Here is a 144179-nt window from a genome sequence, read left to right as displayed (position 1 = left end):
AAGATTCCTGATCTTTGATCATATCTTTGTTCCCTCAGTTAAGAATAACAAATCTTTAAAAAAAAAAAAAAAAAAGGTAAGTTGGATGATGTACGAGTAGATTGCAAGTAATAAGTATAAAAGAATGTATGTGACAGTTGCTATTGTGACCCAATTAATTAGTAAATCATTTATTAGTATATTCTTTAGTGCATATTTTGAAACATCATTTTTCTTTTAAAATGAAGAATCTGTATTTCTGTTTTCCTTCAAACGCGTATTTTCTTATTTGCTTTCCAACGGTATCCACCCTTTCAGCGGTAAATGAGACACCTCAGCAACGGAACTCTTTAAAAGTCTTTATTCACCACGACCACCCACAGCCAGGAGACACACTCAAGTTCCATTGTAAAGCTAGACAGTTTGTCTAGAAAGAGAATCTTCACAATAGCTATCGCAGAAAAGAGGTATATTCGCAAGCGCATGATAAAACCGAAGGAACCACACCGGCACGATATTGCAAGCTAGAAGTCCATTAGCACATTTTAACATTTTAGGAAGAAAGAAAAGGCAACGTACAAACAACAACCTATTTTGGCAAATTTTAAAATTTTAAAACTGGAATTGGGAGAACATACGTTACTTTTTTTTAATAGAAAGACGGTTGCAAGATACTAAAAGAAAGGGCAGTTAAGTTTGAGAAGTGACACCGACAACACGCATACCGAACTCACACACACACACATACACAATTTTATTCACTACTTTTTTTTTTATCGTGTTGAACAACCATATACAATGAAGTGCTAAACACACAGTAGTGCCGCAACGAGTTCACTCATAAAAACACTGATACAATTAAATCAAATTCCGAACGTTCTTACAATCATACACTATTTTGCATTTATATCGACTTATAAGGGAGTGCAACGAAAATTTAATTTGTGACTGTGACCAATTGTGATAATTGTGATCAACATATATATATGGATACATTATTTGCTAATCAGTTTACGGATACATAATTTGTTAATCAGTGTATCAGTTGGATTCACCAATATTGGACTTCTATAATCACTTTGACCGAGACAACCTATGAAGAGACGCCGAGACGCCTAGATATGAGGAGGAATTTGGATGCTTCAGTCCGATGATGACGTCCTAAACATCCAGAGAGAGCCAAAGGCCTAAGGAGGAGAGAGTCAGAGATCGGCGGGTGACCATACACATCTCGGGAGTCGAACGGGATGCTGCAGTCACATGAACACAGGAACTTGAGTGTTGTAAGTGGTCATTTCGTGGTGAATAAAAGTGGTAGAGACTATCGAAAACTAAGCTTCAACATGGGAATCCACTGGAAGGTAGGACAAAACCTTTATATTAAATTTTCAATTTGGAATTTGTTGCCACATTACCGTGGGCGAGCGCATCCTCTTACCTTGGCCAAATTCACTAATGTATCGAGACGAGAATTGAATCGTGGTAATCCGGCCTTGACGAACTGAACAGTTATCTTTTATTATTTTTTTTTAAAGAAACTATAACTGAAATCGATATTTTAAAATTTATTTGTGATTAACTTTTGTCATTTTAACCATTTATATACACACAGCTAATTAGTGTTAGATTCTGAAAATTATCTCCTTATATTCTAAATGTTAGCGTTGTTTGCTCATTTTAAAGATATTATATGTAGAAAATTTTGTGACAGTATGAAAAGTTAGGTTATTACACGACGAGATTAATGTGTCAGAAAAGCATTACTATTCAAGTATTAATTGGATGAATGATCTTTGTTGTTTTCATGTATTTCTATCAAAAGATTTTTTTTACCAAGTACATACCCAGAAAGCTCGTAATTGTCAGTTAGAAGACGAATGTAATCTGTTTGCTAGATATAGGTATTTTCATTTGTATTGACAGGGTGTACCTAAATTGAAAGGCATAGAGTATAATTCTTGCCCTAAGCATGTAAATAGAGAAAAATATCATTAGGACAAAATTAACTCGTAAATAAGCAACTAAACATAAAAAAAAAGATATCTGTCTGCGCAAACGCCGCACAGACAGATCTTCATAATTATGAAGTAAAATATTGCGCAAAGTAAAATAAAGAAATATAAGGTACCGACGTTTAGAAAGAAATATTGGCCAAGTTAAGTATAAATTCTGATATCTATATATGTGTTCTTGTAATCATAGTGTATATAACGTGTGACTATTTAGTATATGTGTCCAAGTAGATATGATTGTTTGTTTTTATATTACAATGTATTTTTCTTATTATTGGATATTATTATTATCTTAGATCTATACATATGTGTTGAGAATTTTCAATTTAAAGTAGACAGTTAAAGTCAAATCAGTGCACTGCTCAAATTAAAGCTTTCACTATCTTTTCATCTTTAATTAATCTAAATAATAGTCATGTCTTGCTAGCATTCAAAATCATCTAATTTTTCCCACCTTCGTCAACTATCTATTTCTCAAGCATAGGCATTTCCCTACTTTCTCCTTCTGTGCTTGCTGAATAAAATATTGTCTTCTGGACTAAATAAATCACACACAAAAGGTTATATCAGAAAGATGAAACAATGATGCCATGTACATTTAATTTTTTTTTTGGAATATCTAGAATATTCATCTTTAAAAAGTGGAAAACAGAAAATATTGTTTGCAATTTATATAATAAGCAGTTATAAAAGAAAGGTAAACTTCTCACTAAATTCAAACTTTTGTTATTTGAAAGTATTGCCAAAAATTTATTTTTAGACAACAACAACAACAAAAATAAGAATCCTTCAGATTCTTCAGTCAAGGTATTCCATATTTCATTTTTTTATTATTTTAGTGACATTTGTCTCAATTCATTTCAACTTAAAATGATCATGTCATTTCATTTTTTTTAATTGTTGTTCAATTTGAATTTTTATTGCAAGTTTGGATAATTAAAATTTTATTACTGTTACCTAAATTTTGTTAAATTGTCATTACAAAAACAATTCAGATTTCCCAACCTATTCTAGGCCAATTAGAGAATTTTCGTATATTATTTCGAAACAATTGGGAACCTAGCTGAGCTGACCCTCACAGATACAGTTATTATATTTATAGTAAATTTTTCCATTCTACATTTGCATAAATTCTTTTAGTCTGATAACTAAATTAATTTATGCAACAATTTTATTGCTTAGCGAAGTGACGGCCAGTACAGCTGTTTCCCAATAAAACTACCATAGTGATTTTATTTCAGCTATGCAGCACGTGACTATCTTTTGAAATATGTTCTAATTAACTACGCGCCTATTTTCCTAGCACTCTGGAGTACCGTATGGGGAAAATAGGATTTTAAAAATCGAGCCTCGTGCGGTGTAAATCAGGCTTTCATGAATCAACGCACGTATCTTCAGTTTTCTGCTTTTTAGGCATGTTATATCTTACCAGGGCGGCGAGTAAATATGCAAAAACAATTTGCATATTCATAAATAGTATTTGGCGAACCCGAATATAATTTTTACGAAATTATTCAAATAAAATTTCACAACTAAGACTGGAAATCAAATTTATCTTGTCATAAATTTGATTCCCCCAGCATTACACCTTCCGCCCCCGAACTAGGACTCGAACACCGTTACATGTATAAATTTAAGAAATAAGAAAATCGCTCTCAAACATTTTCCACTTTCGAGAACTAGATTTTGTACGGAAATTTCCAACACTGTATAATGAAGCACTTCTCGATGATGGGAATCACATCTGGTGGTTAATAAAATAAATGAATTTGAAAGTTACGTAGATTATGATTAAAAAAAAAAAAAGATTTATAATTAACAGATGCTTACAGGGGCGGATCAAGGTCGGACTTCTGGGGGGGGCCAGTAGATTGTAATACTGCTACGAGGGGTTACATGCACAGGACCGACACGGCGTAGGATCGACACGGCATAGGATCGACACGGCGTAGGATCGACACGGCATAGGATCGACACGGCACAGAACCGAAACGGCACAGGATCGACACGGCATAGGATCGACAGCAGAACTTTCATACGATCGAAATAATAAAAAATACATTATTTTATAATTACGCAATATTAAGTAACAATTATTTTCTCAAGGATATATAGGAGAGAACCGTCATACGATCGAAACGGCATAGGAACGAAACGGCGTAGGATCGACACGGCATAGGACCGAAACGGCACAGGGCCGACACGGCACAGGATCGACACGGCACAGGATCGACACGGCACAGGACCGAAACGGCATAGGATCGACACGGCACAGGATCGACATTCTGTAGGGTGGTCAACACTTTCTGAAAATATCAATATCGCATATCCCTCACCTTGAATTTGTGGATATAAAAAATTGTAAGGATAAATAATTCTAAATGGTCTATTTAAAAAAAAATTATATATATATATACAAATTGTATAAAAATATTGTGCGTAATATATCCATGCCGTAATAAATACACCTTTAATTTTGTGATATTAAAAAAAAATACGCTAAATAACTCCAATAGTTGATTCGAGGTTTTCAATACCGAATAAATAATATTATTTGTCTGATATTTTTATAATGCTGTAATTTTTTATGTATACTAAGTTGAAGTATGTACATGTAACTGCAATTTTAAAACTGTAGGCTTAGAATTTGCGTTTGGATTTTTTTTTTTTAAGCGAAGCAATGCACCTATGTTAAGTTGCCTCCTTTCAAATTTCGAATTGAAATCGGAAGCCAATCGTTTGTTTTTCGTTTGTTATTGACTTTTTTGAAGAAAAATAGTAAAAATCGTATCTTTCTTAAAACATAAAGAGATGTTTACAAAATAAAGTTGGTATATGGCCAAATTTACCCTTGTTCCTCCACTTAAAATTTTGATTGAAAATCAAAATCAATTGTTTGATATGCGTATGCTACTAATTATTTTGAAAAAGAATAGTCTGTTTCGAAAAACATAAAGAGTCTTTTCAAGAGAAATGGGTGATGGAATTTCATATTGGCTCCACTTTAAAGTCTCGAATCAAAACCGAAGCCAAGCGTTTCTTATTGGTTGTTTTTAAGAGCAAATCGCTTGTTTCGAAAAAATAAAGAAAGAGATTTACAAAATAAATTTAGAATGTGATCAAATTCAATCTGATTCCTTTACTTACAAATTTCGATTCAAGACCAAAATCAATCGTTTGATATGGATTTGTTGTTGCTTGTTTGGAAGAAAAGTAATTTGATTCGAAAAACATAAGAATATAATTAAGAAATAATGTTGATGAAGGTGATTTGTTTCGGGGCGGTTTGCTTATTTTGAAGAAAAAATCACTTGTTTCAAAACAACCAGTAAAATATATCTATTTCCAGGATACATTTGGTGGTCAACTTCATACTGTTTTTTCTGCTTTTAAATATCGATTCAATACTCAAGCTAATAACATGTTTTCCTTTCTTATTGATTGGTTTGAAGAGAAATAGTTTGTTTTGAAAATTATTAAGAGTCATTTACAAAATAAGATTGGGTGGGCCAACTTTTTGGTGGTATTTCAAATTTCGATTTAAAATCAAACTCAATCATTTATTTTTCGTTCGTTATTGATTGTTTTGAAGAAAAACTAAGAACCATTAAAGAAATTTTTATAGTAAAGGTGGTCACCTTCACAGGGTTCCTGCACTTCAAATTTCGTTCAAAGCATAAAACGGTTCAAATAATAAGAGAAACACAATCAGTACTCTACGCAAATGTTTAGGGGGTTCAGGGGCCTTAGGAACACAAGTTTATATAATATCAAGTGTTTATATATATAAACGTGCTAATATGATAAACGTGCTTAATTTTGCATAATACCTTGCTCAAGGGGGGTTTCAAAGTCCTTAATCCCTTTACTTCAGTACGCCACTAAACATCAATTATAAGTCATTCGGTATCCAAATTGTACTTCTTGTACTGATTCAATCCTTAATTTTAAAGTTCAAAATTATATGAGCACTTATTATGCTATTGGAAAAGAGCGCATATTTTATGACAGTGCAAGGTAGTTTCTTGTTTTAACAATTGAAAGAAAGGAAAACACCAATAAAAGTAATAATAATACCTGACACGAATTCCGATAGTAAATCATATTTTATTATCTTATTTGAAACTTTGAGAAAATTGAAGCTCTACACCGAATACAAATTGGATAATAAGCAATGCTTTATAATTGCTTGATAAATTTCAAATTGAGAACAAAGAGAGTGATACTGTTTAAAAGAAAGATTGGATAAAAACAAGAATTTTAGGAATGATCTAAAAAATGGATCAAAGTATTATGATCTTGGCTAATATTAATTTTTGGATCAGTTACCATAAAATATTCGAACGGTCTCTAAATCGAGTTTTCTCCAGATATGTAGTTCTCCAGGTATAAGGAGTAAAAGAAAAATTTCGATTAATTAAATATTTTGGATTTTTTTTTATAACGGGCCACAAAATTTTTGGACGGTCCCTAAATCGACTTTTCATATTTTTTACGCAATAAGCATATCACACTGAGTTAAGTGATATCTTGGGTTGGGTTACACTATATGTAGTTCTCCATATATAAGACATACAATAAAATTATTGATTGAATGAAATATATTGGACTTTTTGGATCAGGGGCTACAAACGTTTGGACGGTCCCTAAATCAAGGTTTCGTATTACTTTCGGAATAAGCACATCATGCTGAGTTAAGTGATAGTTTTGGTTTGGCTGCACTATATGTAGTTCTTCAGATATAAGACGTACAAGATTTTTTTTTATTGAATGAAATATATTAGATTTTTTGGATCAAGGGCAACAGAATTTTTGAATGGGCCCTAAATCGAGCTTTCGTTTTATTCAGGCACTAAGCACATCATACTGAGTTCAGTCATAGTTTAGGTTTGGGTACACTATATGTTGTTCTCCAGATATAAAGCCTACAAGAAATTTATTGTCTGAAATATATTGGATCTTTTGATCCAATAATAGTCCTTCATCCTCCATTTATACATTAAGCAAGTAACAGTATAACGTGTACATTACACGTTACGTGTACATTAACGTGTACACTTTGTATTTTATGGTGTGATGTTTAATAATAAATTATTAACAGAATACCCGTTCTTCGCACGGGGAGAATAGTTTCATTTTGAGCATAAAGGGCAATGGAATCTGAGTATGGATTTAAACTGCATCGGGAGTGTTACTGTTCGTCTGAGTGACTCCAAATACTATTTCATCGACACTAATATCGGTATTATTTTTTATCATTATATATATAGTGTGTAACTTCATTAATGTAATGAACGTCTGGAGGTGATTCCTGGACTCGGAAGAAGAATTTAAATGAAACGAAGTCTTTAGCTTATCATAATTATAACTTCTATGCCAATGGTAACGGATGATCAATCAACGGCTTCCTGTTCAACTTAAGAGTGTGTAAAAATGAGAAAAAAATAACTTTGATCCAGAGTAGGTTTATAACGACTGTGCATAAGACAGTCAGGGGCAAAAGATCATGTACGACGAACTAGAGTATAAGGGATTCTTCACATAACAACAGTGATTCCCACAAATTATGTGAATATAATTTGAGCCAAAGTAAGCTAGATTAAAAGATTTCCTCCCCGTAATGCGTAAATCCGTGGAAGATAATAACTACGAGTACAGAAGGAATGAAATTCGACGATACTCAAGGTGTTGCGCGTGTTGCACAAGGAAAGAAAGAAATACAATTTCAAATTATCGATTTATTCTGTTTCGTACAAGGTAGGATAACTGTGAAATACTCAGAGGTACCTTGTACAGTATTTGCGCAATGCAGTATGTGTACACGAGACAGCTATGAAGAATAACAGTTCACAGTCTGATATTGTCGACCGTTGACCGCATTGCAAAGATGACATCGGCGAAGCAAATTTTTCCGCCTGTGATCAAGCACATCTGAAATTTCGTAGATGATTGCCGCAGCTATATTACATCGAGCTACAAGTTCTTCGACTGTCGTGGCCGGAGTTTCATACGTATCCCCGAAATAAAAAATCAAGCAGCGTGAGGTAGAATGAACGAGGTTGTCATAACACAGGTTTTTCTCTCCCAATCTGGGAATGTTTCATTTAGGTAAGTCTGCATATTCCTGTCAAAATGTGCAGGTGTACTATCATACTGAAATCACATCTGCTGTCTTATGTTCAAGGGCACATGTTCTATCAATTTTGGGAGACAATTACGTAAAAATAAAAGATACGTACTCCCACACAGGCAGACCGATAATAAATAAGATCCTACCACAAAATTATCCACCACACCACACCAAATTTCTGCTGCTGATCGTTTACTAGAGTTGCATGTGGGTTTTTACGCCATACACATGATAGTTTCAAGACGGTTTTGATCATTCGACGTACACTGTCTTCAAGTTCAGCTGTCCATATGGGGCTATTTCCTCCGATTTCACGTACGAGAAACCGAAGGGACCCCTCTCTCGAAGTCGAATATGGAGGCGTGGAAAAATACAAGGAAAGTTACTCTCTTTTGAGGGCGACGGTCACGATGTAAACGCCTCACTTCTGGGCTATTGCCCTTTGCTACTCCATAAATGAGTTGCATATCTGCCAGCTCGTGGACAGGGTAATCTTCCATCGCGCAGGCGTGTACAGGTTAACACAATCAATTTTACTTAAACACCAACGTCTACTCTTTTACACGACCTTAAATACCTGGACACAACCCTCTACCGTTGAACACATTTCCCATCCTGTTATACAGCAATTACACGTGTAACAGTAGAGCATCTGACTATGTATATCACTCACAAGTTGCGTAGATGCTTATTACAACTCAGCTATGCTAACTGAAGCCATTCCACAATAAAACTTCAAGACAGCCTTCTGTAAGCCACTCGCAATTGGCACACAAGGGACGATAGTTCCGTAGGTATTCCTCCGTGTAGGTATTCCATACAGCTCTAAGGTATGTACATTAGAATGTCGAAAAAAGACTATCCTTTTTTTAAAATGTACTTTCAACGAGCTTCCTTTGAGAAAATTTCTCCGGCAATGATAAAATCAAAATGTAAGTGGTCTACACTAGGATAGTATTTTGGTATATTCACAATAGCAATGAAGTTTTTCATAGCTCAGGGAAAAGTTGAGGTTTGCCAACTCGAAGGAAGGGGAAAACGCCATCAAAAGTATTCCTGGGAGAAGATTCATCTAACGGATAAATCAAGTATACTATTCCAGCGCACTTCTTGGTATCGTTATGCAACGTGTACAACATCCCTTGTTTCCCCACTTTTGTTGCTTCTGTGCACAGAAGTACCATATTCCACGGAATTACATATTACGAGGAAGAAACCGTTTAATGCAGCTTACTTTTGCCCCATATCTATTCACACAATATTTGGAATCCCTGGGTCATGTGGAGAATTCCTTGTACACTCGTTCATCACATATGATCTTTGCATTTTTCGATGTTATATTTATTTACATGCCGCCTGACTGTCCTATGCACAGTCGTTTTAAACCTAATCTGGATCAAAGTTATTTTTCCTTTTTCACACACTCTTGGACAGGAAGCCGTTCATTTATCATCCGTTACCATTAGCCTAGAAGATATAAGTGTGATACGTTAAAGACTTCGTTCCATTTAAAATCTTCTTCCGAGACGTCATTATGTACTGAGACAAAATAGATGAATCACACATGTGTATCTCTCTTTCTTTCGAATTCTGAGTGTTCTTCTAACTTGAACGATGCACTATTATTTTTTAATGTTAAATCTTGTACTTGATTGATCATTTCTTCATTCAACGTTTGATAAAATACTCAAAGGAATACTCCAGTTTCTTTGGAAGTCATCCTTGCATCGTCACTGTACACTAATCGAATCTACGACTAAAAACAATGGACATTCTTCTGCCCGACTTCAATCCGACGTTTTGTTCATGAGTTATGGCGGTTTATACATTTTTCCGACAAATTTTCGGGTGTTACACCCAGGTTGTTGTATAGTTTTTGTTTTATTTCGGTGTCAGGAATCACCTAACGACGTTTGTTATATTAATTAAGTTACACCCTATATATATACGGGCGCCATTTTATGTATTAAAAAAACCAAATTTGTTTAGTAACGTAAATAGCTAAACTATGAAAACGTATTTACTAGAGAAACACTTTTTAGTTCTTGTAATAATTTTCTCTCAAACAAACTGAAGGTAAATATATACCAATAAATCAATACAGCTATATTTTAGAAAATGAAATGAAATCTTTGAGTTTTACGTCCCACGCTTATGCCGGTTAGGCTGAAGGAGACGGTGATTATGAGAAATGAATGAAATGGTGGAATGAAGAAAGTGGGAGGAAACGGGAGAACCCCGAGAATATCCACGCACACGGCGTTTATCGACCACAAAGTTCACTTGGCGGGAGCAGGGTTTGAACCCGAGACCCCATGCACCAGGGGTGAACGCTCTACCACTGACCCACCGCGGCTCCAGCTATATTTTAGAAATACAATAGGCACTGATTTTTCGAAGACTGCTCTAATACATAGGAACAATCAAATTTGTAAATAGAGAGTTTTCTTTTTAAATAAAACAAACTGAATTGCTTAAACTGCGCTATATCGATTGGTTTCAGCATCTGATTTTTTAAAAATAAATAATTAGCAGCACGAAAAATTCCTATATTATCTTCGAAAATAGACCTACATGTTAATTGCTTTACTGGCTTTATACATTTTTTTTTTGAAAAAGTGATTGTAGGGGAAGATGGGGCTAGTTGCAACAATTTTCAGGTCTGTTTTTTTACTCGAAAATTATTATAGATATAAAAACTATATTGAGTGTACTAAAAGGTACATGCCTTAACTACATACCAAAAAAAGAGAAGTGCAAAACATCGAACGGCAGTTTTGATAGCATCCACTTTTTGAACTAAGTCCGACTGTTGACACTTGCCCCACCCATGGGGTAAATTGCAACATCATCTGGGGTAAGTTGCAACAATCGGACTTGATTCAGAAATTTAATGCTATCAAATCTACAGCTTGAACATCGCTTCACTCATTTTCACTGTGGCAGTCAATGTCTATAATCTATACAGATGTAGTACGGATTTCTCTCGGAACACGACCAATGAGACCACTTCTCACAACATAAACACTGTACCCAGTCTTCTTCTGTATCCTGTTCTTCGTACGGTTCTTCAGAAACCAAACAGACGACTTGAGAATAAATTCTTCTCAGCTGATGATTTTACGTTTTCGGTTGCTTTTAGATGCTTCTTTTTCATTTCGAAAGTACTTTTTTCTAGAGTGTTTGTAAGAATAGCACATCTCTTCCTTTTCCGAGCTGTCAGTTTTCTAGTTCCAGATTTTGGATAGAACCATACATGTTCAGGAGATCATCTGAAGGATTCTACACTATCTTCTTAGATGCATTTGCAGGTGATCCATGAAGCTCACTTTGACCTGCAGTCTGAAGTTCTAACTGAGAAGATGAAAGGAAACAACTACTACTAGGCACTGCAAGCAATAAGCCATCACTGTTGTCCTATAATAATAATAATAATAATAATAATAATAATAATAATAATAATAATAATAATAATAATAATAATAATGGAATAATAATAATACTCTTTGTTTTATTACCAACAACAATCGTTCATATAACAATGCTTAACCGCAAAAATTTCTATTTCAATGGCATGCGGCATGTTGCAACAGATGTTGCAAGTTACCCCATCGAAATATTTATATATAAAAGCTTTCCTCCCCACTAAATAGCAGGTAACATGGGAACAGAAATATAATGTCATTGTACTTCAACTGTTATACTATTTGGGTACTACATCTTACTTATTGTTATTACATATATGTAAGGAGTAGTTAGTGCTCTCAAATGGGTCAACTCGCGTCGGGTTGTCGTGTCGGGTCAGTCGGGTCAGCTTAAGTCGGGTTGTCGTGTCGGGTCAGCTCGGGTCGGGTTGTCGGATCGGGGTCAATCGGGTCAGCTCGGGTCGGTTTGTCGGGTCGGGTCAATCGTGTCAGCTCGGGTCGGGTTGTCGGGTCAGGCCAATCGGGTCGGGTTATCGGGTCTGGTCAATAGGGTCAGCTCGGGTCGGGTTGTCGGGTCGGGTTAGTCGGGTCGAGTTGTAGAGTCGGGTCAATCGGGTCAGCTCGGGTCGGGTTGTCGGGTCAGGTCAATCGGATCGGATCACTGGTCGGGTCACTCGGGTCGGGTCAGGTCAGTCAATTCTAGTCACGGGTCGGGTCGGGTCGGTCTTGAACCCGACCCGACCCGTTGAGAGCACTAGGTATAGTAAAGAAAGAAATGGTACCAGGTTATGCGTACGCTGATGATGTAAATTTAATAGGGGATGATGGGAGAACAATAGAAAGAAATGCAAAGGTCTTATTAAACGCTTGCAGGACAAGGGTTTAGAAGTAAATGCAGAGAAAACTAAATACATGGAAGTGAGTTGGGAACGTAATACGGCCAATTATGAATGCGTTAAAATATTAAATAATACTTCTGATAAAGTGGATACTTTCAAATATCTAGGATAACGAAAATCATTTTCACGAAGAAATTAAATGTCAACTAAAACAGGGAATTAGTGTTATTATTCAGTTCAAAATCTCTTGTCGTCGCGAATTCAGTCGAGGAGTTTGGGGCTTAAAATATATAAAACAGTAATCATACCTGTTGTTCTGTATGGTTTCGAAACATGGTCGCTTACTCTGAGGGAAGAACATAGACTGAAAGTATTTGAGAACAAGATGCTCAGACGAATATTCGAACCCAAGAGGAATGGCGGAAACTTCATAACGAGGAACTACATAAATTATACGGCTTACCAAACATTGTTAGGATCATTAACTCTAGGAGGCTTAGGTGGGCAGGACATATAGCCTATTTCTTAACATGGAGAAGTGGATTTATTCTTGCATCGCTCCTATCTTCCCGTATTGCTCTCTTGCGATTGCATTTTCTCCCGCAACTGGTCAGCTTCTGTAATAGTTACGAATTCCTCCGCTTAGCAGCGCTTGACTCAATTGATAGGGTGAGAGAGATACAGAGAATCTTTATTAAGCCTATTACTAATATTACATATTAATATTAGCAATAATAATAATGATAACTAAATTCATGGCGCAACAGCCTTTAGAAGGCATGGACTTATGGCACTCATTTCTGTGGGGTAATGTGTTTATAGGTCTGCACGGGCTCGGCTACTATGATAACCGTAATGGGGCTAGCCATACTGAGAGCTTTATACAGTTCTACCTGAGTTAGAGCGGCAACGCCGGAATCTGTTTACAATGAAGGATTTATGGTAGGGACAAGTTTAGATCTTTACTTACTATATATATATATATATATATATATATATATATATAGATAGATAGATAGATAGATAGATAGATAGATATCGAGTGTTGCAAAATAAGTGTTACAACTCTTGAGAGGTGACTCCTGCCACTGAGACAAGAAAAAAAGTTCTCTTGAACTTTCGGCTATCGGACATAGTTTCGGATCTACAAAGCGTGGAAAAATGAGTTTCGGACGCCAATAGTTCGGAAACTAACCAACATAAAGAGGGCGGGTAAAAAATTCACTGAAGAAGTCATACCTGCTCCATTGAATTTTGCATGTTTCACAATCCTACCATGCACGCGCAAGGGTTCCCCAAAGGAACGTAGGGAGTCCCGGATAATCATCCAAGTGAAACTTGGTCTAAATGGATATGAATTGATAAGCTTGTACCAGGTAACAATAATTCGTTTGTATTAAGTCGATATCTGGAACAAATATAAAATGGCGGACACCATGCCCGTTGTGTGTGGTTGCATAATCGCCAGGTATGGATGCCGGACAACAGTGATGTTCTGAGTATTAAGTATAGCGAATTTGTACTCAAATGCTCTAGAAAGACATCTGCAATGTCGGTAGAGCATAACAGTGAAACAGGGTGATTCAAATGTGTGGAAACACTTTACGAAAAATCCCCAGAATGCACTCATACTCAGTAAACGTGAGTTCAAATCGTCGGAAATGTAAGGATTAACGTCAAGAACATGAAAGCCATTGCCAATTCATCAATAATATTCCCTCAAACTGATGCCATGTGATGTGCACGGTTGCATACCAATAAGGATGCGATAACTGAAGCCAAGTTACTTTACATATATATGATTGTTATTAGTAAGAAGATAAATAAGAAAATAATCAGGCAGTATATTATAAGGAAAGAACATTAATGATCATAACGAAGGATTAGGTATAGAATGCACGATACGTATGATATAGTAATGGGCGTGAATGATGTGGCGAGATGCATACACAGGACAACACGTGGGTGATATTAGTTAGACAAATGAGCTTATCTTTAGCCTAGAGGCTGCTCTATTCAATGATGAAAATGAATGAGTCCCATGTTAGTAAATAATGGTAATCACTGTGCTGGAAATGATGGGTGAATGAGAGGAAGATGTTCATGAATGACGTAATCGGCGATGATAAGTAAAGAGGGATCTAACGGTGGTAGATTATAGGAGCGAAAGTGGAGAATGATAGTAACGGTGAGGTGTTGGGTGAAATGCTAAATAACGCATTGTATCCTGAAGTAAAGGATGTCGGTTTTCCAAACGTCTGGTGATATATGTTAGCCGAAGTTTTCCAAGAAAGTATTGTAAGGTCGGAAAGGTAATTTGGCGGAGTGTGCAATTAAAACAGTTATCGTGGAATATGAAAAGAACACGAGAAGCTGACTTCCAACACGAGGCCGAAACGTGTAAGTAGCCAGTAATGAAATTTAATGCATAAATGATATATTTACTCTTAAAACAATTCTAAGCGATATAGCCCAAGACTTATCCTATGTCTGGCGTGTTATTTCAAATCATTTTGCTAATATGATAATCTTTGTAAGTCAAACAAAATATCTATTATTATTTTAAACTCTGTTAAACTAACCTTTGTAACACACAGAGTTTGACCCTGGTTTAGCAGATACACAGTAGTGACCAACAGATTCCCTTTTGTTGTATGTATACCTTATGTAAATAAACTATCATCATCATTATATATTTTCTCAATTATTCCATTTTGCAATTGTTAAATAAGATTAACAAAAGGTTGTAAGAACTAATAGCGTTATATTAACAAAGGTTCACCAAGTAGTTTATAAAATAATATCGTCCTTATTTGTAATGGAATTGCAGGGGCTTATCGCCCAGCCTTGTTAGGAAGAAGAAGCATATACAGTTTATTGCATTGCAGATAGCATACCCTACAGGGAAATAAAATCATAGGTCACACTCTATCACTGTACTACCAAACCAAACTAGTAATATTCCAAGACAAGAACCATTGTCTTGTTCTAAAAATAACACTAGACTAGTAAGTGATAACACAATACGTGTACAGAAACCAATACATAGTCATTCAGGGTATAGCCAGCAAGTTTTTCTAGAGGGCCTTCATTTTTACAAACTAAAAACAAATCAAAAGTTTCTTTCAAGATTATGAAAGAATTAATAACACATAGATACATATGTATTTCAGAAGTACATATTATTATTATTATTATTATTATTATTATTATTATTATTATTATTATATTATTATTATTATTATTATTAATATTTAGTAGTAGTAGTAGTAGTAGTAGTAGTAGTAGTAGTATAGTAGTAGTAGTAGAAGTAGTATATTTCATATATGCTACATTTCTGAGACTTGAGTCTTGATAGTACGTGAAGTTTAAATCAAAGGTTATGTTACGGACGGCAAATGATGGCTTAACACCAAAAACATATTCTGGCCGGGACCGGAGGTTAGTCTGTTTTATGTTTATTAAACGTGTTTAATAATTACAGCAAATGAAATATGTTTATAATAGAATGTGAAAGAATACAGTTTTAAAAGAATTAAACTACGTCAACATGTTAAAATAATTAAAAGAACCTAATTCATCAGCCACTTTGTACTCTCGTTTGCTTAACTGGATGAACCGAGGCCTAAAGGAAAAAGAGTTTTCTGCCCAAATCTCATAAGCAGTGGGATATTTTAATATTATAGAAACTGACCCTCCTTTCGCTTAGAAGTGTAATTTTCAAGACGCTGAAACATATAGTATTTTATTACTTTTAGTTAAAAGTTCAAATGCCGAGTTTCACGCATCTAGCTTAAACAAATCCTTCCTTAATTTATTTACATATTTTCTGAGTAAGTAATGGGGAAATCGAACATAAAAAAATGTGCTCCCTTTGCTCTTTCCCTTTTATGTGTTCAATTTTCAATTTTCAATTTTCAGTTTTTTTTTTTTTTTTTAATAGGAAAGCTTATATGCCAAGTTTTATTTTACTAGCTTTAGAAACTTGCGAGATACACTACCCTTTAAAAAAATCTTACCCCACCCTTTTTACGATACTTATTTCCAAAAATTCTTTCTTATGTACTGCTTTCATAAGAAAATTATATTTTATAACTAAAATTTATCGACTCTACTTGTAGTAGTATGCCCAAAAATCACTCATCTTTATTCTTTTATATAAGAGTACAGAAGATAAATACAGTCAAACAAATGGACTTCCATGAACAGTTTCCGATTTCTTATAACTAACTTATTCGTACATTTCCCACAAGCTGTGGTTTTAAATTTACGCTCTGTCAAGGTCCAGGTTTCAAAAAGGAAGTAACTGGAAATACAATAATATTATGTATTTATGTACATGTGTAATATGTATAAATTTATTGTCTTATTGAAGCTTTTGTAATCTGAAAATAAACTTTTGATTTGCTTTTAATATATAAAAATCAAGCTCCCCTAGAAAAAATTGCAGGCTACACCCCTAAATGACTATGTAGTAATTTCTGCAAAAATGGCACACGACCTAAAATTTAGGTCTAGTGCCTATATTTTTAGGACTTGTGCCGTTTAGAACTTATGAATGTCACCCAATGTATTCCATAGTAAATGTTCTTTGTTCAATTTTAAATTTACTGCGTTCTTTATGTATACCGTTGGTATTTAATGTTCACTCGTGAAATGTCTAGTGAGCTTTTGTCTTAATTAAGTAAACTTTGGTGGATTTTTGTCTTACTCTTAATAAAATTCGCTCCACACAGTATATATTGAAATTCTGAATGTTTTCTTGCTTTCAGAAGTCTGGTAAAATATGCTTTTTAAACATTTTTTCAATTTTTTATTTATTTATTTTTGTTTTAGGAATTTGTCTTGGGATTCTCGTATCTCCATTCGAAAGAAACGAATTTCTTAACTAATTATGTAATTAATTCTTAGAATGAAATAAGTTGTATTATGTAATTCACGTATAAGTGCAGAACAGATAGTGATAATAATAATCTTAGTAGTACAAATATAGTTGTTATTGTTGGAATTAGCTACGTTCGTGACATTATTGCCAACTAGTTGCTGCATCGTCGCAATTTCGTGGGGTGGTGGCGAATTTCAGAACTAAAGCAAGTGAATGAAAAAGGCACAAGACCTAAACGGCACAAGTCCTAAAAGGCAGAAGTCCTAAACGCCAGAAGTCCTAAAAATCATATCGCGGCACAAGTCCTAAACGGCAGAAATCCTAAAAATCATACCGTGCCACAAGTCCTAAACTGCAGAAGTACTAAAATTCAGGTCTAGTGCCTATATTTTTAGGAGTTCTGCCGTTTAGGACTTCTGGATGACACCCAACACATCATGCTGCCTCAGTGATGGTTTGGTGGGGAGTGAGCTATTCAAGCACAACCCAGCTGTATTTTTGCGAACAAGGTGTTAAAACATCTGCCAAGGTATACCAGAACACAGTGCTAACACCTATAGTGTAACCACTATCTGCTACCATGTTCCCTGGAGAAAGGTGGACCTTCCAACAGGATTCCGCTCCAGGCCACACAGCGAAACCAACTTAGGACTGGCTGGCGCGGAACAACCCTCACTTCATTTCTACCATTGATTGGCCTTCTAGCAGCCCGGATCTTAACCCGTTGGACTACAAACTTTGGGCAGTACTTCAGGCAAAGGTCTGCCATAAACGGCATCCATCTGTCGACAGTCAGAAACAATCTTGGCCCGAGCAGTGAACAATTTTCCCATGGACAGTTTTGGGTAAGTTACATGTAAAAATGTAACGCGTTACAAGTTACTTTACTTTTTCCTAAAATGTAACGCGTTACTTGCCCCCAAAAAGTAACTGTTACTTTACTTCGAAAGTAACGCGTTACTTTTAGGTCTGAAACTTAGAATATGTGAACAAATGTTATCACTTCAATTTTCCGTACTACTATTACTATCGCTTTTATTATTATTATTATTATTATTATTATTATTATTATTATTATTATTATTATTATTATTATTATTATTATTATTATTATTATTATTGCCCTTTCTGAATTGCTTTATGTAAATGCAAGGACACATTTTTACTTGACAGCTATAAGTTATGAATATTTTCATATAAGGTAACATTGGCTAAAATGCCATACTGCGTTACTCGTACGGATGGGCTAGGGTAACCAGACGTACTGATTTTCGCAGTACAGTACTATTTTTCAAAGAGCTGTCCTGCGTGTTGCGAAGATGTCTAGGAAATCGAGAAATATCCTTCTTCTTTAAAATGTCCTGCGAAATGTCCAGAGTTAATTTATTTGCAATATCTTAATGTTTCATTCTTTATTCACAATATTTTGAATCAAACACACTCTTTTCCTGAATGATGAACCGCTGTGTTTTTTAACACTCCTCAGAAGACTAGGGATGGAGAACAATCAACAAACCATTTTTTACAATACATCGCTTTTACTGAGAAGGCCTTGTTGAGATATCGGTAAAGTAGGAAAGGTTTCTTATTGAACTTATGACAGTGATGCTAACCAAGTTAAATAGAAGTTCCTTTGTGCCGGTCTAAATTTTCTTTCATTTCTTAAAATAATACCACGCTTCGAAATTTATTATTATTATTATTGTTATTATTATTTAGCCCAACACGAACTTTGACTGTACGTTCATAAAATAAACCAATTTGTTATTCATCAAAGCATTTGGAGTTGTGTTTAATTCCTTTAATAATTTTGTTCAGTGCTTCTTCTTAACAAAAATGTTCATTAACTTAAGGTTAACATTAATTGAAATAATGATATGCGTATTGCCGACGCAGTAAGATATCATATACAGTACTATTATACTTGTGTCCTACTTTTCGATTATTAGAATGTGGTCATCCTACGATGGGCACGAGTGAGTACGAGCGAGTATTCTTTGAAACTCGATTCGACTAAAAACAGACATCTTTGAACGCGATTCGAAAAATTTCCTCCAACTCGACTCGAATTCGGGTCGAGTCGAACCAAATCTGGTTTGTAGTTTCGAGTATTCTCTTCAAGTATCTTGCATAGACAATATAGGTTATCAATGATACTAGTACTACTACTAGTACAACTTTTATTATTATTATTAATAATAATAAATAATAATTATAATTATAATTATAACAACACTGTGTTTAAACATGAAAGAAACGCGGTCTGTGTTTGAATACTAAAAAACTAGTTGATTGCTAACCTCGGTAGTCGTGAATTCTAGGAGTCAAGGATATTGTTCACGAGCTTGTGAATTTGGGTTGAGGGTTTAGGTTGAGTATTCGGGCTCGAGCCAAACATTGTTAAAAGTTATAGGGCACTGGCCAAATATCTTCAAAACTGTTCGGCCCGGGTTTACAATTGTAAACAACTTGAGCAGCTGGGTTCACAGCTCACTCACTATGGACCCGAACCGAGAAGTGAGCCGAGCCAACAGCTCACCGAACCGTGTCAGCAAGAGCCTTCGGCCCAGATGAGCCGAACCGAGCAGATGGTTCATCCAACCAAGCCAGCTCAAGCCGATGGTTCACCCCAAGCGAACCGGCTCGAGCCATCGGCTCAGTTATTACTTCCCAACTGAGCTTCTTATTAAAAAAGTCTCTTGTGGTCTCGATATCGAGACGAGAAGACATGCGAGCATGTTTCCTCTAGTGAGCAACATTAAAAGTATTCCATATTACTACTTAGCTTACATTTCTCATGGCTTTCGCTTTCTAGTGGAATCAGGCCATGATTTCAAAACGAGTTAAAACGTAATAATAATAATAATAATAATAATAATAATAATAATAATAATAATAATAATAATAATAATAATAATAATAAATATAAGTATTCCATACATATAGAAATGCTTTTGACCAAGAACACAAGAAATTATATTTTGTCCATTTAGCACTATCATTCTTTTGTCACTCACAATTATTAATATTCATATAGTAAATATCTTATAATTCTTATATTTTAAAATCAATTGACAGGTCTCTGATGCTTTTATGAGAAATAAATATTTGGTTTTATAGATACTACGCAGTGGGGATGATCGTGCGTCGTTTCGGTCCTATGCCGTGTCGATTCTGTGCCGTGTCGATCCTGTGCCGTGTCGATCCTGTGCCGTTTCGTTCCTATGCCGTGTCGATCCTGTGCCGTGTCGATCCTGTGCCGTTTCGTTCCTATGCCGTGTCGGCTCTATGCCGTTTCGATCGTACGTATTCTATGCATATAACTTGCACAGGCATAGAATCGACAGGAGTTTATAATTTGTAAGAGCAAAGATTAAACAGATAATAAAAATATTATTTTTTTAGGCACATGATTAAAAGTTAAATTATTTCAGAGCAGCGGCGTGAGAGCAAAACGGCACAGGATCGACACGGCATAGGATCGACACGGCATAGGACCGAAACGGCACAGGATCGACACGGCACAGGACCGAAACAGGTTTCTGAGCTGAATTGTCGGTCGTATGCCGTGTCGATCCTGTGCCGTGTCGATCCTGTGCCGCATCCCCGCTACGAGTACTTAGAGCTACTTTTAAGAGTTCCGAATTCTGGGATGGGTTTGCTTTAGTGGTGGGCACAAAAACCGGTTTCGGTTTTCCACAAAACTGGTTCGGTTTTCTTCAAAATCGGTTCGGCTATTACCGAAGCGGGTTTCGGTTTTTACCGAATCCGGTTTCGGTTCTCTTGAAAACCGGTTCCAGCTTTTTCCAAAATTGGTCTATTTCTGACCAGAATGGTGTTTCATTCTTCTCCAAAAACCGATTCCGTTTCCACAGAAATAGTTTTATGTGTTTTCCAAAAGTTTTCACCGAAACCAAACCGGTTTTGGAGAAAACCGAAATGGCGGTTTTTCTAGAAATCTGTTTCCGGTTTTTATAAAAACCGGTTTTGCCCATCCCTAGTTTTATTTATATATGTAATAAGAAAGTTTCCTCTTCTGGGGAGGGCGATTGCCCCGAAAGCTTCTCCCCTCTGGATCCGCCCCTGGATGCTTATATAAGGGTCATATAAGAGACATGAGTTAAATGGGTCTGGAAATTTTGAGAAAATGTTCAATTTCAATTAGATGGTGCGTATTTCCAGTAATGTGCGCCGACGATTATTAGATGGCACAACATACTCAGAATGCACTTAAAGTAGCTTTTATTAAACCGGTTTTACTTCCAACGATATATTGAACTCTGGCAGTATGCATTCATTAAATCTCGTTAGGATACATAGTTATATTCCCTTGGGACTTACATTTTTTCACGTTCTTGGTGCAAAGACAAAAATAATCGGGAATGATAAACAGTACTGTCGATCTCATGGGGATGCTTACATGTAAAATAATCGAAAAAGACTTATGTCGAACGTATCATTTTTGGGATAACTAAGTTAATTGGAGATAGTCCTGATGGCGTTAAGTTGAAGTTCAGCTATCAGTGTGGGTTTAAAAAAAAAAACCTAAGGGATGTGGGAAATGGGAATATGTACAAATAATTTTTAAAAATGGTCGACATTAGTGTTTAATCCTTAGTTTTTGAAGACATTGATATGGATAATAACCACTGGCGCAAATCCCGGGAGGATAAGGGAGACATATCCCCTCCAATCTTGGAACTGAAGGGGACTGTCCCCGCCAATAATTCGATTTGAAATATGTTTTGGGGAGAAATGTGATGATTTGTGTCCGACTTCCACACAGGAAAGTGAGATGAAATTGATGTCCCTTGGCTTGTTTCATTTTCACTATTTCGTCTACATCGCTTAATATATAATATACAACAGATTGGTCTCAGAATTCAGATTTATCTACCGTAATATGAGCCTCATCTCAAAACAAGCCTCAAATCTGCCCGCCTTCCAATGATGAAGACAATTCTGCTCCCCTGATCCTCCAGCATTGTTTTTCAACTTTATAAATATTTTGAACATTGCTTTAAAAAAAGGATTATGCGAACGGTCTTACTCCCCCTCTCCCCCAATGTTGGAGACAGATTTGCGCCGCTGCGCTGATAGTAACACTTCTGATGATATGTAAGTTCACGTTCAGCCCCAATTTTCCACACCTAGGGGATGAGAAGGAAGTTATATGCAAAAATAAACGGTAACAACCGACATTAGTGTGAAATCTATAGTTTGTTGGTTCACTGAGATAAATAGTCACACTCCAGATACCGTTAAAGTTCAAATTTAGTTCCCATCTGTATGAAAAGTTAGGAAGGGTGAAAAATAAAACGTCTAAGATGACTCAAATCCATCGGGGTCGATCGCCGATTACTGTGGTTTCGGGATTGCATAACTTGGTGTCATACCCGATGATATTTAAGCCCAGCCATGACATTTAAGCCCAAGCAAGGACGGGCATGCCAGCTGGCTCAGGAATTTAAAGGGCAACACCGAAGGCATTGTCTGTCGGCATTTATTCAACTCGTACTTTATTTCTGATAGGGACAACGCCGAAGGCGTTGATTGTCATTATTTATTCTACTCAGTTCTTTAGTTTCTGATATATTAATCTGGCGTTGCTTATACACCAGTATATACTTAAAGATCTATGTGTGGGTGTAAGTTCTACTGTAACACTGAAACTCATCGAATTATTTCAACCAAACTTGGTACACTTATGGTTAACAATATAAGAGAAATTGATGTGGAGTAACACATCCGTAGCTCTACTAGAAGTGGGCGCAGATGAGGTGATGTAAAAATAATTAAAAACAACAGATATTAATGTCGAATAAACAGTTTTTGGGGACACTGGTATCATATTGACACTCTCGACGCTGTTAAGCTCAAGTTCAGCCTCAGTGTGGACAACACACTGCTAGCACCACCTAGGCGGGGTCAGAAGCGGATGACATGTAAAAATAATCAAGAACGATACATATTAGTGTCGGATCCGCAGTTTTCGGAATCGTTAAGATGAATACCAACACTTTCGAGGCTGTGTAATTCAGCCCCCATCGGTACACTGAGAAAAATCCGTTACCCGGACAGCGGTAGAGTGTACAAATATACGGAACCCGTAAGTTTACAACGCAAATCTGTACGGAGTATACGTTATGCATATGCTACATACGTATTTCTTTCTTTTGTTCTTTTCTCCTTTATAACACTTTTTCGTTACTTTCTCATGACGTTCAGCGAATTTACTCAATTATTTTCTATATTAAAAGTTTCGAAGGTTTCTACTCGTTTTTTCGTATGTACTTTCTAGAATTTGTTCCTGATCCGTATAATACAACACTTCCATATTCGATAAGTTTGTTCGTATTTGTAGAACTGTATATGATACAAACTTATGGTAATATATATATATATATATATATATATATATATATATATATATATATATATATATATATATATATATATATATATATATATTATCCGAACCATCTTAATCTTGAGAGTTGAATTTAAAATATTTGAATAATAATAATCTTTTGTGCTACTACTGAAGAAACTTCTGTTAAAAGTAAAGAAATAAAATCATTAATATTTATAACTAATTTTTCTTTCTTGTTGGAGATTGTTTGTTGAACTATGAAAAGAAATACGAAAGGAAGGAAGCAGAAACTTGAGTAATTTTCCTCAGATAACTACCCTTTGCTCTTGACATGCGAGAGAGCAAGATTTAATTATGTTAAAGCCATTCTAAAATTACTACCCTCTTTTCTTCTCGCTTTTAATTTGTTTTGTAATTAGCTGCTCTGAAAAACATGGGGGAAAGGGGGTTAGAAATTTCTCTGATGCAAGAATTCTTTTTCTTCCACTGAATTCTAGACTTCTGGAAGTACCTTCTTCTCTCGTCCTCCTTTATGGATTGCCTCTTCCCACTAAAGTTACTTGAAATAAAATTTCCTGATGTCACAACGTACAAAATGCTACTATGACAGGTTTCATGCCGTTCAGTGAGATAAAGCATGGTATCCGCATTGGTACCCTTTAACAATAATTATTTTCCTTCTAGTACCTATACACTATAATTCTGGCCTCGATTTTCTGGAGCTTCTGGTTATGTTACTGTGATTTCTGCCAATTGTGTCCGCTATCTTCTCTTTCGGAGGCTTATGTTATCTTAGAAGTTGCAACGGACTCCCTTGTCTTTCGTTTATTACAAAAAATTTAAATTGTACTGTTTGTATGGACCAATGATGCGTCGGATCAAACCACCTCGGATTACTGTCCACGAGATCTGTTCCTTGAAATGTGGAGATCACGTCGCGATCGTGCTGTGTGATACTGGATGTTTGTCCGGATGGCGTCTGTGTTTAAACTGCTTTCCCCGGATATTAGCATAATTTCTATTTTCTGTCCCTTTGACATAGGATATTAGACATATCTATTGCCCTTTAGATGCCCCTTCAACCACACGCCCGTGGCCCTTTCCTTCCTCCTTAGTAGCGCCTGTATTCATATATATATATATATATATATATATATATATATATATATATATATATATATATATATATATATATATATATATATATATTATACAGGGTGTTTCAAAACAACACCAACAACCTTTGGGAGATGATTCCTGACACCAAGTTAAGACAAAAAGTATAGACCAACCTGGGTGCACAAATCCTTTTTTTCGGAGTCATAGGCTGCCGAAAACATGAAAAAAATAACTTTAAAGGTCCATAGCTCCAAAACTATGGGATATACCGTAGTCGGGTGAAAACTACACTTAGGAACTAATATGTACCCTATCCAAATATCCATGTTTCAGAATCCTGCGATACTTACCTAACAATTTTTATAAAGGTAGTTGGTGAGTATTCCAAATTATATGCCTGTAGTCAAATTGTCTCATTAAAAATGTTTGCGTGAGTACCTTAGGATTCTGGAACATGGAATTTTAGATAGGACACAAATTACTTCCTAAGTGAAGTCTTGACCCGACTATGGTAGATCCCATAATTTTGGAGCTATGGACCTTCAAAGTTAATTTTTTCATGTTTTCGGCAGCCTATAACTCGGAAAGGAAACATTTCTGCACCCAGGTTGGTCTATACTTTGTCTTATCTTGGTATCAGGACTCACCTCCCAAACGTTGTCCGTGTTGTTTTGAAACACCCTATATATACATAGGTTGTTAATGAACAATACCGACAAACTGTAAGAGGTGATACCTCACGTCGAAATAAGACAAAAAGTTCTTATGGACCTATGGCGAAAAGTGTATAGTTTCAGAGCTAGGGCTGTCCAAAATCGCGAAAAAGCCAAATTTCAATAGATCCTATTTCGAATTCCACAAACTGTCGAGGGTGGTCCTTATCAGTGTAAAGGAAGTCACGCATACGCAATCCAAAAATGCATATTTCATTAATTTTCAGTGGGTGTATAGACTATTCCATTCAGGGTGAAATTCCCAGACATGCCATCAACCGAATTTTGAGATATGCTCTGACTTTATGATAAGCCTTGATAGCAACGATGCTCTGACTGGCAAACGATAAGCCTTGATAGCAATGAACACAGAGTCCTTTGGCGCGATGTCGGAAGTGTTAAGGATCGTCAGCAGCACGGCTTCTCGTACTCGGGAAAACGCATGCTGTGCTGTTTTCTTTCACGCTTATAAGTGAAGAAAACGTGAACTATACCGTTATGAAATACATCGTATCACTCATTATTCCGAGAAAAAAAAAAAAAAAAACATGGAGCTGCCGGTTCCTAATGGGGCCCATACACATAAACACATGCCTGAAGAAACAGCCCGACTTGCATGAAAAATGATAAAACCACAGGCAAGTTGATCGTGTATGGCCTCGTTCATTCATGTTGAAAGTTTTCAAAATCTTCTGAAAACATGCTTAATGTTTTTGCCGTTATGCATGCATGTTTACCGTGTATGGGCTCGTTCATGCAAGGTGGCTGTTTTATATTTAGGTCCGCCAATCACGACAGCGGAAGAAATCACGTGACTCTCTCCTCCGTCGCATGCCAAGGTCGTTAAAGATGAATGGTCTGCGTTGACAAGGTCGTTGAAAATGGATGATCAGCGTTATATAACAAGGAATTCTGTAAAAGCAAATATTGCTTTAAATGTCGTAGCAAATGCTTGTTGTATTTACTGTCTTTCATTTTCTAAGAGTAATAGCATACATTTAATAGCATGGTGGAATTAAAAATTAAGTTGTTCATTAATCCCCAGTTTCAATATAACTTCTACAAAACGAACCACATTATTCATTACTATGATTAATGTTAGGGGTCTAACCTTTCTATTTATTTGTTTTGTAAATTTGTTATTAAATAATCTGATTACACTGTTTTCCAGACAGAATTTTGAAATGTTCATAAGCAAGGAATCAAATCTCTTCTTACACGTTTGTTGTTTAAGAGTACAAAGTGATATAGTACCTACCTCCGTTGCTCTTCCCAATTTACTTAATAAAATATTAAATACGATATGCGGTATTTTAACCGAAAAAGATAGTATCCTATTAGTTATACAACCTTTCGTCAAACAAAGTATTAGAAACAACCAGGGAAACTAACATTGATATACAAATATTCAGATCATGTCTTGTCCCACCCCCCACTTTTAACCTCCAATCACCGCCACTGTATTCAGATGTGTGTTTGGTTCCAAAGAAAAGTCTAGGAAGGTATACATGAGGATTTTAAGACAAATTGAATGCAGAATATGTCAAATATTGTACACTCATGTCCAAAATGGTTGTTGCATATCTATAACTGTCTTCTTGTAAGAATATAAGTCGATAATGATTTTGCAGGCTACCTTTAATACTGATATTATGCGTATAATCGGGAAATGTATATTTGTGGTAAATTTCATAGTAAGAGAATTATAAATACGAAAATTGGAATGAGTAAAACAAAATGTTGCTAAATTGACAAGAAAATTTCATTTCTGTTTAATTGTTCTTTTTACTGCTCTTTTGACATGAAATTTGTCACATACATGCCTTTGCCGGTTATACACATACGGAGGGAATTCATTATCAATTTATGCTCCTACAAGAACGTATTTATAGACATGCGACAATAATTTTGGACATGTAACAATAAAAAAAATACATATAAAAAAAGACATCTACCGGTAGCTAAAAACCGAAGGGTGGCACACAAACGTTCGTGTGGGGTTATAGCTTTTCTCATCACTGTGTCACTTCTGATTATAAACGGAGTGACCATTTCCAGTAGCTCGTTATATGTTTCACTGTCCATTCGTAAATAATTCACTACATCGTCACTTTCATTTCTTAATTCTTGAAGAAGTACGGTGTGGGATAGAACGTCTCTCCTCTGTAGCCAATCTTTGGTCCATTTTGATCGCTTCCTTTTTATTTTTTTTTTCTTATTGCACAACGCTAGTGCAGTTGCAGAAAGAAAAAGCACGCGTTTCCTCGTCCTCCACATTTCTCAAACTACTTTCAGTAAGTTGGACAGCATATTGGTACGTGTGTGGGTAAAAAATTCTTTCAAGATGCATGATGAAAATACATGTTGGTCATGCAAGTGCGTACGTGTATGGCGCGCTTAACACTTCCACCTTCCCTCCGAAGCAATGGATGTTCATTGTTGTCAAGGCTTACCTTCTGCCTACTTCGGACCCTCCATGAAATCAGGGTATATCTGAAAACTGTATTGAGAGCATATCTGAGAATTAAACCCTGTAGACCTACTGAAAATTGACGAAATATGCACTTTTCGATTGTGCATACGTGGCTTCCTTTACCCTGATAAGGATAACCATCTACAGTTTGTCGCTATAGTTCATTAACACCCTATATATATATATATATATATATATATATATATATATATATATATATATATATATATATATATATATATATATATATATATATATATATATATATATATATATATATATTGAACAAACTCCTGACTGAGTGATTGTTGGATATTCGACGGGGAAGTAGTAGCAGAAGATGGATGGGAATTACTTTCTTAAAATGTCCATATTAGTGTTACCCACGAAACGAAACGAGACGAGATGAGAAAAAGTTTTATTTTTTGTCGTCTCATTTTTTGTAAAAGTATCGCCTCGATTCCCAAACGGTTCTCTCTCGTCTTAAATCAATTCTAGGCAAGCCATTTTCGTCTCCCTTCGAAAATTTCTCATCTCGTGTGTCGTAAATATATATACACAGTAGACTACCGACTATTCGGTCTAATGTTGCAGAAGGGCAAAAACGCCGGGTACATTGGAATACTATGATTGTTGCTCCACACATACCATTACAAACACATCACATTCAGTCTTATTCATATTACATGAATACCTAGTACCGACGAGTAATTTATAAATATTTGTTAATATTGTAACCAATGGCGTATTTACGATTTTGTTTCGAGGGGGGGGCTTTGCCTGAAAATGTTAAAATTCTGCAAGATATTTCATATATTTTACTATAGTAACTAAGATTTTGGGGGAGCTTAAGCCCGGAAGCCCCCCTAAATACGCTACTGATTGTAACGTTTGTTTAAACGGTATTACACGAAAAGGAAGTCAAAAAGAATAAAAGTAGTGTACACATTTTAAAATAAATTTAATAATGATGTCTTATTTAGTTGCAGGAAACATGAAAAAAAAATGTAAATCATGAATTCTCAACTTTTGTACTGGCGTACTGCCGTAAGTAGTACGGATCACCCTTAGCACCTCACGATCAAAATTAACTAGGCCTAAAAGAGTCAAAATATATAAAGCCTTATGCAGAATTGTTTTGACATATTATTGCCGTGATACTAAAGGTCTGACTACTGCAAGAACATATGTTAATCGAACTCTTTAGTATAGCACTAATCATGCGTCAGAACGACTCTGCATAAGGCCCATAGTACCTAGTTTTAGAAAATGTCCTTGATCGATGACTGTTTCTTCTTGGCACTGTCGCGTTTTTATGAAAGCGTTACAAGTTTAGTAGATCGTTTACAAAACATTTCTCATTTTATTAAGGAGTTTTCCCTCTCTCTTTCTTTTTCTGGCTCTAAACTAGGCCGGATAGTACAGAGTCTACTGTACTTGACTTTTGGAAATAACGCAAACAGTAAGTAGTCTTTGTGGAATAATTTATTTACAGTATCAGTGGTGGCTCGTTTCTGAACCCAGCATGATATGCGCAAAGTGAAGTAGCAATTGGCTTTGAAGCTACCTGGATACAATATTCTGATGGACTGTAGGATATCCCCGTGTCCTATTCGCTTGATTTGCACAAAAATAATGTAGGAAATCGGGAACTTTTATTTTGACACATATCAGTGATAATAAAATATGCTTTGGTCCCGCTTGGAGTAGTCGCTAACACTCTCGTCTTTAGTGCGAACGGTCCCGGGTTCTATTCCCGGTGGGGACATTCGGTCGAAAAAGTGTAACAGCTTTTTCAGGCCTGCCATTTTAAGTGAGGTTTTCCCTGAGTTTCCCTCATTCACAATACGGAAATGCCGGGATAGTACCTAACATACAGGTCTCAGGCCGCTTCCTTCCTTCCCTTTCCCCGGATAGGGTAGTCACCCTCATACGTGACGGGTAAGTGGCCATAGATGCCGACAGCTCAAAAATCTAATTCCTAATCCCTAATAAAATATAGTGGTTGTATCCTTTGTTAATATCGTCTGAAAGCTTATGTTTAGCAGATTGTAGAAATATATGTCATAGGAAATATATACAGACTGTTCCATAATTCGTGTTATTTTCTACAGCGCTGGGAGAAGATGAAGTTTATACACTATTAATGTAAAATTTGGCACTCTTATTGAGAAATATCTGAATTTTTTGAATTTGTAAAGAAAATAAGAGAAAATTGCTGTTTAGCCCCCCTTTTAGGGGTGTAAACACGAAAGTTCATTTTCCTTATGGGAGATTCAATGTTAAATTTTAGAAGCAGTTTTCTCCAATAATTATTCGTGAAGATTTTGGAGCAAATGAGTTGTATTTGTTACAAAATGCAAAAACACTCATTCACAAAGCTAGTAAAGCCGTCTCAAACATTATTTTGTGAAGGTCCCCCTTTTGGGGGGCAAGGGGCATAAAAAGGTGGTGGGTGATTTGTTACCAAAATCCCAAAATTTATTTTCGGAATGCCAGTAAGCGTGAGATTAATCACAAATGTCACAGAATTAATGCTTCAATGTCCTTACATGTAAGAGTGACTGATAGTGGGGCTACAGCCCCCTTCAAAAATAAAAAAAATCACCATAAATATCCTTAGTAGGGACATACGAGAAGAAGGTATTTTTGTTAATTAATGTGAAATTTGGCGTCATTGTATCAAATGAGTATGCGTTTTTCAAATCTGGAATGTTATTTTGATAACGCACCGCCTTAGGGGGGCACAGGGGGCGAAGTACTCGATGATGGATATTTATAAAAATTCAAAATTTTGTTCCGGAAATGCCAGTGAGCGTCAGAATTTCACCACTGTCACAGAATTAATATTCTAATGCTCCTTGCATGTACCAGTGACTGATATGGGGCTATAGCCCCCTTTCAAAAATAAAAAATCACCATAAATATCCTTAGTAGGGATATACGAGAAGAAGGTATTTTTTTTTAATTAATGTAAAATTAGGCGTCATTGTATCAAAAGAGTATGCGTTTTTCAAATGTGGAGTGTTATTTTGATAACGCACCGCCTTAGGGGGGCACAGGGGGCGAAGTACTCGATGATGGATCTTTATAAAAATTCAAAATTTTGTTCCGGAAATGCCAGTGAGCGTCAGATTTTTCACCACTGTCACAGGGTTAATATTCTAATGCTCCTTGCATGTGCGAGTGACTTATATGGGGCTATAGCCGTCTTTAAAAAATTAAAAAAAATCACCATAAATATCCTTAGTAGGGACATACGAGAAGAAGGTATTTTTTTTAATTAATGTAAAATTAGGCGTCATTGTATCAAAAGAGTATGCGTTTTTCAAATCTGGAATGTTATTTTGATAACGCACCGCCTTAGGAGTGCAAAGGGGGCGAAGTACTGATGATGGATGTTTATAAAAATTCCAAATTTTATTCTGGAAGTGTGAATGAGTATTAGATTAATTACAAATGACACAGAATTAATATTCCGATGCTCCCTGCATGTGCCAGTGATTGATGCGGTGCTACAGCCACCTTCCACAAATCACCAAAAATCACGATAAATATCCTTAACAGGGACATACCAGAAGAAGCTTTTCTTCTGTTGGTCGATCAATGTGAAATTTGGCGTTATTGTAATAAAAAGTTATACATTTTCCAAATCTGAAATATTATTTTGGTAACAGGGGACAAAGGGCGCGGTTGGTAATTTTTGGCTTTGGAGGGCACAGGGGCCGAAGTATAAAAATTCCAAATTTTATTTTGGTAGTGCCAATGAGCATGAAATTAATTATCAAATTAATGTATCAAAAGAGTATGCGTTTTTCAAATCTGGAATGTTATTTTGATAACGCACCGCCTTAGGAGTGCACAGGGGGCGAAGTACTGATGATGGATGTTTATAAAAATTCCAAATTTTATTCTGGAAGTGTGAATGAGTATTAGATTAATTACAAATGACACAGAATTAATATTCCGATGCTTCTTGTATGTGCCAGTGATTGATGTGGTGCTACAGCCACCTTCCACAAATCACCAAAAACCACGATAATATCCTTAACAGGGACATACCAGAAGAAGCTTTTCTTCTGTTGGTCGATTAATGTGAAATTTGGCGTTATTGTAATAAAAAGTTATGCATTTTCCAAATCTGAAATATTATTTTGGTAACAGGGGACAAAGGGCGCGGTTGGTAATTTTTGGTTTTGGAGGGCACAGGGGCCGAAGTATAAAAATTCCCAATTTTATTTTGGTAGTGCCAATGAGCATGAAATTAATTGCAAGGCGCACAGAATTAGTGTTCCTATGCTATTTCCATGTACAATCCGCAGCAAAGAACCTGCAACATGAGCATGTAAGTTTATTGTGAAACTACGACTAACAGCACAGGGAATCAACATAACGTCTAAGTGGCATGAATCACGCCAGGAGAAACCTCGGCGTCCTCCCCTGCACACTTATTTTGGAGCAAAAGACTTCGTCGTATCACAATAAACATATATGCTCATGTTGCAGGTTTTTTGCTGCGGACTGTACCAGTGACTGATATTAGGCTACAATCCCCTTTCATAAAACAATAGAAATTCATGATGAATGTCCTTATACGCAAGGACCTACTGGCAGAAGGTAAATATTTTTCATTATTAAAGTGAAATTTGGCATTATTGTCGAAAAATGTTTGTTTGGAAAAAGAGCTAAAGCGACAATATAATAATGGTCATGTGTTGATCTCTTCTAGTGGCGTCAACTCAAAATTTGATTGGCCTAACTGGAATTTCAATGTAAAATGCGGAAAGCAGTTTGCTCTATATTTATTCGAATTTTGCTGTAAATTAGCAGTTTTAGGTAGAAAATACGATATCATTCCTTTTCTTCCTCCCCTTTCATCTATGATGGTACATGCGTTTCTAGTTTTATTACGCCAAACCTGCAAATTGGGGAAGATAGGCAGTAAGAAAAATTCAAACTTTTCGTTATTTCCCGTGAGCGTCAAAATATTTGGAAATATACCAAAATTAATGCTTAGAAGCTATCTCCATGTGCCAGCGACCACTTTTGTGATTCAATTCCCCCTTCCCGGTCCCAAAATCATTTAAAAAACCACACCACTTTGTTTTATTATCTTCCATGCTTCTCTCTGGCCTATTCAAAATGCATGCTAAGAGATGTGTGTTTAAGAAGCACTGGAACACGTCCGAATCATTTGTTGGCGTCCCACTGTAAGCTGATTTTAAGCAATGTCAACAAACTTTTCTTTATAAAACACACTCTAATTCCTGACTCAACTTCTTGTTCATGTGTGCTGACAACAGTTTCAGACCTTTTCTTATCGCAATACACCAACGATTTACGAGTTAGCGTGTTGACAGTTCAATAGGATTTCGTGTCTGTAATCAACACCTGGGTTAGATTGAATTCTTCGGAAATGGACATTACATAGTAGGTGAATCTCGGGGATTGACTGGCTTAATCATTTGATAATTACTTGTCATTTCCAGTATACTTTAAGAGTGCATTCATACTGTAGTGTCCTTCGATCATGCAGTCTTTAACTCTGGATCAGCGTGCTAATGTAATTGAATGGTACATTTTATCAGAAAAATCTGCAAGAGCAACAAGATCCCGTATAGTTAAAGAACTCGGATTAAAAGTACACGATATGCAAATTCACCATTTGTACAAACAGTTCCGCAGCAATTGTTTTCACACTGCCCATCTTGCATCTAGAAAAAGTGCAGGTCCGAATGGTTTCTGAATTGTGTGCAAGTGATTATGGTGATTGTGTTTATTTCTGTAACTGGTTTATCGAGAAGTTAAATGAAAACCCTATGTTGTTATTTCAAGTGATGTTTTCCGATGAAGCAATATTCTTCTTAAATGGTTCTGTGTCCTCATCACATGCAAGATATTGGTCAACGATACAGCCGAACGTGAGATCAGAAGTGTCAATGGACAAACGAGGAATAATGGTTTGGTGTGATATAACTGCGACTGAGGTGATAGGACCTTTCTTTTTTGATGAAAATGTAACAACGTCATCATACCAAAAGCTACTAAGAGAAAAAGTATTTTCTGAACTTGATCGTTTAAATTTAGGTCAAAGTGATGAATTATGGTTTATGCAAGATGGAGCGCCAGCGCATCGCTCAAATACGACTATAAATCTTTTGAGAGAGAAATTTGGAGAACGGATTATTTCTATGGGGTCAAGTGTCGAATGGCCACCAAGAAGTCCGGATCTTACACCATGCGATTTTTTTCTTGTGGGGATTCCTAAAACAAATTGTCTACCAAAACAGTGTAGAGGACTTGAAACAGAGGATTGTCCACAGTATAGAGATGATCACTCCAGATATGTTGGAGAAGGTGTTCACAGTTTCTTTAGTAAACCTCATTAATTTATGTCTTGCTCGTTCAGGAGGGCATGCCGAATAAAAGTAAGTTGATTTTATGGGGTTTACACTTAGAATAATGATCTTTTTAAACAATTAGTGATAGTAGAGCCAAAAAGAATATTTTTCAACAAAGAATAATTTCCAGCAACTGATTCTTATTCCTCGGGAAACATTTGTTTCTATTACAACCGTGTGTCCGTGTGTATTACGTCTGCAGTACATACGAGTAAGTTGTTATATGGAAAGTTGGATAATACGGTTATTGTGTAAGAAGTAATGAAAATACATGCTTTTTCTTTTTACGAATAAAGCAAACAATATTGAAACTTAAAGCTCAGTTTTAATTTTTAAGATCTTACTTTTCATTAAGATTTTTTTTTGTTCCTGCTACGTTTTCCATTGTCATTTTGTGTTCTATTTCGAGATGGTTCTGCTTAAGTGTGTAGAAAATACATAGGTGATTTGTGTGTGAGATTTTCTGCTATAAAAAGAGCCCTAATTGATTTTTAAAAATATAAAATTCTTTGATTATATTCCAGTGACACCATAACAACAAAGCTATATGCATAATCAGTTACACTGACAGAAGTTATTAATTTACAGTAATTTGTATGTTTATTGTATATTTTGTTTTGTTTTGCAATAATGACAACTTACATATTAATTATGACATATTTATTGTGAATTTTTGTGATTTTTGGAAGGGGGCTGTAGCCCATATAAGTCACTGGGACATGCAAAGAGCATCGGAATATTAATTCTGTGACATTTGTGACTCATCTCACGCTCACTAGCATTTTCAAAATAAAATTTGGAATCTTCATAAAGATCCACAATCTTATGCTTTGCCCCCTTTGCCGCTAAAGGTGGTGCGTTATCAAAATTATACCGAATTAAAAAAAACAATGCCAGCGCCAAATTTCACATTACTTGATTTTAAAAAATAGCTTCTTCCGGTGTGTCCCTGTTAAGGATATTTATCGTGATTTGTGGAAGGGGGCTGTAGCCCCACATCAATCACTGGCACATGCAAGGAGCATTGGAATCTTAATTCTGTGTCATTTGTGATTAATCTGGTACTCATTCACACTTCCAGAATAAAATTTGGATTTTTTTTTATAAAGATTAAAATGCTTATGCTGCGCGCCCTGTGCCCTCCTAATCCGGTGTCACCAAAATAACATTATATATTTCAAAAACGCGTACCTTTTTACTGAGATAAATTATTTAACATTAATTTGACAAGAAATAATGGTTTCTCGGATATTTATGGCAAATTTTTTATCTGATTTTTTGGAAGGGGGCTGTAGCCCCATATCAATTACTGGCACATGCAAAAAAAACATCGAAATATTAATTCTGCGAAATTTATGATTAATCTGATGCTCACTGGCATTTCCAGAATAAAATTTGGAATTTTTATAAACATCCATCATTTTATGTTTCGCCCCCTGTGCCCCCTAAGGCGGTGCGGTACCAAAGTAACATCCCATATTAAAAGACACATACCTTTCAAGCACAATAACACCAAATTTAACTTAATTGATTTTTTAAAAAAATGTTTCTTCCGGTACGTTCCTGCTAAGGTTATTTATGGTGAATTTTTAATATGATTTTTGGAAGGGAGGCTGTAGCCACATATCAGTCACTGACACATGCAAAGAGCATCGGAATATTAATTCTGTGACATTTGTGATTAATCTGATGCTCACTGGCCTTTCCGGAACAAAATTTGGAATTTTTATAAAGGTCTATCATCTGGTGCTTCGCCCCCTGTGCCCCCTTAAGGCAGTGGTTACTAAAATAACATTTCAGATGTGAAAAAAAATACTCTTTTGATACAATGACGCCTAATTTTACATTAATTTAAAAAAATACCTTCTTCTCGTATGTCTCTACTAAGGATATTTATGGTAATTTTTTTTTAATTTTTGAAAGGGGGCTATAGCCCCATATCAGTCACTGGCACATGCAAGGAGCATTAGAATATTAATCCTGTGACAGTGGTGAAAAATCTGACGCTCACTGGCATTTCCGGAACAAAATTTTGAATTTTTATAAATATCCATCATCGAGTACTTCGCCCCCTGTGCCCCCCTAAGGCGGTGCGTTATCAAAATAATATTCCAGATTTGAAAAACGCATACTCATTTGATACAATGACGCCAAATTTCACATTAATTAACAAAAATACCTTCTTCTCGTATTCCCTACTAAGGATATTTATGGTGATTTTTTTATTTTTATTTTTGAAAAGGGGGTGTAGCCCCATTATAAGTCACTCTTACATGTAAGGACATTGGAGCATTAATTCTGTGACATTTGTGATTAATCTCACGCTTACTGGCATTCCGAAAATAAATTTTGGGATTTTGGTAACAAATCACCCACCACCTTTTTATGCCCCTTGCCGCCCAAAAGGGGGACCTTCGCAAAATAATGTTTGAGACGGCTTTACTAGCTTCGTAACAAATACAACTCATTTGCTCCAAAATCGTCACGAATAATTATTGGAGAAAACTGCTTTTAAAATTTAACATTGAATCTCCCATAAGGAAAATGAACTTTCGTGTTTACACCCCTAAAAGGGGGGCTAAACAGCAATTTTCTCTTACTTTCTTTACAAATTCGAAAAATTCAGATATTTCTCAATAAGAGTGCCAAATTTTACATTAATAGTGTATAAACTTCATCTTCTCCCCTCCCAGCGCTGTAGAAAATAACACGAATTATGGAACAGTCTGTATATATATATATATATATATATATATATATATATATATATATATATATATATATATATATATATATATATATATATATATATATATATATATATATATGTGTGTGTGTGTGTGTGTGTGTGTGTATGTATTCATCTGTATTTTCATGCCTGAGACGATAGGAAGCCAAACTATTATACAATTTTCCAAGCTCTAATGCAGTGTAACTATTTAAATTCGGTCGCAGAGGATCCAAAACAAATTAAAACATTAATGAAAGTGAGATACAAATTATGGTAATGTAAGCGAGCGTACAATAGAAGGTTGGTTCTAAAAATTCTGTTGTACTCTTGGAGAATAGGGAAGATCACTAACGTCGTTCGGTTGTTGGACACTACGAATTGAAACTGATCCCCGAAGCAGTTCTGCGGCAAACGACAACACGAGAAGTTGCAAAGAAACTACGCGTTGATCATTCAATTGTAGTACGGCATTTTGAGAAACTAAAAAAGGTGAAAAGATAAATGAATTGATCAAGAACCAAAGAAATCGATGATTTACATCTGCTTTACATTGCTGCTACTTATGAGCGACGAAAGCGATACATTTTTCGACATATTCACAGTCAAGCAAAACTAAATATTGTACTGTAAGCGACATTTATATCCATTTTTTAAGTTATGTGACTAGTTAACCTTCAGCTCGGTGTTGTTAAAATTCAGCATATATCAATAGATATAATAAGTCACACCTAGGCTTAAACAATGCATACGCATCAAACCTACACTACTTGACTTATAACAGGTCAAGTAATCAAACCTATATTACTTGACTCGTGTTTTAATACCATCCATCAACTATAGCCTCTTTCGCCGCTCCCTGTTTCTCCTACCACCATATGTTCCAGCAAGTTCTTCATGACGGAGTTCCTTTCAAGGTAATGTTCTAACCAGTTTCTCTTCCTCGTTTTTATTACACCTAAAATTGTTCTTTTTTCTCCCTACTATTTCTAACACTTTCTCATTTGTTTTCCGTTTGATCCAGCTAATTCTCTACATTCTTTACCAAGAATACATTTTCTAAAGCAGCAAATGCTCCCTAAATACCTAAGCTCACTATTTTCAGCAGATGCACAAATTGGGTACCATTTTATCTACATGAATATTATATATGTCGATTACAGGAAACCGCTTCTCGCTATCTATTACCATATTTACTGTATAGTGATTAACGTTAAAACCGGAAATGGTTGATTTGTACCGCTGCCGGTTTGAATATTACATTCATCAGGGAACTCGATTCTTAACTATTGACTCTGTACATCGTGGCCAAATTGATTGTAATCCATCAGATAGTTCTTGAGACTGTTTGTTTCCCTGTCTGACAGAATGAATATAGGGCTATAGAGTTTTCGTAAACTAAATTCGTTAATGAGTCATGATGGAAGAAATACAAGAAAGGGAACCAAGAGAACCACGGGAAAATCTACAAACACAATATTAGCCATCGAAAACTCACATGGCCTGGGTTAGAATACCATAGTTGAAAACTCTAGTATGAGTCATCAATCACCCGCTTATTAGTTTTATTAATCATTATATTAATATATATTAATGAATGCCTGCTTATGTTAATTGAGCAATTACATTGTATACTTCGTAAAATCAAAAATTATAAATTTGTATTTACTGTACGTAAGCGAATGTTATCAGAATGGTTGTGGAAGGTTTGCTTTGAAGGTTTCCATCATTGTCTTTCGTCTGGTTAGAAAGTAATTTGCAGTGCTTTGGAACAGCTGAAGGTGGGAAAGCGATAATGTTACAGACATATAAAAAATTACTGGCGCCCTTTTTGTGTGTGAAAATAATACCTTCCTCATAAAGTAGTAAACTGCAGTAGCAATTCTCTGCCTAAGTGATAAGACATATCCAACTGCAAGAAACTAATACAAGTTACAGTATATATTTATTATGGTGTATTTTTTATTATTATTTTAACAGCTATTAGCTAGGGATGGCCAATTCCAGAATTTTTACCTTCCGGAAAGTAAAATCGAAAAAATTCCGGATTTCGGAAAAATTCCGATTTCGAAAAAAATCCAGAATTGGGCAAATGGATTTTTCCGAAATCCGTTTTTTTTGGAATTACGGAATTTTTCCGAAATCCGGATTTTTTCGAATTTTGGAATTTTTCCGAAATCCGGAAAGAAAATTTCCGATTTCAGACTTTTTTTTCCGGAATCCGGATAATTTTGGCCATCCCTAGACAACGTACAGCAGACGTATAACTGAAAACGCCTTTTATAAAACTTTCCGTACACTGTAAAAAATGAGATGTTGAAACAACACAAAATGACTACCATTTTAGCGTGTTACTTGTGTGTTAATTCAGCAGCAAGCACATCACCTTCCGAGCATATCAGAAATAACTCTTTACTACCTGAGAAAACTTTCATTGGTATTTATCGTTTAATATAAGCAAGTCTTTGCGACGTATATTTGTCACTTATGCCAAGTAACGAATAATGCTCTATGTTTTCTGTAATCGGTCACAATAATATTGTTGTAAGCCTGTGAATCATCTGACAAGAGTTACATAGGCAACAGCTCTGTCATCTTCTGTTCATACGTGCTATGACACAAGAATAACAGATAAAGAAAACATGGAAACACTTCTCTCTGTGTAACTGTTGTCAGATGATTCAAAAGTTTACAACAATATTATTGTGACTGATTACAGAAAACATAGAATGTGTTTAGTTACTTGCCACAAATGTGAATATTGATCAACCACAGCCTCATACTCCTCGAACCTTACCAGAATCTCGGCGTGTCCCACGTTTTGACCAAGCAAAATGGGAACATTATCGCTCAACAATCACTGCCGATTTAGCCAATCTTGAGTCGCCTACCACAGAAGATGATATGTATAATTGCATTTCTGATATCACCTACTCTATCCGTCATGCGTCCGAACTGCATATACCAACCACTGAAATCTTCCGGTACCAACCACGCCTACCACCAAGTTATTTACTTCTTATACACCGCTCCCGCGCATTTTTCCGAGAGTTTCAGCGCACTGAGAAGTTGGAAGCTCTGCAACATCATCGCAAACTCCAGCGCACAGTCCGAAACTATGTTAAGGCATATAAACTCCGGACTTGGGTAAGACTTGCAACACCTTGACAGAAACTTCGCACCCAACTAAGTACTGGAAACGCTTTAATCTGCTGACGGACATGCTTACCAGGACGCCTTATCCATTGCTTATTAATGACTGTCCGCTACAAACAGATGAAGATAAAGCCAACGATTTTACCGACCACCTGCAAACTACATTCACTCCCTTTTCACCAGGCTTTCCCCGGAGGCATCCCACGGACATTTTGAAACTATCAGCACCTCACTTACAACCGAGTGAAACTCATAGTCTTCCCGACAATAATCCTCTCACCGCTCCTATCTCTACTGACGATATATCGTCTGTCGTGAATCGCAAGCGTAATACAGCTCCTGGTTTGGATCGGATAACTTATCGCTACATCAAAGAATCACCTTACTGTCTTCTTCTTCTTCTTCTTTCTTATATCTATACATTTATACTTCGTACCGACTACTTCCCCCTCAGACTGGAAAACATCCTCTACTTTAATGTTTCTAAAACCTAACAAACCTCCAGCTTCTGTTGCATCTTACCGACCAATACAGCTAACCTCCGTATTTAGCAAAATTCTCGATGGGATATAATTTCGTCACCTGTCCTTTATCTCTGCTCTTCTCCCTTTATCTCAAAACCCTTCCACCTGACCACCCCGACCATTTTGTCGCTTCTGCTTATTCTTCCGACCACCTTCCCCATCATGTTTCACCCACATATACTACACTGTAAATCCATTATACTAACAAGGCTTCACATGTCTTCATCACTGTCCAGAGTAGCGCCTGGACAAGAAGATAACCAGCATTCGTCTTTTTAACAAATTGTTTGTGTTTGTCCTGTGAAGTGCACCTCACCATCATCTTTTTCCTGCCCTAATGATTATGATCACAAGATCATAATGTCCAAATGGATACCGCAATATTATGAAATAAAGATGTAATATAATAAAGTGCTATCTGTATAAATGATATTCCAGATTTCCTCTTCATCCCATAGACCGGCTCCAATCTCCTTTCTGCACCAGTACTTTCACCTCTCACCTCTCACCCCTAGCAAAGAAAAAAAAAACGCTTTTGTTGGAACTGGCCACCTGGAGCTTTCTCACCTGGGGTATGTAGAAAAAAAAGTAAAAGACGGTGTTAAATTGACACACAAGTAACACGCTAAAGTGGTAGTAATTTTGTGTTGTTACACCTCATTTTTTGCTGTGTACTTTCCGTATGAAACAATATAGGCGGTCAGGATTTCACATACAAATGGATATATATAACATTTAGCTGAGGAATGTAACATAAGTGTGTGCATGTGATATAAGGAAATCTTAGATGTCAGACATCGTGCAACGGCATGATGTAACATCTAAGGGTAGTGCGTATGTAGCATATGAATAACGTATGCTCCATACTGATTTCTGTAGTAAGCAAGAGGATTCCGTATATTTGTACAATATACTGCTGTCCAGAGAATGGATTTTTCTGTGTACAGCCTCGTTTTTGAACGGGACGCTAAACTGAAATCAACTACGACAATGAATAACAGATATTCTAGAAAGGGCTCTGTAGACCGTTTTCTACATAATAAAATTTCATTCGTATCAAACAGAAAAATATGTGTAACAACAAACATTCTGCAAAATCTTCAGAAGTATTGGAAAACCTTATAATAATAATAATAATAATAATAATAATAATAATAATAATAATAATAATAATAATAATAATAATAATAATGTTTGATGTAGGGGCTTCCGCCCAAGATAGGTTTTAGCAGGCATAGTAGGTTATTTTCGGCAATGTTAGTTTGATCAGTTGCTAATGAAACGTTGACGTTTCTTGATCTTCCCGAAATATATGCAAAGGAATAAATATCTTTTGACGTAATTAACGCAATGTAATGTAATTAGTTACATGATTTATAAACAAATCGGGAAACAGGAGCTGGTTTAGTGAGCCATTACCTGGATTTATCGCTAGTTTAGTCAGATTATAACGACAATTTTATAACAATGAGACGTCAAACTTACGTTGAGTTCTTCAAAATTTAAAGTTCGTAACATATTTCAGATTGTATCGAGAATCGAATTAAAGATGTATATTTCAAGACGAAGTGCCCATATCTATTCAAGAAACTTGTGATTCAACTTATAAGGTTAAATATTTTTCCTAACTTCCAATACCTTGCACTTCATTGCAGTTTATTTTATTATAAACCATTATTTAATTTACTACAGAATTGTTCACAATGTTTGTCACATTATCTGCAACATTTTTCAAGTATAAATGTATTCATTTTTTCCATTTATTTATGTAACGAAATGTAACGACATTGTGATATTTTGAACTATGCTCTCTGTTTTGTTTAGAACTAAAGATGAATATTTTATATCCAAAGAAAAAATGTTTTAGTTATACTGTGTTTTAAAAATACTATAAGGTGATGGGAGGCAATATGCTGACCACACACAAAATAACTGAAATCAATCTCATTGACCGTAGCTGTTTATGGATTACAATTGAAGATGAATCAGAATTTTATAAGCATGAAGACCGTTCGAGATTTTACTATTGATAAAAACTTTGAATAGACTTACAGCTGAAAATTAAATTGAATTATCTTCTTAGCTCTTGACAACAACTGAAGCAAAAGGAGCATTGCAGAATATCGAATCATACCTAAAATTGTAATTATATTTTTCTTTATGCTGTTATGCTACCTGATCAATGAAATAACAAAAGCAAAGCGCCACGAAGATTCGAACACGGGTCAAGCGGATAGAAGTTCTGTATGAACCCAAAGAACTACGGAATAACATAGCAGAGCACATGTAATCTGTAAATATGTGGCTAATGGCCGTAAGTTTCAGTCAGCGAAAAAACGTACATTTTCTTCTTTTTATGAAGTTTTATGATATTTCTATTGTGTCTTGTGTGATGTGCAATGAGAAAGATAATGCATTTATCGATTTTGTTAGGCATTGGACTTTTAAAAGCTTTAAAACATTTGATTAATTCGCGAAGTAGTACTCGTACCATATCATTCTTATAGTAAGGGGCAAAAAATACTATCTCGCGAAAAATCTGTATTTTCTTTTTGTGACACGTAATACAAGTAATTATAAATGCCTATGTAGCAAGAACTTCACTCCCATTGCTACCCTCAAGATCTTCTAGGAGCGAAAATAGCAAATAATTTAGTTTGTAAAGTATGTATGAATTTCTTTTGATAACTACAGCAAGCTGGTGAAATTCAAATGGAAACATTCTCCCTATTTCTCTTTAAAAAGTACAGCTTGTACGGTGCAAGTATACATTGGCTAGTTGTTTGCCCTCGTTGGAAAATCGGCTTAAGAAGGAAGTTTACAGGTTGTATGGCATATAGCTTGTTGTTTTCCTCTTTAATATTGTATTAGCTACAGGAACAAAATAGGATTTTGTCTGTTTAATCTCCTTCTAACAAACTGATGGCGAATTACAAAAACTGTTTCTCACTAGAGCATAAAGCTTACGCTTTTAATGACCTACTACCGCCATAACACGTCTTCTGAAATTCCGGCCATGTACTGCTTCAAGTAATTTGTTAGGATGTTTCTCTCTGTACACATAATAATAAACATTTCACACAGGAAAATATTCGTCTGTTTAACATCGTTTATCCATACGGAGCAGAGATGGGCACTATCAGTCACTCTAACCTCATGAGGACCGCCCTCATCTTCCCTCACTTTAGTAAATATGAAAGTGAGAGCGACTGGAGGGAAGGACGAACTCATTTGGATGTCGACGGAGAAATAGATTTTGGAAGCAAAGATGACTGAGAGCGTAATCAATAATACATTATGAGGATGAGGCAGCAATTTGGGAGTGAGGGTGAGAATACATTTTGAGAGCGAAGGCAAGTGAGGAATACAGTTTGAGGGCAAAATGCATTTTGAGCGGTAGAATTCATTTTGAGAGGAGTTGAAGAATAAATTTTTATGCAAGGGCAAGAAAACATTTTGAAGGATAAGGCGAAATCATAATTTGAGGAAGAGTGAATACACATTTTGAGAGTGAGGGCAAGAATACATTTTGATAAGAGAGTGGAACCATTTTAAGGAGGAGGGCGAGGATGGACAGATATTCTCAGGGTGAAGGCGAGTAACGAGCATTTGGAATATTAGAGCGAGGACAGCAGTGAGGGCAAAGATGAAAATTAGCGAGATCAAACGAGGGTGAGAATGACTGAGGACGTGGGCGATAATACACTGTGAGGGTGTGAGCAAATGAGGATGAGAATACTTTCTGAAACCGAGGACAAATGAAGATTAATAAAACTGTCTACCTTTGGTACACTACCCATAAAAAAAATTGCGACAGCTAACTTCGTGTAGTTAGGCCACCCAATATACACTTCTTATCCCATACTAGTGTCAGGTAAAGAGACCTCTTTCTCTCCTCCTTTCTTCTCTCCCATAATAAAATTAGCTATCAACATGAGCCCAATTCTAATCTCAAATTACACATATATTAGTTTCGATCAAATGATATAACAAAACCGAGAAGAAACTAGATCCATAAGTTGATGTAGGGAGAAACTGAAACATACACAATGAAAAATTGAAACCAATGGATGTCTATTACACAGAGGTTCAGAAATGAGGCAGAGAGACTGAGAGAGAAGAGGAGAGAAGAAGAAGAAAAAGAAAAGGGAGAAGAGATAAAACTGTGGAATTCAAACATAGTAAGAAAATAATCTAATATTATAGAGTTCCGTTTTCAGAAATCCAACAGTAATATAGAAATAACGTTTATTTTTTACATATTTTTCAGAACTATTTGAATATATATAGAGGATGCTTTAAACATTCAATATGTCACTTTATAATGGATAGCATACTCAATTTCCAGTAGAACTGTATATCTCCGAGACACATCTAAGATAATGTCAAAAGTTTAACACACATGCTTTGTTTCCGCGTGGTTCAATTGCAAATTCGGTAGTGTTCATTGGACGTACTGATCCAAAACACATTCTAATATACCCAGTAGATAGCGTTGGTCATATCCTCCATTTCAGACTAATAATGCAAACTGAACAAAGAAAAAAAAAAAAAAACGAAAAGTAAAAGAAAGAAAGAAAGAAAGAATGAGAAAATTGAAGAGAGCTATTTTACTGCTAAATTTCTATCAGAAATACCCTATATTAAAAGTCCAAAGTGTATCGTAATGAAAAGTTACAAATGTTCGAAAGGAAAAGTTTATTTTCCTCATAGATGTAGCATGTTTCAAATTTTTACGTGAACAAAACACATTGAATTATAGGATGAGAACAAATTTTGTGTCGAACTAGTGTAAATAAAATTTTGTTTTCAAATAACCAAAGAGGTTACCATTTTCTAGTCTTTTCCGAAGATGTATCTGTTCCGTACATCCAGCATTGATTTCATCTCTTCCGGATAAAACGTAATTTCCACAGATAGAATGGACACGCTAAGAGCTCAAACGGATCATCGTGTCAGTCGGATGATGTTGGTTAGGTTATAGACCACCACTGGGTCGAGAATTCAAATCCGTAGTGACCTGGTAATTCGACTGAGACTCGGTAACCCAGAGGGTAAAAAAGAGATTTTACTTATTCCCTTGTGTTTAACAGTATTTCTGTCATTCTCTTAAATATAGAGTGCGCGTACTTTTTGTCTTATGTTCGCAAATGATCTCTATTGCTTGAACATTATGTCTGTGGATTATCGGGGTACTTCCGTTTCGTCCCACATTATCATTTTACCAATTCTTTATCATCAATCACTTGTCTTAATCTTCATCTCCGTTAGTTTAAAGGACATATGCGTGGGACGTTAAACCGAAATATTTCATTTTTTATTGCTTGGAGATGGTATCGGTTATGAATAAAGGGACGAATTTACCCCGACCTTGAAAAGCATATTCCACGGTAATTTGTGAAAATCTTCCGATTATCGTCAAATTTAGCATTTTTTTTTCTCTTGAGATGCTGGCAAATATCATGTTCTCATATGAGGCCATGTTCCACGTGTACTAGACGGTAGACTGGAACAACTACTGACTCTGAGGACTGAGAATCTACCAAAGGGATAGCCGTAAAGTAAATGTGTGATGCGCTAGGACTATAGACTATCGAATATGGTCCTTCTCTTTCGAGGAGATACCATGATGGACGTTACCAACCACAACATGCTGCAGATGATCCTCCTCCCGCAGCTGATTGCAATAACGTATCAAGGATGACATCAGCAAAAGGAAGGCACTTCCTATTTCATCCTTACAGCATGAAGTTTTACGGATTAAGAATTTGAAGGTAAGTGAATTGTCACAGAGGAACAAGATCATGGCCCACAAGATCGCCAGATCTATCTCACTGCGACTTTTATGTGGAGATGTGTTAAGACGGAAATGTACGCAGAAAAGCTGAGAGATCTAAGTGACCTTGAACTAAAGATATTTTCAATCATTACTGACATTTCGGATAAGCAGCACTGGAATGTACTGATGGGCTTCAGGACGATTAGTCAATTGGATTAGAGTTAACCTCTGTTCAGTACCGAGGCTATATAAAGTGTGAATTTACAGCTGAACGTCGGACCTGAAGTACATGGGCTTCAAGCGGGAATCGAACCCAAGTCTTCCGCTTCGAACCCAAGTCTTCCGCATATACGCTAAACGTATAGCCGCGAAAGAGCCCAGATTTCAGGGCGAGATTGCCATGGGTTATTGCCCAGTTGGAGGTATGGCGACACGGATAACAGACATGCAGTGTTATCAGGTAAGACTACGCACTACAGACTTTATTTCACTGAAATATTTCTGTTGTTGGTAAGCTGTATTGAATTTAGGTGTGGGAAGGATTATTGGAAATCTCTATATAATATGTAAGTGACAAGTTAACAAGAACTCAAAAGAAAAGCAACAACAGATGGAAATCTTGATTCATCGTCACACTGCTATGTCATGTGAATTAAAGGAAATCAGTTGAAGCGAGTAGTACAGAAAGAATTGGTGAAAGGAAAGTGAAGAGGAAAAGGTCCTTCCCTTTAAAAAAAAAAAAAAAAAAAAAAATGTATTAGCACATTTATTTTTCATCAGAAATTCACGTTGTCCGGAATCAAACCCAGAAACCCTTCGTACCAAAAGGTAAGCTTATTCAATTTTTCTTTTGAATTGAATCATAGTTGTGTTCCAAGTAACAAAAGCCGTAGAACGTTTCATTTTATATATTTGCTCTTCCTCTCCCCTCTCCTTACCGCACAACATAAAAGAAAAATAAAATCTCAGAAATTGCGTTTGGTGGCAATGTCGGTGGAGGTAGTGGTTTTTGCAACAAAACCTCGTCTTACGACTGTCATTTTTCGAATTCAATTCAAGAGTGTTTTATCTTCATTGCCATAAGCAAAATCTTTCTTTCCACCTTTTCTATAGACAGAAAACCTTATCAAATAGAGCAACAAGAAGGAAGAAAGAAAGAAAGAAAGAAAGAAAGCAGTAAGTAATACGATACGCAGTTTAAATGAACTCTTGGACAAAACAAAGAAAAAAAAAGTAATAAAATAAAGAATAAATTCGGCTCTTATACACTCTGGAAAGAGGAAATCTGATAGATTTTCTAGACTAAATAAAAAAAAAAAAATAGAAAATCGCTTCATTTTATTTTATTTTTTTATTTTTAGGTTTGCAGTCGATACTCTAGCTTCTCTTTTACCTTATAGAAATGTGGAGTTTGTAAGGGTATGTGGGGTTCACGAAGACCGGGGGGTGGGGGGGTCAGAAAGAAAGAAAGAGACAATAGGAGACAGTGTATAGCATTGGTTCCAAGAGATCAAAAGCAAGAAGATTGATTGAAAAGAAGATCTTCTATGTCGCGTTCTCTTTCTCTTTTGACACTTCCTTTTTTTCTATTTTTATTTTATTTTTGAAGCTGTAGCGTTTTTTCTCTTATTATTCCACGAATGTGTTTTCAAATGTAGAAGGCTCAGTTGGGCTGTGAGGGGAGTTGAAAAAAAAAAAGGGTGTTCCTGAGTGAAAATAGAGAAAGAGTATGTAAAGAAAAGGAAAGCAAAGAAAATAGGAGTTAAAGCATGAAGAAAAGCAACGAGTACCGAGCGTGGCATATAGTTTTTTTTTTAAACGAATTTCAGGGAAGATTCCTTTTTCAATTTAAGCGACGACATGACACGATGAAAATTTCGTACGCCAAAAGGCATGACAGGATGCAATGCGGAAAGGGGCGGGGTGGAGAAATAAATCCTTAGGGAGATAGAGAGAGAGAAAGGGCAAGAAACACTATAAAAGGAAAAGAAACGACTTTTGATCCTGGGATTCTAAAAATCCTTGCAGCTCAATTCGTTTTTCATTCTCCTGTTTTTTTTATTTTATTATTTTATTTTAAAGCTTGACGATAGATACTTGACGATTTCCGTGGAACGCAGTGAAATATGTATTCTACCTTTATTTTGCGCGATTACGCAAGTTGCTCTGTATCTAGCAGGAAATATGTTTTTAAAGGGTTTTACATGAACAGAGCAAGGAAGGAAATTCATATAAGAAATATTATATAAATTTTCACTGAATCACTGCCGTCTCGGTTTTCTATATTATATCTCTTTGAGTTCCATATGTTTCGTCTGGTCTTTTGACTGTAACCACTATGAGACTGACTCTGTTTGAAGGCTATATATTCTCTTTTTGCTTCTCAAATATTTCTCTCTCTCTTTCTTGTCATATATCTCTTTGCCCCTTTGCTTTTCCCAAACGGTAGCACACCAGTGTTAACTAAAGTGTCTGCTTATGACAGCAACCAAATTAGTAGCTGAGGTAAAGGGACGAGGAGGAAGCAAGGGTCGCGCTTAAATAAGCTTCGGCTGCTGGTAATGGAATGCCATCAAAACCTGAGAATGCAAAGAACATTTTTGAATTTCCATATAATAATATTTTTTTTATTAGTGTTATTTATTTTTTTTATCTTGGTTTATCTTTTCTCAAATAATAAAGGTTTCTTTCTAGGAATCTATTTGAAAGATTTTTCATTTTTTTCTTCCTTCCTGAACAAGGTCAAGTACGCAATTTGACTTTATTGAGACATACTAATCTTGAACACTTAAAAAAAAAAAAAAAAAAAAAAAGCAAGTGCTTACATTATAATGGAGTTACAATGTTGGCTCTTTACAGAAGTCACATCGGTAAAAATTAAGATTTTATTACCACAATCTAAAGGAAGAAAACTTACCAAATGTTCTAACTCTTGCATACACACGAGGTGCATTCAAGTTATAACACCTCCTTTTCTTCCTCGCTAACCACACGAAACCTATGAAACTTGTGTCATTTCTCGACGTAATCTCCCTGCAGCCGTACACAATTTTCACAACGTCGATGCCATGATTCCGTGGCCGCAGCGAACGTTTCTTGCTGATGCAATAACGGCAGGGCTATTGAAAGTACAATCACAGAAAGTGTCTTTCATCGTTTGAAACAGCCAAAAGTCGTTGTCAACATTGCCTGACAACATGCCACGTGCGCAGTCTTGTGGTTGTCCGTCAGCATTCGTGACACTCACCTGGAGGACACTTCGCATTTTCAGGTCTTTATGCAGAATTGTGTGCACAGATCCCACGGAAAGGCAACTTTGGAGGTGATGTATTCTACATTCATTCGGAGATTCTACAAAACTATTTTCTTCACTCGTTCAATCATGTCGTCAGACTGGCTTGTGCGAGGCAGAGATTGTCTTGGTTTGTTGTCACACGAGTTCTGCTTTGTTTGAACTGTTGCACTCACGAACGTACATTAGATCATCACATATCTTAGTCAACTGGCGATGAATTTCAAGTTGTGTCACACCACGCAAATGGAGAAAACGACTGATTACACGGTGTTCTTGTAGAGTATCGTATCAAAAACAGTCATCTATCTCAACGCTGCCGCTAGAGTACTGTGTGCCGAAAGGTATTGCCATCTCGCGTATTTTAAAATAAACAGCACGTTTCTATCTTTTACCAGTCCTGAGAAGAAAATTGGTTGTGTTATAATTTGAATGCACCTCGCATTTCTGAAGTTGTATTAAGCTTTGTTTCCTTGGCATGCAGCAGACAAATTTCTTCTTCTAATGATGCGACTTTTCTCAATAGTGCCCACTGGGTGACCACAAACAAATTTGGTGATGGAAAGAAGACATTGAGGTATATTTTTACACAAAATATAACAGTATAAATTTGTTTGCATATTTATTTTAAGAGAAGTGTATGAAAGGCAAATAGTAATGATAGGATCAAGCATCGAAGGGGAGTAAGACTGTTCTCAAAACTTTTTTTTTAAGCGATGTTCAAAATATTGATGAAGTTGGGAAACAATGCTGTGGAGGATCAGGGGAGCAGAGTTGTCTACAACAGTGGGAGGCAGGCAGATTTGAGGCTTATTCTGGGGGGACATGAATTTTATCTTACTTTCCTTTGTGGCAATCAGACAAAAATCATCACACTTGTTTCCAAAAAAAAAAAAAAAAAACACATTTCAAATCGAATTATTAGAGGGACAGTCCCCCAGTTCCAAGATTGGAGGGGACATGTCCCCCTCATCCCCCCCTGGGATTTGCGTCAGTGCATATATTACCTGACAAGTGTAGAACATTGTTGTTACGGCAACTTGCTGTTTTAATTAAAGTCTGAGCTAAGCTACTTTCTACAGAGTTGGCGCATAAAATTATTCACTATTTCTATCTTTATGATGTAACTTTTATTACTAAGAGTATTGCAACGAAACTACGTAGTATCAAAAGAAATATTCTACTGTATCGTGAAGAAATATTCTAATGGGCACCATTTTGATTTTGAACTTCATTTAAGCGAATATGGATGTTGTTGATCATCACCCGACTGCGTATCTTCTTTGTAACTTCACTGCACGCCTGAACAGTATGTCTTTCTGAGCTCCATCACATTTCGGAAATTTTCAAAAATATCTTTTACTTGACGCAACCCACAGAAAATAGTAACATGGGTTAAGGTATGGACTGTGAGGGTTTAAGGATGTCCACAGTGAAAGTGGTTTGGAAATCGACCTCAAATTACCCGCATGTTGAATATTTCGTGTACGAAATCCAACACAATGTTTGTTGTGTGCGTTCTTGCAACCATCCAATATAAATCACTTTGTATTGAATGGTAAAATAGTAGCAAGCAGTTGTGGAACAACATAGTTAAGTATTGCTCATTACATACCGGTATCCCTTCTCCGAAGAAGAAAGATTCAATCAGTCCGTGGCTGGAAACTGCGACCCACACTGTAATCCTCGGAGCATGATGTTTTAAATGAAGCAGTTGTGGATTCTTATCAGCCTAAAATAGCACATTTTGTTTGTTAACTGCACCATCCGAATGAAACTACACCCATCAGAAAACCAAACTTTGTTAAGGACTTATCGCTTGTCCTTAGCCCAACGAGCGAACATTTGTCACTGATGTTTGTAGTTATGTGTGAGCTTCTGCACAACAATCATCTTGTACGGTCCGTATTCAGAATCCGTTGAACAGAGCGACTGAATATTCCTTTTTTAAATTGCTGCCTTTCTATTCAATTTACCAAGACTCCTCTGTACAGCAAGTCCTACCGCTTCGATATTCTGTACTGAACCTCTCAGGCTTCTTAAAGAACACTTCGATTCCAATACTATCCTTCTTGCAGAAATTTTTCAAATTGTCTGTGAGATGATTTTGTTGGAGGAGGGCTCAGCGGGTAGGAAACTGTTCTTGGAAACGCCTTTGAGACACAACAATAACTTTTGTATCATTAAAAAAGAATTACAATTGATGATGGCTGCTCTGATGCAAATCTCCCCTGTCAGCCATGTTTGCAACTCTAGCTCTCTAGCGAGGTGTCGCAGTTTCCACTAGTGTTTTAAGTATTACAGTAAACAATTGTGTGATAACCTAAAAAGGTGATTTTTAGGTAAGAAATTTCAAAATATTTATGCTGTATTTAGGTGCCGTATCTTTGATGGGTCGTCATTTTAAGGCTTGTCTGTATTTTGGATCAAAAATTTATGGCAACTCTATAAATAATGAAACTTGCAAACCACATTTTACTTAATCAAAGTAACTGTAAACCAAAGGTAAAATTCAAATTTAGAGAATAAATAGAGCTACGAAAGTTATGACGCCATAACACGCCATTCTTTAGAGCTGGGAAACTCGTCATGATCATGTCCTGACGTCATGGCATTCAGGTTAGGACTTGCAAAATTCATCATGCTATCGAAAGAGTCACATTTAAAACGGAAATTCGTTATGTTATAATATAACATGATCATGTTTAGATTGGAGAAATTCATCATCTTGTCATAATCAGATACGACAGTCAGGTTTAGAACTGAGAAACTCATGATCATGACATAATGTCATAGAATGGTCATTGAAAAACTCGCCATGATTAAGTGCTAATGTCATAATACGGTCGCATTTGGAATGTGAAATTAGTCGTGATGTCAAAACTCAGTCATTATTTAGAAAGAGAAATTCGTCCTGATTATGTCATGTCGTTATAATATGATCATGTTTAAAATTGAGAAATTCGTCGTACTCATGTTATGACGTCATAACATGACCATGTTCAGAACTGAGAAAATCCTCATGATCATATAATGGCAACAGCATTGGCCGTTAAGAACTGGAGAATTCGTTATGTCATCGAAATAGATTCAGAATATTAATAGAATGTAGATAGAAATAAACACTATTTTCGAAAAATCTATTTGCATATAATGTATAGGTTGTAGATCAAAGATATATTGATCTTAATATAAGAAACGAAAGTGAGAGAGTTTAGTGCGGTGCCCTGTATCTTTTATTTTACTTTATTTGTTGAAAAACGGAATTATGTATGTGGATAATTTGCTGGGAACTGTATAATAATTATAAACGTATGAAAATGAAGGTTATGTTCACAAACAAAGTAAATAATATTGTTTCAGTGATAACACACACCTATAACTATATACAGAGTGTAACATAAATGCATGGCCAAAAAGTGACGAGGTGATTGTGGACATCCAAATAAGTAAAAATGTTCCCATAAACATGCGTTCGATGCCGCTTCGTTTCTGAGATACAGGCTGTTCAAATGTCGAGTCCCTCCAATAGCTCACTACGGGAAAGCGAATGAAAATGTTCAATATTACAGCAATAATACAATCAAATGGAATTATGCGTGTGCAAATACATTCACACTAACATAGAGAATGAAACTAATCAATATTTGAGGTTATTGGGTTGTCAGTGTTGCCAACCTGATACAAAGTGTGATGTTATCAAATAGCACATTAGACGTCCATACGTGAGCATATAATGATTGTTATCAAAACGTTCCTAAACATGGGGCAGATTCCGCTTCGTTGAAAACATAACACTTTGTACCAGGTTGGCAACATTGACAATACAATAACCTCAAGTGTTGATTAGTTTTATTCTGTATGTAAGTGTAAATGTATTCACATAATTCCATTTGCTTGTATTATTCCTATGTTGGACATTTCCATTCACTTTCCAATAGTGTGCCATTGGAGAGACTCGACATTTGAACACCCTGTATCTCGGAAACGAACGGCATTGGACCTATGTTTATAGGAACATTTTTACTTATTTTGATGTCCACAATCACCTCGTCACTTTTGGCCATGCATTTATGTTACACCCTGTATAATGGCCATCCTGTACTGCAATAATAAACTCATTTAACCTCCGTAGTAATTTGAGTTCCGGTACCTACTAGACACGTTACATAGTATTACATTCACGAAGCACTTTTGTTTTCACTCTCCTGCTCGGAAGTAAAGAAAACACTGAGGGATGAACGTACCTTTTCATCGCCTCTGTTCTTTCTGTCTTTTGTAGAGGAAAATCTATTTCTTCTCTGTATTTTCTTTGGAGATAAGAAAAAATGAAAAGAAAAGAACTTGGTTGTAACAGCAGCGTCACCACATAGCGCCAATTTCCTGTTCAACAAACGAGCTTCTAATTAAACACTGTTACTTTCTTCTAAGATGCTCACATTCTTTGACGTGGAGAATGGAGAGGGGATCTCCTATTTTTGTTACTATTATGACTATTACTTCCGCTTAGTTTTTGTGCCCTTTTTTCATTATTTTTCTTTCTCATCTCATCATACATTTTATGTTTACGGTGGTAGAGATGACTTATTATTTTCCTCCAACACCTTTGTAATTTCTCCTCTTTGCTTAAAGCATTTATGATCCTTCATTTTTTTTTTACAAGGTTTCCGTATTATCAATTTTCACAGGAATACCATAAAAAGTCAGTAGTGAACCGTCGTATTCTTGCGAGTACAAAGGTAACTGCTGGCTCAATAGTGAGAGGTATTTGTACAACTTTTTCATCTCTCACACAATCGCTAAGATCAGTATAAGAACAAAAGGAACAAATATCATTGTAGAAGAATGACTTACATATATGAAATAATACAATAATACAAGAAAAAAAGTTACAATTTGAAAAATTACAAAGAACTGAGGGCTCTGATAATTGTTAAAAAAAAGGGGTTTATATATATTGGTCAGTGGAGAATTATTTTTGCTGTCTGAGATTCTCTTCGTCTTCCGTCCTAAAGGTCTGGTCCGGCCGTCTTCACTAGCTGATTCTTGATTGTCCCCTACGGCACTAATCTCAGAGCTCTTCTGTCCGAAGACTACTGCGGAAGAAAGGGCACACAGAGCACAGACAAGAATGAGAGCTATCTCTCATTCTTGTCTGTAAAGCAGAGTTCTTGTGGTTCCGCACAAGGATGTTGTAAAATAGAGGATCTGTCCATACAACAAAATCGTGAAGCCATACGTCACAGTTTCGCCACCCATTCCGCGCCACTAAGATCGCAATGTTTCGAGCCAACAATCATAGCGGAAATGAGAGTAGCCAATCAGAGGTGCCGGCTCAGACGATACTCGGTTGTTTCTTGACTTCATTGAGTTCACATGAGCAAGATACGTATGGGCAGATTCACGGCCGGATCGAGGATTCTCTGAGGGGTGGGGGTGCACCAATAGCTACCAGTACATTTGAATTAAATTTGAGTTTTTAAATGCCTTTAGGCATCTGTGATGTGAATGAGGAATTCCTTCAGAAATGCTAAGTGTCTGCTCTCGATGAATTCCTTTCCTTCAACCTTCATAAAATTGACTTAAACTATTGATTTTGCAAATCTCATTGCTAGCTTCTCACTTTAGGTAGTGTATATTTACAAAGAAGGGGGGATGCAGGTGGACCTTTGCACCCCCCTAGATCCGGCCCTGGGCGATCCACTATTTTATAACATCCTTGGTTCCGCAGGAACATGCTGATTTTCTCTTGCTGCCGCCTGGTGGTTACTCCTGGAATCTACCAAACTGACGATCGCCTTCCGAAGTTTGATCACAATAGGACCATCAAATTATATTCAATGTTCGTAGTTTGAGGGAATTTCCCTAATCTAGGGAAATGTCATGGGTAAATTAAATTTACCAAAAAGGAAAAAAGGGATTTTTTCAATAAAATATGAAAATCCAGGGAAATTTTCGCACTGACTGATTGACCAATATAAATCCTTAAATTTTTCTTTGTTCTTCAGAAATAAACCAATACAATAGCAATAGTTTGTGTGATGTATGTATATGTCTGTTCAAAGTAACAATTTTCACCCATTCTTGGCTGGGTGGATGTGTATAGAAGCAAAAAACAATCGAATGAAAACAAATGTGGTAGGCACTTCCGTAGCTAAATTAATCTTATAACTTCTGTCACTATTGGACACTCAACAAACTAGAGAAAAATCGATAAGAAAAGGGAAAATTTTATGTCAGTTGAGGGAAATTTTCTTAAGGGAACATGCGAACACTGATTATATTTCAAAACTCGATTTCACAAGCAAAACCGTGTGTACTTGTCTCTCATTACTATTATTTATAAACGGCGCTTTTTCCTGTAGGTACAAGAAGGTGAGTATGTAGGCAATTTATATATATAGCATAAAATTATGATCTCTCCAATACCTTTTCTTGTTTGTTTATTTATGAAATACGAGGGTGGATCAAATATAAAAGGGATTTTACTTTTTATTTAAATTCATTTATTGGAAGCCACAAGACACAATTTATTTTTCCACATAGTTTCCTCCTTTGGAAATGCATTTGTCCCAGCGTATAGGCAGCTTTTTGATGCCCTCATCGTAAAAAGAACAGGGTCGTGTCACCAGCCAGTTGCGCACTAACTCTTCCACACTCTCGTCATCTTCAAATCGTTGACTTCCTAGAGCTTGTTTAAGCAGTTCGAACAAATTTAAATCGCAGGGCGTAAGTCCTGGCTGTAAGGAGGATGTTCAAGTGTAGTCCAGTTCATTTTCTGTAGTTTCGAGACAGTTCGAGCTGCAGTATGGAGTCGCGCATTGTTGTACAGGAGAAGGATCTGTCGAATCGATTAGTCCCGTCTTTTGCGGCGATATGCAACTCTCGCCTTGTTCAAGAGCTCGCAGTAGTATTCAGCATTTATTGTGCGTCGCTCATGTGAAAAGTCAATCAGCAAAATTCCTCGCCGATCGAAAAAAGTTGAAAGAACCTTGCCAGATGATAGTCAAGTCTTGGCTTTCATTGGTGCGGCCTGCCTTTTTCCCCACCACTCCTTACTGGCTTGTTTGGATTCAGGAGTGTAGTGGTGAACCCAAGTTTCGTCGCAGGTGACGATCCGACTCAAAAATGCATAACCTTCTTCGGCAAACCTTGCTTTAAACCTCTGACAGACCTCCAAACATCTCAACTTAAGATTTTCGGTCAAAAGGTGAGGGACCCATCTGGAACACACTTTAAGGAAGTGTAGGTCGTTTTTGATGATTGCTTGACAACTCCCATAGCGGATTCCGACTTGTTCTGCAACTTCTGATACTGTTACTCGCCGATCGTCGTCAATAATACCTTTAACCGCACGAATGTTTTTGTCCGTAATGCTGGTCCGAGGACGGCGATCGTGTTGCTGATTTTCCACACGTTCTCGTCCTTCCTTGAACTTTTTATGCTAGGCATACACACGCGTCCTTGACAATGTTTGATCCCCGAACTGTGCAATCAATCTCTGGCAAATTTCTGCCGCTATAACTACTTCACGAGCAAGAAATTTTTTAATTATGCGTTGCGCTGTGAAGGAGTGCACCTGTCTCTCCGTCATGAGCGGTACTGACGAAATGGCGGGAAATATCTAACAGCACGCTCTCTCTATTCCCAGCGGTCCAGCCTAAACATAGCAGAAGCGCACGGCCAGTCCTACCAACTGTTGATGTTCAGGAACAAAAATCCCGTTTATATTTGATCCCCCTCGTATTTTTTCTTCCCCATTTGAATTGAGTTGAAGACTAACAGTGTATTTATTATATGCATTTCAAAGGTAACAAGATCAATAGTTCGCAGTACCTGATAATTTCTTCTAGTTGTTCAGAAGCTGACGTTCATCTTCGCACTCGCTAAAATGAAAGAGAAGCAGGTTGTAGTTTCCGTGAGTATTTTCACTAAAATAAAGTCTGAGAGAGTACTTCTTCTAGAGTGCACCCTTGGCCACAATTACATTTTGCAGCGAATATAAAAGAGAGTTCTCTCGGAAGAATCTTATACACGTACTAATATCTAACATCATTTTAGGTAATCTCTTTTTGTACGGACAAATTCGGCACTAATGTTCATGCCTTACATACAGTTTAACCATAGCTAATATATGGATTCATGGCTGTTCTGATGTCGCCATTCTACGTTTAATACAAAAAGCAAGAAATGTTCTAGAAACTACGCTGGTGTATCGGATGATATGTTAAAAGTATGGCAGTTGCTTTAATAATCTACTTATGTTGAATACCGTTATCTTTTCTTCCAGAAAAAGGAAATCATTGGGTTTTACGTCCCACAGTTATGCCTTGTGGGCTAAAGGAGACGGTGATGATGAGAAATGAATTAAATTGTGGAATGTAACGGAAGAACCGACGCACATAATGTATGTCCACTACAAAGAACACTTGGCGCGAGCTGGAATCGAACCAGGGACTCCAAACACCAGAAGTGAGCGCTCTACCACTGAGCCACCGCGGCCCCAGGAAAAGCAATATTTATAAATATACTAGTTTCATCGACTCTGTGAATATAATATTTACAAGAATACGTCCACTTGAGAACTAGACGCTAGTGCTCTGCAACTGGAGAACTGTGTGATGTTGTCGTATGTAAGATGTATTCGCTTCTTAAAGTCCTACGATTTTATTGGTCGTTTGCAATCTGTTATTCCTTTCAGCATAAATGTTTTATGGGACATGCTATTGAATTCTGACCTACAACTTTATGCTAAAGTGGTATTGGCAGTGCAAGAGAATGAAGAAAAAAATAGCAATTGTGTGACGCACATCCGCTGGCTTCGACATACTGTATGTGTCTACTTTCTAACGACCAATATATTTAACTTGTATATTTTTAGGGTTACACTTTAGCCCACAGTCCGAATATTTATAATCTAGTCTACTACTTTTACCAAAATCTACTTAAACACTCCATCTTGATATTACCTTTTATTATAATACGTAATGAAGTAAACATTTACAACTTTTCAATAACATACATGTTGATTCTACAAGATGGATCCTCTGTTATATTTTATGTTTCCCGTTTCTATTACGACCAATAACACATATCGTCAGATTACCATGTCGACATAACATCAATAATAATATCAGAAAGAAATTAATTCTATTTCTTTTTTATATTTTCTTCTTCTTCTTCTAACTAGCTTGTGCATATTTCAATAGCACATATTGCCCGTAAATACAAGAAAATATATTTAAAATTACATGAAAAATACACAATATCGTTATAACTTTCATTACTATCATTCTACCGAGGGACGAAAACATAGTGATACCCAACTGGGCGACTAACATGTGTCATTGGGTCCGGCAGTGTACGCAGTTTTTACAAAGTGAGGCTAATAGAGTTTAAGAAACCATCCAGAATTTTACTGTAATTTAATTAGAATCGAACTCACTCACTGTAAGACCTTATTCTGTATAAACTTGTAACACAATGCAAATTTCTTACTGCAATATTTTTCAGTAGTATCTGATGCTGAGAGACTTGTTTGCTATAGTAACAAAATGATTTTTTTTAACCAATATTTCGTTAATTCATTTCATAAACAATTGGAACAATAGTTCGGAAATTGGAACAATAGTACAAGAATTGGGTAGAAAATGATGACAATATCGTTATAATTCGTACCTGGCTTTATCCTAATACATTTCTTCGATGTAATCGCCTTCCATCTCTATCACCTTATATACCACACGTGTGGCAAGCGTCGTACAGTGTCAGCGCTTCAATCTTTGTCGATGTTCCGCAGAGGCTGCTATTTGATACAGATGATGGCTTCCCTTGTGTAGTAGTAAGTTGGATAAACCTATGTAGTACAAGGTCAAGGATACATTTTGCTCCTCTCTTACCTGCCTTATAAACCTAGTACAGTTGTTTAGTAAATCAAACAGATGTTACGGTATGGTTTCTCTATAGTTTATTACTGGAGATGAATGTTCCGACAAATAGACTGCAGCGTTGATTTTCACAAATAAAAATATCTACACTGTCACTGATACATATTTTGTGGTGCTTATCTCAACGTATCAGACAAGAAATCGAAAAACTGAGAAGCAGAATCTTTTGAGAGATGATATTGCAATGAAGCTGCGAATCTGAGTCTTAACCAGGAGCGTCATTTCAGATTTTGCTTGGGGGGGGGGGGGCAAGACCCCTTGATATAAGTAAAATTTCGCGTTTTTCACTGATTTACTACTATTCTATTGATAAAATCTATATACATCTCAAACTCAGGGGGGCAAATGCCCCTCCCTGCCCCCCTAAATGACGCCCCTGGTCTTAACTAAATAGACCTATTTCTTACATCTGTAGCCAAACTTTTTACAACTCTATGACAAATACTTATGCAACCTGCTTTCCTGTGCGTATGAGTGGTCACATACTCTGCAAGGCGATGGGTGTTAGGACACTTTTGATCAAAGGATACATATGAAGACTATGTTTTATTGATAAAATCATTGTGGTGAGCTCATCATGTTTAAGTGAGCTCAATGTCCCGTTACAAACTCCTGCTAACAACTTTAAATAGCTGAATTTTACGTCTAGAGAGAAAGTACTGATCACATTTTCACAGAATTTAGAGTTGTTGAGTAGAGTTTAATGTCCCGTTCGGCAACGAGGCTATATGAGACGTGGACCTACTGATTAACGTGGATATTTTTGAGTTTAACGTCCCTTTCAGCAGCGAGCTATATGAAATGGGACCTACTGATTGACGTGGAATCCGAACCACATGAGCTCCCGCTGGGAATCGAACCCAGATCTCCCACGCCATCCACAGAACTTAGACGAAAACGCTTGAAGAACGCGAGAGACAACGATGAGAGATAAATTTGCCCTAATTTTAGATGTGAAAAGTTGCATTCCGTAATTCACTGACGGAGATGGTTTTTAAAAAGAAGTTTTGTCACAGTGTACACCACGTGAAGGACTTTGGTTAGTTACAGTCTACATACCAGTACACAACGTGAAATTTGAAGTTTGAATTTTTGCTTTTCCTCTCATCCTTCATTCCCCACTCGAGAAGTTTAGTAAGCTGAATGAAAGTTTGAAAAGAGAAAATATCTTTTAAGACGACGGACTGATTAGTACGAGTATTAAGCATCCTAAGCTTTATACTAACCCGCTAAATCCAATATCACTACGGGTAGTCTATCTAGCAAGGATGCTATCCATAATTGTTCCCATGGGATACATGGGGTAGGCGATTTTTGATTATCCATATCTTCAAATCAACTGGATGAATCACCCCCCCACTAACGAACTCAATTACTAACTTTTGATCCTGTACACCCTGGCCAAAATTATTGGTTATCCATTAATATATATATATATATTTTTTTTTTGATATTTTGTCTCTCCCGGACAGATACATGGTCAAACATAACAAATAGGAGTATTTCTGTGGACCAAACTCCTTGAAAAGATGTTAAAACTTTTTACCATGATGACCGCCCAAACCCATATTCTCCTATAACTATGAAGTATCGTAGCCCAATGATATAAAAAACCTTGCCTCTGATGTAAAGGATCCCTTGTTCGATTCCAGACCATGTGAATCTGAGGTAGACAACATTATATCCGTAGTTTTTCTCTAGTTTCTTCTCTTTCACATTCTCATTTTATAAGCTATTTCATAATCATTCTGTCATTAATCGCCAGGCGTAGACCCAGAAATTTTTGTTGCGGGGTCCAAGCTTTGAAGAGTCCAATAGTACAAGCCATTACGTCTATATATGTATTAAAGCGCCGTATTTTAGAAAAAAATGATTATTTTTATAAGAGAAAGAGTACGGATGAAGTGTAACATCAAATATTAATGCTTCATGCAATCATTTCCTTTTATACAAATATAGTTTTATTGAAAAAGTGTACAAATGTATGTTCTGTTAACAAGTTTTGGGGGGTCCGGACCCAACGGACCCTCCTCATGGGTGCACCCCTGTTAATCGCCCATGTGCATTAGCCTAAAGCATATAATCGTAAAACACAAAACCAGAAATTTCATTTTTATCAAGTAAAGAATCAATTGTGTTAATTTACGACGTCTTCCTGGTGAATAATTTGCGCAAATAAATTTAAACGAACTTGTTAAACATGGCTTGTGGCTTTAAAAGTAGGTTAAACGGATACAAATATAACGCGAATGTCTCAAACATAAACACAAAAGCCTGAAGATGAAGCGATATCCGTCTATATTTCGAGACACATCATCATCACATTGAATAATTGGAAAGAATAACCGCAGCAGATGTTACATATTTTGTCCTTTTTCTCCCCGTCAAACTGTATCTGCTCACCCCATTTCATATTGGGGTATGACGACGAAGATGAGGAATGACAGCGATGCTTGATGTTGATAAAGTGAATTGTTGGCAGCCATGACGAGGCAGGGAGAGAAACTAAATTTGCTGTCGAAAACTGGGTGCTCCACCCTTCTAACGTAATATTAGGGGGGTGAAAATGTCCAGAACAGAAGTCTTCGTTTCTCACTCTCCTAACTTTTTTATACACAGCCTGCACACACACACACACACACACACACACACACACACACACACACACATACATACATATATACTCATGCATGATGGATTAATTCGGGCTGTCACCCAGAAACCAAGTTTCGATTGCTGTGTATCCAGAGAGCCGACAAAACACTCCCGCGTGCTTCTCCTCCTAATACTCTGACGCGTCCCGTTATTTTCATAAATATTGCTTTGTCTCTAGAAATTACTCTGCTTATCCCTTACTTACGTCTCTCTCTCTCTCTCTCTCTCTCTCTCTCTCTCTCTCTCTCTCTCTATATATATATATATATATATATATATATATATATATATATATATATATGAGTGTGTGTGTTTCTCCTATAAATATTCCCTTGTGGAATTTTAATATTACTTTGATACGTATCTCGATATGAGATATGGAAAAAAAACGCAGAAGATGGCTCTCCCTCCTATGAACTCGCTCCCTAACACTTTTTACTTTGGAAAGAATAAAGTATAATGATTCGAGTAAAAACATTCGAATTCGAGATTTCAATGAATTTGAACTTTTCATTGGCCCTACCTACGCCCCCCAAAAATACTTCTTGATGAATGTCTGTCTGTCCGTCCGCTCGCCTAGAGGCCATACTGTTCCATGTATCCGAACCAAATTTTAAATTTAACATTTTTTAAAAGAATTTACGAGGGAAGGGGCCCAATTTTCTTGCTTCCCCCAAATTAAGTTGGTTTATTGGAGGGTAAAATTGCTCCTAAACGAATTTAACATTTTTAAAAAAATATATATTTGATTAACAACCCTGATGGGTAAGTTAATGGGTTTTTCAACAAATGGGTAGTTCACTCTTCGAGTTGAGCTTTCTTTTTGGAGGATTTGCTCAATAACATGTCAGGCAACTTTGTTCATATTTCATGTGTAAACATTTCATTAAGCATTCTACAGTGTGACGTATATGAAAATCTTGTGGATGTTCATGAAAAAATATATATAATTTACTCTTGGAGGGAGTTCCTTTTCATACGATTTTCTCAAAAACAGGACATGTGACTTCATTTATACTAATAAATAAAACAAAAGTGTGTGTGTTATAAGAACTTCGTTCAGAAGAGAGTCACTTACAGGCATCAAATTTTGAACAAAATATATCTTCACCAGATCTATGCTCGTGCGAAGCAGTTGTTCTTTTGATTTTCAACTCGAGTATGGATTGGGAGGGTCAAACTTACAAGAAAATGACATGAGCCTGTCATAGGTCTGAGCGGAAAGCGTGTATTGGTATACAAGCTTTTTCCTCACATCTATTCCGTCTATCAATACAAAACTTGGTATACACGTTTCTTATCCCCTATAGTATTTATCGAGATACATTTGGATTGTGTGCTTTTACCCGAGGTCAATCCAGAGGAGTCCAAAGTTGATGGGAAGGATTTCTGGAGGGAATTTTCCCGACATTCTCCCAATTTCCTCTGCTCAGTTGCGTTATGGGCCCCAATGCTATGGAAAACTTGTGTCATGCTGAAGAGAATGAACTATAAACCATGACTTTCCAATGAACAGTGTTTGATGCAATAGCTATTTCACTGCGAGTCTACGATTTTCTTTATACTAACAGGCCTAATGGACCCCCAGGGACTTACTCTGTTGTCCATGGCACCTAATTTTTGTGCATGAACATATCTTTGTTATGTTTATCGAATGGATTAGATTTGATTCGGATGTCCGGATGACATTTTCATGTCCGTTCCTTGCTAGCAGTAGCAAAGTGCCTATGAAGTAGGCAACCCAAATTACTTGGCTGTGATTCAGGTTGCAATCGATAGGGGCAATGCCCAAATATTACTCATTGTTATGTATTTCACGCATTTCTTTGTTTTGAAACATTTTTTTGGCATACACATTATTCTTCTGTGCGATAAACGAGCACTTCTGCAAGTATTTGATAAATACATATTCTATTGACAAACCTATAATGTTACGGACATCATATTTCATGAAAAAATTCACAAGGAATTTGTTTGAGTGGACAATTATCTCAAATACGATTCACGAGATTTTGTTTATATTCCATAAACAAAATATTTTATTAATAGCTCTGAAATATAAATTAATTCATGAAAAACATCACAAGAGATAGTTTATTTTTGGAGATGTTCTCTTCGAAAGTTTTGCGAAAACGCCTTAGAATTTTGTTAGTATTTGATAAATACAATGTTTGAGTAATAACTGCAGTATAACACGAGTTATTTTATTGAATTTGAATTCAATTTATTTATTGATGGATGCACGCGAAAAAAAAAGTGTTACATCATCTACTTGTATCTAAAATTTATAAATTTACAAGTTCAGAGATAATTGCAGCAAAATAATTAAAGTCAATTACTATTTTTTGAATATAATGCATAAGATTTTAAAAATATACCTAAACCTGTACACAAGATAGCCCAAAAATGTGAAAACACCCAAATAAAATGCAGGATCTTAAAAAGAATTACAAAAGTAATATACACTGTGGTAGCGGAAAACTTTTAGGACACGTGAAGTCGATGGCTGAAATCTAAAAATTCGCCATTTTGAGTTCACTTTCATTTTCTTAAATAAAAATTATATGTTATGATATCTTGTTCTCATCTAAAATTTTCTCGGGAATTCAGTGCTATGGTGTTTGCTGATTTATCACTTACCATAACGAAGTACTGAATGTTTTTTTTGTTTGTTTTTGTTTTCCTAGTATCGTTTCAGTTGACTAAGATAACACTGCTTTGACGCAGGCTCACGCACTGAAATCATATTAATGTCAGGAGAGCGAAGCACAAGAGTCGTTGCTGATGATTTTAACAACCGTCGCTCAGATGGGGCACATATGGGCAATAAAACAGTAAGCAAGTTGATCAAGAAATTCACGGAAACAATGTCCGTGGCCAACAAGCCATCATTAGGCAGGGCATGCACGGCGACTGACGAAACAACGTAAATAGCAGTGTTGGCAGCATTTTGCAAGAGTCCGAATCGAATCACTTGTCGTTTGTCCCAGGAAAGTGGTATTATTTCGCACATCGATCAGGCGTGTTTTGTCCCCGAATAAGTGACACCCCTACAATCTATAAGTGCATCAGCACGTGTTATGGGATGACCCCAATCGCAGTTCGGAATTCGCAGAATGGGCAACAGAGCAAGTACAAAAAAAAAAAAAAAAAAAACCGCTTCACCTACGTACCTTATTCATAGGTGAGGTCAATTTTTACTTTCCTAGTGAGGTGAACAAACAAAATGTCCGCTACTAGTCGGACACTAAACCCCATTGGTGTGAAGCATCTACTGGCATTCCTGGAAAAGTGATGGTGTGATATATTGTGTGGGAAACCCGTGTTGTGGTACCTTAACAGCAATCGAGTACTCTTCAATGTTGAAAGATATCTTGCCATCTCTCTTATCTGAAAATGGAATAATCCCTGTATTATACCAATACGATGGTGCCCCTCCACATCATGAAAATTGTGTTCATGAATATTTGCATGTGCAGTTTCGCAGCTCGTAGATTGGTAGACGTGGTGCTATGGAGTGGCCACAACGTTCCCCTAGATTTTTAGTGTGTATTCAGTGAAAATTATGGATATTGACCACCTAAAGGAACGCTTAATAAACGCTTGAGCAAGCAGCGTACCTAAAAGCACTTTGAGCAAGGTTTTGGATGAACGAAAAAAAAAAACAATAATGATTCTGATAGTTCAACGGAATGGACATCCTTTAATCTAGAGAAAGGTTTGGTATGTGCCTAACGTTGTGAAAACAAAAAACAACCTTAACTTCATTATGATAAGTAATAAAGGAAAAACAAACAAGCATTGAATTGCTGAGAAAATTCCAGATGAGAACAAGGTATCACAACATAATGGCTTCCATTTAAGAAAATGAAAGTAAATTGAATATGGCGGCCATCGACATCATATGTCCTAAAAGTTTTCTTCCCACCACTAACTTACAGTTACTTTCGCCATTTTTTTTTTAAAGTTCTGCCTTTTATTTGAGTGTTTCCACACTTCTGGAATATATATAATGTTTTCATATTCTATAATATGATTAACGTATAGGAAAAAGAAATATACTCCAAAGATGAGACGCACACCAATCGATAAATTTATTTAGCTGAACAAAATGTTATGGGTTAGTATAAGTCCTCATGTGTAGTTTTTGAGAAAACTAATTCTTTGGAAACCTAACAGAATTACACTATGCAATAAGCATACTATCTATTAAGGGTCTTCACTACAGAGAAATTAAACTACCGCTAATTTTAGAGTTTTTCCTATAATATCTTCAAAATAAATAAACATATCCGAAAAGCAGAAACGTAGTGAACTAGACAATACGATTTTGAATGTGATACCTTTACCACAATTCACCTATCTGCTTTTGGTATGCCGCTATTTACAGAACCAGCAAAAAATGCTAAATCTATCTACAGTTGCAAATCGAAAGCAGATAGATGAGTTGTGATAACGGTATCACATGCAAAATCGTATTGTCTAGTTCACTACGTTTCTGCTTTTCGAATATTTTTATTTCTTTTGAAGATATTACAGAAAAACTCTAAAATTAGCGGTAGTTTCATTTCGCTGTATTGAAGACCCTTAAGGTAAAACTGATAGTGAATTATACTATATTAATCGAGCTTTCCATGATAACACTTAAAAAAAAAAAACTATACAGAATGGTTAATTAAAATAGCACAAAACTGACATTAACTTTAAAACTTTAATTGTTGTTTAACTATATTGTAAAGATATGCCTTTGCAGATATAGGTAGGGCATAAATTACAGTCCGGAATCGTTTTCTCCTACTACCAGATTTTATTACAAAATTCCATTATAGTGCAAATAGATACAATTTCTCTAATTTTGAGGTAAAATAGGTGTCCCTTCGGCCTGACGATCTTGGGAAGGATTCCTCACGAAGCAAGCTACGTGAGGAGGGGTAGAACACTCAATACTCCACTGCAAGTAGAGAGGGGTTAGAGTCCCGACAAAGCTTCATTGCAAACTAGGTGGGTGTTGTGATAAGGAATCTCCCAATGCTCCATCGCAAGCAGAAAAAGAGGTAAAGGTTCTTATAGAGCTCCACTGCAAGCTAAAGGCTTGGGTTTATGTACTTCCAAAGCTCCACTACAAGCTAGTAGGGAAAGGAGGTCTAGAGCTCCACTGCAAGCTAAAGGCTTGGGTTCAGGTACTTCCAAAGCTCCACTGCAAGCCAGGAGGGAAAGTAGGTCTAGAGCTCCACTGCAAGCTAAAGGCTTGGGTTCAGGTACTTCCAAAGCTCCACTGCAAGCTAGGAGGGAAAGGAGGTCTAGAGCTCCACTGCAAGCTAAAGGCTTGGGTTCAGGTACTCCCAAAGCTCCACTACAAGCTAGTAGGGAAAGGAAGTCTATAGCTCCACTGCAAGCTAAAGGCTTGGGTTCAGGTACTTCCAAAGCTCCACTGCAAGCCAGGAGGGAAAGTAGGTCTAGAGCTCCACTGCAAGCTAAAGGCTTGGGTTCAGGTACTTCCAAAGCTCCACTGGAAGCAAGTAGGGAAAGGATACTAGAGCTCCACTCCAAGCTAAAGGCTTGGGTTCAGGTACTTCCAAAGCTCCACTACAAGCTAGTAGGGAAAGGAAGTCTAGAGCTCCACTGCAAGCTAACGGCTTGGGTTCAGGTACTTCCAAAGCTCCACTGCAAGCTAGGAGGGAAAGGAGGTCTAGAGCTCCACTGCAAGCTAAAGGCTTGGATTTAAGTACTTCCAAAGCTCCACTACAAGCTAGTAGGGAAAGGAAGTCTAGAGCTCCACTGCAAGCTAAAGGCTTGGGTTCAGGTACTTCCAAAGCTCCACTACAAGCTAGTAGGGAAAGGAAGTCTAGAGCTCCACTGCAAGCTAAAGGCTTAGGTTCAGGTACTTCCAAAGCTCCACTGGAAGCTAGTAGGGAAAGGAGGTCTAGAGCTCCACTGCAAGCTAAAGGCTTGGGTTCAGGTACTTCCAAAGCTCCACTACAAGCTAGTAGGGAAAGGAAGTCTAGAGCTCCATTGCAAGCTAACGGCTTGGGTTCAGGTACTTCCAAAGCTCCACTGCAAGCTAGGAGGGAAAGGAGGTCTAGAGCTCCACTGCAAGCTAAAGGCTTGGGTTCAGGTACTTCCAAAGCTCCACTGCAAGCTAGGAGGCAAAAGAGGTCTAGAGCTCCACTGCAAGCTAAAGGCTTAGGTTCAGGTACTTCCAAAGCTCCACTGGAAGCTAGTAGGGAAAGGATACTAGAGCTCCACTCCAAGCTAAAGGCTTGGGTTCAGGTACTTCCAAAGCTCCACTACAAGCTAGTAGGGAAAGGAAGTCTAGAGCTCCACTGCAAGCTAAAGGCTTGGGTTCAGGTACTTCCAAAGCTCCACTGCAAGCTAGGAGGGAAAGGAAGTCTAGAGCTCCACTGCAAGCTAAAGGCTTAGGTTCAGGTACTTCCAAAGCTCCACTGCAAGCCAGGAGGGAAAGTAGGTCTAGAGCTCCACTGCAAGCTAAAGGCTTGGGTTCAGGTACTTCCAAAGCTCCACTACAAGCTAGTAGGGAAAGGAAGTCTAGAGCTCCATTGCAAGCTAACGGCTTGGGTTCAGGTACTTCCAAAGCTCCACTGCAAACTAGGAGGGAAAGGAGGTCTAGAGCTCCACTGCAAGCTAAAGGCTTGGGTTTAGGTACTTCCAAAGCTCCACTACAAGCTAGGAGGGAAAGGAGGTCTAGAGCTCCACTGCAAGCTAAAGGCTTGGGTTCAGGTACTTCCAAAGCTCCACTGCAAGCTATGAGGGAAAGGAGGTCTAGAGCTCCACTGCAAGCTAAAGGCTTGGGTTCAGGTACTTCCAAAGCTCCACTGCAAGCTATGAGGGAAAGGAGGTCTAGAGCTCCACTGCAAGCTAAAGGCTTGGGTTCAGGTACTTCCAAAGCTCCACTGCAAACTAGGAGGGAAAGGAGACCTAGAGCTCCACTGCAAGCTAAGGCTTGGGTTCAGGTACTTCCAAAGCTCCACTGCAAGCCAGGAGGGAAAGTAGGTCTAGAGCTCCACTGCAAGCTAAAGGCTTGGGTTCAGGTACTTCCAAAGCTCCACTGCAAGCTGAGGAAGGGGCTTTGTCCAGTTGGGGATTGATGGTTGTTGTTGAAATCCTCTCGGTTATATAGCTGCTTTAGGTGAGTAGGTGGCGCTGTTGTTCCTGTCGTCCACAGCCATAGTAATTCTTAGAAAGACCCACATGGTTGATGTTTGTAATTATAAGTACATGTCAGTTGTTTCTAAACACCACCATGCGGGATATTACAATATACAATGTACTATTGTTTAGATATAAGAAAGATATAAGTCAATAGATCACATCAAAATGTATCATTTGTTGTATTTCACAAAATTGAGAGAAATCAATTTTTATGACGTTAAAAAATATGTCGTTCGTTATCAATTATCTTTAGTAGCTTTGATTCTGCTGGAACAGGTTCTTTATTTAATGATTTATGTTTACTTGTATATAAATAAGCGGAACAGTGTCACTATCGAAGAATCGAATTGTGTATCATTTAAAGAATCCTTGTTAAACTGAATAACTCTAATGGCCATCGTCACGGTAGAAAGAATGCAACAAAGTCAAAGTTAGCCATAAATTCCTATCTTAAATCATGCACATAATAATTGGATAATTTGCTTTCTCAACAGCTAATCAGCAGTGAGCCTAAAACATTTAGGCCAATCCGAATTTCATATCACAGAGACATGAATAATGAGCACTAGAAGGAGCTCGTAACAATATATATGCCTACTGTTAAATAGCAGATTGTATGTTGTAATGCTTTTCATTTTACTTTTATCAGTGATATAATGTTTGTAACAATGATACACATACTTGTAACAGTGACACACAATCTTAACAGTGATGCAATACAACATATAAAAGAATCTTTATATTACTGTTACAAGTTAGCCCGTAATGTTAGATGTTTAGTGTGGGCGGAAAGTAGTGCAATATATCTCACATGTTTAAAAATTATGAGAGTTGACAAGTTAGCCTGTGCGAACAGGTTGTTTCTACAACAATGTCGTTTGTTTGATATTTGGACTGTGCAGCCATGTAAGTTAATTAGTTTATCCTTTTGTGTATGAGTTCGTTTTACACTTATGTCTAAAATGATTGTCGCATATCTATAACTGTCTTCTGGAAATATAATTTGATAATGATTTTGCAGGGTACTTTTAATACTGTTACTATGTGTATAATCGGGAAATGTTAATTTGTGGTAAATTTCATAGGAAAATAATTACAAATACGAAAATTAGAGTGAGTAAAACGAAATGTTGCTAAATGGACAAGAAAGGTTTTTTTCGTTACATTGTTCTTATTTACTGCTCTTTTGACATGAAATTTAGCACCATATCTTTGCCGATTATACACATACTAACATTGTAAGAAATACCGGGCGGATTCGTTATCAAATTATATTTCTACAACAACATATTTATAGATTTGCGACAATCATTTTGGACATGACTGCACATAATATAATTAAGTACCGAATTGTGAATATTGGTTATTGGGCACTGTGTGCACATGTAAAAGATTGGGCTGCGTGTCCATGGTTTTAAAAATGAATAAAGATTTGACAGAAGCCAAATATGTGTGTAAGTGCTAAGTAGTAAGAAAGCCAAAACTAACACATAACATTACATAAATCAGTCTTTCTAAAAAATACAATGGTGTGCTTCGCTCAAAGAAATGTTTGTTTACTCGTAATCAAATAGTTGAATGTGCGTATATATACAGAGTCGGCCTTAAAGATGTACACAGAATTGATAGCTGTGTTTCGTTTACGAAGTTGAATTATCATTAAATTATGTAGGATGGTGTTTTCTCAAGAGATGGCGTGGTACTTTCATGATTGTAACATGTCACTATATGTATGGTAGTGAAACAAAATAGCCTGTGCACGCTTCTTGACATTTGAGGAACAAAATTAGTCAAATTAAAGGAATAATGTCGCTGAAGTTTACGTTAGCGGAGGCGTGAGTTTGAGTTGAGTTGAGTTGATTTTAGTTTAGCGTCCCTTTCAGCAGCGAGGCTATATGAGACGTGGACCTACTGATTAATGTGGAATCCGAACCACATGAGCTCCCGCCGGGAATCGAACCCGGGTCTCCCGCGCCGGGCGTGAGTTTGAAATACACCCTCGTATATGTTTGACAATTACAGTTCTTGCTAATAAGTTTGAGACGCAGGGTAGCATTTGTGATGCTCACCTGGAAGAACTTGTAGAGCTACAAGTCCTGCTTCTTCGGCTATGATTTAAGAAAAGTTTGCAACGTCACCATAGAAATCTGCTAAACAATGCAGGAAACTTGTGTTATGATTTATTACAACATGCATTAAACTTGTAACGTAAAACTAAGTTTAACACTAACACATAGTACAAACTTTTCTTCCATTAAGAGTGTCTACATATTTTTTATGCACTCACATATCACATTATATCCTGTATCTTCATGAAATCACATTTCTTTAACTAAAAAATTTAATATGCGACCTCTTGAGATATTTTGGGAACTAAAAATGAAACTGTTGGTACCGCACTTTAATTCTTGTGTTTTCTCTCTTTTTGAGTTCTAGATATGAATGTTTGTCCATTTATCGTACGCTTTACCATCTGTTGCTATATATATATATATATCACTACAGCTCTTTCTGTCTCTGAAGGCGTTTATTTTGTAGTATGCATTTCACTAACGAAGCTTTTGCCTTGCAGATGTCCCCTTCTATTTCTGTTTTTCATCTCCCCATTTGAAATAAAAAAAGAGAGAGAAAGAGAGCGGTGGATAAGGGGATTCTCTCTCTCTCTCTCTTGCATTCAATTTTCGACGGTCTGTAGTTTCATTTTCTCCCTCGTTTCAACAATTTCTGATGCGAGAGGCGCCTCATCATTTCCGGAATCAAAACCCTGCAAAAGGTGGATATAGATGCGTATGTGTATATAGAACCATAGAATCTCACTAACCTATTTCGTGTGAAAATAGTGTCGCCTGTTAATTTGCTTCAGTATGAAGAAAAGAATTATATCTTTCTATCTAGATTTTTTTTTTGTAGAGTTTCAGATTAAATTTTTACAGTATTGTTGTGCACACGTAGTTAACCCAGATCAATTTCAACGGAGTGATTTCGAGAGAAAAAAAAATGCACGATTTAAGAGGAATTTAATGTCTCTTTCCATCATTGAAGCTATATCAAACGAGGATCAAGAGCTTAATGCAGAATTCGAATCATGCTTACTTCTATGGGGATTCGAACGCAGATCTTTCATACCAAAGAAAAGGACGCTAACCATTTAGCCACACATTAAATTGTTAGCGACACCAATTTAATCATAGTCTTGTTTCAGGAACTTAATGCTCACGTCTAGCTGTGTTAAGTTAGGCACAATGCTCAGACGTGAATATTCTATTTTCGGTAGGCTACAGTATTACGTGTTGGCCATCCTCAGCGTCGGATTTTTGATTAGGTAAACAAGTTAAACTGCCTAGGACCGCAGAAGTCAGAGGGCCCGCAAAAGAAAACAAAATCAACATTAGAACTCTTATATTCTAAATTATTATTGTAACATTTTACAATTTGTGTGGTTTGATATATTTCATTATTACTCTAAAATAACAAACCTAAATTTTTTGAAAACAACATCATAGTTCACATTTAACACTGGTCAGAAAGCGTTGCATGACATCATCTACTAAACAGCTGACTCAATGTTGGCTACAGCTGACAGGTGAGTTAACACGTTCAGACAAAAATATTATGCAGACATTCTAAATATTCTAAACTGGTGACATTTCGAAACGAATAAGTTTCTACAAACTTGGCAACAGCGCATTACTTAATGACGTTGGTGTAATAACACTTGTATTTGGCTTATGTAGTGTGTAATTCGTTATTAAAAGTTTTTCAAAGATTGCTTAACATGCCTGTATTAAACGATACAGTATATTTCAATATGACTATAAACTTGGTCATTCACGACTCTCAACTCGTAAGTTCACAACCCTCAAGTCTTCATCGCGCTATAATTTTGTCATTTAAATAGCCATTTCCAATTATCGCCTTTAAGGAATCAACTGCATCTAATTTTCATATCTTCGAAACAGTTAGGGAATCATTTTCTGTTACTGCTTCCTCTCAACACTGATTTCACCTATTGTAATAGTAACAAAGATAATTCTGAAGTGTGCTCTATTCACTATCGCTGTGGCTTACCTTTGAATAATATCAACGTCACAGATAGCAGAAGCATTTTTGCAAGTTTTGGGAGCAGTTTTAACGTTAAACGGAGCTGTTTAAACGTTAAAGGGAGCTGTTTTAACGTTAAAGGGAGCTGTTTTTCCAGAGTACGGTAGCAGTAATTTCCCGGGCGGCTGACGTTCTAAAAATATGACTAAGTTCTAAATCTTAGGTCTTCAGTAGTTTAAGGTTCCTGTACTTTACGATTTCAGGATCTAGATGATTTTTTTAAAAATAAAACTTCTGCATGTTGATCATCTTCAGAACTTACGCACTTCAAGGCATATGTATGTTTAGTCGAATGCAGTCAGGATTTCTGACGTGAACCCATTCCCTACCACTCTATATGCAAATTATATATAGAAGTATATATTAGCGACAGAATTTGAATTTTATATTCACATTAAAATGATGAGAAACATATACACAAGTAATGTGCACACATAAACATATAACAAAAAATAGAGTTACCATGATAGCATTAGATGTAAATGTTGCAGTGTTAGAATGTTCCACGCAATAAGCTAATTAGTGTAATAGCACGTATAGTACCTATTTACATAACGAACACTCAGAAACTGCATAGTATAGTCAGCAATTTGTGTGGAGCATTTTTTTTTCGTTTATGCTTCCCAATATATGGAATTAACTCATGTCATATTATATATATACTAGCCTTTGGCTAGCTAGGGGCTCCGCCCCCAGACCCCTGGATCTGCTCGACCTACGGCCTCGCACCTCTTAAACCCACAATTCTATCGCTTCTTTTCCTATTTCAACTATCTAAAAGATAATATTTTGTATCCCAAGGAAACGCCCATTTAAATACCATGGGAATTTCTTCATCTCCCCTTTAGACCGCTAAAAATTAAAAATCTTCACTTTTGGCAATATTCGTGTGAATTAGTTCCGGAAAGCTACAATCATGCCCAATTTAATCATTGTAGCCCTACAGGAGGTGCTCAATAATTTATGTCAGCTCATGTAGTTTTACATATAGTTATACAGTTTTACATATAGTTTCCGGAATTCTGTTGTAGCTCTTTATTACCACAATATAAGCACACATTTACTTAATTGCCTTCAAAGTTGGCACCTTCGGAACACACACACACACACTTATTCCAAAGCTCCTGCGATTGGTGGAAACATCGACGAAAGCTCTCTTCTGGAATCTTCCGAAGTTCAGGCGTTCCGAACAGTTTCGATCTATTCTTCGTTGGCGAAACGGAAATGGCCCATTTTTAGCTTTTGGGAAGAGCCAAACATCTTATGATACTAAACTGTTTTTAAGGCTATCAAAGTCTCTGAAACAGCAGATTTTCCCCAATTTGCACACAAACTTGATATTCGCGCGTTGGGAAATTGCCCCAACTGATCACTACAAACTGCTTCGTTCAACCACATTACTCGTACATTGCCTGTTATGACGTGTTAATACTTGTCAAATTCATAATTAGACAACCTAAGTAAGGACTTTGCTGTACAAGATTCAATTTTTTAATTGCGTCACAAATGCCAAAACTAGAATGACATTCAGGGAGCTTTTTTGATTTCTCCCCGAATATGTATATAACATGTAAATTAGAAACTATTGGGCAGGAAGTGGTTAATTTTAATTTGGAAACACAAGAAACATACTACTTCGTTGTTGGAAATTTTGAGGGAAGTTAGCCTGTGCAAACAGATCATATTTCGTTGAGTTTCTCTTTGTGTGCGTATGTGAATGATAAGATGCCCAATTAATACATAAAGATATATTTGGAATGTATTTAGTTTTACGTCCCACATTTATGCTAGGAAGCTAAGGGAGACAGTGATAACAATAATGAACGACATTGCGGAATGGAGAAAGTATGAGGCAATGTGAGAACCCCTGACAAAAACCACGGTATTTGTCCACCACAAAGTTCATTTAGTGAAAGCCGAGATCAAACCAGGGACTCTGCGCATGTAGGTTTTTGGAATCGACTCAGCAACTTTAAAAAAATATATGTTCACTAATACTACAAGCGGTAGAAATATACCCGTTCTCAATATTGATCTGCATAAAGCAAAACCGAAAAAAATAGCGACAAGTGTTTTTTTAAATCGATTTAGCATCTCAAGAAAAAGTTACATTTCATACATAACGCTCTCCTTACACCATAAATGGTAAAAGTTAGTCATTTTTAGTTAAACATGAATTGCAATAGAAAAAATAAACAGTAATGGATAGTGAGAAACGTTTATTCTTTTTGGAATCCGTTTAGCCTCTTGACAAATGATACTATCTTTATCCACATCTTTGTAGTTAAACCGGAAGTGGTAGAAATTTAGCACTACTTCTAGTTTCACTATGAATTTCCATACAGTAAAAGGACAAGAGATGGCGAATAGCAGGTTTCTACAATCCGATTAACATGTTTCGTTTCTGATGTTATTCTTCTGGTGCAACCGGAAATTCTAGAAACCACTTCCGGTTTGAATATTAATTTTCACATAGCAAGAACAACATCATGTCCGCGGGTTTTCTCGGAGTACCTCCATTTCCTCCCACTTTCTCACTTCACCATGCCTTAATCATCATCTCCCCTTGGCCTCAAGGGCATAACAGTGGGACTTCAAACGGAAATATTTCATTTCATTTTCATATAGTAAGAACGATAAGCAATAACAAGAAATGGGTTTTTGATACAGTTTTTTAGCATTCCGAAAGTAAGTTATATCTGAACAAAAACACCAGAGGTTCAAAAAAAAAAAAAATGGAGCCAAGTTCGTCAGCCTCAAAAAGTGTTGAGGTGAGGATGGATGAGGCAAGTTCCTGGGCCACTGCACCTGAAACGAACACTGACACTTGGCACGATATGTCTAACTTATTCGAGTACACCAAGATGTCTGTTCCTACTTTCACGGCTGGGACATTTCAGCCCAAAGACTAGTGCTGGCCTCCAAATCCACCACGCTCACAAGAATCATCCCTAAGGTTCGTCAACATTTTCCTTGACACCTCGTGAAGGATTATAAGTCCTTTTTTGTCTGGGTTTCGAACCACCAATGCTACTGCAATGTACTGCACATGTGCCTTAGCGAAGTTGATATTCCTAAGGTTGGTGGTTTCATCACCACTATCCATAAGGCTCCTTAACATAATTTTCCTTGACACCTCGCGCCAAGTTCCAGTGTTCGTTTCAGATGCAGTGGCCAAGGAACTTGGTTCATCCATCCTCACCTCAACACTTTTTGAGGCTGACGAACTTGGCTGCACTGTTTGCACCTCTGGTGTTTTTGTTCAGATCTCACTTCTTTTTCGTAGTTCACCATATCAATATGGTATATTGGGATTCTCAATATTGGCATATTGCTGGATTTAAATTTAGAATTGTACATTTTTAAAGGAGTCATAATGTGTCACATGCAACATAAGTTCCCAAGGGCTCTCCCACCGAGAATCGAACCCAGGACCATGCACAAGAAAGGCACACATGCTAGCCACTAGACCAGTGGAGAGGATTTCTTCTATTAAATATCTGTCAGAGAGTTATGTCCAAACGAGATTCTAATTCATTTACCCAAGCTACAAAATCGCTTACATCTCATTTTTCATTACCTAAATACGAAGAGTATCAACAGGGCCCCAAAGCACTTGATGCTGAATTCTCGATGCTACATCACTAGATATGGCTGGTGGTTTCAATATACTTAGTTGTTCTCTACCCTTCCCCATTGCGAAATTACGGAGTTCATTACATGACGCGGATGTTGCGCAGTTTCATACTAGTGATGAGCGGAAGAGTCTTGGTCTTGTAGTTTGTGCAAGTGTCTTGCATGCAAGACCAAGTCCAAAACCAAGACCAGGAATCCCAATGAAAGACCAAGACCAAGACCATACCTGCAAGACCAAGACCAAGACTCTTGCGCAAGAGTCTTGCACAGGTACCGGTACGTATTTAGAAGACGACAGAGAGCATAATTCTATGAATTGTTAGAAGGTATAAAAACTTACGTGTCTGATTTACTTTGGTCATCATTTAGATTCATTTATTACAGCCTATGATTGGATTTTGGGAAAACATACGAAGAATAGCTGTGTCCACAAGAAGCGGATTATTGGAAAGTAAACTAAAACATGTTATGGTCACGGTGGCTGAGTGCAAGTTGTTTACCTGTATGTCTTATGTCTTAATGAACTTTTTCTGTCTGTATGTAAATGCCCTATAACAATAAAGAGGTTAAAAAAAGAGGTAGAGCATGGGGTCCCTGGTTCGATCCCAACTTGCACCATGTGAGTTTTTTGGTGGATAAACACCATATGTGTGGGTTTTCTCGTTTCCTCCTACTTTCTTCATTCCACCATTTCATTCATTTCTCATCATTACCGTCTTCCTTAGCTTCAGTGCATAATCGAGGGACATTATACTAGATATTTCACTTCACTTCAAAACATATTAGTGGTGCTCTTCTTCCAAAACTTAAGAGAAATGTAATATTGAACATCGGTAACTCCGTACACCGTAGCTGACGACTACATGAGTATGGCTTGGCTTCGAGGCTCAAGCATCCGTTGGAAATTTTTAATGTGTGCTCATAAAATTAATATCGAAATAACATTTTCATAACATTGACAAAAACTTAGTGCATATGACCGCAAGTTTGTTTTAATGAGCGGATGCTTATACATTGAATAATTGTTATCAATATAACTTTTAGCTTCCTTAGCTATATGGCACATCGAGGATTGAGCGATATAACTTTATTCAACAATAAATAACCCATATTCACAAGTGAGAGTGACTTTGTACAGCTACCTCAAATAACTTGGAGTTTGATGCCGTTACTTTGTATTTCTAATATAGGTCAAAAGTATTTATATAAATTGAATTTGTTATGAAAGACATAGACAGTTGAGTCGTTTTCAGTTTTCACTCAAATTATTATTCTAAAATAATAAGAGGTTTGATTATAATCATTATTATTTTATTTTTCTTTCTCTTTCTTAGCCAATATTGCTAAACATATCATCATCATCATCACTACTCTATCAATATTGGCAGGTCATTTGCTGCAACTGAGAAGCTTCGAGGTGGTTCTCAGTCTCTTCATCTTGAAGATGCAATTTTTTGTTTTAATATCTTCCTTCAACTACAGCTTTTTCTTCCTCTCCCTCTCTTTCCTTCCTCCATACCTTCTAGCACGTCCCTCATAATACAGTTCCTCCTCAGCCAATGTCCAAATCAGTTCCTCTTCCTTCTCTTAATTACATCTAAAATTCTTCTTTTCTCCCCTACTGCTACTATTTCTAAGATCTTCTCATTCATTTTCTGTTCAACCCAGCTAATGCTCTCCTTTTTTCTCCATGTTCACGCTTCGAAAGCCTCAATTTTTCATCGCTTTTGCGTAATGTCCATGTTTCTGCCCCACAGAGTACATATTGGTATTAGTAAAACAATATTTCAATATTTAATTGGAAGCTTATTCAATACAAAGATTAGCTAATCGTAGTTGAAAAGAACAAAAATCTGACCCCTTTAGAGTGTAAAAATAATTTTGTAATTCATTGTATTTCAGTAATCTGTGCCGTCTTAATTTTCTTCCATGCGTCTCAGAGGTAGTCTCCCCAGTTTGGGAACCTGTGGAGTATTGGATCTGTTAAAAAAAAAAAGAAAAAAAAGAAATATAAAAAGATTACGAAACGCTGTGATTTATCTTTAAGTAGTGAAGCGTGGCCACCCATTGAAAACAAAATTAAGGTCATCGTCTATGTTGTACACTATCATCATACTTGCACATTGTATTTCCGTTACTATTGGCGCATTGTAGAATTTATTATCCCTTATATCCAGAGTAAAATTTACCTATGAAAAGCATAAGATTTCTTAAAAGCAAGACCAATACCAATACCAAGACCAAGACCAAGACCAAGACCAAGACCAAGGGTTGCAGTGCAAGACCAAGACCAAGACTGGATGTGCTCATCACTATTTCAAACTGCCTCGGTTTTTCCTTTCAATGATATACACCTTTCAAATAGCTTGTAAACTTAATTATATTTACCACCAACATATCCTAACTATATATAAAAGTACATGAACTGACATAAATTAAAGGGGTGCTTCCAGTTGAAGTGGAAAGTTGAAATGATGAAGGAGGATGAAGAATTTCCCCATGTTATTTTTTTATGCCTATAATCTCATGTTTTAGGAACTTGGAATTGGAATAAAAACTTGAAATTCGGTGTGCTTTTACGTTTTCGTTAGCATTACCTAAGTAAATCAGTAAAAATGAAAATTTCCAACTGTAGAGTAGTTTTATGGGGAACTGAAAAACCTTTCAAATGTTATTTATACGGGACGTCTTCTACACCCCAAAATGTTTAGGCACTTCCGGGAGGATTAGAATGATGAAATTTGGCACGATTGTAGTCTTCCGGGAGTAACCTACACGAAAATTGCCAAAAGTGAATATTTTTAAATATTTTTAATTTTTAAGGAGTCTAAAGGGGATGAAGAAATCCCTATGTTATTTAAATAGGCGCTTTCCTGGGATACAAAATCTTTGTTATTTAAATAGGCGTTTTCCTGGGATACAAAATCTTATCTTTTAGATAGTTGAAATAGGAAAAGAAACTTGAAATTCGGTAGAATTGTGGGCTTAAGAGGTCTGAGGTCGTAGGCCGATCAAAGACGGGGATGTGGGGGCGAAGCCTCTAGCTGGGCAAATTCAGAAAATGTGAAGAGCAAATGACGAAATTCACTGTTGATGAAAAGGCTGATACCAAGGGCGCCGAGTCTGATGGGCCGGGGGGGGCGGACCCCTCAAAGCTCATGTGAGCCCCCTATTGTATTTATGAATATACAATATTTGGCATAATTAGAAGGCAACTTGTCTTAAAATCCTCATATATATATATATACATATCTGAATGCCCCCCCTTAGAGAAATCGGCGCCCTTGGCTGATACATAAGAGATTCGCACACTGTTCACAGATAGAGACATGAAGCATCAAGAAAATTTTTACATAACGACTGTGGTAACCATAATATAATTCGTGGTACCAATATATTTAAGAAATCGGTTACATTTTGTTGCTAGTCTCACATAAATTCGAACAATGGGATTTCTCATTTCTTCGAAAACTTCATTAATTTTAAATATTCTCACCTCTATATTATCTTACTTATCAGATTAATTTCAATATCTATTCAATACCAATGACTGCAATAATGGAAAAATCTTCACCGAAAAAATAAAAAATATTAGCTTTCCTTGTCTGGGTTTCCAACCATGAAATTTACGGCAGTATGTACGTGTCTTAGCCCACGTTTTTAAAAGTTCTTGCCTCATTCACAGAACGTGCCTCACTAACTCGCTTAAATACTTATTACTAGCTTTCACTTATTTTATTCGCACACTGAGAAAAAATGTATGTGGCGTACGTAAAAACGTTGGTTACACGTGTAAATCCTGTAGTTTTTGGACTTGACGTACACTAAACGTATAACTGAAAAAGTATATTTTATACATACCTTCCGTAAAGTATTCCAAATAAATGTACTTTCTGCACGAAAGAAAGAACTATACGTATGTAGGCAGTCAGGATTTCACATACAGACGGACGTATGTAACTTATAGCTGACGTACGCAAAATACGTATACATACATACATACATACGTAATGTACGGAAGACTGTTAGATCTCAGACATTCTGCAACGACATGGTGTAACATCTAAGCGGAAAAGTGGGCAGTACGCATATAGCAAATGGATAACGTATGCTAAGTATTGATTTCTGTAGTAAACTTAAGGATCCCGTATATTTGTACAATACACCTCTATCCAGATAACTGATTTTTCTCAGCGGGCTTAGCTCATTTTTCTATTAACCTAGAACGACAGCGACACGAACACAGAAGCATCGAGGAGAGTTAAGATTCCAAAGGGTCTTCCACCAGGAATCGAACCCGGGACCCCATACACCAAAGGCGCACGTGGTAGCCAATAGATCAGCGAGGAGGGCACCCACTCGGACGATTGACATTATCACTATGTACGTGATGTGTAGAATAACGGAATCGTTCCCGATTTCTGTTTGTAAGGATTGCCAATGAAAAATTTCCCATAGCAAATTCCTCTTTCATACTCAAGCCGTTATAGGGTACCTTCATGGAGAGTTTCACATCTTTATCTCAAGAAGTACCTAATGGCTATGGACAGTTTGTCGCCCATAAAAAATTCAAATAGTACATTCCTTAAATTTGGAACCTTTTACTTACTCAAGTTATTACTTAAGGCAGGTACCATTATGCAGAGTCTCAAGTCTCTATCTCATTTGGAAGCAGATAATCAATGATGAGTGAGTGAGTGAACCTATTTCTGCTTAGGTAAGGACAGTTTTCACCCATAAAAATTTTCCATATCACATTCCTTAAATTTCGGACATATCCCATACTCAAGTCATTATAATGTACCTTTATGCAGAGATTCATCCCTCTATCTCATTGGGAAGTGTCTAATCAATGCTATGAGTGAGTCAGTCAGTGAGTGAACCGATTTCTCCTTGGCTAAGAACAGTTTATACCCATAAAAATTTTCCCTTAACACATTCCTTAAATTTCAGACCTTTTCCACACTCAAGTCATTATAAGGTGCCAATATACAGAGTTTCATGTCTGCATTTCATTAAGAAGTACTTAATCAATGTGCCGAGTGAGTGAATGAACCGATTTCTGTTTGGCTAAAAACAGTTTTTCACCACTAAAAAAAAATCCACAGCACATTCCTCACATTTTGGAATTTTTTCACACCCAAGTCATTATAAAGTACCTTTAGACAGAGTGTCACATCTGTATCTCATTGGAAATTAGATGATGCGTGAATGAATGAACCGATTTCTGCTTTGTGAAAGACAGCTTTTCATCCATGAAAAATTCCCCATAGCACCATTCTTCACATTTCGGAATTTGTTCAAACTTAAATCATTATAAGGTACATTTATGCAGAGCTTCACGTTTCTATCTCATTGAGAAGTACCTTATCAATTTGATGAGTGAGAGAATGAACCGATTTCTGCTTGCCTAAGGACAGTTTTTTGCCCATAAAAAATTCCCATAGCACATTCTTCAAATTTTGGACTTTTTCCATACTCAAGTAATTATAGCGTACACTTATGTAAAGTTTCACGTCTCTATCTCATTGGGAAGTGCCTAATCAATTTGATGAGTGAGAGAATGAACTGATTTCTGCTTGGCTAAGGACAGTTTTTCGCCCATAAACAATTTTTCATAGTATATTCCTCACATTTCGGACTTTTTTCACACTCAAGTCATTATAAAGTACCTTTATACAGAGTTTCACGTCTCTATCTCATTGGTAAGTAGCCAATCAATTTGATGAGTGAGTGAGTGAAACGATTTCTTGCTTTGCTAAGGACAGTTTTTCACCCATAAAAAAATTCCCATTGCACTTTCCTCACATTTCAGACTTTTTCCATACTCAAGTCATTATAGGGTACATTTATGCAAAATTTTACGTCTCTACCGCATTGGGAAGTACTTAATCAATTTGATGAGTGAGAGAATAAACCGATTTTTGCTTGGTTATGGACAGTTTTTCGCCCATAAAAAAATTCCCATAGCACATTCCTCACATTTCGGACCTTTTCCATACTCAAGTCATTATAGAGTATCTTTATGCAAAGTTTCACGTCTCTACCTCATTGGGAAGTACCTAATCAATTTGGTGAGTGAGTCAGTGAGTCTGAAAACTGCGTATTTTAGGAGTCCAGTATTTAAATATGGTTGAAGATAGGAAAGTAAGATTTGGTATATGAGCACATCTCTCGGGTATTTTCTTACCTTGTAAATCTCATATTTCTACCCTTAAGAGAATCGTTTTTACAGAGCCTCGAAATCGGCGATTTTACCCAAAATTCTTGTTCGTGTATAATATGCTTACGGCAGTGCAGGCCAGTTTTCATTTTCTTCGCGGAACTTGGCAGCCATGCACTGCCGTGCATGTTGATCTCTGACTTCATTCTTGTACTAGGACTGGAAATTATACGTAGTTCTACTACGACCAGTTTCGTTATTGGGTTCGAATCGTTCGGATTTCTAAATCTTCAATTTTCATTAAAGATTCATTCATTGCTGTTTCAAAATTAATTTGCATTTTTATAGTGATTTTAATATTACTTAAATCAAATTTGATTATGAAAAAAAATCATATAAGAAAATTCAATTTTCACAAAGCAAGAGGCTAATTGATTTACAGAAAGAAATCAGTAAAAATCAAAACATTAAAAATGTAGTTAATTTCAACAAGAATTTAAAAAAAATAAAAAATAATGTTCTCATATAAACATATTGGATACAGTGACGGATGTATACCGGGGCCAGGGGCCCTGGGCTCCCCCAATTTTTTCAGTGCCAAAAATACTTTAAGCTCTTATTTTTACATTTTTTAAAGTTTATACCAGGGAAGCAAGAAAGTTCGTGCGCTTTTATACTATGGAAGGAAACTGTCAATTACAGGGTTTTAACGGTTTGTTTATTCGGCAAAATAGCCTCCATTTGCTTCTACAACCTTCTCCCAGCGCTCAACAAGCTTGTAAATGCCAGTTTTGTAGAATATTTGTTTCCGAGACTCGGAAAACTCAGCAACTGCATTTTTGACTTCTTGTTCAGTCTTGAGCTGCCTGCCACGCATAAAGTTGTCTATGGCCAAGAATAAATGGCAATCCGAAGGGGCGACATCTGGGGAGTAGGGAGGATGAGATACAAGCTCCCAACCAAGTTCTGAGATTACTTCCAGCGCCTGTTTTGCGGTGTGAGGGCGCGCATTGTCCAGGTTATAGAGCACACCTCTTTTGTTTACTAGTGCTGGCTGTTTCTGGGTCAGTTTGGTGGCTACCGTTCTCAGTTGTGATGAGTACACATCTTTGGTAATTGTCTTACCACGTTCCAAAAATTCGTAGTGCACGGTACCGTTTGTAGTCCACCAAACACAGAGCAAAACCTTGTGTTGATAGATGTTCGGTTTTGCAGTCAAAGGCTTCGGATCATTCGGTGATAGCCAATGGTATGACCTTTTTTTATTGTCATACATGACCCACTTCTCGTCACAAGTTATTATACGGTCCAAATTTGGACAGATTTTGTGTCTCGTCAACAAAAATGAACAGATATTCAGTCTTAGAACTTGGCTCATAGCGGTCAGCTCGTGAGAGACCCACTGACCCAGTTTTCAGGTCTTCCCCAACTGATGCAGACTTACCCGAATAATTTGCCTGCTTACCTCGAATCGGTGAGCAAGTTCCTCGAATGTTTGACTGGAATAATCTTCAATAGAGGCCTTCAGGTGGTCCATATCCACTGATTTAGGCCTCCCAGAGCGAGGCTTATCTTGAAAGGTCTCGTCACCAGTTGAAAAGGTCTGGAACCATTTTTGTGCTGTACATTTACTTATTACACCCTCTCCGAGCGCAACACACATTTTTCAAGCTGCTTCTGCACCATTTGTCCCCAATTTAAACTCGTAAAGCAAACAAACTCTAAAAACTTCATTTGACACTGACATGATCAAGAGCGATTTTTACACGCTACACTGACAAATGCGTTGTTATATTCACCGTGGCTGATGCATCAATGAATAAGCTTTCCCAAACAGTGAAAACTTTCATGCTACGGGGACAGATGTCACCGCAGCAGCCGAATGGAAGCGGGAGTGGTTCAAAAGCGCACGAACTTTCTTGCTTCCCTGGTAGTAAGCTCATGATATCGTAGTCTGAGTTCTGGCTGCCCCTCCCCTCAGTTTGTACCTTCTAGATTCGCCACTGATGACCTATAAAAGAAGATGGCGCAAGTATTCAACATCGTTAAGGTTGGATAGTATATACATTCTCTTTCGTTTTTCATGTAGCTTCATCTTTTTTCTATTTTTTCTTTTATTAAATTTCAAATGTGTTTTCTAGTTTGTGATGTTGATATTGTCATTAATTATGTAAGTTAAGAAGATACGTATACTTTCAAATAAATAAATAAGTGAAAACAAGAGAAGCACACTAAATATATAGGGCCTTATGCAGAGTCGTTTTGACGCGCGATTAGTGTCATACTGAATAGTTCGACTAACATATGTTTCGTGCAGTAGTCAGGCCTTTAGTATGACGCTAATCATATGTCAAAACGACTCTACATAAGGCAGATAGTGTTTTTTTTTTCAAATCATATGTTTTTGTATTAGAAAGTTTGTTCTTTAGTGTAGTAGATATGTATGTAGCGATTCGTTTCTTCGCTTGTCCATTTTGTTACGCCATCTTGAATATGCAAATAGCATGAAATGTCTCTTTTTTGTACATGGCACTAACTTTTATTAAACAGCCGAACTGAATCGCACAATGGGGTAAAGGAGACAGACTGTTCAAAAACTCTTCAGCCCCCTCTCTCTCTCTACACACACACACACATATATATATATATATATATATATATATATATATATATATATATATATATATATATATATATATATATATATATATATATATTGAATACGACGCGCTGACTGAGAAAACGTAATGCATCGTTTTTCCTTCGAGGCAGAAATGATTTTCTATTGGAGCGCCATGGCGCGGAAGGATTCAATCCCCCTCGACCAAAGTACGTAGTACATATATACGTATGGTAGCTAGCGTACGCTTGAATCACTTCCTTCCACCGAAAAGAAATTAAAGACCTTGTTAAGGGAGAATCCATATGAGAGAAATAATAATAATAATAATAAAAAGTAAAATAAAATTTCAAAAGTCCAACATTGTAAGTGAGATGGTAGTTGTATAAGTTATCTTTTCTTGGTCTGTGAATTCATACAAGGAATATGAAATGGCAATAACTGAAAAGAGAGAGAGAGGAAATAATGATAATAGCGCTCCTGGAAGAGTTGAAAAGAAAAGAAAATGAAAATAATAGAAAAAGAGAAAAAAAGGAAATATTTTTCTTGTACTTTAGAGAGTTCCGAGTCGCCTTTTTGAAACATAGTTATAGATGGAACTTACTCCCATCCAACAACCTTTTTTTTCTCTCTCTCTCTTTCTCTTTTTCTTTTACTTGGGCCCACGTATTCATTTTACTTGAAGAGAAAGTGTGTGTGTGTTCTTTTTACATAATGGTACGAGACCTTAGCCAGGACTCAATCTAAATTTTAATGAATCTTCTCTCCCCGTTAGTTTCCTCATATCAGAATAAGGCAAAGTAAAATGGAGTAACCAAGAAGAAAAGAAAAGAAAAAAAGATAGTAGTAGTGGTAGACTTCATTGAAAGAGACAACCGTTCAAGTCGAAAGGGAAATTGAGGAGAGAAAATTTAAATAAAAAAAAAAGTTCCTTAGAAGCGAATTGCTCAGAAGTCACAGTGTTACAGTATACCTTCAATGCAACTGGTTATCAATAGCTTTGAAAATACTGATTCACTTCTTTCCTTTTATTTATTTTTATTTTAATTTTCTATCGGTAGTTTCTTTAGATGTTTTAAGGGATGAATGAATATTATATATATATATATATATATATATATATATATATATATATATATATATATATATATATATATATATATAATTTCAGATCATCATTCTTGTCTATTTCTATCTTCATTCGTATTGAAGCTTTAGGAAAGTTTCATTTTGTCCTTTCCGACCTTTCTCTATCTTAATTTCTGTCCCTTGAAGCCTTCTTTCCTTTCTTCTGTCGTATTTCCACACGTAATGGTCTTCTTACATAATAGAAACTTTCTTACATATGAATTGCGGATTTCTTAATATCTCCTCCCCTCTTTTTCCCAGAAAATTCATTTCATTTCTTTCATGCTTTCTCTATCTATTTCCAAAGACATTTCGAAATGGAATTCTTGTGTATATACGTACACATGAAAAAAAAAAGAACTTTTTAATTTCAAAGAAGAGACACACGATGAAACTATACAACTTCAATCTCTTTTCTCCCCTTTTATTTATGAAAAGACCGTATCTACTGTAAATTGGAGAATTTTTAATAATCAGAACTCATTCGAGATTTTCAGTTTACATTGAACAAAATAACATTTCATGTTTATTTCAAGAATTATTTTGGTTCATTCATGCTTACGTAATAATGTAACATAAGATAACTCCAATCAGAATCCTTTTGCTTTAAATCTTCTATATTATTTCTATTATAATATATTGTATAAAGACGAAGATAATGTACCAAGATAATGTATAAAGATAATATATAAAGACGAAGATAATTTATACCCCGCTTGGCCGTTATAGGGTTAATGTTTCATAATTAATTGGAATTAAAGGGTTTGAAGTTATTAATATTACGTTTTATTGATAATGCGAAATAAATCAGTATGAAGAATGTTCAATCCAGTAGACGTGTGCTCTTTACAGGAATTTACTAAATCATGAACATCACAAATTCATTAAATTTGGTAGTTAATACTATCACAACCGCCATATTATTACGCCCAATTATTATAAACAGTGACTTTTTTAAATCCAACTTTAATTAGCCTGTAACTTGAAAATTAAGAAACAAACAAAAGTAAAAATACTTGTTAAGGGGTATGGGAAAGAACGGTACCATAATATTTTTTTATTTTATTTTAAAGGGATGTTCAAAATATTTATGAAGTTGAAAAACAATGCTGCGGAGGATCAGAGGAGCAGAGGCGTCTTCAACATTGGGAGGCGGCAGATTTGAGGTTTATTTTCTTGGGGGGGGGGATGAAACTCATATTACATTAGATGAATCTGATTTCTGAGGTGAACCTGTTGTTTATTATACCGCAAGAGACATCAATTTCATCTCATTTTCGTTTGTGGCAGTCGGACACAAATCATTATATTTCTCTCGAAAACACCCATTTCAAATCGGATTAGTGGGGGGATAGTCCCCCAGTTCCAAGATTGGGGGGACATGCCCCCTTCGTGCCCTGGGATTTTCGCCAGTGTACAGGGGCATTCAAGATGGTAGACAGAAGATAAAAGACGGAAAAGGAAAGAAATGAAATGATTAATATTAAAGTAAATGATTATGAAATGATTTGCTGAATGAGATGCGAGAGGAAACTCATGATTATCCACCACATGCTCACATAGTCAGGATTTGAACCAGGAGCCCTTATACCAAAGTTTTCCCACTCAATCATCGTGTCATCCATGGGAAGGAAAGATTACTATTAGTGAAGTGTATATTGAAATGGGCAAAATAAGGAGATTAGAGTAGAATCACAGTGCATGGACACTTATGAATTCGCATTACATTACCTGTTAGCGGAGAGAGGATACTGTCATAATGATATTTGTTTTTCAATATGGATTTAAAAAAAAAAAGCATGTGCATCTTAACAAACTTTTAGTTCATAATTCTTGAAAGTATATGCATTTTGTTAGGACATCCTATACATAAGAATTTGAAACTAAAAGAAAAAATAAGATCCTATCTTATTTTTGGCGATCATTAGGAAGTACTCAATTTTGTCCGAAGTACTTTTGTTTTATCTTTTAAAAACTGCTCCGGGACTGTTTCTCACTCTTTCACAGGAATTTCGCAACGTATAGTGTAGTTACAACAAAACAAGAGTCTTTTCATAAATAAACCACTTGAGTATACTTAACATAGCTGGCACTTTTCGTTTGCGTTACCAGAACAAGGTTTTTAGACCCAGAATAGAATTCCGATTTATTTTACAACCACAGCAGAGTAAACGGAAGTAGAATATAACTTTCTAAAGGGTATGCAAATACTGTAGATATATAGGAGTAAAAAAAAAATAACCTCTGCAGATTCTTGTAGAAAATATTCAAGCTAGCTATTTATGTCTTTGTTTTTATAGACTTCGAACTTGTGTTTAATATTTTCTTAAGCTCTTCGGAAACAAACACAAAAACGATGTACCATAATTTATTGTCAACAGGTTCTGTACTGGAGTCAAAATATATGTATTAAACAAGTTTATATATTTATATTTTCAACTTCCTGACATTTTCGTTTCCTTCTATCGATTAAAAAAAACAAAACAAAAAAAAAAAAAAAAAACTATACATTGTTGTTAACCGTTGCTCACCTCACCGTTCAACATTTATTCATCATAGATAGCAAAACTTTTCGGAAAGAAACTTTTCCCTTCAGCAAAACTCAAAATACGCCGATTTGATATAAAATGTATTTATTTATTTATTTATTTATTGTCTTCAACAGAGAATATATTCTCCAATTACAGAAGACCTGAACACAACTTTTTTACAATTTTATTATTGTAATAAGTTTTAAATGAGAAAATAATAATAATAATAATGTTAAGAATATAGATAAATATTATACAATTAATCTTCTAACAAACTAGTTAAAATTGAAATAGCTACAGTAGCAAAAATACATGAAGTTAATGCACTTATAAATAAACATGTGAATAATACTTATAAATACTTTATAGAAATTCATAAAACATTTTGTCGCAATAATTCACAATACGTTCGAAATGACATACTAAAATCTAAATAAGGCAATTTCTGTGGTATAATATTATATGTTTTGCACATTCGAACCAATGGTGAATTGCTATTATAACGCAATCATTACGCACCCTCTAAACAACCCTTGTATACACAACAAAATTTCTTGGAATCACTGCGCACTGAGACAAAATTCTTGGAATTACAATGCTGCGAAGTTTCTCGCTCACAATTTTTTCTATGTGTGTATTTGGTAATTTATATATCCATGCTGCAAACAAATCATCAAAATATACTACTAGACATGTACTTTAATACCAAATACGATTTTCGCTGAAAATGACATCAATATAAACACATACATAAAATTTAGACAACATAAGTGAATACATAATATAGTCCTGCAAAAGTCATACAAATGAACATAATAATGCATAGTGAATAGAATGCTTTCTTCTTTTAACCTGTTTTCATATTGCCATGAACTGGTACCTACTAACGCACTTAACACATCTTTCTAATCTGCCAACAATATCAAGAAACAATTTCTAGCTATCAATTATCGTGTTTCTGCTGCAGAGATAAATATTGAAACCTGAAGTTACAGCAAATTGCAACCATTTCCGATGTGAGTAAATGGTAAGGGCGTAGGTGGTGCACCTCATTTTTGAAAACTGAATCCATAACAAAGAACAACAAAAATAAAACGTCTTTCTCTATCTCTTCTGCGCCTCGGTCTATGGCAATGAATATTGAAACCGGAAATAATGTACGAGATTGTGAAATTTCTGACACATCCTCTTATAACGGACATAGAGGGAATTTCAGATTATTTCTCCTAGCGGCGGACTTTCAACATATACAGAAGTTGAAAGTAGCACTGCACATATACTGGTAATTAACGTTAAGCACAATCTGAGATACACCCTAGGGTAATTTAATTGCTTTCGAGAGGGGGGAGACTCCCCTCAATTCATTATTGAACAGATTGATTAAAGACGAGGTTGAGCCTTTGTTTAGTCCGTTAAATTCTTAACAAAACTGTTTCTCGCTATCGAATGCCGTATATACTCTATAAAGATCATTATAGAAACCGGAAGCTGCAGTAGATTTGAACTACCTCCGGTTTCAGTGAAGTGATAAAGAGTGGAGAAGAGTTTATTCTTGAGACACTGAAACCATATACATAAAGGGTGGTCCAAAAGGAAGAAAAGACATCAAAATAAAAGGCAGGATTTTAAAAGAATTTCAAAGTAACACTGTAGGTTATTAGTATAGGTTGGGAAAAGCTTTAAGGATATATAATGTCGATAGCTGCCATCTGAAAATTCGCTATATTGGATTCTTTCATTTTCTTAAATGGAAACTACATGTTGTGATACCTTGTTCTCATCTGAAATTTTCTTAGAAATTCAATACTGCATTTGTTGTCGCTTTATCTCTTACCATAACAAAGTTATAACCGCTTTTTTTCTTGGTATCGTTTCAGGTGACTAAGATAACTTGGCTGTGGCGCAGGTAGAACGCATTGAGATCATTTTGAAATTATTTTGATGTCAGGAGAGCGAAGCACAAGGGTCGTTGCTGATGATTTTAACAACTGTCATCCAGATAGGGCACCCATTACTCATATACCAGTAAGCAAGTTGTTCAAGGAATTCAGGAAAACAAGGTCCGTGGCCAAGAAGCTGAAATCAAGCAGGCTATGCACGCCAACTAACGAAACAATGTCAAATAGCAGTTGTTAGAGGCATTTAGCAGGAGCCCGAGTTGAAGCACACATCATTTGTCCCAGGAAAGTGTTATCCCATCATGTGTGTTTTGTCTCTGCAAAAATGGTACCGCTACAAGTGCATCAGTACCTATTAGAGGATGACCCCGGTAAAAGTCTGGAATTCACGGAATAGATAGCAAAGCAAATACGCCAAAATAATCGTTTTGCTTACGACGTCAGTATCACACATATTGATATACTTCTTTGTTGCCTCTCTCTAAAAGGACTTACCTGCGAACTACCCTGTATAAGCCGAAATTATGAAAATAATAAGAAAGTGCTGGCCACCTCCCTATTCTCTCCCAGTCAGTCAACCAATCAAGAATAAGGGGGTCCCTGGTCCATTGGGGCTTTACGGCTTAAAGCTTGATTAATAATATTTGTTCAGATATGTGGCGAGTCCAGCACGAAGCAAATCTTTTTGATTCTTTGGGGGCATTGATGACGTATAGTATCGATCGGACCCCTAAGACGGCTCTGACTATGTTCACACATCATTATTTTCAGAAATTATGAACGATAAGATTTTATTAATTCTTAACATATTCCGCGAAATTTCCTTTGTTCCCTACTACTACTAGATGAAAAATCTCTTTCTTGCAGAAAATATCTCATAAATTTGCATCATTGTCATTCAACCGATTTCCATTTGCCTTGCTTGCTGAACAAAAGAAAGGCGCTACGGACTTCTTGTTTTCAGAAATTCCACTCAGCCATACTTTTTTCCTCGTTCTTCCATCAGCTCTCGTGCGTCGTACCTACTGTACTACTATTACTATTGCTGCTGCTACTATTACTACTACTCCAAATGTCCTTCTTGTTCCCCTTCCATTTTTCTGCTTCAGATGTTGAAGCAATGGACCATCACACGGAGGGAAACGTGGCATGGATGGCCCTCGCAGGCAACTAGGAAACTCAACAGAACATCTCTTTCTTTCATGTCCCAAGCGAGTCTTCTGTTTGTTGGGAAATCTGCTTCTTTGCTTATTCAGAGAGCTTCATCACTAATTCAACCAGACAAGGTTGAACACTTTTCTTAACAACTGGAAAATCACAACTTCTCATTTCTTTGCGTTTAATATTTTGTAAATGATATGATTTCTTTACAAGGAAAACGACTTTATTTTTGCTAGAGTGAACACTGCGTTTTTTCATTTAATCTCTCAAGGCCTCGGCCAGAGGGATTCTGAAATAAAACATACAGAGCATTGGAGTAACTAGAACATTTTTCTAAAATGGCCATGACCCTTTACTTCTGAGAATTGCTAAGAAATGCTTAGTTCCTATGTATGACACATTACATTCTGAATCCCTTCCCCCTACAAGCAATATATATATATATATATATATATATATATATATATATATATATATATATATATATATATATATATATATAACGTCATCATAAATTTTGTACGTACAGTAGATTTTTAAAGTTTCCGATTATTATTATTATTATTATTTCTATTACTACTACTACTTAAGGAAATACATCAAATGCCCGTTGCATTGTCACATTGTGTTAAACAGTGGAACTCTCAATATTAAGGATAATCGAGTCTGAAAATATGCCTTTTATTATTAATTTTTAACCACATTTTGATATGTCGCACGGACTTTTTTCACAACCAGTTTTTTTTTCATAAGCAAACGGGGATGTGAGATAATGTGTGTAGTGAGATATTAAATTTATCATTAGGGTTTATGTTATATATATGATTGGATAGATAAGAACTTTCTAATATTTTGAAGCTAATACGTGTATCTCCATGTATTATGCTGTCAGTAAAATCATTAAGAACTCAAACTGTATGTATAATTTAAGATAATTTTCTCTTACGTTTCAAGTGATAAGACTAAATATAGTTCTATAAAGAAAATGACAACAGATATAAATTTACTGTATTTTACACTGAAAATGGATGACGCCTTCTTAAATACAGTAATAACACACAAAAAACCCTTAACCCAATCTACAGTACATAAATTTTATAAAGATCTTTAATTATATAAATAAATCAATTATATATACTTCTGTATATATATGAGATTATGAGATTTGCCATATATATCCTGTCTCTTTTCGAATTTAAAAATATAGTTCTCGTACGCAACACTAAACTTCAATAACTTTTTCAAATATCTCAAATACTGTTTTTATTCCAGTTTCCATCAAACCCCCTTTCAACTGTCAATTTTAAAAAAAATCCAAATACTTGATTTTCTGTTCTATCCGGCTAATTTTATCTAATCTTCTCTAGAGTGTTGACCTCTGGTGCATGGGGTTCTGGGTTCGATTCCAGCTCGTGCCAAGTGAACTTCGTGGTGGATAAACATCGTGTACTTGGGTTTCCTCGTGGTTCTTCCGTTTCCTCCTACTTTACTCATTCTACCATTTCATTTATTTCTCATCATCATCGTCTCCTTTAGCCTAACCGACATAACCGTGGGACGTAAAACTTAAAAATTTCATTTCTATTCTTCTTTATCTCCACATTTTGAAAGTGAATGTATCGTTCAGCTCAATTATTTATGAAAGAATAATGAATGACTTACGTTACGTAGTCAGGCGTTTTCTCCTTCTGGAATGCTTACCTGGAACAAAAAACAGAATAATTTAGATAAATGTTACATATTACGAGAAAAAAAACTAATTCTAATGTAGAGGATGGAATTACTGAAGTCGACAAAAGGTACATTATTATTGACACACTAAATTGTTACAACTATGAACTTGATGTCGATTCTTGTAGCTATCATTGTGCTATTCTTGTATTTGTGTTGTATACATTATCCACGTATTCTGCAAAATATTATTTAAAATCTTCATTAATGATATATCAAATCGAAAACAAGTATTTCTCCCTTATAAGATTAGGCTTAACGGTACGGCCTAACGACATGTAAACCCGTATAGTAAATAAGATTTATATCTGCACATCATAAAATAACCTATAAATCATTACCAAATTGTAGATATTCTATGTATTTTATAAATTTTTATTTGTAACAGAAGCTGAAAATAGATACATTGTACTCTGTTATTAGGGATTAACGAAAAAAATCCAGACACACACAAATTAATCGATAGATCTCATGGAACAGAACAAATCTACATAATTTAGCATAACAGTTCATGTATAGTTTTCGGGAAATTGGAGAAAAACGAATTTGATTGTAATCCAAAAAATAAATGCTGTACAAGAACAATGCCATTTTTATTGAGGTGAAACTGATATTGTACAAGAACAATGCTACTTTTATTGGGCTGAAACCGATACTGTACAAGAACAATGGAATTTTTATTGAGATGGAACTGATACTGTACAAGAACAATTCCACTTTTATTGAGGTGAAACTAATACGGCACGAAAACAATGCCATTTTCATTGAGATGAAATTCATACTGTACAGAACAAAGCCACTTTTATTGGGATGAAACCGATACTATACAAGAACAATGGCATTTTTATTGAGATGGAACTGATACTGTACAAGAACAATGCCACTTTTATTCAGGTGAAGCTAATATTGTACAAGAACAATGCTACTTTTATTCAGGTGAAATTGATACTGTACAAGAACAAAGCCACTTTTATTGAGGTGAAACTGATATTGTACAAGAACAATGACACTTTTATTCAGGTGAAACTGATATTATACAAGAACAATGCCACTTTTATTGAGGTGAAACTGATATCGTACAACAACAATGCCACCTTTATTGAGGTGAAACTAATATTGCACGAAAACAATGCCATTTTTATTGAGGTGAAATTGATACTGTACAAGAACAATGCCAGTTTCATTGACTTGAAACTGATACTGCACGAAAACGATGCCGTTTTTATTGAAATGAAATTGATACTGTACAAGAACAATGCCACTTTTATTGAGGTGAGACTAATATTGTATATTAACAATGCAACTTTTATTGAGGTGAAACTGACACCGTTCAAAAAAAATGTCACTTTTATTTAGGTGAAACTGATGCTAAAATAGACTCTCAATTAACTCTTCATTATGACACCAGCAAGACGGTAGTACATAGTATGGTTAATTAGACATAGCTTAGAATTATTATTAACTCATAAACTTTAACAATTTCTGTTCAACAAAGGTATTTTCCAAAGATGAGATGTATATCATTAAAATTGAGATAGATCATAATCGAACTGAATAAAATGTCATGCTTGAGGACAAACTCTCATTCGTAGGCTACTAGAAAATTAAAAAGAAAGAAAACAAGAATTTTTATGACGCGCAAAGGTTTATCCTTCGTTATCAATCTGATGCAGTTGATAGTTCGTATTCTGCTGAAAAAGATCACTTATTTACGAGTATATTTATGTATTGTATATAATAAATGTAAGCACTGTTAATTAGCAGATTGTATGTGTTGGAAGATTTCTCGTAACAGTGACTCACAAAACTATTCGGACACATGCAAATTAAATGAAATTTCCTCAGTGTATGTAAGAAATAAGTTGAATTATTGCTATTAAGCATGCAGTATAAAGAAATACATATCAGATATTACATAATCACAAAATTTGTTATTGTCACTAAACAAAGATAATTTTTTTTAAATAACATTGAACGTATAGAAACGAAAATATAACAGAACAAAACTATTCGGACACTTTGGTTAGAAAATAATAATAATAAAACAAGAAAATATAAAGTTCAGTATCTTATGCCTCATTCTTTTCTTTTGAAGACTTCCTGTAGTCTAATAGGCATAATTTGGATGAGTTTGCTACTCTCCCCGTAATCTCTCTCTGAAATGATCCTTAGACTTTATGGACGTCATTTGTACCCCATTCTCTAGTTTGCCCCATACATTTTCTATGATGTTCTGAATGTGTTTGAGAAAGTGGACGAAGCATTTTTGGACAGTTGCATAACATGAGATATGTGCTTCGGATCGTTGTCTTGGTAAAACATACACGTATTGAGTGGGCCTTAGTTTTTCTGCGTTTCTCTTCAAATTGTCTTTCAGCATGTGAAGACAGATATTTTTATACATTGGCTGATCACTAAATACCAACTCATCTACACCATTAACGGACATACAGCTTCACACCATGAGATATCCATCACCGTGCTTCACAGTGGCTTGAATATTCTTCTTCAGATGCTCTTCGTTGCGTTCTCTCCACATTATCATTCTCCCATGTGTTCCACAGATGCTGAATTTCGATTCATAGGTAAAAATGACAGTATTCCACCATTCTTCGTTCTTTTGTATGTTCTCTTGCGAATATTTGTCTCTTTCTTTGGTTGACTATTTAAGTTATATACGGCTTTCTTTTCACGACGCGGCCATGAAAATCTGCCCTTCTCAATGCCCTGCGAACAGTTTTATGCTGGCTTGCTTTCCCAACTCTGCTTCCATTTCTACAGTAATGTACGTAGTACTTAAACGTGCATTCTTATTCGCTTTCCTCACTATGAATTGTCCTTCGCTAGTGGAAAACTTCTCTGGGTGTCCTCCGCTAGGATGCAGTTCAAGCCTGTCCTCCTTGCTGAAACATTTTTGACTATATTATACTTATCTTCAGTCCTAATATTTCCACAATTACACCGTAACTTTTGACCTTTGTGTGGTGGTAGACAATCAGCTGGCGCTGATCAAACGTGCTATTCTTGCCTCTCTGTCCCACTGAGTACACTGGAATTGCTGTCTCCGACACACACGTTGTTTTCAACTTTATCAGTAACCGTCTGCGCCCTCTTTCCGCATTGCAAAGTAGTATTATTGCGTTGCTACTAGTCGGTATCCGAATAGTTTTGTGGTATCATATTTTTCTCTTTTGATGTTTAATGTTAATAGAACTTAGAACCTTTTATTCTTGCGCTAAAATGAAAGATTGTGTGCTTTTCGAATGCATAACATGTTACTCCTCATATCCCAAATCACTAACTGCATTTACATCTTTTATAGTATCAACATAAATGTATGAAATTTCTAGTTATTCGAATAGTGTTGTGAGTCTTGTAAATTGATACGTCATAAACGAATATTTTTTATAAAATTGCCATAGACACAAAAACTCAATAACTTTCACATTGCTATAAGTAAATAATTAAAAAACGCAGTTACCTCCCAACAATAATATAATTAATAATACAGCATAATCCATTAGGTAGTAAACAAATAGTAAAGTTGCTTTTAATTAACTTCCCTCATATAATATAACTTCAAAATTGAAATACAACAGATGAGTCGATTATGTAAACCTACATGTAGCCAGGGGCGGCGATTCGGGAGGGGGGCAAGAGGGGGCAGTTGTCCCCCTACTTTTTAAAAGTGACCCCGTAATGTATATAGTTTCGTTTGGAAATGAAAAATTTTTGTATGTATTACTGGTTCATATAAAAAATGGTGTCATTTAATATTTGTCGTTGCGTGAGTACGTATTGGTTATTTGTCTTCCCGTTGAGTTAAGAAAGCTACAGGAATTGCGTTTTAATTGCAATTAAAAGCAATTAATATTGCAATTTCGTATTGCGTATACAGATATGCCTGTAGTATTTACTGTCTTTCATTATCGAACCGTAAGCGTAAAAACATACATTTAATGGCATGTGTGAAATTAAAAATATAAGTTGTTCATTAATCCCAGTCTCAACATAACTTCTACAAAACAAGCCCCATTGTTCATTACTACCATTGCTGTTATCCCTTCTATTTATTTGTTTTGCAAATTTGTTATTAAATAATCTGATCACACAATATTGCAGACAGAATTGTAAGATGTCCATGAACAAGCAATCAAATCTCTTCTTACACTTTCGTTATTTATGAGTACCTATTGCGTTGCTCTTGTCAATTTACTTAATAATAAAATATGAAATACGATATATGGTATTTTAACTAAAAAAGATAGTATCCTATTAGTTATACAATCTTTCGTCAAATTAAGTGTTAAAACAACAGCAAAACTGACACTGATATACAAATATTGAGATCATGCCTTGTCCCCCCACTTTTAACGTCCAATCGCCGCCACTGCATGTAGTTATGTGTAAAAGTGGCGGATTTAGAAGGTAAAAACTGGGATTGGAGACAGCCAGAACCCAGACTATGATAGATATATCATGACTTAACAATTTTTCATGTGTCCTGCAGAAGTTTTCAACTTTAGTCTCTCCGGATGGATATTATGGCTAGGTTGGACGTTGACATTGTGGACCTCAAGTATTGTTTTACACGTTGCGTAACAAAAACTGCAAATGGAACTATATCCGATGTTTTTTTTTTTTAATCCACTAAACAATAAAGGGCAACAATTCTTACAAACTTTCAGAAACATATAAATAATAGCTTCAATTATTTTTGTTGTTCAAAAACTGGACAGCCTGCCGGCCCCAGCCTAGGTCCGCTACAAATATATTTAAAAATCCTACTTGTTTCCAATATCATGAAAAGTGTTAAAAAAAGGAGAGAATAGAATGTCACTTTTTTCCAGTGTATCAGACAGGGCAGTGTGAGCAAGGTCCGCACTCAAATATGAATAAAAAGATGGGGGTAAAGGATTCATTTTGAAGTCTCTAGTCCAGCTCGTAAATCCGGAAACACACTTGCTACTTCACATTTCCTGAATGATTTGATTTTCTTTTACAAACAAAAATGTGCCAAGAGTTGCTTTTATGTTTATGCAGAAGCCCTTGTATCACAGAAAAAAAAAAACTTGTAACACCCACCTAAGCATAGAATCAACGTTATTGCAGTACAAAAATGACTATAAAAAGAGACTAGTTTTGAGGCAGAGATAGCGCACAATATACGAGAGAGAGAGGAGACTTCTTTCTGTATACCAAAGAAGACAGGACGAAAAGAAATCCTGTAGAGCTGAAGCGAATCTCTCTTGACAGAATGCATTATCCCTCCGCTTGTATCGCATACTCGTACATCCTCTCCACACGCTCATAACCGTATAGGGAAGGAAGCAGAGCGTTGAGATTCCTTTCCAAGACAACCAAACCAAGAAAGGAAGAAAGACATGGATGTCAGTGCGTGTCTGACCGTGAAACTACGCGTCGCGTCTTCTTGACAACAGGTCATGAATCAACAGGAAAGAGTACCTCAATACTATCTACAGCAGCGAAAACACCATCATCTGAGAGAGAAACAGAGAGAAAATAACTTGCATTTCCTGATATGGATTCATCAACATTGGATATCCATAAGGAAAGTCTAGTTTTGTGTATACAGTATATATGTGTGTACTTTCCCGATGACAAAGATTCATTATTGCTTTACTGACCTTCTAACCTACGACAAGGATTATCTATCTCCGTTGTTCTTCGTTCTTTTTGAACAGACCGCTACGCTAAATGAACAAAAGTACACACTTTTTTTTTATCACGCAATTTTTACTTTCTAGTGATGATAGGAGAGTAGAAACAATGGTGTTCTTGAATAAATACTGGATTTCGAGATTTCAAAGCATCTATGGACATGTTTATAGTCTCTACACACCGAAAAAGTAATTTTTCGATCTCTGTGTGTTTGTTCGTCCTGATGTTTACTTAACTAGAGCGCATGTCGATCAACGTTTCTGAACCACATTTTAAGGTTTTTACAAGATTATCCAGTTTTTTTTAAAAAAAATTTCTTCCTATTCCCCAAAATAGGAATAGTTTACGGAAGGGTGAGAATTTTAAAAAATGCGGTTTTCTCGGAAACGGTTCTAATGGTATTGATTATTTTCATAAATGAATATTTCATTAACCAGTGGCGGATCTAGGCTCGGGGTCGATGGGTCTAGCCTCTCCTAGATTTTTTTTAGTGATAACAATAATTTATGCTATTATTTATAGATTTTTGAAAGTTTATAGTAATCTCATGATATATCTGTCATAGTCTGGGGTCCGGTTGACTCCCCCAGTTTGTACCTTCTAGATCCGCTACTGTCATTAACAAACCCTATAATATAGTATCAGTCACTTCATTGGGAAAAATCCAGAGGGGGTAATTTATTCTTATTAGTGAGCTATTTATGGACGATTTTCTGAAATGTTACTGAAGTATTTTTTTTTTTTCATATTTCATAAATAAATACGTATTTCATTAACAAAACTACAATATGGCTTAAGTCATTTTTCATTTTTAAAAAATCACAATGGGTAGTTTAGCCTATGGATCAGTATTTTAGGGCGGTTTTCTCAAAAACGACTGAAGCAATTTTGTTTATATTTTATAAATAAATGTTTTATTAAAAATCACACTAGGTCATTTGATGAAAAAATCTACAAGGAGTACTTTACTTTTGGTTTTTTGGGGATGAATTTTCTTCCCGACAATTTTCCCCAACACTGCTCAGGTGATTTCGTTCCTATTTTCTTAATACATATCTCGCTAATGTATCTTACAGCACGGCATAAATCATTTGCATAAGAAAGTCCACAAGGGGTAGTTTACTCTTGGGGGTCAATTCTTTACGGACGATATTCTCAACAACGAATAAGACACTTTTGTTCAAATACATTAAATAAATGTTTCAGTAACGAACCTACAATACAAACACAATTTAACTTAGGTAGCCTAGTGTGCGGTAGTTTGCTCTTGAGAGTGAATTGCTTTTCTAACACTTTCATCAAAAACTGTCCGGGTGTGTTGTGTCAAAAAAAGAATTAACTTTGGTAGAACCATGGATGGTTATGAGCTAACTAATTAAAATCGGAAGTTTGGGTCTCAAATAATCATAAATGACATTATTTAATTTCTAACTGTACCAATTAATACATAGAAATACATAAAATTGATAGTATAACTTAATTAGACATTATAACTCAAATATAGACACTAGTTCAGTAACAAAGCAAGATTGCAAAATTATAAAATTACTTTACTCAATCAACACTAAAGAAAAGATTCACTGAGATGATAATACACCACAAAAGAATACTAAAGTAATTTTAAAGTATCTCCAGAAAAGAAAAAAATAAATAACACTGATGTAATTTAAAAATAACAAAAAATGTCCGTCACAACATGGAACTTCATGATCGTTAGACTGCCAATAGATATGCAAACAACTTTAAAACGTCATTTTGCCTTAAAGCTTTGATTGATAGATTACTAAAACGACAGACCCATTTCGATCTTTGTGGTTACAGATCAGAACTTTGCACCGTAGTTTCTGACTCTTCATCTTCACACTGATCTCCAGAGGCGTTTAAGAGAATAATCATGTCAAGGTATATGTGCCTGTCTAGCGGTATGTTCTATTATTTTATACTCACAGTGGTGTTCACATTTTAGGCCATAACTGAACTGGTCATGGAAATGTCCTACTTTCTAGTTTCTTGAAGTAGACCTTATTCTTATTTTCAGGTCACACACTGTATTTTCAGATCATACATTTGCATCTTTATTTCCTGAAGTTAGCTTTTAAAAATAAAATATTGCGGTTTCCCTCAATTTAGCTTCTTCGTGTATAAAAGGATTATTTTAAAACACAAATAGTGGGCACTGAATAAATATTTTTGAGTTTTTATAAACAACTTTTTTTTTCCTAATTGGTGAGTTATATAAACATTTGATTCCTTTCATATTTCGTAAATAAATATTTCATTAACAACCATCACCATGTAATACGGCATAAATCATTCCACATGAAAAAGTCCATGAAGAGCAATTTTATTTTCGAGGTTAGTTTCTTTCGGTCACTATTCTCAAAAGTTGTTCGGATGATTCTGTTCATCTTATATATAAAAGAGAACGCACAAATCCTTTGTTCCCTCATCACGCTAATACGGCTGAACCAATTTCTTTCATTTTTGGGGGGTTATTAGGATTTGGACCCTAGATGGTTTTTATCATATCACTTTAATTTTTAATTACCAGTGTCTTGAGATAATTGACCATTCAAGTGTCCATAACGTACAAATCCTTTGTTAGTTCATCATAGGTAAAAATAAACGTATTTATATGCAACCCGCATGACCGTGTCACTCGGCGGGTTAACATAAATGACAGGCGATATAATGTTAACATTTACTGCAATCTACTATGGTTTTTATCATATCACTTGAAAGCGAAAAAGTAAAAATTATCTAAGTAACAACGTTTATTGCGTTCCGGGGTGACCGCAGCGAAGCGGGGCGGGTTAACACAAATGACAGGCGATATAATGTTAACATTTACTGCAATCTTCTATGGTTTTTATCATATCACTTGAAAGCGAAAAAGTAAAAATTATCTAAGTAACAAAGTTTATTGCGTTCCGGGGTGACCGCAGCGAAGCGGGGTGAACGCTGCTAGTATTTCATAAATAAATATTTATCTAACAAGCCTACAATTTCTCAAGAAAAAAATCCACAAGCAATAGTTTGCCCTAGAGATGAGTTTTCTTCGACACAAAGTTCTGTGAAAACGCCTATCATAATTTTGTTCATCTTTTGTAAATAAATATGTATTTCCGTAGAAACTACAGCATGATATAGATGGTTCAATTTAAAGAGCGGGAGCATAAACGTTTAATGCTCTGACCCATATCCTTTATTCTTGTATTGTTAGCCTGTATTGTTCTTCGAAATGCTTACAAACAGCATCCAAACTGAGCCACAATGACATGTGGTTTGCGGGTTCGACACTTTACATAAACTATGTTATTCACTTACGTTTATACAGACATCATTACGAGTCTTTAAAACTCAAGCGTGAATATATTATTATTATTATTATTATTATTATTATTATTATTATTATTATTATTATTATTATTATTATTATTATTATTATTATCATCATCATCATCATCTGTGGGCAGATCCTAAAACTAATGGGATAAATCATTTTTCACTCCTTAGGATTGAATATAGAATATATCTCCCACATTTCTTGATCCTCAGCTTCCTCCTTCAACTCCCAATATTTTCTGTTTCCAACCATCGACCAGTCTCCCTCTTCTTTTTCTTATTCGTCGCTTTCCTTCCATCTTTATTTCTATGGCGTTATGCAAAAGACAATTTCTTCATAAAATATGTGTCCAATCCAAGGATGTTATAAATAGAGGATCTGCCCATATGTATCTTCGTCTTATTAAATCGATGAAGCCAAAAAAACAACCGAGCATCGGCACGTCTGATTGGCTACTCTCGTTTCTGCCATTGTCTGATTGGATACTTTCGTTTCTGCCATGATTGTTGGCTCAAAACATTGCAATCCTATTGGGCGGAGTGGGCAGAGTAGGGGTGGCGAAACTGTGACGTATGGCTTCAAGATTTTGTTGTAAGGGCAGATTCTCTATTTTATAAGATCCTTGGTCCAATCCAACTGGCCGTCCTACGAAGGATGCTGCTTAATCTTCATTTGTTACTCTCTCAAACACTGTAGAGATAACATTCTGTCAAATAAACTAGAGTAAAATAACAGCAACATGGTCAGAATTGTTTCGTTTTCGTTTTGTCACTTCTCTGCTCCTCACCCAACCCTGTTGAACTCAGTGTCCATCAAGTGAATGACAAGAAACAAACACAAAAATGAACAAAAAAAAAAAAAACTTCTTTTCTCATCACCCTAGAATCAAGTATAGTCGAACAGAGGTATTTCTTACTCCACAACCTTCTGCTTTTCTCTCCTGCACTTGTTTAGGTTGATGAGAGAACTTCCTGCTTTGAAAAATGGAGAACTCTAAAAAATTATAGATCCCCTTTGCTGGTGAAATACTTTATTATCCCTAACGTCACTCATGGTGCATATCCCACGAACAAACGAGTACGAGAAAAAGGGAATGAACCAAAGCAAAAACAAGTACGTGTGTAGTAGTATATATTTTCACAATTTTCCTTGACACATTGTTCCAAACAATTACAGAAAAGTAATATCAGTGCTGAACCTGAAGCGATGAACAGACGACCAAAAGTAACGAAGCATTCCGATTCAGTCGAAACTTCTTCTTCGTTGATAAAGTTTTGGAGAACGCAGATGATTTAGTTTCTAGTCCTACATTACCACGGCAGAGAAGAATTTCTAAAAAAAGAAAACTTGATACGGCAAAATACAACACTGGTCATGTTCAGCGTCGAAAGAATATTAACGTGAAAAATACTTTGAAGAGTACGACTTGGTTTTAAACACCATGATCAGAAGATTTGAGGACTATATTTTCTCTATGCTATAGGATATTGAACGGTTGCTGATTAGTAATACCAATGGAAAATCTGTTCACATATCCCCAGTTTTAACCGAAATGTATTCAAAGTATATAATTTTGATAACTTAAAAGTACAGTTAAAGAAGCTTTCTACGCTTTTCCGAAGTAAAAATAATTCTTTAAACATCATTGAAGATGATCAAGATCTGGCTGTCTTATTGAAATCTGACCCAAAAGAGATAACTCTTGGTTTGTTTCCCGAAGTTAATAAGCTAACAATGCTTTACCTTACTGTTCCAATGACATCAGTGACAGCATAAATATTATTTTGGGCTTTATGAAGAATGAAATCTTATCTTCGGAGTACCATGACCCAACACAGACTAAACTACTTGATGATTCTTCATTCTCACAGAGATCTTCTCGAGGAAGTTATGAAATAACCCAGTACAATTGCCAAGGAGTTCATATTAGTAAAGAAGAAAGTGTATTATTGTAATTTCAGTGCAGACAACTAAGTACGACGACTGGTGAACAAATATTTTTCATCTTCAATATATTGTGGAACACTTTTAGATATTATTAGGAAGAGGAAGAGAAACTGGTTGGGACATTGCCTAAGAAGAGATTGTATCATGAGGGACGTCCTAGAGGGTATGGTGGCGGGAAAGAGAGGGAGGGGGCAAAGGAGACTACAATTAATGGATGATATTAAAACAGAAAGATCATACGCGAAGACGAAAAGGTTAGCGGAGGATCGTGGAGCATGGAAGCTTCTCAGCTGCGGCAAGTGACCTGCCAATAAAGGCAGAATACCTATGATGATGATGATGATATATTGTGGTGATGGTCAATTCTTATTTGTCACTTTTTAAAAATAAGATTATCTTTTATATTGCTCACAAGAGTAAACGAGGGCCACTATTTATATTTTGAGCCTTGACAACACTGATTGTAGTTAGGTCTTATTTTTTGTATGCATAGAAAAATTTGACAATGTTGACCATAACGTACTTCAAATATTTTGCCAATAGCTTTATTTATGTTGTTTACGTTGACTTGAGGATTGCGTGACAACAGGAAAACGGAATTAACTCGTGAAAATTTTCGTATGATGATTTATTACAATTTTCGAAGTGGATTATCAAGACAAAAATGCATCGATCAACTTAGTTCCACATTTGGTGATGAAGCCCCATCCTTTGCCACTGTGAAAGGTTGGTATAACGATTTTACTCGTGGCCGCCATTCGCTCACTGACGAAATTCGTGAAGGTCGTCCAAAGTCAGTTGGTATTCAAGAAAACATTGATGCTGTGCAAAACCTAATTCTGCAAGATCGTCATATAACATACCGTGAGATTGAGGCAATCCTAGTCATTCGTTCCACAAGCATATATAAAATATTACATGATCACTTAGCTGTGAGAAAGGTTTGTTCTCGTTGGATCCTACATAATTTAACAAAAACTCAAAAAGAATCTCGCGTCGATTGGTGCACACAAATGCTCAATAAATACAACGGCGGTGCTTCAAAAGACATTGTAACAGGTGACAAATCATGGATATATGCATATGAGCCAGAACGTAAACAACAGTCGACTGTATGGATGTTTCAAGATGAACCAAATCCAACAAAAGTTGTTCGCGCTCGAAGCACATCGAAATAAATGGTCGCCTGGTTTTTCGGGAAAACTGGTCTTGTGGCAACTGTGCCTTTAGAGGAACGTAGAACGGTCAACTCTGAATGGTACACAACAATTTATTTGCCGGACGTCTTCGGTCCGGAATACTGAAAACAAACAAGCGCCCTCGGATCACTCTTCATCAAAACAATGCGAGCTCTCACATATCTCGTCTAACAACCGACTATTTGCACACTCAAAAAATCGAATTGATCGGTCATCCGCCGTACAGTCCTGATTTGACACCCAATGACTTCTTGTTCCCGAATGTCAAGAATAAATTGCGTGGACAACGATTTTCGTCGGCGGAAGAAGCCGTTGATGCGTTCAAAAACCATATTATGGAGGTGCTTCACGAAGATTCGAAAAAAATGCTTTGACAAATGGTTCGAACGAATGCAAAAGTTTATTGATCATAAAGGAGAATATTTCGAAAAACAATAAATCAATTTTCAATGACAAATTAATGTTTTCATTGTTAGGCTCAAAATATAAATAGTGGCCCTCGTACAAGTTAAATCTCACACAGTATGTATTGAAGAGGAGGACTGATTACAACGTACGAAATACTTTGCTTCTTATCCGATTATTTTTTTTTTTTCAAACTCAGCCCGGGCAAAGGTTTTCACTTTCCGCCGGCACTGCATAATACCATTACAGACAATAAATTCTACTTTACCATATTACTACATTCAATGTTGAATAGGTTTGGTAATTAATGATTAGAATCGTGGCATGATGAATTATCTTTACACACGATATTCCAGGATTGCATGATGAACATTCACCATTTTATATTATTACTCCAATAAGTAATAATTACCAAATAATTTGATGAATTGGAGTGCTGCAGTGGCTCAGTAGTAGCGCTTTCAACCCTGATGCGTGGTGTTCCTGTTTCAATTCCAGCCTGCGCCAAATGAACTTTATATTGGACAAACATTGTGTGTGTGTAGATTTTCTCGGACCCTCCCATTTCCTTTATTATATCGTTGTCATTCATCTTATCATTGCCGTCTTCCTTTGTATCGGTGCATAATTGTGGGACGTTAAAGTAAAAGGAAAATGAGCTGGAATACAGTCATTAGTAAAAGTTATGTCTATATTACATTAAGTAACACAAAATTATTATTAGTTGTTTCATTCCGAAGTTACTAACAAAAGAACATGTAAGATATATACAATAGTAATTATTTTTGTTGACAATAAGTATAAAATTGTACAATTACAGCGGATCACTGTCAAAAAAGTTGCTACTTAACTCTTGTTAAAATATAGCAATGCGAAAAGCAATAAATGCAGTTGATATTAAAGTAGACAATGATTGATCATTTCTATTCTAGTATCAACCAATATTACTTCAATTCTAACCGTAGTTTTCTGTTACGCCTCACTGAAATTTAACAGTGATTGATTGTTTATTACATTTGCCAGTCTTCCATTCTAATTTCTCTGAAAATTGTAACAACATGGTTCGTAAGTACATATCATAAGTTTGGATGCATAGGCACTGTTTCTGCATTACGACAAGACTTAAGCAAATTTTTATACTGTAATACATTAACTTCGTTTCATTTATAGTTATTTTAATATTACTTATCTTATATACAGATATCTTAATATTATAAAACTAGAATAACAGTGTTGGGTGCTATTTTAATGTTTTATCTACAGAAAAAAAAAAACTTTAGAAAGAGCGACCAATGGTTTTAATCTCAACGTTTTTTTTTTTTTAAATTTTACTCTACCAAAAATTAACTTCTTGTTTTCAGTGCATTTAATAAGAGCATTGTTTTTTTTAAAAATGGTTTTATTATTTCTAATTCTTTACTTAAATCAATTTCAAGGAGAAGCCAGTATAATGATATACACAATTACATTCGTTTGTAGCCAACATTAAATTCACAATTATACAAGATAATATGACAATACACTGACAAATTAAAAAGAGGTGATAATAGACATGAAATTAAGCAAAAACTGTTCGTCGAACATGGGTCAAAAGTGAACCGTGTTAGAGTGAGAGGCATTCAAAACCTGGCGAAGGCGCTAATATATTGTGCCAAATACATATAGAATACGAAAAATAACGTTGTCGGGTCAAAACATTACACAAAAAGTTGCACGTGAAGATTGCAATGACGTTCCGATGATAGCGGAGCGGTAATTGCAATATTGGGATCCCTAAAAGTAAATGGAGAATACACACACGTGTTTACCATCTATGGGGATCACCGTTGAATAGTGACCGCTTCGTTATCATCTATAGGTCATTGCATTTGTCAAGTGTGACTTTCTGTGTAATTTTTTGACCGAACAGCAATATCTTTTCGCCTGCATGAAATATTGAGCATTATACTAGTGCCTACGCCGGTCTTTGAACGCCTCACACAGTAAAATGGTGTTGCTTTCGACCTATGTTCATTAAACATTTTTTTTTTGGTAAAGGCATATTATCACCTCTTTGTCGGTATATTGGAGAGGACACGGTATTTTTCAGTGATAGAGCGCTTACCTCTGGTGCGTGGGGTCACTCACTCGATCCCCGACCAAGCAAGTTTGTGGTGAACATCGTGTCCGTGGGTTTTCTCGGGGAACTCCCGTTTTCTCCCACATTCTCACCCCACCAATTCGTCCAGCATCATTCACTTGCCTTAATCATCCGTTTCCCTTAGCCTAAAGGACATAATTGTGGGACGTTAAACTGAAAAAAATAATTTTTCGGTATATTATTGTACTATCCTCTATACTCAATTTTATTTTTCGGATATTGAAAGAAATTGCTTATCTTCGTTCTAATCCCTTTGCTATACGTAGATGTATCTTTTATATCCACGATACATTTATCAGTGAGGAAAATAACAAAACCTAACGAAAACTTAGTATTCTGTTTTTGGACATTGTAACTGAAGAGGAAGAAAGTGAAGTTTGTCGCATCGTCTCTCTTCCTCATTCCATAAACTTTTCTTCGACTCTTGTTCGCTGGCTGTGGTCCATGTCCACACCACCATTTTTGCTCAACAGGTGCGAGCTTCCTGCCCTACTACTAAACCAAACCAACGCCAACACAACAGGCAGTTTGCCAAACTGTCACATAAATTTAACATCCTAACGAAAGCTACGAGAAAAGAATGAAAAAAAAGAAATCATTACGGAAATCATATAACGGCTAAAACTATTCCAATAGAAGAAATGTCTTAAAAGAGGCTCCTAATAGATTTTTTTTTTCAATTTTAGGATAAGCTCAAGTACCTACAGGTTTACTACCAAACGTCAACATTTCAACAAGAGTTTTTTGCCCCCACTATATTACGAAAACATGAAAGATAAATAGAGTCTACTTCATGTTCAGAGTTGGTTGATAGGTTTCATAAATAAAAGGCATGGCTAATAATGGCATTTTTGAAGATCTATCATACTATTGCCACCATATTATTAGCGAATAGCGAGGAAATACTGTATATTCACGGTTAAGACATATACTAATCGATAAGTCTTAACTGAGCTGAACAGAATGATATGGATGATTGTAAATCGTCATGCGTAATTTTTAAGAAAATTGACAAAAAGTTAAGTTTTTAAACACAAAAATTGCTGCTCTACGATAATTATGATTACGATTAACTCATAAGCGCTTTAATTTTCGTTTAACTAAAATACTGTCCGACGATGACATATTGATTATATATATATAATAAAATAATGAACTAGACTAACAACCTGTTTTTAGTTAGGAATATTCATCTATAAAACACTCCTGACACTAAGCATTTTCCCCTAAAGACTTCTTTGACTTGACATGAACTTCTTTCTCACATTGATTTTAAGGACGTCACTACAATTTGTCAGTTTATTTCACGTATAATGTGACTTATTGGAAACATCTGAAAAAAGTGCAACTTATCAGACTAATAAAGCGTCGGACCATCTTTCGCCCTCAGAACAGCTCTGATGATAGGTTTAATGGAGTAATAGAGAATATGAATGGTTGAAAGTGGAATATATTACACCACTCCTCGTGCAGTTTCGTGAAAGTGGATAAGGGCAGAAATCTGAGCTGGATTCTTACCTTTAAAACGGACCACAAATATTTAATTATATTTAGGTCCGGGAATTGAACGGGCCAGCGGAAGTGTTCATCTTCATCCCTTTGTTCCTCAAACCCCGCCGCAACTGTTACAGCTGTGTAAACGGATCCATTATCATCCTGGAATATGATGTCATTGACCAGAAACAAAATCTGGACCATTGGAAGCATATGACCCTAAAATTGTTACATAATCACGGGTAATGACGTGTTCGGTAAACATCAACACAGGACCCACTGAAAACCAGGGCACTGCAGCCTAAAGTATCATCAGAACCGCAATATTTCACGGTTGGCGGAGATACTGCGGACTATACACTGTTGGCATCGTTCATCGTGACCCTATCATTAGTTTCACACGAACAATCGAACACGTATGTCCATGCCATGTAACTTGCGGAGGACTACGATTGTCGCCACAAGCTAGGAGATGCTGTCTGAGTTCCTCTGGCACTTGCATCGCAGTTGGACGACGGTTCTGTGTGACACTCCGCTTTAATGCTCGGTGGGTCATATCACTAAGAGTATTCTTCCGACCACTGTTCTTCTTGGCTGAAGTGTTTCTGCTGTTAATTTTGTAGGGCGTCAGTACCTTGGACATTGTCCCTCAAGACACATTCAACTCACTTGCCACTTTTGTCACGCTCGCACCACATAACCTAACGCTAACAATTTACTCTCTTTGGAAATTTAAGAGGTCCCCTATTTTACACCATCACTGAATGCTCAGTTTACTACACATTGCTGTTCTACTGTTCCTCACGAAGTACGGAGTTCGCTTTAACACACCACAAAACATAGCACAAAAAGGTTTTATTACCGTACTTTATACAGGAGATCGACATCCCATGATTACGACGAAGACTAAGGCGACGGTGATGATAATAACAAAGTGGTGAAATGCGGAAGAACTCTTAGAAATCCACGATGTTTGTCCACTACAAAGCCCACCTAAGACAACCAAAATAACCATTGAGTTCTTACAGAAAGTGGCGAGTGCGCTTGGTGTTAATACGTACAATAATTGAAACCTTGTTTGCTGTTTCCATCAACTTTCTTTCCATTTATTTGTGTTTTATTTTCAAATGCGTGACAGGCATCATTGAAGCAATTATAGATATTATCTTGGGAAATTTTCCTGATGAGAGAGTCTACTACTTATTCGACCAGAGTCTACCATCCATTTAAAACAACTAAGTGTATCATTTATGCGTTTGTTTACAATGACAAGTAATATGGCACAAGAATAAACATGACTAGTCACCGGATGTTAACAAAAAGTCTAATAAACCCAAAATTAATCTTTGCCAGCGAAGAGGTTGGGTCATAGAACATGCTATTATTCTCCCAATACGTTTACAAGATAGTTATGATGTAAAACAATAAAAGTCTAATGATTTTTATACACGATATTGACGTTAAAGTAATGTACTGCCACTGCTTTCATACTTAAGAGTTGAACCATTAACCTGACCGTGAACTATTACGAAAGGGACTCACAGACTAACAAGGTAACATATTATATTGATAGTAGTATTGCCCAATCAAATAATGCACAATCCATAGAGGAGTGAGGAAAGGTGAGAAATCCAAAGTTTTACGGGCCGACATAGAGAAACACAGGAGATACAGAGGAAAGACAAATCTAGGATCATGTGAAAATAGCAATACAAAAGATACGCTGACACCGAAGGAACTTGAAAATGATTAAAGTAATGAAAATGACATTTACACAACAGAATAGTAAGCAAACCTTGTACCCATAGACATGCTCAATAACATCATGTGTAATGCAGTGTTGCCAACTGAGCATAAAATGAAGTTATGTTAAATGGCACGGAACACAAATTATAACATCTAGGAAATCTAATTATGAGTAGAACCATACCTGTGAAGTCTTGATGTACAGTGTTGCCAACGGAGCACAACATGAAGTTTTGTTAAATGGCACGGAACAAAAATTGTAACATGTAGCAAATCTAATTATGAGTAGAACCATGTCTGTGAAGTATTGATGTACAGTGTTGCCAACATTTGAGGATAAGCCTATATCAATTTCTATATGAATCTTGGATGTAGAAGAGTACGTACAATACACGATTCGAACTAGTTAAAACCAAAATATGAAACCACAAACAAGAATATCACTGAAGTATGAAAATAAGGGACGAAGCACAGTGTGGAAGGAGTTATACCCAAGTGGGAAATCAGAATAGTATCAAACACAACACACAAAATTGAAATGATGCATGCACTTGGACTGGCATATAATTAACAGGCTCACTTTTCTGATGCACGTAATATTGTATCACCCCACACATTACTGGTTTTGTTATAATTTGTGTTCCGTGCCTTTTAACAAAACTTCATTTTGTGCTCAGTTGGCAACATTGCATTACATATCATGTTATTGAGCATGTCTGTGGGTACAATGTTTGCTTACTATACTGATTTTGATTACTTTAATCATTTTGAAGTTCTTTCTGTGTCAGTGTATCTTCACATGATTCTAGATCCTTTTTTCTGTACCTCCTGTGTTTCTGCATGTCGGCCCGTAAAACTTTGGATTTCTCACTTTTCTTCACTCCTCTATGGATTGCGCATTATTTGATTGGGCAATGCTACTATCAACGTAAGATGTTCCCTTGCAAGAAGCCTTGCTTTTATAATAAGGATATGTATTAAACTTATAATGTACAAGGTGATTATGAATTAGTCATTGGGTTGTAAAGGGCTTTATTAAAAATGTGTAACATATACAATAACGAATGATACATAAAAATATACAGAAGTTGTCCAAGGTTCAGATGTAGTGTTACAAATGCTCGATGTGGCTTCCTTTCGTGACGCAACACACATCTATATGGTAGTCAAGTCGCTCCATACGTGCTCTAGCACATCCTTACTAACGGTCGTAAATGCAGCTTACTTAAGGTTGTTGGTAATGGAGATATACGTTGGGTCTTTCACATACTCCCAAAGGAAAAAGAATCACGAATTGTCAAACTAGAAAATCTAGGAAGCCATGAGAAGAGCGCTGTCATCTTCAGCACATCGCCAAATCCAACGATGTTGGAGGTCTTCATTTAGGCACCGATATGCTTCAATGTGCTAATGAGGCGGTGCTCCATCGGGTTAAAATATGAAGTTATTGAAATTCTCTTTCATTTATGGAAGCAACCACAACTGTAGTATGTCCAGGAATTACATAGCTCTTAAAGTGGTCTTCGCGCAGAAAAACGGACCGTGCACTTTTGATTTAGACACTGCAGCAAACACTTTTGGGGAATCTGGTTTATGTAGCACTGTAGCTATAATTGTTCAGTGCCTCAGATAAGAACATTATATCGATTAACCTTACCATTCAAATGAAATATCACCTAATCACTAAACAGCAGAAAGTCAAGTAACATTTTCCTTCATAGCGTTCTGCATAGAATTACAAGATTCATATTCTTTGACAAGGTCGCCCGGTTCGGTTGTAACATTTGCAATAACTGAATGTAGTACAGTTTCAGTTGCAATCGGTTTCGCAAAATCTTCTAGTTATTTGGTTGCGGAATATACATAAGTTCCTGATGGTGCGCCGTGTCGACTTCGTTCGGCTACGTACGGAACTTTCTCCGGGGATACGGACAAAATCTCGCGGCCGAAACATCGCCGCCCAAAATCTCGCCGGCCAAAACCTCGTGGAACAAAATCTCGCCGGGCCAAAACCTCGCGTGGCCAAAACCTCGCCGCCCAAAACCTCGCGGGACAAAATCTCGCCGGGCCAAAACTTCGCGTGGCCAAAACCTCGCCGCCCAAAATATTGCGGGACAAAATCTCGCCGGGCCAAAACTTCGCCACCCGAAACATCGCCGCCCAAAATCTCGCCGGGCCAAAACCTCGCCACCCAAAACATTGCGTGGCCAAAACCTCGCCGCGAATGAAACTTTTCTTTAAAATTTACCTAATGAGTTTCTTAATATGCAATTCCACATTACAAATAATAATAATAATAATAATAATAATAATAATATACAAAACATTGTGTGCGCGTGCTTTCTCGGGTTATTCCCGTTTCCTCCCACTTTCTTTATTCGATCATTTCCTTCATCCTGGTTATCTACGTCTCCTTTAACCTACAGGACATAATTAAGGGACGTCGTAAAATCTCATATATTATTTCATACTTTCATAAATATTATTAGATTTCTGTTAAAATTTTAAGTTTTTGGATGTTCCAAAGTTCACGAAACTAACCCCGTTAGTTGTCATTACTTTCCTTATGCAGACTTTCTTTCCCTATAATTAAAAACATCCTGTCGCCCTACCTTCACATTGAAATCCTCTAATACAGAAATAGAATTTCCATATGGTATCGCGGGACTTGGTCAAATACCCGTGATACTTCTTCTGAAACAGCGTCTTTTTTTATACCGTCATCCTTATCATCTGTTGGAACATTTACATTTTGGTCAGGCGAGATTTTGGGTATGGCGATATTTTGGGGCGCGAGGTTTTGGAAGACGAGGTTTTGGCCCGCGAGGTTTTGGGTGGCGAGGTTTTGGCCACGCGAGGTTTTGGCCCCGCGAGGTTTTGGGCGGCGAGGTTGTGGCCAGGCGGGGTTGTGGCCAGGCGAGATTTTGTCCCGCGAGGTTTTGGGCGGCGAGGTTTTGGCCAGGCGAGGTTTCGGCCCAGCGAGATTTTGGGCCGCGAGGTTTTGGGAGGCGAGGTTTTGGCCAGGCGAGGTTTTGGTCCGCGAGGTTGTCGCCGCGAGGTTTTGGGAGGCGAGGTTTTGGCCAGGCGAGGTTTCGGCCCAGCGAGATTTTGGGCCGCGAGGTTTTGGGAGGCGAGGTTTTGGCCAGGCGAGGTTTTGGTCCGCGAGGTTGTCGCCGCGAGGTTCTGGCCGCGAGGTTTTGTACCCAAACCCTTTCTCCGCTGTATTCTTCAGAAACGTTTGGACGTCCTGTACAACATTACTGTATAACTTGGACGTCCTTATACTTTCATTTTTACACAGGCAACCAGTATTCTCAAAATGTCAAGACCATCTCAGGAGACTTTGGTAGGCTGGAAATGGGGTTGCGCAGATTGTCTACGGAAACATGCTACATGGTAAAAGCAAAAATCATATTCTGAAATACAGAATGCTTTCTGCTACATGCACACCGTTGTGAAAAATAGGGTTGTGCTGCTAACTGTCGTTATGAGTCAAGATTACAAATATGATCAAATTTTCAAATGTTTTCTTTTGTTTCATCATTAGCACAACAAACGTATTAGATTAAAAATTGAGCTTAGCACTAACACACAATATGTAACTTTCCCTCGTTAAAGTGTGTATACATACATTTTTTTATAAAACGGTCTGTAATAAAAGCATGGTGAAAAATCAATTTCTGTTTTTCAATAGATATAAAAGAATCACTTTACTAAGTTGTTTGTTTTTTTATTACCATACTTGCGTATTATTTTCTCAGTTTTATTTAATGGAAAACATCCAAAGGCAATATAACGTGACCTGTCTCTCGGTCTAATTCTCTTTTTAGAACCAAATAGGAGATCTCCAACCGCTTCAAATTTCAGCTCACGTAGCGTCGTATAGCCTTTTACCTAGCTGCATAAAGAGCAAGATTATCAAGGCGAGGTGCAAAGAGGGAAAAGGGACGTCGCCAGGGAATTGATAGCAGAATCCCAGAGCAACGTGGATCTCCATTCATCACGTTGTTAACAAATGCAGAGGGTGTGACAGGCTTTGCGGTAGGTGTCCGAGACGCCTTACTTACACACACACAAACACACATTCAGTAGAGGCCTTTTGGTTATTATTCGCCCTGGTAATCACATGCAAAGCTTGTCACTTCCCTTACCAGGGAATGGCTGGTTGGTGGTTCCTCTCATTCTATTTAGGTGCAAAGCTGCTTCACTTATATACATATACAGGGTGTTTCCAATGAATAGTGAGTACCTGGCATAATACAGACCGGTCTTCTTCATATTTTTACTATCAACTGAAAACATACAATGTTGTAAATCGTGGAGGTGAGTATAAATGCACTTCAGTTGCCAATAGATGTCAGCACGTTCTGATAACTTCCGAATGTAGTTGTTAACAGAGTGAAAAGTAAATATGAATATGACTCCAAAGCAAATTGGGTTAATAATCTGGATATTTTTCAGTTTCTTTCATTACTTGTTGATGACACTTTTACAATATACTTCAACAACATGAGGGGGTCGCGGTGGCTCAGTGGTAGAGCGTTCACCTGGTGTATGGGGTTCTTGGTTCGATCCAGAGGCGGACTGGGCCGCCCGGATAACCGGAAATTTCCTTTGGGGCCCTGCCCTGTGCAAAATCACTTAAGGTATTGCTCGATTAGTTATAACTTATTCAAAACTCCGTTCTCGTTCATAGTAACCACTGGCGTAACTAACGGGCCCACAGTGCTAGCGAAGGGGGGCACTAGGGGAAGGGGCCCTACCCAATTTGTAGTCTTGTTTCTTGCAAAATCAATAAGACAATTAAAAGTCTCAAAATTACACGTTAGTTATTAACTCGAAATTGTAATCTCGTCCATAATTTATGTATTCAATAATGTGATGTGCAGTCGATGACATATAAAGAGCATGGAACTGATTCATCTACGGTAAGGAAACCATGTTAGACACGGAGTTGTTGGACGCGAGTAGTGGCAAGAAATAATGGCCCTCTGAGCAAAACGGTGATATCATAATACGGACTCGAAGCCCCAGAAATCAGGCCTCGAAGTTTCGAGCTTGCGTCTCTTCTATTGACAGTGACAGTGGTTATGTCACAAATCGAGCCCGGGGCCTGATGTCCCCAAATATTAGGCCCCGAACGTACAGGGTCGGGTCCCTTCTATTCACCAATGATGCATGGAGCTTTTGGACGTGGGTGGTTGCATTGGGAAACGTCGGTTTCCCCTTAGCACAACGGTGTTGTCGTAAATCGGCTCGGGGCCCGAAGTCCAAAAAATCGGGCCTCAAACGATGTTCATGTCATATTCTCCATGCTTTTTGCTCACGAAAGTAAGTTTCCTTATAATGCTGTCTGAAAGGAATTCAACCGTACATAACAAGACAATACTGTGATGCTGTATGTCAGTAAGGGACAGCGCAACATATGTAATATCGAATAGAAAGGACCTGAGTCCAAACATGTGGGGCACGAATTCTTGGGTTTCGGGCCACGGGATCGATTTCTAACATCACGCTCAGGGAACCCGGTTCTTTCCAACGCCACAACTTGCGTTTCCAACTCCATGTCTAACACGGCTTCCTTACTGTAGAAGGATTTTCATGGAACATTCTCCATGTTCTTGTCCAAAAGCAACAAAGACATTTCAAAAGCTGTGGGAATTAACAGGGCATTAGATTGGGACAATTTCTTTTTATCGTATATATAAAATACACGGGAAATAGTGAATCCCAATGGAAATGCGCCAAGAGAATGCATTACCCACATAGGGTGTGAGTTATTGTTTAAGGAATAAAATGGCGTTTATATAAAAGTATATTTATTGAATAATTGCAACTATCACCTTGGATAACTCAAAAAGGGAATAATACAAACAAAGTTAAAATAGAAAACTCGTGTAGTAAAGTGATAGGAGTTTGATTATTAAGGAGGCAGTCCTTGAGCTCCCTCGTGTGTTCATAAATCATGCGGTTTTTTTACAAGCGTTATGTTATGTAATAACAAGCACAAAGCATACTCACAGTTCATAGTGTCCTCCTATACTTGTCTGCACTACACGGGACATCTTGTAGTATTCAAACGATGCACTTCGAGTATTTGTTGACTTTTCAGATGACGAACGAATGATCGAATGATCATGACTGTACAAAATTGCTAGTTTTTATACTAGTTCGTAAATTATTTTTGAGAACACTAAAAGAAAAATATTTTTTTTTCTTCTTAAAATAGTTTCTTAAAATTTTTTTCTTTTTAAATTCCATTTGCACACTCGTTTCTGACCACAAGGTCATGGGATTTGTTTTTTGTTTTAATTTTGTTTTTGGATCATTTTTAAAATTACCTTTACGGCAAAAGCACAAAATTTACTTGAATATAACAATTTAAAAAAAAAAAACTTTTTTATTACTTATGTCATCGAAACATAATACTTGCTAATATTTATATTTTAATTTATGATTTTTATTTTATTTTATTTTATTTACTGTACTTATTTTCAAAACTCGTGTGGAAAGATATCTCAATTGCTAATAAAATCAGTTTTTTTTAAAAAAAAAAAAATCGAGTAATAATGAGGAAGGGGGATAGCAAGATGGATTTCTAATTCGGTATACCTAACAATAACGCACGAATATTGACGAGGGCCCATTTGCGAATATTGCGAGAGGTTGGGAGCACGTGATTTTAGCTATGCTACTAATAGTAACATTAAAAATAATATATTTTGAATAGTACTTAAGCGAACAGGTCATATGGGTCTTTAATACGAAGGGGTTCCCGAAGCAAACAGGTCACGGAAATATATCACACTTAATCACTGCGGTAACTTGGAACCCGATTAACGATGAGCTTTCTGGTATTTTCTTAACACTTCATTTCACAATAACTAGAAATAAAGCATAATCTCACCGTTTCTAATACCTGGAAAATAAATTTTACAATCATGAAATCACACTCTTTTATTAAGTTGCAACACCGATCGTTTTCACTCCCATCTGACACCTCGAGAAGATAAAAAGAACCGCGCTCATTGTTGTAACCCGAAGATGTTCTTTTTTTTTTAAGGTAGAATTGAAAAGCGTTAAAAAAAATAAGCTCCATTATAGCTAAGTAAACAATGACCCGCTCGGGAGAGTAATACTCCCGGAAGTACGTTTTTCGCACGCTACTCTAGCCAGTTGTTTTACGCGCTATCCTAGTCAGTTGTTTTAAGTTGGTCACAAAATCTATATCATTTAGTACAAGGGGAACAAAACGAGCCTTATATCATGGAGTACAAGGGCAACAAAACGAGCCCTGGGGGACTTCTAACCCGTTCCTACTACTACTACCACTACTTATGTGAACAAAAGTAAGTAAATCACATTTTTGAGTATTATTTTCGTATTATTTTAATTTAAAAATTGTTATAAAAATGTAAAAAAAATGTTAGAAAACTTTCCTCGAGCCGGGTTTGAACTCACGCCAAAAGAGATTTTCATTACTAGGATATAGCACTAGCCCACTTTTTTTTAAAAAAAAAAAAAAAACTTCCTGACATTTTCTACTGCAACCACTTTTCAGGACTACTAGACACGACAGGAACACGAACACAGAAACATCGAGGACAGTTAAAATTCCACCCTTGCTACTACAGAGGGACTCGAACCCCCAATGGACTTCACCTCGTGATCATCAGCCTAACGCCTCAGACCGGTCGGCTACACCCACCGGCTGCCCACTCGGCCACGAGGACCGACAACAACAATGGTCTGAATTCTGCTATTTGAATACAACGTGGCAAGCCAACCAATCAGAAGTGTGTTTTCCTTTCCTACTTCCGGGAGCATTACTCTCCTGAGCTAGTCCTAGTAAACACTATTCGGAGTATTCTAGTTCAGTTCAGTACAATTCCGCTAGGTCTGAGAACCATTGCTAACAGTTAGAAAGTACAATCAGTACACAGTAAAAAATTTCATAAGCAAATTTACAAAAACGGAGGCAATCTGTTTGCCAAGCCCCTATGTAAATTAATTTACACCTGTAAAGTAAAATTACTAATGTGAAATGGTGTAAACATTCATATTACATTTTTATCAATAAAATAACCATAATTTCTTACAAATTTACCGTAAATTTGTAAACAAAACAGCACATTTTGTAATTTAATCTAAGGAAATGTATATCAACTTACAAAATGAAGAGTAAATGATTTTACACCGATATTTGGTCATTTAAACTACTGAATTTTTTTCCAGTGTACGCAAATAAATTATTATAATTTATTCAGTCATTTGCATGAACCATTCATGAGAATTGAATTCCTCATAATTTTGAAGATGGAATCGTATCATATTCAGATCTCTTTCAATATAAACAGTCACTGCTTTGAAGCCATTATGTACGATTCATTGCAAAGATTTTCACACTGTAGAAAATAAAGAAATCAAAATAATACTTGACTATAGATACGCATACATAATTTTACATTTCGTGGAGGGCCGGAATTTAGCCATCGAAGTCTCTAGTTAAGGGTTGATTCCTAAAAGGGCAGTCCAGACTTCAAACCGACTCGGTGTTCATCAAGACCCTTAAGCATCATTCTCCGGGTGGGCCCTTGTACTCCTAATCCGCCCCTGGTTCGATCTCAGCTCGCGCCAAGTGAACTTTGTGGTGGACAAACACCGTGTGCGTGGGTTTTCTCGGGGTTCTCCCGTTTCTTCCTACCTTCTTCATTCCACCATTTCATTCATTTCTCATCATCACCGTCTCCTTAACCTAGCTGGCATAATCCTGGGACGTAAAACTTAAAGATTTCATCTTATTTTCATTTCTCAACAACATGATTCGACTTTTAATAATTGATTTTTGATTCAATATGCCTTCGGTAAAAAAAATTAAAAATAATTCATCTCTTGCATTTGACTTATTTGACACATATATAGTAGATATTTTTACTCTTTTAAGCACACATTAATTTTTCGTGAAAATTTCCGCCATTTCGGTACGTCACATGCACTTGTACATCTGCCTATGAAAAGTATATTTTAATTGAATCCCATATACTACTATAAGGGCTGACTATCACAAGCCAATGATAATAAGAAACATTATGGAATGACATATATACAGTACATACAGTAAGTAATAGGCTAAAAGCACGATTTGTGAATGTTACTATAGGCCCTATATTTTATACTATATGTAACATATCCTTCACGTTATCCTTCTTTCAAAATAAACAAGTCATGTCTTTCTCTCTTTTCACTTCAAAAATATTTAATTATACTTTCAGAAAGAAATACAGAATCAATTAAAAACAAATTGAATGAAACTGCTATATACCTAGATATACTATATATATATATATATATATATATATATATATATATATATATATATATATATATATAAAACGTTCCTGCTGGATTTATTTTAATCAATATTATATGTAGAAAGCTAGTTTGCAGCGAGAATCGGAAAAGGGGGAGAGGAAAGGTAAATAGAATATCAGATCTACAATTGGACACGCTATTCTCAATCAATACTATTATAGCTGTGAAGTGATTTTTCCCTTTTTTTTCAAGCCAGGACTAATCCGATTCAAAAAAAAAAAAAAAAAATAACAACAACATATCATGTCTGTGCAACAGACTTCACGAACGATGTAAGCGAAGCGAGACAACAAGATTATCAGGATGGACTTTCACTCTCCCTTTCCTTCTCTCTCTCTCTCTCTCTCTCTCTCTCTCTCTCTCTCTCTGTCTCTCTCATTTGTTTCAACTGGTATCATATATATATATATATATATTTGTCTTTCTTCAGATGGTTTATTCAACGGACAACTGGTTTTGGTGTTACAATAATCCTGTTTTTGTCAAGTTGTGGATATACTCTCTCTCTCTCTCACACACACACACACACACACTTACAGAAGAGCAATATTATCCCCAATTTTTGTTTAGTTTTTACCTTCTTTTTCGTTAGCACTAATCTGTAGCATCTAAATGCAGTTATCGCATCCAATAAAATCAACGCTTTATATGATGTATCATAAAGGTACTGTCTATGTACGTATATGTGTATGGTTTCAGAACAGCCCTAATATTGGATGGAATATTAAATCTTTGAGGGAAGAAAAGGTAGTAAAAAAGTATATGCAGATAGGAACAAAGCAACGGGAAGATTACATAAGGGAATATGGAGAATATTATAGTCTACGTTTATGCACAAAAGAAATAGGAACGATGTTTTTTTTTAAAAAAATGGAATATGGCTTATAATCCTTTTAGAAGCCTCAAAGGATTTTCATGTCAAATGCAATATTTCTAACTTAATAGTGTAACAACTCAATCTTCGTACTGTAGTAGCTTCCGTAGCTGTCTGTAAGATAGGCACATTGCCTGGTTTCGAATATTACCACGGGCGTACGATAACTTTCAAGCGTCATAGGAAAAATATAAAAAGTATGGGTCACTGTACTAAACTTTCTCTTTCCAATTACTTAAAACTAAATCACGTTATGATGCAGTTATTAACGAAAACATTTTCTTCTGAAATGCGATCGAAATTAGTTGGCATTTTTATAAAGCATTGCCAAAGGAAAATCACCCCCAAAACTAAATTATTTCTTGTTCGCTTTTTCATAAGAAATTACATACGTCATAATTATGTTACGGTTATTAGTAAAATATTTATTTATAAACTAACAACAAAATAGCATGAGTTTTTTATTTACAAAACTCCAAAAGTAAACTAACCCTTGTGAATATTCTGATGGAAGTCGTTTATGCAACACAATATGAATATTAAGAGCCTAACTTACTAAAAAATAATTCACAATTTACCATTTTTTTCTTTTGCTTGTTTATTCATAAATGAACGGAGATAATGAAACGTAACTTACTACAATCAAAGATAATGTTTACAACAGAAAATATGAACCTGAAGGATTTTCAGTGTTCCCATCCATAGAAATTACTGTGTTGCCAAAAAACAACGCCCCTAAAAAATCTAAGTTAAGACAGCGACTAGTGGAACGATCTCAACTCCTTTTGGTTGCGTATCATGTTGTTTTGGTTTCTGGTGAATTACTTTTTAAATAACATTATTATTTAGTTTCAATAACTGTATGATAAAACTATTTTGTTTATTACAAATTAAATACAACTATTATTTAAAAAAATAGTTCACAGGAAACCAAAACAAAATGATAGTAACCAAATGCGGTTAAGTTCGTTCCCCTACTCGCTGCCTTAACTTAGATTTTAGGGGTTGCTTTTCTGGTAACACTGTAATTTCTATGAATGGTAACACTGAACATTTTTCAGATTCATATTTTCTGTTGTAGAATAACATTATCTACAATTGTGATAACTTGCATTTCATTATCTCCTTTCACTTATGAATAAACAAGAAAAAGAAAAATTGTAAATTTTGTATTATTTTTAGTAAGACAGGCTATTATTGAAAAATTTATTTATGAAATACGAACAAAATCACCTGAGTCGATTTTAAGAAAGACTGAACCCCCCCCCCCCAGAGTAAACTGTTTCTCGCAGATTTTTTCAAGAGAAATTAGTTATATCATATTGTAAAGTTACGTGAACTTAACAGTCCCTCTTTATTTTTTCGATGATACCTGAAGCTGATTGAAACTAAATTTTTACAATGCAATCCCGTACAAATGCAGTACAAACGATTCGTACAGAAAAATTTTCAGATTTGTAGAAATTTATCAGTGGTTCTACTATGTTCACGTGAACTTAGCAGGACCACTTTATTTTTCGATTTTCTCGAATTTGAAACGGGTACAAACAAAATTTTTATAGTACAAACCGGTACAGACGCAGTACAAACGTATTGGATGCAAATATTTATAATTTTCAAATATTCCTGCTAAGTTCACAGACAAGGACATGACGTCCTACGAGTAGTATTGTACGCGAAGAAATTTTAAAAATGATTCATGGTTTCTCGTACTGTCAGCAGAACGTAATTGAGTTTATACTACCCTCTAACTAGCAGGACATTTGTGTTCTATAACCACATGACAACCACATTGAAACATCGTTGTCCTACTAGCAAGGGCATCGTCTTACCAGAAGGAGAAAAGCCTGGGCGTTTGGGCCTATTTAAGTATAGTGTGAGTGCTCAGAGATCTAATGAGAAATGTAATATAGTTATGTCGTTAGTACACAGCAATCATTTTCAACTGACCGCTGTATCACGTAGGCGCGCGCTTTTACAATTGGAGAATTCTGTTCAGCAACGGAAGAATGAAATAACAGCCGTTGACAATATACGCATAGTCTTGCATGGATGGAGTATTATGGATGCTAAACCATTGGTTACGCTATTGGTGCTCTATTTTGCTGTAAGCAGGAATGGACCGGCTTTATGAAAGCGGCGGTTGTACAGATAATGCGAGAATGCCTATGAAAAGGGTGGTGGTACAGATAACAGGAGAATTCCTGTGAAAAGGGCGGTTATACTAATAATGTCAGAATGTCTATGAAAATGCGATGGTACAGAAGCGAAGATATTATACTTATTATATATTATACTAAGATATTATACTAAGATATTATATATATAGCGAAGATATTATACTAAGATATTATATATATTTCATGAAAGCATGAAAGAGAAAAATATACATCCAACCCTGTTGACAAGGTATATTGGCACGTGTCGAATTCAGTTGTTTGTTATGCCTTCAGGCAAACTACTGGCGATCGACTAGATCGGTGCTATTCAACCTTTTTTTTTTCTGCGCTTACCCCTAGATACTGTTCGCCATCCAATTGCGTATCCCTGAAGCTGTTTAAAAGAAATTAAGTCGAAAGGAACTTATTAAACTTAATACACATGTTCTTTTGATTAAAAAGGGGACAAACAGAGGCCCAACAAAAGGACAATCAATGTGCCAATCAAAAGACTATTTACAGCGATGATGAGATGATGGTTTCCAAAATTGTGGGATGATTTACAGAGGTGTACGAAAATGGATTCATGCGTGTAGAAAAAAAAAATCTGATTGTGAGACTGTATGCAATAAATGTTAACCGATTACTTGGAAATATTAGACGCGCTTGACGTCATCTCGAAAATCGTCCATTGGAAAGAAAACATTTTCTCCAACTATAATCATTCAATAAATATTGGAAATATGCTTATTTTAGAATTACGTACCCCGAGAAACATCTTCGCGTACCTCCGGTTGAATAGCACTGGACTAGACCATGAAGAAAGAAAAAGATATGCTTATTTCATGGAGAGAATAAAATAAAATAGTCTATCTATTTCTTCAACACAGATAACGAAATAAAATATCCTACTTATAAATAAAATACCCTATGACTTGGCGTTGAGTGTTTCAGAATTGTTCAGAATGTTTTTTTCTAATTCCGATAGCAAAATAAAAAAATAAAAAGAATTGTTAATCCCCATAGAAAAAGAAAGAAATATATAATTACATTTATTAAACAAAGAGAACAAAATAAAATATTTCAGTCTGTCTTGGCAAATCCAAATGATTAGAAGGTAAATGATTATTTTTCTTTTTTCTTCTGCTCGTAAACATTTCATATATTCAAACTAATGTTAGTCTTGAACAAAACACTTTCGAATAAACATAAAAATCTTGTTATAATTTTAAACCTAATAGTGAGTCCACACACCATGATTATCTATCACTGCATTGGCTTGGTATGGAATCAATTAGTGACGAAGGAAGAAAGGAATGGGAAAGGAAGGAAGCGGACTAGGACCTGTATGTTCGGCATGATCTCGGCATTCGCCTGGTATGAATGAGGAAACCCGAAGAAAAATCTCACTCAGAATGGCTAGACTGAAAAAGCTGTTACACCTTTTCGACCAAGTGTCCCCATGGATGAAACATCTTGTTTCTCAACCCTTTCAATCAAGTTTTGTTATAGCGTTTTATGTGAGATCTAATCCTTGATTATTAATGGAAAATGAAGACATCTGGAACAGTGTCCATCTGAAATGTTGCAAAATAAAATGTTTCGTTTAGTGTGGGCAGGATAATATTCAACTATAAAATCTTTCTTATTCCTGTTACCTAAGAGTTTTCTTCCACTACCTCCTTCAGAACTAAGCATGATTCTTTCATAACCTCGTAATATCACCTATAAAGAATGTATGGTCCAAAACAGTGGTGAAAATTTCACGAGTAGCAATTACGCAATTGATGATTAGCATATTTAACCTATATACAACCTATACGATAATAGAGATGCTAAAACTATGATCTTTTAATTGAAATGTATGTCGAGTAAACGTAACGCCATGATATTGAAAACTTATACGCATACTATTTACCCGTGTGTGTGTTATTGTGTGCTGAAAGTAGTGTTGCTGACGAAACGAGACAAGACGTCCTCGTCCAATAGAAATAGGTAAACCTTTTCGGAAACGAAATTGAATTTTTTATTATACTTCCGAGACGAGAGAGACCGAAATTTCATTTCGTAAACACGACTTGTAAAAATCACGAACTTTAGTCGTGACCGTCGGGAATTCTCTCGTAATAGTTAAAGTGCTCATCTTCGGTGCAGGAGACCCGGAATCGATTCCCAATGGGAGCTTATGTGGTTCATTTTCCACGTTAAGGTATAGGATCACGTCTTAAACAGCCTCGGTGCTGAACAGGGGACTAAATTCCAAATCAACATCGACGTCGAAATCGGGAAGTGCTTTCCCATGCCATAATTGGAGTATGGTGACTCAATGATAGAACGTTTATCTCTGGTTTCAAGGTCATAGGTTCGATTCCAGGCTATGCCATGTAAGTTTGTGTTGAACAGCATCATGTCCGTTGGTTTCGAACAGTTCTTTATTTCCTTCCACTTCATTCCTCAGTTCCTTTCATTACTCATTTTGTTCACTCATCATCTGTATCCTTTAGCCTCCAGGACATAATCGTGCGATGTTAAAATTCCCATTTCATTTCATAGTATTAGACCAATAATGCAGTCTTGAATTTCCGAAATCACTTGTCATTGTTCACACCTCAATTACATGTGAGTAGATCATGAGTATTTCGATATACAAATTAATTATAATAGATAATTAATCTGGCATTTGTGAACTACTGTGCATGAATTCCTCGAAAACAAATTCAAGTACTGTTTTTCTTCTCTGTCTAAAAGCACTGAGCTTAGTATCGAAAAGAAGATTGCTTTTCAGTAGTCACTGGATTTGTTTGGAAAAGTTGCTTCTCACATGAAAGCAGCGAGTATCTCGGAGAAGTTAACTCACGTGAACAGGGTTGGAAATACTTTCCCCTCTTGCCTGGCTGACTAATTTCTTTCGCAACTGTACAGATAATGGAAGAATGTCTATGAAAAGGGCAATGGTACAAATAATGGGAGAATGTCTATGAAAAGGACGGTGGTACAAATAATGGGAGAATGTCTATGAAAAGGACGGTGGTACGGATAATAGAAGGACGGCATTATACTAATTGGTCGAAAAGTGGATATTAAGTCGTTTAGACATGTGATACTCGATTGTTGCTAGAGACATATCATATTATGTCTATAGACATATTATGTGATTTTAGTTGTGACATACGACATAATTTTGAAGTAAAGATATTCAAACAAGTGCTGTTTTCGTTTGATGTTTAATTGCAGAAGACATCCGTGGCATCCCCGCAATATAACTAGATACCTATAACTTCAAGTTACCCAGCTTTACACGGCTCTTAACTTATTTACCGAAAAAGGATTCACAAGATTTGCGAATTATTTTGTGTATAATTTTACGCATAATAATGTAAATATTTCAGGGAAATTTATTAATTTCATTTTTCGTTATTAAATTAGATGTTTTGGAGAGGTACCACAAAAACAAGAGCGCACCAAACATTTGACCGGTTACCCTGCGGATCAGTCCATCCTTGTCTTTTATCAACGTCAGGATTCCTGTTTGCTCCTTCCCCTCTCTGTGTGTTGTGTAGGGTTGGCACATTGCCTGATACCTAAAGAAACGGCGAAACCTTATTGAGTTTACCCAATGTTTTGGGAAATGAAATTTCTTTTAAAGTTCATTCCATTAATCAGCTCTCTCTTCTGGACTTTTCCAAGAAAAAGTAGTTATGCTTTTTGTAGATCTTTTAATGTAATTTTGATTTATGAAATGCAGACAAAATCATTAGCGTTTTCGACAAAATCGCGATTTTTGATATCAGTGCTCCAGTAAGCTACTCTTATTTTTGGTAGTGAAAGGAAAGTTCGAAAACATCTTGTATTGAATAGTGTGGGTGCCGGTAGGCCTGTGCATAAATTTGAACGAACCAGCATTCCAAAACACTTCTTCAAATATATATAGGTCATTCATGAGCATTAAATGGACGAAACCACTTTAAATATCGAATTCGATCTTTTCTTTTGTAAATGATAAGATTTTACACTTCATTTCGTGTCCACAGTAGAAAGCAGAATGATTGCTCGTAACTTCCATCCCGGGAGTACGTACACCTTTTTATGTAAAAGAAATATGATATGTCTTTAAATTAGGTTCCTTTCTCAAAGACATATCGATATGCAATAACTATATCATTATTTTTACAGTTTATCTTCTCAATAATCCCTTGCTTTAAAACTGCCTAAACTATAAATAATTTGCTTGTTAAATCTTGGCCTAATTAGCGCGTTTTGAAGCAAAGTGAGCACATTAATCCTATTTAATTACTAATGTATACAGCAGGTCATCTGTTGTTTGCCCAAGTAATTGGGGTGTTAATCCTGCCTTAAACTCCCATTGCTTAATTGGTAGATACAGACTCCGTTCAAAGGCAATTTACATTGAGATTGCTGATGGAATACACACATATGGATGTAGACTTTACCTTCAGCAATCAGTCTAATGTATAGATAGAAAACTCGTATCTTGATCCATTTGGAATACACATGATTATACGAAAATCATATATATATATATATATATATATATATATATATATATATATATATATATATATATATATATATATATGTATAAGAACGTTAGGTTTACGCGCACGAAGGAAGAATTATGTGTTTTACTTGTAGGGCTAAGGTAACACCTGACTATGGATAAAATTTTCGACGTTTATGTGTCTGATTGTTTTGTAGTAGTTCAGTGCACTTGTTCAGATCTCAGTTTTTATTTTCCTACAGGGATGATCACAATAGAAGAGGATTTCCACCCTTTACAATTACAGATAAAATGCCTCTGTTCATAGTGTAGCTCTGTTGGGACAGTAAAATACGAAAATGTTTTATTTATCAGGTTAGCGGTTGATAAAATGAAACCAAAGATAGAATTTGAATTTGGAACTCACGTTCGACTGACAACTTCAATCATTAACACTAAAGTCGGCGAGGTGATTCGAATTCCTCTGGAATTGTTGCTATACTACTCTATTAACTTTGGGTTCTTGAACGAGAAGTTCAGTAAAGTTCATGCAAGCCATTTTCATCCAAAACACCAATGGTATAATAATCATGGCAATGGTGACGAAAAAAAGGCTTTTCTGATCATCAACAACATAAAGTCACTTATTATTCACTGAATTGTAGGCATCGCACGGTATGGTATGGGTTGTCACTGGATTCCGTGCCCGCTAACGTCTAATATACACGTTTCTCACGAGTAAGCGATACATCGCCAAACAATACAAGTGCGAACTCTTTGCTGCTGGAACTCATTCGTGGCTAAGCGGTTAGGATAAGAGCATTTGTCGTGGGAGACCCGGGTTTGAATCCCAGCGGGAGCTCATATGGTTCAGTTTCCATGCTAATCAGTAGATCCAAGTCTCATATAGCCTCGCTGCTGGAAGGGACATTAAACTCAAACTCTTTGCTGGTGGTTCTGCATGGAGACGCTTCCAATAAAGTAACCTGACAACGACATGTGTCATTCTTTATCCTTTACTTCCTGGATTCATGCTATGTTCCACTACTTCCTTGACATGAATCTACGCTCAATTCACCTCTGGAGTTCCTGCTAGGCTCTCGTCTCGCTATCATACATTGGACACCGTAATAAGTGTAATTATTTCCTAACTGCTTGAGCTGTCTCTCACATTTCAGGCTGATAGTTCTTTTTCTTGGTGTTGCAGTTTTCATGTACGGCAAGGCACATAGAAAACGGGAATTATCAAAAGGTAAACTCTGGTACAAATAGCAAGGAGTATCATGTGAAACTTGCCTTTTATGCGATACAAATATATAAACACTATGTGCCAGTTTCGTAGATTGGCATCTACAACATCCATTGTATGTAACGCAAATCGCAATCTTTATAAATCATTTTTTTCGGGTAAAAAATTGGAAGTTAAAGAACTTTTGCGGTTAAAAATATTTTTTAGATTAAACCGTTTGACCTACCTCTCTGTTAGGTCTGTTGTATTAGTCTATACTCGTATTTATTGCTGTTTTTTTTTTCTCGAGCCAATCTAATTGTTCTCGAGTCTATATGATTGCAGATGGACAAAATAAATATAAAAGTGTATCGTTATTTCGTTATGACGCCAAATCTAATCAATTTAGAGAAATGGGAAGAGATAAATTCACTCCTTCATCCTACACTGACTCTAAACCCGAGTATTGGAGATGACTGTGTAAGCCCTAGGAACATAATACTATTTATCAGAACCAATTTCATGTATATGTTTCTGAAGGTTATCGTGGTATGTGTTTTATAATTCTCAGTGGCTGCTTTTTCTTTACTACGAGTAATTTTAACTTCATGTAATGAGAATGAATGTAAAGTCTGAAAGAAAATGGAATGAAATGAAATCTTTAAATTTTACATCCCACAGTTATGCCGGTTAGGCTAAAGGAGACGGTGATGATGAGTAATGAATGAAATGGTGGAATGAAGAAAGTGGAAGAAAACTGGAGAACCCCGAGGAAACCCACGCACACGGTGTTTGTCCACCACAAAGTTCACTTGGCGGGGGCTGGGATCGAACCCGGGACCCCAAGCACCAGAGGTGAACTCTCTACCACTGAGCCACAAGTCTGAAAGAAAGTAAACGCCATATTACATCAAAATTTTGGTGAAAGTTACCAAAGAAATTTATTTTTTTATGTCGAAAAAGTCGAAATTTGGAGAGAACTTGCCACTTTTACTCATTTATCTGGAACTGGGTCCAATCTGAAGAAATGGGGATTATCAAGATAGCATTTTAAAAAAGTATATGCTATACTTTATCAAAATAGAATAATTTTTACGTAGATCGAACTGGAAAACTGTTTTGTATGTAAATGCGCAAACTTGCAGCAGAGAATGAATTTTATCCCCTGCTACCCCATATTATTGATAGATTTGAATCCCGTACAATAGGTATATTTCAGATAGTTTAGGTACACACCAGTGTGATTAAAATCAGACAAGTTTTACGAGAATTATCCTTAAATAACAGACGGATGGATAGTTAGACAGACTTACAAATGCCGAATAGGTCGAAAGGTGGAAGTAAGCAACAGTATTAGAGAACTATATGAAATACTAATCCAGTTACTAATTCTATTAAGTAAGTTTTCATTTTGTTTAGAAATAATGATATACATAATAGTGTGAATATAATTTCTCATATATACACACCCCTTGATAGCTATCCATTATTCATTCTTCTCTTAAATAGAGAATTTCCCTTTCTATTCTATTGCATCACCCCTAATACATAATGTGTATCAACACACACATATATACGGGAGGAGAACAGTGATCTATGTACGTGGTTGAGGGAACGATGTAAAACATTAAACAGGGATAGAAAACATTAATAACAAATGCGGGCGAGTGTAATCTATCACGTTATACATTGTGTAACAGGCAAATAAGACAATGAGGTTAACACACAAGAACAAGCACTATCATGCTTGTACGATCAACAAAACTACCATCATGCTATTTGGAGATGATGTATAATTTAATGTATGCACTGCTGCAAAAGACTAGAGCAATATCCTCTCTCTTACAGTTTATCTAATAGCATTGGCTATAATTACGAACTTCAATATTACATAACGCAGAGTATATATATATATATATATATATATATATATATATATATATATATATATATATATATATATATATATATATATATATATATAGTATATTGTTAGGTAATATTTAATAAGTACGCTGTTACAATACTAATGAATGCTATTGGCTGTATTAAATTGATATTCAGGATATTGTCATGGTATGTTAAAAACTGAATGTTTAGTTCAATTCAACCAAACTAAAATAATTATTAAATGATCACTAGATCTAGAAAATGAGAAGATAGGGGAGTGTACTCATTTGGAACATTTATTTAAGTATATATATCAGCGCTTTATTTAAGCGATTTAGCATCGCAGTTTGCTACACAAAATCCTAGAAATGTGATGCAAACGAAAAATTGTATCTCAAAATGCGATGCATCTTGTATTACCGAAGTAGGCTATTTTTGCAACACAAGACATTTTGTCATTATTCTTTCCTTTATGACAGAATGGTTCCCTTTCAATCTTACATACAGTTAAAGCTCAATGATTAGTCTTCTTGGAAACTCGACGTTTACCTTTAGATGTCTGTTGGCTCTCAAGAACACAGTCTATAACTGACTACAAACCAAATTACTGGAAACAGACTGTAGAACTATTGACATAGACCATACCATCTTCGACACCTTATTCTATCTGTAAAGAAAGTAGCTCAATCGACTCTCCATATCCAAGACTCGAGCTTACTTTTCAAAAATTAGATTACTAGCTAAAATACGGGACTTTAGCTGTACTCTTTTCTACCCTGCTATTTTTTCATATTTGTTTCATAGTATTGGCCTAGAAATATATATCTGTTTTGCTATGCTCGATCATTTTACATTGAAGGTACTACAAGAAAAATGTATTCAGTTTAAAATGTTTAAAATACGGAATACGAATTGGATCCGAGCAGTAATTGTCTACAATTAGAAATTGGACTTTGTGTGAAATAAGTTATTTTCCTTTATCGTGAAAATGAAGTTGACTTCATGATGTGTAATTCCAATTACCCGTTTCTTCAAGTCATTACGGATTCAAAGCTTAATTTAAAAACTTTAAAAACTTTATTTGGACACATTCGAAAATAACTACCAGTTTAAACAATCTGTAGAATGTCAAAGTTAAAACATTTTAAAGATATATTTGCTGTTACTTTTTCTTTTCTTTGCTTTTCATTATCATACTTGTTTCTGATGCATAGGAAATGTTTACTATTTCACCGTATGAAATAATAATAACTATTACTATTATTATTATGTTTTTCTTGGCTGCCGAGAGTGCGATACAAAACTTACAAATTGCAATGCAAGTGTAAATTAGTTCTGCATTTTGCTACCCTAAAGTCAAAATCTAAAAAACGCTGATAATTATATATATATATATATATATATATATATATATATATATATATATATATATATATATATATATATATGTGTGTGTGTGTGTGTGTGTGTGTGTGTGTGTGGTTAGGTTTTAAAAATCAGAACGAAGAAATAGGAAACTTCGTCTTTACAAATAATGAGACACGTACAGTATTTCACAATCAGCATACATTAAGTTAGATCAAAACATTAAGTTAATATTTCATTCTTCTCTTCTTTTTCATTTTTTTTCTAAAAAATATGGTTAAAATAATAGAGAATTGAAATTTTCTAAAATTCACAAGTGGATTGATTGCCTATATGAAATAACATGATTACGTAGAAACATAATATAATAGTTTGGTGGTTGAACAAAATAAGTTAGTATATTTTCCTATGAAGGTAGACAGGTACTACAAAAAATGTACACTAGCCATAGTTTTATATTTTCTGTCTTTTAGAGTTGTGGTAAATGGATGTTTTATACGATGGTGACGTTAGAGAACATACCATATAAAGGAAGATTAATGAGGACCTAAGGAGAGGGTACGTCTGAATTTATTATTTAATAATGGAGATGAGATGGTTTTCTTTGGTAGTTGTGCAAGGTCACACTAATTATGAGAAAATACATGTATGTAGAGATTTATGCACAGTTGGAGTAATTGTTGCATATACACAAGGCAACATGTTATACTCGTATTATTATGAAGAGAAGGTACGTATGTGTTTGCATTATGGTACAACAGATGATGTTTCCTGTAGTTGTGGATAAGAAATTTTAATGGAGGTATCCTGTGTCTATAGGCGCCGCTCCGGGGCTCAAGCACCCATTGGAGGTATTTAATGGGTACTGAGCACCCATTGAATATTTTTGTGTTGAAATTAACTTTGAAATTACACTTTCATGCGATGAATAATAAAAAGAAACTATAGTGCATGTGATTCCAGGTTAATTTTAGATATGGATGCGTATGTGTTGAATAATTAATTATCTATAACTATTTTAGATTCTTCAGACATATCGAGCGATATAACATTACAACGATAATTATAATCCATGGGTGTAATTTTGTATGATTATTTCTTTAAAGAACTTGGTAAAAAAAAATGTAAAATGCTTTACGTAAATTACAAGCCAGTTAAATCATTTTCTATTTTCACTCAAATTATCCTAAAATGTTCTAAAAGATTTGACTGTAATCATTATATTTAAATAATTTTCTCTTTATTTTGACCAATGTTGCTAAACATGTTTCAAATTCACAAACAACATCGTAATGTTTAGAAAGTTTGTTCAATATAAAGTTTAGGAAATCATGCCTTTTTTTACCAAAAGAAAAAAAACTTTTGCAAATTAAATATAATTTTATGATTCATTTTATTTCAGCAGCACTTTGCAGTCTTTCTTGTCTCTCAGGAAGAATTCAGGAACTACTGCGCTATTGGAGCTACTAAAAATGATAGGAAAAGGAATATTTGGTGTGTGTTGAGGCCTAAGCACCCATTATATTTCAGGCACTTGAAAGAAAGTGGTTCTACGTTATTTTTCAATAAGGTTTATTTATATCCTGAAAATGGATTCTCTGCACCGAAATATCTAAAATGGATGATCCGCTATGTCGTAGTCTGCTCGAGGATATATCCATGGGTGAATTACGACATGCTTCACCACCAAGTTTATATAATTTGCTATGGAGAACTCATTTGCTGGACATAAGTTTATTGTAAAATGACTTATATCATTTTTCCTTCAAGCGTCTCATTTCCCAAAAGAACAGCAATTTCGTGTTTGCTTTTCATTATATATTAAGATATTAATAACAAAAATAGAAATGTTTTCAGCTCGTGGTATATCAGCTAGTAAAAAATAGAAATGTTAATGGAAGCAAGTAAATCGATAAATATGAACCCCAAGCAGTAAACTTTGCATTTGTGTACGATATATGTGGAAAATTGTGGAAGAAGTTAGAAAAAGAACCCCGGAAATAAGGTATTTTTGTTTGCCTTTTTAGGCATTTTGGCATTTTTGGGGGGGTATTTTTCTATGAAGCGCTGGATGAACCATTATATATATTTTGTATAAAAACTAGAGTAACTAAGTTCGTAAACAAGTATGCGTGAAGCGTGGTTGATCAATTGCTTCATAGAAAAATACCCAAAAAATGCCAGAAACGCCTAAAAAGGCAAAATATCAACAAAAATTCCTTATTTCTGGGGTTCTTGCTATGACTTCCTCCACAATTTGCCATATATATCGTACACAAATGTAAGTTTACTGCTTGAATTCATATTTATATAATTTACTTGCTTTCAGTAACATTTTTATTTTTTATGACTCTCGTGAGCCAAAAATGGTCCTTATCAACCCATCTCTTTTATATACTGCCAAATAAAGTATCTATGTTATTATAGTTTCTACGTTAACAATTTATTTCCATTAAGTCCTAAATGGGTTTAAATCTATGCTAAAATATTCATTGTAGAATAGAGAAACAGACTTGAAGAGCGTTGAAGAATGAGAAGAGAAGTAAAAAATTTTGCTAGTTGGAAGAATTTCGTCCTATTCCCTACACATGCCTCTCGCTTAACAACTACTTTGAGTAATGGTTGCTACGCGAGAGGCAACTGCAGTGAATAGAACAAATGTTTTTCAACTAGCAAAACTTTTTTCCTTTCTCATTCTCCAACGTTCTTACAAATATATGTTCTTGTCTATAGCTGCACATTTACAACAGCAACTTAAATTTCTTAAGATTTTCTTAATACAAATAAAAATATCAAAAGAAATATAGTAACCAGGGAGATGACCCCTAGAAAATTTTCTTCGGGCGCCCATGCCAGGGAGAGATGAGCCCCCCTTTTGCGAGCGCTTCAGCACGTCTGAAACTTTTAGTTATTTGTTTACATGCATGTGTGTTCAGAAAGGTTCCATGTCAGAAGGGCCCGTACAAAAGGACGAGGACAGAAAGGCCCTATTCAAAATGGTCCCACGTCGAAAGGGCTTCTCTACAAAAGGGTTCCTGTCATAAAGGCCCAGGTAAAAATGGCCAAATGCCTAAAACCCTGAAATCAAACCAGGAGTGGAAATCACGGGGACAAGAGAGGATGGCATCCCCTTAATGAGTTGAAGTGTTTGTCCAAAAGAGCACCTTTTGACCTGGGTCTTTTCGACTCGGAACTATCAACCGAGGCCCTTTTGACTCGGACCTTTCTATTCTTTCCCTTTTGTTTGGGCCCTTCTGACGTGACACCGTTAAAAAATGAGCAGTCAAGAATATCGGTGGAACTCAAGTTGAACATCTCAAACTTTATCTCGGCCCCCTTCCTGTCTTAATGATCTGCCTACAAGCCTGCTCTGTAGTTAGAAATGGAAGGTGAGCAAAGTAACATTTTTCGGGAATTTCAAACAGCTTGTATTATTATAGTGATTGGGAATAATTTTCACGTGATTTCTCCCAGTAATAGTTGTAGAAATTATAATAATAGTTTCTCTAAAGCAAAATGATTTTATACTAATATTCTTGATAGATAGCTAAAAAGAATTACTTCACTAGTGTATCTTACAAAGTAGAAGATAAAAGCAATTTCTAGAGACGAGAGAGAGAGAGAGATGAGTCATATTTCCCCAGACATAAGGTAAATAAAAAATGACAAGTGTGGTTTCTTTACTTTATTAGAAAGCATCTCAAAAGATCTATATATAAGAAGAAGAAATGAGAAATAAAACCTTTTTCAGCCTTTATAAAAGAGCTTAACGCAACCAACCTTAAAGTTGTTTTCCTAAAAGAGTTGTGCGGTTTCGTGGTTTCATATGAATATATATTGTGACATATTTTCAAAACGAATTATTTGTGGTTTCTTTTGGTAAAGAAGAATCTGTTTATATATTTTTTTATTTTTCTTTCATTCGTTTTACACCTGGACGAAAAGGGATTCTATTGAGAGATTTCATGTCGTCATATACCGTCTTTTGAGAATAATAATAACAATAATAAAGAAAGAAACCTGAAGAACGACAGGTATCACTTTAATACATTTAGAGAGAGAGACTGTATTCACTCACCCTTCCCATTTTTACAACTAACCCCCACCTAGTGTTCTCTTTTTCCATAGCAGCAGTTTCTTTTGCTTTTTTTTCTCCTTCACAAAGTTGCTTTTCCTATTCTGTAGTTCTTTCACGACGTTTTAACGGTACACTTACGCAGGACACACGGGAAGAAAGAAAGGACTCTCCTCGTAAAAGTTAAGACTACCGCTGAAAAGCTTTATTGAAATGTGTTGCCCTCGTTATACTTTCCGGTCTCCTATTGACCACCACCAGCCACGGCCACCCCATATAACGTAAAGAAAAAAGCAGCTCCACCAACCAAAGGCCTCTTGGGAAACATGGCTACAGCTTTATACAATGCACTGCAGCAAAGAGACAAGAGCGCTCTTTTACGCTATGGTTTTAGAGAGAGAACATTTTTTTTTTTTAATCTTTTCTACTCCTTAAAGGAATCTCCGCGTGAAATCATCTCCCTCTCTTGACGCAGAGGAAGGCTTAAAAGAAACACATTCGCTCTTTTTTTTATTTTTTTTTAAATTTATATTCTTTTATTATGGTTCGTTGTTAGTCTCTTGTGGCTACGAATCGCTATTCGGAAATAAGCACGTGTTATCAAGGTTCCAAATGGATATACACAATAGTGCTACATGGGGCTTACGGTATTACTACGTACGTATGTACACGAACGAACCCTGAGGGGAAATTTTCTTTGCTAAAATCGAATTGGAGTAACTTGGTTCCAATCTCTTCAGTATGGATTCACTGTTTTGGGTTTACTCAATTATACTGGGGAGTTTGGTCAATAGCGGACCAAGGACCGGGCAACAAGATTTCGTACTTACTTAGTCGCGTCCTCTTCTACCCATTGGTGTCGAGGTATCACAGAGAGCTCCCCAGGCTTTCCTATCTGCCGTCATTTTCTTGACTTGGTTCCAGTCCAAACCTCGTGCTTCCAATATCTCTTTAACACTCATGTACCAGGTTTTCCTTGGTCTTCCTTTTGGTGTTCGGCCTTGGAACCGTGCTTCCAGTACTTGTTTCGGTAATCTCGTTTCATCCATTTTATTTATATGTCCAAACCATCTAATTTGGTTACGTTCCACTGTTTCTTGTAATGGTTCACTATTCAAGGATTGTCGAACAGTTTATTTTCTTATTCTATATATTTTTGGTTTTCCCCGTTATTCTCCTTAGGTAGCGCATTTCCATGGTTTGTATGGCTCGTCGGTGTCTTCCAGTTAAGGCCCAGTTTTCGTTACTGTATGTGAATGTTGGTATGTAGGTAGTTCTGTATACCGTTAACTTTGTGGATATTTCTTTTTTTACTACTGAAATTCCTGTTTATCGTTTGGTGAAATTTTCCTGTCTTCATGGTTCTATCCTTTATTTCCTCTTCTTCTCTTCCTTGGTTGTTTACGTTCACTCCTAGGTATTTAAAGTTTTCCGCTTTTTTTAATATTTCGTTATCCAGCTTGATTTTATGTTTCGTGTTTTTCTTGCCGATTACCATGGTTTTGGTTTTCTCCTTGCTTATTACATTTTTCTTCTTTAATTCTGTGTTTAGTATATTTAGGTTTTGCTGTAGATCTGTTTCTGATTTTGCTATTAGTACGATATCGTCGGCGTATAGAAGTTCTGTTAGTTTTATCGTTTTCATATTCCAGTATTCTACATGAAATGGTTTCATTTTTTTGTGGAATTGTTTGAGTATTTCATCTATTAGGATTATGAACAGATACGGGGATAAGATATCTCCTTGCTTCCCCCTAGCCTTGATTTCAAATTCTTCTGATTTATGATTGCCAGTCCTCACGTAACTTCGGCAGCATTTGTACCTACTTTATATAGGTTTTAGGTTTTTGTTTGTGTTTCTCTTTCCTGGTACTTTCCACATATCTTTTCATGGAATTCTATCGAACGCTTTTCTTTTCTTTTCTTTTTCTTTTTCTTTTCTTTTCTTCTTTTTTTTTTAGATCTACAGAGCACAGGTATGCGGTTTTGTTATATTCTACAGATTAGCTGCTGGTTTGTTTGAGGGTGAAGATATGGGTGTCCCGACAAAACGTACCAGCGACAAAACGTACCACTTGAATTTTCGCGACAAAACGTACCACTTTTGACGACCTGTCATAAATGACAACCTATCATGGATTAATTAAAGCATTTCTGATATTTATTTCACGACAAAACGTACCACTTACATAAATTACAACCTGTCATGGACTAATTAAAACATTTCGGATATTTAATCCGCGACAAAACGTACTACTTCATCTTAAGAAACTACTTCCTCATGAGCAGGTAAAACAACGGCAGTATAAGGTTGAGAAGAACAGACAGGTAATGTATCGAGTTGTCAAAGTGCAGAAACTCATTGGTAAAAGAGGGCTCATTTACAGAGGAAATGTAGCAGCCTATAAACTGAAAGACACAGCTATAGATCATGGAAACTTTTTGGATATTATTCCTTTCTTAAGCAAATTTGATCTTCCGCTTAAAAGTAATTTAGATAAGGTCACCGAGAAGAGTCATATACGAGGAACTAAGCAGGATAGTGGTCGCATAACTTTTACTAAACACGGTGAATTATGTTTTGAATGCTATCAGCACACTTATCAGAGAAGATATTTCGAAAGAAGTCTCTCAAGCTTCAATATTTTCTGTTCTATTAGATACTACTCAAGATATAGTAGTTTCAGGCCAGTGCTCTGTTGTTTTACGGTATGTTGTTAAAATGGTTGTTAAACAAAGTATTGTTGTCATTGTAAAATGCATATCTACCACAGGCCAGTGTCTTTGCGGTTTACTGCTGGAAATTCTGCAGAAGTTGAACCTTGATATTAAGAAGTGTATTTGAAATTCAACCGATGGCTCAAGTAAGATGCAAGGACAATATTCGGATTTTTTCAATTCACCTATGATCAGTTACACGTGTGATTCAGTTGATGTTGAGTTTAACGGCTCTTTTAGCAGCGAGGCTATATGAGACGGGACATACTTATTTACGGGAAATCCGAAACACATGAGCTCCCGCCGGGAATCGAACCCTCTCCCACGACAAAGGCGCATACGCTAACCGCTTAACTACTAAGAAACTCAGTTACACGTGTGGTGTTACGCTCATATACTCAATCATGTCATATGTGATCTGACAAAAAATTGCATTGATTCTGTGTCATTGTTCTGCTGAATGACTGTGCGATATTTATGCGTGAGTCTTAACAGCGAATGTACATTTGGAAGATCAAATGTTAACAAAGGCGTCTTACAGTTATTGCGGAAACAAGATGGTAGAAAACACACTGTTTTTCAGAAAAAGTTTGGTCATTTTTCGAACCCAAAAAGTGCTTTGTATATAGAGTTGACCATAACAATTAAGAAATTTGCTTCTACAGAAAATATACCAAACCAAAAGCTAGGTGTAAAGCGAAAGGATATATAAAAGATCTCAAGTTCAAAACAATTCAGACAGCAGAAATGTTTCTTAAGATATTTCAAGTGACGACCTCTCTGTCAAACTATCTCCAAATAGAGGGTGCTGCTAGTGTAGTCCTATCGGATGGTGCAGACTACTCTGTTCAAACTGAAAGAGTAGAGAGATGATTTTGAATCCGTTAAGAATGCAGCATTAAGCTTTGCAGAATGGGCCAATAACAAATTTGAAGACTTAGGCGTTCGAAAATTCGCCTTCAGAAATGGACAAAGATTTTTCCTGTGAATATGAAGATGAAGCTGCTACTATCCAATGACCAGGTACTGCATCGAAGCATTCAACACAATATTGGACATGGTAGTTTTGAGCATTTCTTCAAGATTCAAGAAGCAATGTACTTTATGGATTATTTGGACCCTAGCCACTTAAACCAAGTAACAGATCTTCCAGACGTGCCTTTCGATAAATTTACATATTTTCTGAAAAACTTCAGTTAAGAAGTTTCCAAGGATACTATACATTTATTTTCTTGGACTTTTGGAGGACGTGGATATCCTTGAAAGTCAGTCTTGATGACGAGCACAACCGAGGAAAAATGACTGTGCTGATGGTGCAAGTGATTCAGAATTAGGAGAAAATACATTTGTTTATAAGGAAAGCGAATGCAAAACGTGTTGCAAAATTGTCCGATGTGCTGCTTTTTAATTTGCAGAATTGTAATTTGTGCAGTAATACTTATCCAGGTTTCCAGCGTACAAATTTTTATTGACTTTGCCCTTAACTCAGGTAACATGTGAAAGAAATTTTTCAAAATTGAAATAAACTGAAATACATTAAAAATAGGCTAACGAGTACCATGTCTCAGGAACATTTGAAAACATTTTGTTGATGTCTATTGAAAAAGATTTATTTAAAAAAAAATATTTCGAATGCAAAAGTGATAGATACAGTAGCATCAAAAACTAGTACACTAAAACATCTGCTAATTTTGTAATATAGTATACGTTCTCCTTGAATCTCATATAATATTTTGAACAATTCAGAATAATATATTGATGGAAGAATATCAGGTTTTAATTGTCAATTGTTAATACTATTGACTTACTGTAGGAAGAAAACTGTGCAATTGATGTGTGACATTGAGATGCTGGTGGCCTTTGTGGGAGAGAGCGCCCGCGCCCCTCTAATAATGCCTATCCGCCTCTGGTCCAAAGCCTGGATAAAGTGTGATGGAAATCAGCAAATATTCAAATATTGCATATGCAATATTCTTGCTGGTCTTGGTCTAGCGAGAATCTTGCAGGCATGGTCTTAGTCTTAGCCTTAGTCTTAGTCTTGGTCTTGCATCGGTACTTTTCTCAGCACCAATCTGTTCAACTTTTAACCTTATTTTGGCCGATATATATATATACTTATATACCGTCCTATCAAGTGGTACGTTTTGTCGCCTGACATTATTTGATGGCTGATTGGAAGACTCTTCGCAAGTAGCCCTCCAGGCAAGTGGTACGTTTTGTCGCATGTCATTATTTAAAGTGTTTTTAGAAAACCCTTCACAAGCAGCCCTCAGGGTAAGTGGTACGTTTTGTCGGTGGTACGTTTTGTCGCTAGTACGTTTTGTCGCGTATTCGAAGATATGATCTTGTTCACTTCTCATTGTTCTAAAAACTGCTTATGTTTCTTTTAGTTGTTGTCCTACTATTTTCCTGAGTGGACTCCCCAGGATTTTTGAGTAGATTTTCCCTGGTACACTGAGTAAAGATATGCCTCGGTGGTTTTTGCATTCCTGATTGTTCGCATTCTTAATAATTGGAATTGTTACTGAAATCTCCCATTTTTTCAGTATTGCTTTTTGTTTCCATATTTCGTTTAGTAGGTTTAGGAACAGTTCTTCTCCAGGTTTTCCCATATAGTTAATAATTTCTGGTGTTGCTCCATCATGTCCTCCAGCCTTACCTATTTTTACTCTTTTTAGTGTTTGCTTTAGTTCCTCCATTCCTATTTAATTTGTTTCGTTTGTTTAATCTATTTCGTTCGTTTCGTCTTCGTTTAATTTATCTAGGTTTATGTCCTGTTTTGTGTTTTCTGTTTGGATGTCTGCTTGCAGTAGGTCTTCAAAATATTCTTTCCACCGCTGCATTATCTCTTTTGGTTTCGTTTTGAGTTTACCATCTTTTCCTTTTACGAATTTTAATGAACATTCCTTGTCCTTTCTAATTGTTTTTAATACCTTATAGAACAATTTTTGGTTTTCTGTGCTATTTTCCTTTATGCTCTCTCCAAACATTTCCCATGCCTTTTTCTTGGCTGCTACTATTTTGATTTTCACGTCCCTCTATTGTCTGTACTCTTCAAATCTTTTCAGATCCTTTTTGATGAGGTATTTTTTCCACAGCTCTTTCTTTTTCTTGACTTCGTCCTTTACTTTTTGTGTCCACCATGTAGTTCTTTTCTTATTGCGACCTATTTTTACTGCTCCGCACGTTTCCTCTGCTGCTTGTAGTAGTATGTTCTTGAATTCCCCCCCACAGCGAGTCTATGCTTTTTTCTTCATTACAGTACTTTTGCTTCTTCTATTTTCTTCGATTTTCTCTGCTATTAAAAGTTGATATTTCTCTTTTGTCTTTGTTTCTTTTAGTTTATATGATTTGATTCTTACTTTATTTGCTTCTTCTTGATTTCTTTTCCTTCCTTATGACTGGTTGTATTTCTTTCGATTACCCTTTCCATGATGAATAGTCTGTGGTCGCTTCCTATTTCTGGACCTCT

Source organism: Thermobia domestica, chromosome 9 (assembly GCF_964235325.1).
Source record: "Thermobia domestica chromosome 9, izTheDome1.hap1.1, whole genome shotgun sequence".
Lineage (NCBI taxonomy): Eukaryota > Metazoa > Arthropoda > Insecta > Zygentoma > Lepismatidae > Thermobia > Thermobia domestica.
The sequence above is the reverse complement of the archived record's forward strand: the minus strand, read 5'-3'. Positions refer to the sequence as shown.